Source organism: Malus sylvestris, chromosome 12 (genome assembly GCF_916048215.2).
Source record: "Malus sylvestris chromosome 12, drMalSylv7.2, whole genome shotgun sequence".
Classification (NCBI taxonomy): domain Eukaryota; kingdom Viridiplantae; phylum Streptophyta; class Magnoliopsida; order Rosales; family Rosaceae; genus Malus; species Malus sylvestris.
In genome coordinates, this window is record NC_062271.1 from 15,891,831 (window position 1) to 16,036,009 (window position 144,179).

Here is a 144,179-nt window from a genome sequence, read left to right on the forward strand (position 1 = left end):
GAGTTTATTAAAATAAAAAAATTAACAATTTAATTTACCATTAACATTTGTTTCATGTGACAGCCCGTCCCTGATTTTAAGAGTTTTTAAAGTTTTAATAAAGGATTTTACAAAAATGCCCTTTGAGGCACGCACATTATTCGAGGTTAATCATCATGTTGTGCCATCTAAATTTTTTTTTTCTTGACATATCCTCGTAGTACTCGTCGCTATGGAAGCGTGGGCGCAGACGGTTCGTGATTTGGAGTTATAACGAAAAAGTTATTAACGTTTGAAATTTGGGCATTTTAGGAATTATAATTTTAGTAAAATTTGGAATTTCTTTTATGAAAGTGGACGGCCCAGATTTAATGAAGAAATAAATGGATGGTTGGAATGAGAAGAAATGAGGTTACGTGTGTGTGTGTGCGTGGCTGGTGCAAGAAAGAAAGGAAAAAGAAGAGATTGGGCAGAACTGCCCAACCAGAGGAAAAGAGCCGGAGCTCTGGGAGAGAAAGGAGAGAGAGCTGACGAATCAGGAGAAGAGAGAAGGAGAGGATGGCCAACTAGAAAAGAGGAAAGGAGGAAAGGAGGGAGAGAGTGGCGCGAGGGATCGGCCGGATCCCCTTGGCCCGTTCTTAACCCGGTCAGCACCCATGCCGATTTTCGATGATTTTCACCCGTTTTCCGGCAAATTGCTTCAAGAAACCTCATGGGAAACATTCTAGAAGCCTTCATCTATCCATTCCATCTCAAAATTGGAGAAATTTGGCTTTGAAAATGGAGAAAACCGCAAGAAAGGGGTGCGGCGGCTTTGTCTTCGAATCACCCAATCCCGAAGCAATTTCTTCCAATTGCCACCACCCATAGCTTCCTCTTGAGGCCTAGAACAAAGCCCAATCATTGGTTGGGACGGCGGAGTTGATTTGAGGATGAATTGGAACTCACCCATTTCTAGGGTCCGCACGGATTTTGGTGAAATTGAAGTGTTTCCAAGCCAAATTGGCCTTGGCCTCAGGTATAAAGTTTACTCTACTCATTGAGATATTCATTTCTGTAAATTTTGGTAATTTTTGGAGATAAATGGATTTTCCGGCGAGCCGGGGCGGCCAACTGCCACCCGCGGCGGCCCGTGCGGCGGCGCGTGGCCAGTGACCCGCCAATGTCATTCTTAGCATGTGTTTAATGTTCTAGGTTCAGTTTGATAATTGATTGACGTAAATTGAGTAATTGAACCTAAGTTCGTTACGATTCGTGGTTAGGTGAAAATGTGAATTGACGATCCGACCGTTGCAGATCTTCCGGATCGAACTGCGTAGTGACGTGTTTTATATAAGTTATATATTCTAGCGATATGATTTCTGAGATTTGATTTGATGATTGTTCTAGGCACTGATCATCATGATGCCTCGATGTGTTGTGCTAGGGAGTTGTAAGGCGAACTCCAGGTGAGTGGGCAGTATTTTCTGTATTTACCTATATACTATTGATTTTCCCAGAAATTGAATTTAAATGAAAGTATGTTTTAAAATGCCATGCATACATATATGTGAAATATATGAATTGGTAATTGTTGCATATATATGTTAATGGTGTTGTGGACACACAGGTGAGTATCAGGTGAGTTTATATTGTTCATATGATTTGTTGATGATGTGAATTATGTTGAGAGCTCATAACCTGCACCCCTAGTGTTAGTGCTTATATTATTCACCCCGCACCACACGCTTACCTTGGATCCAAGTAGGTGCATGTCGTACAGACCATGAGAGGGTTCTGACATGTCGTACAGACCATAGAGTTATTTCGACTGTAGGTGATTTTAGATTATTATACAACTGTTGATAAGAGAAGCACTAGAGTGTATTCTTACATCATTCTTATCGTACAGACTACTTCAGGTAGTTCCGATTTATGTGCAGAGTTGTGCCGTACAGGTCACTGTGGTGACTACGGTTGGATTAGATATTGAGCTATAGAATTAACCGTACAGGACCAACTGCAGGGTCTCTGGTTAATTCCTTGTTTCAGCTGTTATAATATTGCATCCTTATTATGTTTTGATGCATAGCATGGCATGTTTTCTTGAAAAGTATTAAAGACTTGTGATTTGAGTTTTGAGATTATATATGGTTATATATATATACTATTTTCTGGGATAGTATACAGGTTTTACAGCGAGGGGTTAGAAATGTTGTTCAATGAAACGTTTTCGAAAAACTTTGTTTTACTGACCCACTCAACTTTGTTTTGCGCCCCTCCAGGTTCAAGATAGCAGAGCTTTGGTGGCCACAAGGAATCCAACAGTGTTCTGACAAAATTCACAAAAGTATGACTCACCCTCGGGTGTTACATCTTAATAATTGTATCTTTAAAGCTTCCGAACTGTGTAAATGGTTACGTCACTCTTATGTGACGGCCAGCATGCCCTCCTTCGGGACGGGGTGTGTCCGTTGGTATCAGAGCTTAGGTTGCAGTCCTGGACATCTTGAGAATTTCCTAGTGTCTTCTGTCAGAACTTTACCGCCTCGTAGATAGCCACTTTGTTCAGATGAGCTTAGTTTCCCCCTATTTAACTTAGTTATGGGAAACTATTACTAATGTGATTCAGTATGTTATTTGTCCTTCCCAAAGAACTCCTTTTGAGAATGGTTATAAGTTGAATATGAATCACTTTATGGAAATGAAAGACCGGAGGGAGCAGATCGATGGCTTAATCATTTGGAAAAAGGCGTTTCAGACTCTGCAAGTTAAGGGAATCTTTCTTTTGGAAAGGTAGGTCGAGATGACTACCTGGTTTCTGAGTATTGAAATTGCATCCTGGTGGAGATAGGAGTCTTATACGATGTCACCGGAGGAAACAGCTGAATGAGAATTGTTTAAAGAGTTGTTTAAGAAAAGGTTTATTCCTCCGGCATATATAGACGGTAAGAAATAAGAGTTTACAATTTGAGACAAGGAAAAAAATGAGAATCAAAGGAAAGATGACCAAGGTAAAGGTCATGTGTCTCAAGAACCTTGCAAGACTTAGAGCTTCAAAAGAAGTAGAGTTAATTCTAGTTTTGCCAGCAGAGATTTTAGTACCATTGGTCAGATGCGAGGTGGTAGATTTACTGGAGATCCTAGATTACAGAGGCGAGGTGACTCTGGTAGAGGGAATGTACCTGTGTGTCGTAAGTGCAATAGCATACACTTTGGAGAGTGTAGGCAAGAAAGCAGAGGATGTGTTACATGTGGACAAATAGGACATAGAGCTACAAGATACTCAGAGTCTTTCGGGCTTGATCATGGGCACGTTAAACATTCTTGGTTACTTTGCTAGAGTTTTAATTGATTGTGATGTAGAAATTTCTTATTGTTGACGATGTTTCCAAAAAGAGTAATGTTGGAGCACGATCGAGGCGTATATATGTATTTCTAATGAAGAACAAGATGATAATATTGCACCCTTGAGAATTGTTGCTTACTTATCGAGACAACAGTGAGTTATCGTTATTACGGGTTGCAGACCGTAATATCCATAACTTATTTGTTGGATTCGTTAAGCAAGTAAACAGGTAGGTTATTCTATGTCGGTTATGATTATTCAGGGTGTCCAGTGATTGTGGAAGAAGTAGTTATGCCAGTGAATCTTATCCCGTTAGACATTGTGGATTTTGATGTGATTTTAGGCACGGATTGGTTGCATTATAATCGTGCCAATATGGACTGCTACGGGAAATCAGTTACTTTCCATTGTCTTGGATTATCAGAAGTTACTTTTATGAGTGAGCAAAGTGGAGTGAGGCATGCCGTTATTTCTATTATGAGAGCAAAGAGATTATTATCGAAAGGTTGTCAAGGATACCTAGCTCATGTGGTATTGCAGGATCGTACTCATAGTATTGTGGATGACGTACGAGTGGTAGAAATTTTCCTAATGTGTTTCCGGAATGATTTACCTGGATTGCCACCAGACAGAGATGTGGTGTTCACTATTGAATTGTCTCCAAGTACAGATTTTATGTTATAGATTGGTTCCTACAGAGTTAAAAGAATTGAAAATTCAGTCATAGGAATTGATTGATAAAGGTTTCAGTCAACCTAGTACGTTACCTTGGAAAACCCCATCTTTGTTTATAAGGAAGAGAGACGGGACCTTAAGAATATGTATGGATATTAGGTAATTGAATCGGGTAACGAGTAAGAACTGTTATCCATTGCCGCGCATTGATGATTGTTTGATCAGCTTAGAGGTGCCTATGTGTTTCAAGGAAAGAGTTGAGGTCTGGTATACTCTTAAGTTGAAAGTAAAGTATGCTAGTCATTTTGGGTTGGCGTTGCAATGTTTGAGGGAACATTGGTAGTATGCAAAGTTTGACAAATGTCAATTTTGGACAAATCAAGTGACATTTCTTGGACATGCTATATCTGTTTAAGGTATTCAAGTGGATCCTTAAAAGGTAGCAGCGGTTGAGAATTGGGAACAACCTCAAACCGTCACTAAGGTACGGAGTTTTCTTGGCCTAGTAGGGTACTATAGACATTTGTAAAGGATTTTTTAGTCATTGCTTTGCCATTGACAGGATCGACTAGAAAAGAGGTTAGGTTTGAGTGGGATGAAAATTGTGAGCAAAGTTTCAGCAACTGAAGTATCATCTCACTCATACACTTGTTTTAGCACTTCCAGATGATAACGGTAATTATAAGGTCTACAGTGATGCATCCTTTAATGGTTTAGGATGTGTGTTGATGCAACATGGTAGGGTGATTGCTCCACTTCACGACAATTGAAACCTCATGAGATGAATTACCCTACTCATGATTTGGAATTAGCAGCTATCATCTTTGCTTTGAAGATTTGGAGACATTGTCTTTATGGGGAGAAAAGTGCAAGATTTTTACGATCATAAGAGTCTCCAGTATCTGTTTACTCAGAGAGATCTTAATCTTCATCAACGAAGGTGGATTGAGTTACTAAAAGGTTAGGATCGCATGATTGAGTATCATCCTGATCGTGCAACTATGGTAACTGATGCACGTAGTAGGAAGACTTCAGCTAGACTTCATACCAGTTATGATTATTATGGTCTTCTTCTTGATGATTTACAGCTCACTGGAGTGAAGTTAGGAGTGGAAGATAAAGAATAAGCCTTACTTGTTAATTTTCAAGTTAGGCCAAATTTTAGCGGGTCATGTGCTTGAAACTCAGATGGAAGATGAAGAGACCCAAGAATTTATTTAGGCAAGGAACGCAAGAAAAAGAAAGACCTCAGGGTTAGAGAATTAGATGGCATGCATATGCAAAAGAACAGGATGTGTGTACTTATTGATATGGAATTAAAGAAAGTAAGTTTGGACGAAGCATACTGTTTAACTTATGCAATGCATCCTGGAGGTACTAAAATGTATCATACCATTCGACCATTTTCTTTTTATTGGCCAGATATGAAAAAGGGAAATTGTTGAATTTGATGAATAGGTGTATCAGTCGTCAGCAAGTCAAAGCAGAAAGAAAGAAGTCTTTTTGGATTGATGCAGCCACTTTCCGTTCCAGAGTGGAAATGGGAAAATATCACTATGGATTTTATGTACAAGTTTCCTCGTACATGAAATGGTTAAGATGGCATTTGGGTGTTAGTTGATTGGCTTACTAAGTCAGCTCACTTTATTCCAGTGAGGGAAAGGTATTCTTTAAAATGATTAACTGTAATTGTTTATATCGAAGGTTGTAAAGTACTATAGAGTGCCAATGAGTATTATTTCGGATCGTGACCCAAGGTTACTTCTAAGTTTTGGTTGACGTTTCAGGAGGCTTTGGATACAAGGCTACTTTGTAGTACGGTTTATCATCCTTAAACAGATAGGCAATCTGAGAGGACGATTCAGATGTTGGAGGATATGCTAAGATCTTCAATATTGCAGTTTGGTGACGCTTGGCATAAGCAGTTGGATTTGATGGAATGTGCCTACAACAGCAGCTTTCACTCGAGTATGGGTATGATACCATTTGAGGCATTATATGGGAAAACTTGTAGTACACCTTTGTGTTGGTCAAAAGTTGACGAAAGAGTTTTGGTGTGCCCTAAGATTGTGGATGAGACTACTCAGAATGTTCAAATGATTAAGTCTGACTTGAAAATGGCCCAAGATCGACAAAAGAGCTTAGTAGACAGACATGCCACTGGCCGGGTGTATAATGTAGGCGATTGAGTATTTCTGAAGCTTTAACCTTGGAAAGGTGGGGTTCGGTTCGGGAAGAAAGGTAAGTTAAGTCCTAGGTACATCGGACCTTATGTGATCACCGAGAGAGTCGGTGAAGTTGCTTACAAGCTTGAGTTGCCTCCAGAATTGTCGAAAGTACATAATGTGTTCCATGTTTCCATGATTCGATATTATGTTTCAAATCCTTCACATATGATTCCTCCTTAATTTTTGGAAGTTAATCCGGATTTGATTTATGATGAGGAACCAGTGATTATCTTGGATTGGAAGGACAAGTTCTAAGGAATTAAGCAGTGAAGTTAGTGAAAGTTTTATGGAGGAATCATTCAGCAGAAAAAACTACTTGGGAGACAAAAGATCGAATGAAAGAGATGTGTTTCAGGTTGTTTTATGGATATTGATGGATTGTAAAGATTGTGTAAATTTCGAGGACGAAATTTTTTTAAGGTGGGTAGATTGTGACAGCCCGTCCCTGATTTTAAGCGTTTTTAAAGTTTTAATAAAGCATTTTACAAAAATGCCCTTTGAGGCACGCACATTATTCGAGGTTAATCGTCATGTCGTTCCATCTAAGATTTGTTTTCTTGACATATCCTCGTAGTACTCGTCGCTATGGAAGCGTCGGCGCAAACGGTTCGTGATTTGGAGTTATAACGAAAAAGTTATTAACGTTTGAAATTTGGGCATTTTAGGAATTATAATTTTAGTAAAATCTGGAATTTCTTTTATGAAAGTGGACGGCCCAGATTTAATGAAGAAATAAATGGATGGCTGGGATGAGAAGAAAGGTTACGTGTGTGTGTGTATGCGTGGCTGGTGGAAGAAAGAAAGGAAAAAGAAGAGATTGGGTAGAACTGCCCAACCAGAGGAAGAGAGACGGAGCTCCAGGAAAGAAAGGAGAGAGAGCTGGCGAATCAGGAGAAGAGAGAAGGAGAGGATGGCCAACTAGAAAAGAGGAAAGGAGGAAACGAGGGAGAGAGTGGCGCGGGGGATCGGCCGGATCCCCTTGGCCCGTTCTTGACCCGATCGGCACCCATGCCGATTTTCGATGATTTTCACCCGTTTTTCCGCTAAATTGCTTCAAGAAACCTCATGGGAAACACTCTAGGAGCCTTCCTCTATCCATTCCATCTCAAAATTGGAGAAATTTGGCTTTGAAAATGGAGAAAACCGCAAGAAAGGGGTGCGGCGGCTTTGTCTTCGAATCACCCAATCCCGAAGCAATTTCTTCCAATTTCCACCACCCATAGCTTCCTCTTGAGGCCTAGAACAAAGCCCAAGCATTGGTTGGGACGGCGGAGTTGATTTGAGGACGAATTGGAACTCACCCATTTCTAGGGTCCGCACGGATTTTGGTGAAATTGAAGTGTTTCCAAGCCAAATTGGCCTTGTCCTCAGGTATAAAGTTTACTCTACTCATTGAGATCTTCTTTTCTGTAAATTTTGGTAATTTTTGGAGATAGTTGGATTTTCCGACGAGCCGGGGCGGCCAACCGCCACCGGCGGCGGCCTGTGCGGCGGCGCGTGGCCAGTGACCCGCCAATGTCATTCTTAGCATGTGTTTAATGTTCTAGGTTTAGTTTGATAATTGATTGACGTAAATTGAGTAATTGAATCTAAGTTCGTTACGATTCGTGGTTAGGTGAAAATGTGAATTGACAATCCGACCGTTGGATCATCACTAAACTTTGATACGTTGTAATACGTAATTATTGAGGATTATAGGAACTTACGGATTGGGAATCCGATTTATGGATCTTCTGGAATTGGAGTTGTAAGTTCATAAAATATAATGTTAACCGTCACTTGGTTTTGACAATTGACGAAGATCCGACCGTTGGATGGTAAGGAAATTTTAGGATGTTGTTCTACAGATATATTGTGGACCTCTGGAAGTTATGTATTGGAAATCTGAGTTGCAGATCTTCCGGATCGAACTGCATAGTGACGTGTTTTATATAAGTTATATATTCTATCGATATGATTTCTGAGGTTTGATTTGATGATTGTTCTAGGCACCGATCGTCATGACGCCTCGATGTGTTGTGCTAGGGAGTTGTAGGGCGAACTCCAGGTGAGTGGGCAATATTTTCTGTATTTACCTATATACTATTGATTTTCCCAGAAATTGAATTTAAATGAAAGTATGTTTTAAAATGCCATGCATACATATATGTGAAATATATGAATTGGTAATTGTTGCATATATATGTTAATGGTGTTGTGGACGCACGGGTGAGTATGAGGTGAGTTTATATTGTTCATATGATTTGTTGATGATGTGAATTATGTTGAGAGCTCATAACCTGCACCCCTGGTGTTAGTGCTTATATTATTCACCCCGCACCACACGCTCACCTTGGATCCAAGTAGGTGCATGTCGTACAGACCATGAGAGGGTTTCGACATGTCGTACAGACCATAGAATGGTTCCGACTGTAGGTGATTTTAGATTATTATACAAATGTTAATGAGAAAAACATTAGAGCGTATTCTTACACCATTCTTATCGTACAAACTACTTCAGGTAGTTCCGATTTATGTGCAGAGCAGTGCCGTACAGGTCACTATGGTGACTCCGGTTGGATTGGATATTGAGCTATAGAATTAACTGTACAGGACCAACTGCAGGGTCTCCGGTTGATTCCTTGTTTCACCTGTTATAATGTTGCATCCTTATTATGTTTTGATGCATAGCATGGCATGTTTTCTTGAAAAGTATTAAAGACTTGTGATTTGAGTTCTGAGATTATATATGGTTATATATATATACTATTTTCTGGGAAAGTATACAGGTTTTACAGCGAGGGGTTAGAAATGTTGTTCAATGAAACGTTTTCGAAAAACTTTGTTTTACTGACTCACTCAACTTTGTTTTGTGCCCCTCCAGGTTCAAGATAGCAGAGCTTTGGTGGCCACAAGGAATCCAACGGTGTTCTGACAGAATTCACAAAAGTATGACTCACCCTCAAGTGTTACATCTTAATAATTGTATCTTTAAAGCTTCTGAGCTGTGTAAATGGTTACGTCACTCTCATGTGATAGCCAGCATGCCCTCCTTCGGGACGGGGTGTGTCATTTCACCAGTAGGATCATATCCATTTATTTTAGGTTTAAACTTTTTGAAAAGTTTGCACGGTTTTTTTTTTATGAACCCTGACATAACGTTTTTCAAAAGAGGCATTATAATAACTGACCAAAGTAATATTGTAGAAGCATACAAAAACATTAGTATAGAAGAGCCTAGTAGCCAAGATAGTTATCATTTAGAAAACTCAAAAGAAAATGATAAGCATAATAACGTAGAAGAGTTTGATGAAGACATATTTGAACATGAATACCCGATTTTAGAAAAAGGAACCTGCATAGAAATATGACAGTTAGATAGACCAAAGAGTTTAGAATAATTGTTACAATTAGCAGAACAAACTAGGATTATATGAGAAGACCCATAGTTACATTGGAGTAAAAATAAAATACTAGCAAAATTATATATAATTAACCTAGATTTAATCATTAAGACGGCTGATATGCCTTGTAGTCTAATAGATAAATAAGAGTTTGAGCAGCAAATAAAAGAGTTGTTAAATTTAAAAGTAATTAGACCCTCTAAGTCTAAACATAGATCAGCAGCATTTATTGTAAGAAAACATTCAGAACTAAAGAGAGGTAAGGCTATGATAGTTTATAATTACAAGAGATTAAATGATAATACATACGAAGATAGTTATAAATTACCAAATAAGGATGAGCTTATAAATAAAATTCAAGAGAGTATATATTTTAGCAAATTTGATTGTAAATCAGGCTTTTGGCAAATAAGATTAGCAGAAGAATCAATTGAGTGGACAGCTTTTACTTGTCCAGAATGACATTTTGAGTGGCTTGTTATGCCATTTGGACTTAAAAATGCTCCATCGATCTTTCAAAGAAAGATGGACCAAATTTTCAAGAAATATGATAATATTTGTAGTGTTTATGTAGATGATATTTTAGTACATAGTAAAAATAAAAATGAACATAGGAAGCATTTAGAGATAGTATTATAAGAATTTATCACTAATGGAATTGTGATTAGCAAAAATAAAATAGCATTAGAAAACCAAGATATAGAATTTTTAGGAATGTATATCAAGTCAGGTACAATACAATTACAAGATCATATAGCTAAAAATGTGTTGGAATTTCTAGACAAATTAGAAGATAAGAAACAGTTACAAGCATTTTTAGGATTGCTAAATTATGCAAGAAATTTTATCCCTGATTTAGGAAGAAAAATAGCAGTACTACATAGTAAAACTAGCAAAACATGACAAAAGTATTTTAATAGGAAGATATTAAATTAGTTCAAAAAAATAAAAGAAGAAATTACTAAACTTAAGCCATTAACATTACCATTAGATGATAGTTACAAGATAGTTGAAACAAATGCTTCATCATTATGATGGGCAGGTATACTATACCAAAAAAAATATAAGGAGTCTCCAAAGTTTGACGAACAAGTTTGTAGATATTTCTCAGGAAAGTTTAGTGATATACAGTCAAGATTACCATCAACAAATTTAGAAATTTTAGAGATAATTAATTCACTCGAAGCATTTTCTTTATTTTTACATAATGAAGTATTTATGATTAGAACAGATTGTCAAAATATAGTTTCTCACTATAACAAGATACATGCTAATAAACAGGCATCCCGAAAATGGGTTAATTTTGTTGATTCAATTACAAGAAATGATTTTAAACCAATTTTTGAACATATAAAAGGTAATGACAATACATTAGCTGATATCTTATCAAAATTAATTTGTTGAACATGTATGGAATATCATGGATCATCATCAGCAAATAGCACAAGGCTACAAGACAGAAGAGTTTCTTTCAATGGCATGATGATGCACCATCAACCTCCACCATTTAGTGAATTTCAAAATAGCATGAACAGATCAGCATCACCACCAGTACCTACGTTCAACTTTAATGGCAATATTGTTTAAGGAATCAGAAATCCAACTCTTAGATATAGGTCAAGGGTACCAGGGCTTTCTGATAGGCAGTAGGTTCTCTTTGATAATTTTTGGAATATTCAAATTAAGTAGCCAAACATGAGGTTAGGTCATGAAAAATTAATTAGAGCCTTAGAACAAGAGTTTGATAGTAATTTTAATTTCCACCAAAACCAGCAACATATTCATTCTCTTGAGCACAACCTTCAAGCCATCTCTAGGGACCATGAGTCATTACTTGATAAGTTTATCAAAATGAACCAAGAACTCCAATCTCTTACAATGCAGCAAAAGGCAAGTGACACCTTGAAAAGAGAATTAAAAATAGGTTTAGAACTTGATCAGCATAAGAATAAAGGAAAAGAGGTTGCTGAACCCATAGAATAAGAGGCTAATAAGCCCATAGAAGAAATTAAGATTGAGTTCTTAGAAGAAGACGTTGAAATAGAGCAACATCAAAGTAAGGATCAGTATCAGGTTTTGAGTGACAAAGAAAAACAAGAAAAATATGAAAGTTTTCTTAGGAATATATCTTCAGACTTAATATTAGATGATGTTTTATTAGAAGAAATTTCAAAGGCAAAACTAAGAATAATGTCAACAGATATGCAAAATGAGATCTTGAGCAGAGCATCACATTCCATGAAAGAGTTACAATTACAATTACAATACGCCTTGTATCAGTCCATCTTTGATCCAAAATCAAGGATGGATAATATTACAAAGATGTATCCTCCATGTCTTTGTGATAGTACAGAGAATTGTATTTGTAAATTAGATGTTAGCGTAGCTGTGGCCAGGAGGATTAACATGAGAGATTTTAAATCATGGCATTTTAGTTATGAGCATCAGAAAAAGCATAATGTGGTAGAAGTTACCCCTGCCTTACTATTAGAGTTTAGTTATCTCGATAAAATATTTAATAACCGTATTTCTCAACTAGAATCATTTCCTGAAAAGCTTATATAAGTAGCAGAAGATTATCTAGAAATGTGAAAAGAAATTTGCATAAGTTTTATTAATAGTCTTTCAGATTGGTATGTACATATGCATGAGGAGAAAGCTAAGCATATAGCCATAATCAATGAAGAGTCATTTAGACTAACCCCTATCTCCTCACATAGGTGGACTCCTTCATACAAAGATATTTTAAAATTTAGAGGGATCCAAATGTTTGCCTTAGATGAGTTTGAAGATTTTAGGTATGACATGGTACTAGTAGCAGAAGAAGAAGAGATGTATATTTACAGCAAGACAAGGATCAGTCATCAACCTTATTGGAAGCCCTAAAATTTCAAAGAAGAAACAGCAGAAATATATTACAAGGTGAAAGAAGATAGAGAAAGAGAAGCGAAGAAGGCGGTGAACAGTACTGCAATAATTTGACAGAAGAAAAGCTGCATAACATCGACAACATGATGGAAGCCTGAAGAGATAGCTGGAAATTAGCATAAGTTTAATAGCATAATGTAAAATAATGTATTCCCAGACAGAAATGTCAACATCATTATGGACCCCGCTGTAATGGCATAAGAGTAAATAAAAAAAAGAACATGATCCATTATGAGTTTTTCATACACAAAATGTCATTTTGATTAAGAATGAATAATTCCAGACGCTTTTCGTTAGAACTCCCTTAGTTTAAAGACTCTTGCTCACGTCCCTACATTAATTAGCGAGTGATAGTTTTGTGGGTCAACAACTTGTATAAGATAACCTAAGTATGCACTTTGTATTAAACAAAGATTTGACGCAAACGTGTTCAACAAATACGCAAACTTGTTTAACAAATTGACAGGAAAACTAAGCATGTTATTGTTAGAACCAGGATTCATGCCCACGTGATGCGACGGGTCGAAAACTGTCATGTAATTAACAAATACAAATATAAAGGGGGCAAGTAAAAGAGTCCATGAATTTCCATAGTATACCAAGTTAGTAAAAATGTACTCCAACATGACCATCTCAAAAGGAGATTCATTCACTCTCAATATGGTTTATCGTCTGCAAAAGTAGTGTCTTTATCGTCTGCAAAAGTAGCGTCTCATTTTCTTCAGGGCTGCATTGAGTTTAAACATGTAGGACAACACCAATCACAATTACAAATACTTACAACTGTGCAAAAGAATTATAAAAACACTTATGTACCATATAAGAACAAACCTCACAATTGGTCTTAAGAACTGTTTTTCCAAAGATTCCCATTACAATGCGATATGAAAGAAAACAAAACATGAATAATATCAAGGAAACTACATTTTCTCTACCAAGTAAAGTCTACGGCAGGTGATGAACAAAATACAAAGTTCTCAGCTTTAATTTAATTATTATAAAATATTGAAGGAAATTAACAACTACCCAGAAATGTTTGCTCAAAATTAATTGATAATATGAATAATACACAACATTTAAAAAACCCAAAGTTCTTAGCTTAATTTGATCTTACCATTTAATTGGAAGAAGTAAAAAATTACACATAAATGTTTGCACACAATTAATTGATGAAACAATCAATTGGGCAATCAAAAATTTCAGATGAAGAAATCATACCAATGGGTTTCCATTAATTTCGATATCTAAGTTTAACTTTGTAAGTCACTCCAAATCGTCCTCCTGCCAAAAACAGAAACAACCCCCAAAATAAGGAGCTCTGTTGGTTCCCAAATATTAACAACTGTTTCACGTGTACCTTTCATCAAACAGGTGGTGATTGCTGCTACTAAGCAGGATTGAAGGTTGAGTATCTCATTATTATAGGAATTAGAAGTCATCTTCCAGACGAAGGAAAAAGTATAAAAACGACTCAAATACTCAAGGATAGGCAATCAAACTAATGGTGCAGTGAAGACAATAAAACACGACCTACTACTCCCTCTCTCTCTCTCTGTGCAAAGGCGGCATGGCTCTCATTTACCAAACCCTCATCGAATGACAGCAACCTAGACCCATCCCAATCCATTCCAAACCCATAGGACAAAATTAACCTTCCCAACTTAGCATCCTGACCACTTTGGATCCAAAAACTTTTGGCACAAAGAGTGCACATGCAATTAAAATTCAAAGATCTAGTGCATGCAAGCGTACATCAGTAAAGGGAGCCAGAGATTATTACATTTTACCTTGGGTCTGAGATCCTTAAGTCATGTGCTCTCCATTTTCCAAACGGACTTGAGTTTTGCAGTAGCGTCCTGCAAAGAAATCACAGATACATTAGCTGGCACAGAGAATAGACACATTTTTTTGTTTCAGACCGCAGATCCAAGAACCACACTTATTTCACCAATTCTTGGTTCTGGACAGAAAAGCGAAGCAAGGGATTGGTTGTTTACATTTGGAATTTTTGTACTCTCCAATGAGAGAGGGGAACCCAGAATGAAAAACAAACCAAAGGGCAAACAAATATATAGACGCCCAGAAAATATATGCACTAATTAAAGATGAATTCAAAACCACAATGCACTAATTAAAGATGAATTCAAAACTCTAAATAAATGTAAGTTTCATATTTAAATTATGTCTCCAATAATGCAAAACGACAAAGAGATAGAGAAGATGTCAAAAAACACACAAGGCTTGACAGAAAAATGATAGAAGAGCAATGCTCAATTCTTTGATAGAAGAGCAATGCTCAATTCTTTGTTACCATAAAATTATAATTCCAAATTGTCTCCTTTAGCATATCAAACTCCCTCCCTAATATACTAGTGTGCCAAAACATCCTCATCAATGCAAATACAACTCCTTAAGCCACTGAAACATATTAAATGACAATTGTTCCACCTAACCACTTAATTTAAAACACAACTTACAATGCATCAAAATTACTACAAAACATTACATCACAACCTAAGATACATGAATCTCAAATTAATAATTAACGGAATGGATGAACACCAAAATACCAAAAGCCCCATTGAATAAACTCCTTATTCACTACATCAGACTCTCCGGGTGAGAAAGAACACGTCCACGAGTTCACTAATTTCAAGCAAAGCTCCTTCCAAATCGCCGAGTTTAGAAACCACGTTGCCTCACTTCTCTTTCTTTTCTTCTTCGAACTAACAAAAATATTACTTGCATAGCAGAAACAAAGATTCATTCTTTCCCAAAATTGTAGTAACCTACATAACTTTTCACGAAAGATATAAGGCTTCAAAATCATAATTAACTCTTTCCTTGCATTCAAATAGTTGTTGATGGATCCATAGATAAAGTCATACCAAATGGAATCATAAAACTGAAAGTTAGGAACCTTTTCCTCAACTGTAGGCAAATAAGTAGTATAATTTGTAATGTTTGAAGCATCTAGAGAAATAATATTACAAGGAATCAGGTCCGCACTCATTGTTTCATCTCTCCCATGAACCAAGAAGACGTCATTAGAGCCACTAGATGGATTGGCAAAACCTTTTGCTTCGGGATCCCCCTTTGAGCAAGACATGAAATTGTGCAGAGAAACTGATTCGCTAACATCAGATATATCAATTTATGAATAACCCAGCTTGTTGTGATGAAGAGATTCATCAATGACCTCTTTTTTTTAATATGTATCTCCATCTTCATGATATTTGTTGATGCACAAAACCGAAGGGTCTTGGAACAACGTAAATCAGACCGTGAATCTGCAAGAAAGTAAATAACACAAGGTGTATCGTGGTTCACCCCAACGTTTGGGCTACGTCCACACTGATATTGTATTTCTCTGTGAGTGAGAGAGAGCCTCTGAATAGGAGAGTGAGGCTTCTAAGGGTGGGAGTCAGGCCTAAGAATTGGTCTCCCCTAATGAGGAGTGAAGAGTCCTTTTATAGAATAAGGGCTCCTCACTTATTACATATTTGCCCATTCCTTTATTACATAATTACATTTAAATCCCCCGAGTATTTATACGAGATCTAAATATGGAGGCCCTAAGTATGGTACAAATAGTAGTCCCCCAAGTCTTCAGTCAAGAGAGTATTTTGGCCGGAGACTTGAAATTCAGTCCATGTGTGGGCCGAAATAACTAGATGTCGTCTAGGACTGATACTCGATACAAGGCAATGCTCAATCTGAAATGATGCTCAACTAGAAGTAGCACATGTTACGAGGCTGCTCTGCTTGTGTTGCCTTGGTTGGCTCAGCTTGTGGCGTTGAATGTTAAGGAGTCCCTTTTATAGAATAAGGGCTCGCTCCTCATTACAAAAATGATGGGTTAGAGTTGGTGCTCGCGGCGAGGCGGTTGCTTAGCTGACGGCAATGCTCTCTAATGATAGTGAGGGAGGCCCTTTTATAGAATAAGGGCTTGCTCCTCAATACATAAGTGATGGATTAGGAATGATGCTCGCGGCGAGACGGTTGCTCAGCTGGCGACGATACTCTCTAATGAAGGTGAGGGAGTCCCTTTTATAAAATAAGGGATCGCTCCTCAGTACATGAATAATGGGTGCTCTCTAATGAAAGTGAGGGAGTCTTTTTTATAGAATAAGGGTTTGCTCCTCAATACATAAATAATGGGCTAAGTCCCCCAAGTATTTTTCATGAGGCCCAATATATGGTACATAATGTAGTCCCCCAAGTCTTCGGTTAATAGAGTCTGTTGGCTGGAGACTTCAAATCGAATCCATGTATGGGTTGAAATGGCAGTTGTTCGGAGGCGGTATTTGTATATCATGCACTGAAGCTTTGTAGGTGAAGAAGCTTTGTAGGTGAAGAAGCTTTGCAAGTGAAGCTTTGAAGCTAGAGCTCTGTAAATGAAGCTTTTGAAGCTAGAGCTCTGTAAATGAAGCTTTTGAAGCTAGATTGGCATAAGTGATGCTCATGAATGTTTATGTTGATTGACATGAGTGATGCTCATAGATGTTGACATAAGTGATGCTCATGAATGTTGACATGAGTGATGCTCATGAATGTTAACATGAATGATGGCCATGAATGTTTATGTAAGATTGTCATGAGTGATGCTCATGAATGTTTATGTATGAATGACATGAGTGATGCTCATGTATAATTTTAGAGTACTGGACGTACTTTTGATCACCTAGTGGGTGATAATAGCGGCAGGTTGCCGAATAATTTTGGAGTACTGGGCGTACTTTTGATCACTTGGTTGGTAATAATAACGGCAAGTTGCCGAATAATTTTGGAGTACTTGGCGTACTTTTGATCACCTGGTTGGTGATAATAGCGGCAGGTTTACTGGGCGTACTTTTGATCACTTGGTTGGTGATAATAACAGCAGGTTGTCGAATAATTTTTTGTAGTAATGGACGTACTTTTGATCACCTGGTGGTAATAGAGGCAGGTTGTCGAATAATTTTGGAGTATTGGGCGTACTTTTGATCACCTGGTTAGTGATAATAGCGACAGGTTGCCGAATAATTTTTTGTAGTACTAGATGTACTTTTAATCACCTGGTTTGTGATAATAGAAGGTCTGGCTCTTTTGGGCATATGGGTCTTCGCCCTCCATATAACACTCCAGCCCATTATTTTGGGCTTGCCTTTTTTTTTTTTTTTTTAAACTATTCAAGTGCTTTCGCCTATGAGCGGTAGGTCTCGGGTTCGAGGCTTTAGAGCAGCCTCTCCATAAATGGGGGTAAGGCTAGCCGACATTCAACTCTCCCAGACCCTACGTAAAGTGGGAGCCTTGTGCACTGGGTACGACCTTTTAACTACCCTCTGACGGGGGGTTTATACAGATGTCTCTGAAAGAAAAGAAAAATAAATTACATCGTTTTGCCTGATAAAGATAATAGAGTTCTTTATCTTCTTCCAGTGGTCAACACCTTTTTTCTCCCCAGACATCTTTTTCCTTTTTATATTCCTTTTCTTTCCATTGCAGATTTAGATCATGGGGTTTGGTCAGTTGCTCCCTTTATTCCTTTCTTTTGCAGATTTGCATATCTGCTTTACAGCAAACTTCCATGTGGGTGGTGTACAAAAGCAAAAGTAGCTTCAAGTATGGTGCACACTATCATTTGCACTTTGTCAGACGCTCCAATTTGCACCTTTTGAGGGCCCATAATTGTACCAACCCCTGAGCAGAAAGCCGTCGCTTGAACAACGAGCCATGCTCTTGCGCGCAGATCAACTGCAGGACCTCAATCCACGGCTCTGATTTCACCAAGGATACATGGCGTTTGCCATTCCTTTTCTTCATCAAGCTCACCGAACTCTGCGCCTCACTGCTCTCCCTCAGCTCACCCGCTGAGTCGCCCGCACCTTTCCTTTGGATGGGGGTCTCTGAAACGACACTGTCGACGGGGATGGCTGCAACAGCATTTGATGAAGGCAACGAGGAGGTGCCGGAGGATGAAATCGTGCAGGCGGCAAAGGCCGAGGAGGTGCCTGCAATTATCCTCTGACAGACTTGTGCAACACTCTCCAACTTATCAAGGACTAGCCCTGTCTCTGACCTTTTCGAAACGGCCACAATCTCATAAACATCCCATAGTGATTGCTCAAAATCCCATTCTGTATCACCAGCTGATGATGATTTTCTCATTGCTTCAAGCTTGAACCGGGATGGCGAAGGGTAGATTCGAAATTTTCCTCCTCAAGTAGTAACCCATAAGTTCTTCATCCAAGGGTTTAAATTGGTGCCCCAGTGGGATTGAGTTGAAAAAAGAATCGTAACTGCCACTGTGTCCGCCGTGGAGATCAATGGTGAATTAAACCGGGAAAGAATGACAAACAGTGAACAATGATATTGAAACATGGTATTGCAACAGAGCCCCACCGTTAGTCACCGTTGGATAAGCTCGGGCAGTCACGCAGCAGCAGTCAAGAATCTCTCCTACACTTACCAGTGTTCATCATTGCTCGTAATGGAAAAGGTCGAACTGGAGGATGATTCTGCAGAGGTCGCAGCCGAGGCCTGCATTGTCGGGGCAGTTGAGGGTGAGGACGGACTGCTCGTCGGGAGTCTTCCCCAGCTGGATCTCGACGACGTCATCGCAGGGAATGCCATGGTTGACTTCGTGTTTTGTCAGATCTACCCCTGGGAATCGTTGGCCTTTAGGAGATGGCATAGGAGAGGTTCGGGAATGTACAGATAAAACAATTGATCTGCTCGTTAATGGCGGCCTCACTTTCATCAGTGTACTTCTGGCAGGCCAAAGAAAATTAGGGAGAGTAGGAACGAGATCAAGCTCCTTCTTCACCTCCTCAAACGGCTCGAAAACCACACCGGTAAGCGGCCGGTTAGTCGCATTCTTTGACGCGCAGAGATGACCCCACTTTCATTTTTCGCCGGAGGGAACCGGAGAATCGAAGACACATGTGGAGGAGTTCAGAGGCGAGAACGAGTACGAAATGTACAGCACAGAGGGAAACAGAGGACCAAAATTGTCCCTATGAGCGAGCAAGTGAGAGGAGGCTGCAGAGGCTTTGAGAACCATGATTCCAAAGAGAGAAACGAAAGCGTTGCCGGAAAGGAGAGGAAATCAGGGTTAAAGAAGCAGAGAAAAAACCAGAGGAAATGGAGGGTTTGAGTGAGTGTTTCAGATTTCTGGGAAAACTCTGGGTTGTTGGGTTTTTTTGCAGATTTTGCAGATTCGAGGTGGAGTGTGGTGAGGTCTCACGATGGTGAGATGAAAAAATGAAAGAGAACCGATATAGCTTTTTGTGTCGATTCCCACAGACGGCGCCAAATGTTGATGCACAAAACCGAAGGGGTCTTGGAACAACGTAAATCCGACCGTGAATTTGCAAAAAAGTAAATAACACAAGGTGTATCGTGGTTCACCCCAATGTTTGGGCTACGTCCACACTGATATTGTATTTCTCTGTGAGGGAGAAAGAGCTTCTGAATAGGAGAGTGAGGCTTCTGAGGGTGGGAGTCAGGCCTAAGAATTGGTCTCCCCTAATGAGAGTGAAGAGTCCTTTTATAGAATAAGGGCTCTTCACTTATTACATATTTGCTCCTTCCTTTATTACATAATTACATTTAAGTCCCCCAAGTATTTATACGAGATCTAAATACGAATGCCCTAAGTATGGTACAAACAATATTCATCATAGATAGGTGGTAAGGTGCAATCATAAGTATAGCCCAATTCATCATTATCAAACTCATTTTCAAAGATAAGTGATACTAATGGGGTTACCTTCAAATTTGAAACTTTAGGCATCACCACTTGTTCATTTTGATGAGTATTTGGGTTCACCTTATCAGATTCGCATTCAACAATGCAAGACCTAGCATCCTCAAGCCAACTACCAAACCTTGACATTTGGGTGGTCCATCATCGTTGGTTGTGCTTCCTGCGTTTTGTTCCACCATGCTTCCTACGAGCTTCTAGGCATTCAATTTGCAAGGCAAGCAACTCGATTTCTTGTTGCAACTCTTGAATTTCGTCATCTCTTTCAACTCTCAAATCCCCAAGCTCTTGGTTATCACGCCTTCCTCTACCTCCCATCATTGCCATTTAGATAAATACCACGGAAGCAACCCAAAGAGTGTAGCGAAGCTCTGGTACCAAATAATGCAGAATGACAAAGAGATAGAGAAGATGTCAAAAAACACACGAGGCTTGACAGAAAAATGATAGAAGAGCAATGCTCAATTCTTTGTTACCATAAAATTATAATTCCAAATTGTCTCCTTTAGCATATCAAACTCCCTCCCTAATATACTAGTATGCCAAAACATCTTCATCAATGCAAATACAACTCCCTAAGCCACTGAAACATATTAAATGATAATTGTTCCACCTAGCCACTTAATTTAAAACACAACTTACAATGCATCAAAATTACTACAAAACATTACATCACAACCTAAGATACATGAATCTCAAATTAATAATTAACGGAATGGATGAACACCAAAATACCAAAAGCACCGTTGAATAAACTCCTTATTCACTACATCATCCAAGGTAATTTTCTTGCTCGAAAATTTTGATCCACAAAACCAAATTACATTTTTCAGCAAAAAATACCACTTTAACAAACCAAATACAAAATACAAACACAGCTATTCAATTTAGCTTGATTTACATCATAAAAAGTTCATTCAAACAACTAAAAGGGCACAAATAAAAAAATTGAAAAACCAACCTTTTTCAAACACCACTGATTCCACTCTTCTGACATCTGATTTGTTTAACAGGAGCCAAATTAATCTGAAATTAAAACAAACCTCATTAATTAAATCAACCCAGAATAAAACATATTCACACTCACACATGTATAACGCAATACACACATGTACAATATATACTTAAATGACATACCTTGATGCCTTGTGGATCTGCAAGTGTGCTTGGAAAAGAACAGCAAAAAAAATGATTTTAATGATGAGGAAGTGTCAGGATCCAAATGAGAGCTGAAATCAGAAAAATTAAATTTAAATTTATGTACAAATCTCAAATCACAAAAGCCACAAATTTGACGAAAACAAAACCATCCAGATAAACAACCCAAAAAACTAATCAGAAAACCATAACTTTTTTGTGTAAGAAATTCCTTTAAATCAAACCAAAAAAAATTGAACATGATTATCTGAATTCAAAAAAAAATTAAAACACAGTCAATTTACTCTTATCTAAATAGACTTCATCTTCCCCTAATACGGTAATGCCCAAAATAAGACACAATAGTTACATCAATGAAATTCCATAAAAAATTTCAACACCTAAGGGCCAAAAGAAAAAACAATGTGACCTGTGAATACTATGCATCCAAGAAAAAGGATAATAGGAGTGAATGTGGAGAACAAAGAAGAAAGATTACCCCAAACTGAGCCACAGTTTCAATCTTCACCCGTAAACCAGTGCGAAAACGGATATGAGACATAAAACTATGTTTCCATACACATGTTAAAGAAATCAGGAAAAATAAAACCAAAATCAATGCATTTTTCACTTAATTCTTTTCTATCCAAAGCGAAACGGAGAATTGTCACTTAGCAACTGCTTCCTAATTCTTAGAACAAAATGCTAAAATGCTATCATCTTTTGAACCACACAACTTTCATACAATCAGAAATCATCAAACCCTTTCATACCATCAAGTTTGTACAAAAATATAAATATTAAAAACCAAATCCCAAACTTAAAAGCCAAAATTAAAATTACTAATAAATTGGGAATGTTTTGACAATGGATGATTATGTTATTAGGAGCGTCGGAATTAGATGAAATATGTGTGGTCTGCTCTGATTGACTGAAAAAGGAGAATAACATTGGGGATGGAGGGAGGGGCACACTAATTGGACCCAATAAGATTGCAAAAAAGTATTCACAATTCGCAGAACCAATCAATTCAATTATGCTTAAACAAATTTGGTCAAAAGTGTTTAAAAAGTGAAATATAAACCCTCATTTTGCGGAAACATTAACAAATGCATAAATGGACAGATGGTGTTTTAGAATAAAGTTTCTCTATCCTAATATTTAACACACAAAATTTGAAATCTAAAGCACTTAGCATACTTGAATAAAAGAAAATTTAACTTGACAAAGAAAAACCTCAATGATCTGGCTCAATTCATCGTTGAAAACTTGGCCAAACTGTGATTCGCTCACTACATTCCTAAATAAAAGAAAACCAAACCAAGTTCACCAAGAATTATGCATGATTTTTGTGAAATTATACAATGAATGATACAACATTGTTAAACAAACATGGACATCAGCTGATCTTAAAATTTATTTAGAAGTGGTAAATCTTATGCAAGCCAAAGAAGATTGGGAGCAATAAATTACGAAACATTTCCAACTCTTTTTACCTAGCATATCATGTCCTTTTATTGATTGTGAGTAAGGCCTGATTCACTTCCTTAAGCCTGGGGATCTCAGCTTCTTCAAAATGAGGCATCTCTTAACTCTAAGGAACTAACTAAAAGGGTCATCTGATTTAACATTCATAGTGAATCTTATCACCTGTGGTTGTCTTTTAAATATCTTTAAGAACCAATCGGCCATGGTTTGTAAGCCAGGACTGAACTTGGAAAAAGATGATTCCCAGTAACATTGATACTTAAATTTGTGGTAGAAGGACTGGAATTTTCTCTCTTTTTTCTTAAAGATAAAGAGACAAAGACTTCATTTGGATATAAGGATTTAAAAGAATGAATCCACATTGTGACAATAAGCTCATATTTGTTAGAACCATAAAGATATAATATAATCCACGAAATGATCAGATTTAATGTAATAACTGAAACTGAAATGACTATGTCCAATGAATCATTTGAAATCCATGTAATCCTTTAATCACATAAATACGAACATTATATCCAAGCATAAAAACATGAACCAAAATTAATATGAAACTGGAGCTTAATAAACATACGCACCTGCAGCTATTGCCTTATTAAGAATATCATTGAAACGGTGTGAATCGAGTTTAGGATCAGAACAGTCTGCAAGAGATTGAAACTATAAGTATCAAAAAAACAGGAATCCAAATAACCAAAAGGATAAATGCCTGTTCATATTCCCCTTGCACTGGTTGTACCTTTAATTCAACTCTGCTTCTAGTTCGCCAATGCTTCTAGTGATCAAAGATTTTGTTCCTGGAATGCGAGCTTTAATTACAAGCCGGGCATATGATAGTTGCTTTCAAGTTAGACTATGCATCGTATTCCAAAAGTGAGTAAAAATTCTACTCATGTAACACAAATGGGCAGTAAATATTTAAGTTTATTAAGGCATCAGTAAAAAGATCCATAGATGTAGATAACAGACCATCAAAATTTCCGAAAATAGTGAGCTCCATTGCCGAAGATAGCCAATTGCTTTCCTATCTTCCAAACGGTAAAATATTAGAAACTATTGGCAACAGAAAAATTACCCCAAAAACAGGCTTGAAATCAGCAGGAGCTCCATCTTTATCGCCAAAGTCACCACCGAGCGCACAGGGTCCTCCACAATACCCATCCCTGTCAACACCGAATCTACGCTCTCCATCAAAGCGAGATGGATCACTGGTACAGATGATCAGCAAACCCAAATTATACCAAAGCCACTTCCAATCATGTCAAAATAATTTTTCACAATAGAAAAATGTTGCGAATCTGAAAAAGCAATTTCTTCCTGCATGACCAACATTATATCTACCAAAAAACTTATTGGTTAAACCCAAAAACAAAGATCAACAGATTTGACAACCATTTCAATAATCTATTGTGCCCGAAATAAGTTTCAATTACTCCAACCCTTACTGCAGATTTTTGAAACTCTGAAAGCAAAACAATTTTAGTTCAAAGCTATCAAATTTAATCAATCAAACAAACTTCCTACACAAAATACATGTATTGCAGAATACTCGATGTCTAAATCATACATAACTTGGAGTCAGTTTGTAATCGTCAGTTTTCTTGGGCTCAAAATAGTAATTTGTGTGACAATATAGGATTTAAGCAAGCAACAGATTCAAAAATCAAAACATGACCGGGATGATTGAAAAATTTGATAAGTACTCCCATTGATATCATGGGTATACAACTTATTGCTTCAAAAGATAAGCATACCTCTGTTACTCCGTTTAACAATATCCCCTGCGATTTACTCTCCTTAATCTGTATGTTGTCTTTTGCTAAATCAAAAAGGTCCCTGAATAAAAAGAAGTACTGTTAGCACTAATAGCAAGTATAGTATAGTTATTGGAACCTTCCTGGAGTTGCGTCCTATTCGGCTTACTTCATGTTCCAAACAGATAGTGCATTCGAGCCAAAATGAGTCATTACGGTTATACCTACCTTACTCTTTCCATGTAGATCTCTACCTGAAAAGAGAAACAAACAGATACAGAAAATTACATTCGTAGAGAAGTTACACTTTGAAACCAATTATGTCACCGAAAGATAAGCAAATCTCAATACCATTGACAATTTGATTGAGTGCTTCATTGTTCTTCCAGAAGATTTAATGCAATCAAGCAGACCCTCAACTACTCTTGGAAGTAATCCTCTCTTCTGCTCGTCACGTAACAGTATGCTAGGCCCCTGCACCAAATACGCAAACATTAAAATCAATCAATTTACTTCACAGAAGAGTCAATTAATCAATGAGAAAACAACATCACCCAAAAGGTCAGAGATTTCCAAAACCAAAAGGAAATTAAGAGAGAGAAACGGAGGAGAGAGAGATCAGAGTACCGTTAGTTAAAGCGTGGACGGCGTCGGTTCTCCGAGCACTGTAACCCCTGAAGATCTCTTCTGCCGTTCGCGGACTCGAGCCCATCTCCCTGCTCCTCTCCTTCATCTCACCAAAGTTCTCGAGTTAAAGAAATGGAGGCCAGTTTGTATGGTTTTGGTTTTGGGAAGCCGGAGTCGATGCTATTGCAGAGATAGGCTCAGTTTTGGGATTCGGGAAGATCGGCTAGAGTTGGTGTTGTGGCTGCTAGGGTTTGAGAAAGGAGAAATGAACCCTGTTCGGGCAAAGATTTCTCTGGAGAAGATCCTTTGATCTCAGCACAGCTCCCTAATGGAATGATACTTCAGAGTTGTAGTCGGGCTTGTTGGTGTGCCACAGGAAGAAGAGAACAAAGTTAATTCTGAAAGGTATTTGTGGGCCTAGGTATAGGCCTGAAGCTCACAATTAAAATTAATTAAGTGGCATGTCGCTGCTATTTCAGTATAGCAGATGTAGAACAAGTATATTTTAAGTTGATTACTTACGCCCCAAGTTACTTCAAACTTCTTGTTATCAAATGATTGTCGCTGATGAGTTAAGTCCATGTTAAGTTATTTTTCTTGCCTTGTAAACAATGATTTTTAGTTTATGGTGTTGTATGTTCGAATGGAGAGAGTCCAGAGCACCATAAGTCATTTTAGTCCTAGATTGCTTTTAATGAAAACATATTCATTAATACTAACCAGATCCATATGCAAATGGGTAGATCCGGCAGTTTCTGACACGACATGAAAACGACACAAAAATAACGGATTTCGAGTCAACACGATAACTTATCGGATCATTATCGGGTGACCCGTTAATAACGGGTTCTTAATGGGTATACACGTGGGAAACCCGTTTCGACCCGTTAAGAAAAAATTTATTTTGATAATTTTAAAGTTTAATTACTAAAAGATGTATTATAAAATACAATAGCCATATTAATATATACAATATATTCTATTTAAATATATAGTTTTGTATTATTATTCTATGTAAGTTTTAATAAAAAAGTTTTAGTCATTATTTATTTTTATTATGAGAGTTCTTTATTATCATTACTAGGATAAATTTTACTTAACATGTTGTTGTCCAAAATTAAAATAAACTAATATAGTATTTGTATAGGCATGAACTAAGAAGACATACATACAAGTATGAAAAATGTGAAAGAATATATAAATACTCGTGATTCATCATTATTCCTCCATAAGTAGATAATGGTTACACTTACATTATCGTTTAGATTTTTAAAATCCTCCAAACCTTCACGAATAATGTTTTTTATTTGAGGGAAAAATTAATAAAATTAATAATAATTATTGTAGAAGTGTAAAAAAATGTAAAAAATATATATATACAATCACTCATAGTGACAAACTTTACAACTTTCATGAAGGGGTCAGCTACGAAATCCAACACTAAAATTCATAAACCTTAAATTTATATTTAACCATCAATTGCCATTTACGTTTTATTCTTCTTACTGAATTTCATTTTTTAAATTTTCTTTTTTGAAAACATGATCATCTGGCGAATGTAAGAAGATGAACGGTTCAAATCTTTGATATCATGTTTTGATATTTACGGTTAACTGAAATATGAGTCGATGTCATATAGTTTGTAGAAACTTTATAAACATCAAGCAATATTTTCACTAACCGTAAAACTTTGAATATAATATCAATGATCCAAACTGTTCATGTTCCTGCATCCTCTACTAGATCAAGTTTTCAAAAAACAAAATCTTAAAAAATAAAATTTAATGAGAACAATGATGCGTAAATGTAAACAATAATCAACGGTTAAATTTTGATCTATGATTTATATGATTATAGTGGTGAATTTCGAAGTTAAGTTCTTCATGAAAGTTGTAAAGCTTGTCATTACGAGCGTTGATATATTTTTCTATATTTTTTTTACACTTCTACATTAATTAAAAAACTATTAAAGACTTTAGGTAAGTGAAATATACTTAAACGAAAAATGTGTTTTTTTGTTTTGGATGTGACAATATAATATGTATATACTTATTTAGTTTTATGTTTTTCATTTGATTATTTATTGGTTTAAAATATATTTTCCTTAACGAGTAACGAATCGGGTCATATTACCTGTTAATATTATCAGGTCGATTTCGGGTCGGATCATTTTATCCGTTTATTTTAACGGGTATTACATGACACGATCCGTTAAGATATCGGGTATGACATGAAAACGACACGAACACGGAAAACACGACACGAATGCCAAGTCTACAAATGGTACTCTTATAATAGAAAAACAAGTGGAAATGACTTGAATACATGCTAAAGAATACATTAAGAAATAGATCTACCAATTTAGAAAACAAACAAAGAGCTTCAGACAAGATTTCACCTTGTCTGGCAAGGTTGAATTTCTTGCAGTCACTTCTCTTTGAATTTACAGGGTTTGTATGCTTAAAAAAGGATGGATGGTAAGCAAGTTTACACAAAGGAATCGATACCACACCATCGAAGGAGATAGCAGAGCTTTTAAACTAGACAAAGGATAGTTTCTCTAGAGAACTATCGCTAAAAGGACTGAATCGGGGTTGATTCCATCTCGGGCTCTTTAGCCATTACATCTAGGCTGAATCATCTATCAAAGATATATGGGAGCTTTCTCCTTTGTAATTCCACTTCTACCTCGAATCTTGTTTCTTAGACTTGTGCTTTAGAAGCTATATGTGCCATCTCATTAGCCATTGTATTTGATTATCTGGGAATATGACTGACTGATATTTCAGTGCTCCAATAACTCAACAATTGAGTGGTTGCAAGTAATAACCAACCATGGTAATGTGTTTGCACTTATAATCCCCATTTAGCTTATTGATTACTAATTATGAATCACCAAACACTTCAACTTCAGTTGCTTCCAACTCTATCAAGATTTCCAGGCCAATTATCAAGGCCTCATACTCTACCTGATTGTTAGTAGTCTCTTGATAATCTAAGAGAAATGAGTAGTAGTGTTGAACTTCCTTGGGATCAAAGATAACAATTCCAACTCCAGCAGCATTCTGAGTGCAAAATCCATCAAAATACAGTTTCCAAGGAGCGACCCAAAGGTTAGTTATCATCTTTATCTCTTGATAAATCCATTCCTTTTTTCCCGAGAAGGCTTTTCCTGGTGGGATCCACATATTGGCCACTTCTAGAGTTCCTGGGATGTTGACAAGCTCATCTTGTGACTCTTGGTGCTTAGCCAAGAAGTCTGTAATTGCTTGTCCCTTGATCACTCTTAACTCTGAAAGAGCTAAAATCCATTTTCCAATCCTTCTAGCTAACATTGGTTTTGACAGCATGTGTAACATCCCATATCAACCACCTTCTATAACACGAGGCCTTTTGGGGACTCACTGGCTTCGGATTCCATTGAAACTTCGAAGTTAAGCAAGTTCAGGCAAGAGCAACCTAGGATGGGTGACCCACCGGGAAGTTCTCATGTGAGTTCCCAGAAACAAAACCGTGAGAGCATGTCGAGGCCCAAAGCGGACAATCGTGCTACGGTGAAGTCGGGACTGGGATGTGACAACATGTACTTTGTTGATGCACAAAATCAGCGAAGACTTTTGTACAACAGAAAGTGTCAGGTTTTGTGACCTTCGCTTGGTTGCTTCGGTCACTAGTGAGGATAAGTACGTAAATGAATAGAGACAAAGAAGCAAACACAGGATGTACGTGGTTCACCCAGATTGGCTACGTCCACGGAGTAGAGGAGTTCTCATTAATTGTGAAGGGTTTACACAAATACATAGGTTCAAGCTCTGGTTTAGTGAGTTCTAGTGAATAGTTTAGTACAAAATGACATTAGAGATTATTGTGGGAGAATGATCCCTATTTATAGAAGAGAGTTTCTAGTTTTGTTCTAATATTGACACATATCGTGTTGTGATTGGCTTCTGATGTTGACACGTGTCGTGCTGTGATTAGCTTCTGATGTCGACACGTGTCGCATTGTGATTGGCCTTCTGGTTGAAGGGAAACTCTTCTGGGTCATTGACGGTATAACGTTGACCGGTGCTCAGTAGTTTCGGGATTAGTCAAGTATGGTACAAACAGTGCTCCCCTAAGTTCCCGAGTGAGGGAAGCTCCTCGGTTGGGGACTTGCAAGATCCAAGCCGCTGAGTAATCACGAAACTTCTAAGTACCGAGGTGTGGTATCGTCTTCACTTGCCTTATCTTTCTCATAGGTAGATGTGGCATCTTCTCTGGAAGTACGCTTCCTCCATCCAGGGGTGGTATCTTTAACCGATGAAGATGCACAAGGTAATGTATCAATTTCACTTGAAGCTTACTTGTAGTTTCGGGCTTGGTCAAGTGCGATACAAACCCTATAGTAGGAGTCCCCCAAGTCGCCGAGCTAGGAGATCTGCCGAAAGAGGTGACAGACAAGGTAAGCAGTCAAACTTCCAAGTAAGCAACCCAGGATCAGAGGTTTGACTTCGGCTTCCGGTTGATTGTTCTCCTTCTCCTTGTCTCTCATTCAACTGCCAGGATAAGGAGAAGCAAATGGATAAGAGATGATATGAGATACTTTTGCTTTTGAAGAAGTAACTTTCCACAGGCTTATTCTTGAACTGTGCTGGAGGGTTTTCTGGTTCCCTTCAGAGTATAAGGCCGACTCAAGAATTTGAGGGTCAAAACAAGTCCATCAAATCTAGAGTACGTTCGACCTTGATGATATGGGATACTTTTGCTGTTGACGGAATAATGAATGTGGTATGGAAAGGTGTCATGCTGTAGTAATCTGTTTCAGCTCACCGTTGAACCTTCTGCTTCAATCTTTTGCATGGCAGAAGTGGTGTGCAACCTTTGCATTTAAATGGTCCTTCAGAACATTCCTTCATAGTGACTCATCCACGCTTGGCAGCTTCAGTGTAAAGAGCCAATATCTGATCAACTGTCATGAGGTATTTGCCGGTGGAATTCGTGACCTTGACAGCAGTTGAGGATGAGTACTCGAGAGCAATGCTAAGTAAGCAACCAGGCAAAGGTTCCAGGCAGTCAGTTCCAAATTGGAGGTTTGATTTCAGGTTCCGACTGACTGCTCTCTTTCTCCTTGTCCTGCAGGTGTGGACAAGGACAAAGACAAAGACAGGGAGAAAGCATGATATGGGATACTCTTGCTTTCGACCCTGATGATATGAGATACTCTTGTTCTTGGTGTGGCTTATTTGCTGAGGTATTATCGGGGGGAAATAAAGCTGAGTATTTCGAGAGGTTATGTTGAGGGTGCCTTCTCGAATGCGAGAAAGGGTTGAGCATTTTTGCAGGTTTGCCTGTCCGTTGAGAAGGGAGGTCGATGTATATAGGGATTTCCCAATAACAAGTAGTAATGCTATTCCTTTACCCTTCTTGGTCACAGCAATGTAGTGGGAGCTGCCAGCTTCACGTGTTTTAATTTTGTCAGAGCACTTTGAAAAAATGGTATGTGGTATCTGGAAAGCTGATGTTACGTGTGAAGATTACAGACAAGCTTTATCTAAGGAAATCTGGCTCTCGAAGTTATGAGAGTTGTGCCTCTTCGGTTTTCGAACAAGCAATCCCGTCGAGGATCTGACTCTCGAGATTCAGAAAGCGGTGCTACTCCGGTTTTTTAGAAAGTAATTATGTTGGGAGTCTTTTCTCGAATGTGAGTAAAGGTTGGACGTTCTTGCCAACCTGTCTTGCCGCAAAACACCGAGGTCGACACACATAGGGACTTTCTAGTTGTCAAGCAGTGGTGCTGTTCCTTTACCCTTGTGGGTAATATCGAAATTCTCGTGCCTAAACTTTGTCAGAGATCTTTGACAAAGTTATATGTGGTACCCGAGGAGTTGATGGTGCATATGGAGAGCGGTGATTGAATAGTAAGATTCACGTGTTTTCTACTTCACCAGAAATCTTCGACAGATTGCCCGTAATTTCCGCAAAGCTGAGTGTGCATGTGACATGTGCTGACGAGGCTGAAAAAACAGGTGCTTCTTCGATTTCTGAGATCGGCCCTCGTGGTCTCTGAGCAGCCCAGCTTTTGAGAAAGCAAACGCCTCTTCGATTTCTGAAGCTCCGTCGAGTACAGATTTTTATAGAGGCTGGCATTAAGTTCCACAGCACACTTGAATCTCTACCAATAGAAGCTCCTTTCTTGCACTTCTAAGATCTTGATTTGTCTGACCTCTTCCCTCTTCAACACATTTGAAAATGTATGGACCCTCCGACCGTCGTTTTGACTTGAACCTTGGAGAAGAGACAGCCACGCCTTCTCCAGACAACATATGGCGCCCATCCTTCATATCCCCTACTGGTCCTCTTACCGTTGGGGATTCTGTGATGAAGAATGATATGACCGCTGCAGTGGTGGCCAGGAACCTTCTCACTCCCAAAGATAACAGACTACTTTCCAAACGGTCTGATGAGTTGGCTGTTAAGGACTCTCTGGCTCTTAGTGTTCAGTGTGCAGGTTCTGTGTCTAATATGGCCCAACGCCTATTTGCTAGAACCCGCCAAGTTGAATCATTGGCTGCTGAAGTGATGAGTCTCAAACAGGAGATTAGAGGGCTCAAGCATGAGAATAAGCAGTTGCACCGGCTCGCCCATGACTATGCTACAAACATGAAGAGGAAGCTTGACCAGATGAAGGAATCTGATGGTAAGGTTTTACTTGATCATCAGCGGTTTGTGGGTTTGTTCCAAAGGCATTTATTGCCTTCGTCCTCTGGGGCTGTACCTGGTAATGAAGCTTCAAATGATGAACCTCCAATGCCTCCTCCTTCTGGGGTTTTGTCAAGTACTGAGGCTCCGGATAACCACCCTCCGGTGCTTTCTCTTTCTGGGGCTCTACCGACTGCTGAGACTTCCCCTAAGCAACCTTTGTGAAGGCTCCATTTTGTTTGTTTATTTTGACTCATGTATATGTACATATTTGTGGCTTATCGAAAATATTAATAAATAAGCTTTGCTTCATTTCAACATATTGTGTTAAATACACCAAAGCCTTCTTCATAAAGTTCTTTGAATTTTTTCTTTTGTTGAAACCTGTATTGTTGAAGCTTTGTGAGTGAAGCGTGTAGTTTGAGGTAGTGTTCCCTTAATTTCCCGAGTGAGGAAAACTTCTCGGTTGGAGACTTGAAAAATCCAAGTCACTGAGGCTTCTTTCGCTCCCCATATCGGAGAGAGATGCTTGGCCAAAAGAGAGTGTACGAGCGGTGGAAACCAGCTTGACAAAGCTGAAGAGAGTGGGAATAAGTGTCGTTTCCCACAGACGGCGCCAAATGTTGATGCACAAAATCAGCGAAGACTTTGGTACAACAGAAAGTGTCAGGTTTTGTGACCTTCGCTTGGTTGCTTCGGTCACTAGTGAGGATAAGTACGTAAATGAATAGAGACAGAGAAGCAAACACAGGATGTACGTGGTTCACCCAGATTGGCTACGTCCACGGAGTAGAGGAGTTCTCATTAATTGTGAAGGATTTACACAAATACATAGGTTCAAGCTCTGGTTTAGTGAGTTCTAGTGAATAGTTTAGTACAAAATGACATTAGAGATTATTGTGGGAGAATGATCCCTATTTATAGAAGAGAGTTTCTAGTTTTGTTCTAATATTGACACATGTCGTGTTGTGATTGGCTTCTGATGTTGACACGTGTCGTGCTGTGATTAGCTTTTGATGTCGACACGTGTCGCATTGTGATTGGCCTTCTGGTTGAAGGGAAACTCTTCTGGGTCCTTGACGGTATAACGTTGACCGGTGCTCAGTAGTTTCGGGATTAGTCAAGTATGGTACAAACATACTTGATCACATCAGTTTTGGCAATAATGTGGATATGGCAAGGTAACATGCAATGTCTTAACTTGTAGGCAGTGAAGTATAGAGCCAAGCATAATCTCTATATTGGTGTATATCTTGTTTCTACCTCAATAAGGATCCTACTAAGGTAGTATATTGCTTGCTCCTTCCCACCTTCATTGTTTTGAGCTAGTAGGCTTCCTATTGATTTTTCAAAGGCAGAAATGTAAAGCTTTAAGGGCTTCCTTCTCTGTGGTGGCATACGCATTGGTGGAGAAGTCAAGTAAACCTTGATTCTGTCAAAGGCTTCTTGGTGTGGTAGGCCCTACTCGAACTCTTCTTTGTCTTTCAATCTTAACAGAGAAGTTAGTGGTTGAATCTTGCCCGCCAAGTTAGCAATGAATCTCCTCAAGAAGTTTATTTTTCCTAGTAGCCTCTGTAGTTGTACTTTGTTGGTAGGAGGAAGTGACTCCATTATTGCTCGAGTTTTATTTTTGTTAACCTCCACCCCTCTTTGGTGAACAAGGAATCATAAAAAGTTGCCCGATCTCACCCCAAAAGCACATTTCTTAGGATTCATTTTCAACTTATGGATCCTCATTCTTGTTAAGGCTTATCTGAGGTCCACTAGGTGTTGTTCTTCAGTTTTGGACTTCACCACAATGTCATCAATGTATACTTCCATGCTATGGCCAATTAAGTCATGAAAAATGGCATTCATTGCTCTTTGATAGGTTGCACCGACATTTTTAAGCCTGAATGGCATGACTAAGTACTCATAGGCTCCGACATGTCCAGGGCATCTAAAAGATGTTTTATGTATATCTTCTTTGGGCATTTTTACCTGATTATAACTAGCATTCCCATCCATAAAAGATAGGACTAGTTTTGCAACTGCATCTATGGATAGGTTAACCATGGGCATGGGGTATTCATCTTTAGGTGTGGCTCCATTAATGTTTCTATAGTCAACACAACACCTAACTGCATTAGTTAACTTTTAATACAGGTACAATGTTGGCCAACTACTTAACATATCTAGCAGGCCTAATAAATCTAGCCTTTACTAGCCTCTCAATTTCTTCTTTAACTTTTTCCTCGATCTCTTTTGACATCCTATGTGGTTTTTACTTCACAGGTTTATACCCCTCCTTAATAGGCATTTTGTGTTCTACTAAGATTGAATCTAAACATGACATTTCAGTGTAATGCCAAGCAAAATAGTTTTTAAACTTATGTAGAAGATTAATTATCTTTGCCCGATCTTCAGTTTCCAACAGGCCACTGATCTGTATAGGTCTTGGATCTTCCTTAGTTCCCAAATCAATGGTCTCCAAGGGGTCTTGTCTCTCTGGTGGTGGCTTGTCAGGTTCTGCACACAAAAATTTGACTAACTCTGGACTCTCGGGCAAGTCTTCTGGCTCATCCAGGTCATATATTGTTAGGGTAAAATTGGCAATCCCTGACAAAATGCCTGAGTCTGTAATAGCTTAGACTTGTTACATATTTACAATTGTAATAGTTTTAGTCTAGGAAGGTTTCTCACACTTTCAATGCGAAGATGTTACTGAAACACGATACTCATCCAGGTACGTTTGCATGCATGCATCCAACTACATTCATCTATATCTTATATTATTGCTTTTGGGTTAGGACTTTTCAAACCATGTTTTTTGACTTATCTGTTTGCATGGGAGTTATATGATTGCATGTTGGTAGAATTATAAAGCTACATGGATTGCATTATCAGATAAGGAATTGAGTCGGTGCTTTTGCATATATATATTGGAAGTCAGGAACGTGAAAGGCTTTGAGCCATATATGCATAATAAACTGATTTTATTGAAAAACTTTTTCAAAAGCAAAAGCTTGGGTTTGTGTGTGCATGAACAAATAATTTGAGTATTGCTGTTTTCTTGTGGTTCCAACAGCGTGGGTTATTAAGTGCAAACATTATTTTTCATGCTGTTTTCTTGGTGTTTTTAAATTGAATATCAATTATGGAAATGAGCTTTGTGATTTTCGTAATTGATTGTTTTTCAAACAAACACTTCATCATATAAACATTCTGCATGATCGAGTTAGTATCCTGCAAAGTTCGAGGGAAAGGTGATTGACGGCTGCGTTAGTGTCGTGCCACTTCAACTCGAAGACTGAAGAAAGATCGAGTAGCAAAGCGCGGAGACAAAGCTGCCAACTGGTATGAGTGTCTAGTTGATGAGTTTTGTGAGTCTTTATGTATTCTTTCTTTCTTAGTGCTTCCTGGCTTGGTAGCCCGAGGATTTTCCCAGTGGTGGGTTTTGCCTCGTAAAATCCTACATCTTGTGTGTGCTCTTTATATTCGTACTGAATATTTGTGTAGGATTAAGTTTGCATAACTGATTATTTTAAGCCATAATTTAAATTGGTATTAAGTTGAAATTTATTTATAGTCTAGATTAAATTAGTACCCATCCTAGGACTTTCATATATACATTCATCCTAGGACTTTCATATATACATTCAGCCATTGGTATTAAGTTGGAATGATAAAGATAGGTGTTTCGAGTGTCAAGGGTATGGACATCATGCTCATGAATGTGCCAATACTCTTAAAAGGCTGAAAGATGAAAAGAACAAGGCTTTAACTTCCACTTGGAGCGACAGTGGGTCAGACAAAGACACGGCATCTGAAGATGATGAGGAAGTGGTTGCATTTATTGGAAATTTTGAAGGATATGAGACTGATGATTCGGAAGTTAAAGAGCCTGACTCTGTAGAAGTCTTACAAAAGTACACTGCACTTTATGATATCACCATGAAAGTGAAGAAGGAAAATGAAGAACTGAAAAATAAACTCGTGCAGCTTGAAAGTGAGAAGAAGGAAGCAGAGATCGAGCATCAATCTCAAATGGAACATGCAGAAAAGCTACGAGAGTCAATGTTGGAGAAGTTACATATGCTAGCATCAGACAACAAAGGTCTTGAAAGTGAATTGAATGACATAAAGAAGAAAGTTGAAGTGTTTAGCATTGGCTCAAGCAAAATTGAAAAAATGTTGAGCTATGGAAAGATTTCAGGTGATCGAAGCGGTCTAGGTTTTGATATAATTGGAAGTTCTTCCACTTCTATTACCAAGTTTGTCAAAGCTGTACAAGAACCTAGCAGGAAAGTGAGTAGTGATGAACCTTTTGGAAATTCGTGTATCACTACAAAAGAGTCAAATTCCGTGAGAAATTTTGTTGATTCAAAGAAGTTCATTAGGTCAAAAACTTTTATTCCTATCTGTCACTTCTGTGAAAAAATAGGACATATCAGACCTAGGTGTTACAAGCTTCGAAAGGAAAATCAAACTAAACACACTACTTCTTGGATTTCTGAAAAATCAAATCTCAAAGGGAGATTTGTTGCTCACCCAAAGGGAATGAATAGAATTTCAAAAATAATGCCTAACTTCCTTACTCCAAACTTAAAGCAAGTGTGGAGAAGAAAAGAGACTCAAATTTGTCTGTTGGATGAGGTGTCACCTTCATCTGAGGAAGACAATCTTACATGCGTGGTGGCCTTCACTGCTCTCTCATCTTGTTAGTCTGATACTTGGTATCTAGACAGTGGTTGCTCAAGGCACATGACTGGAGACAAAAGATGGTTCACAACTTTCACCGAGGAGTGCAAAAATGGAGCAGTCACGTTTGGAGATGGAAAAAGAGCAAGGATAGTTGGAAAAGGAGAAATCAAAACACTAGGAATTCCATGCTTAAAAAATGTCATGTTAGTAGATGGACTTAAAGCTAACCTAATTAGCATTAGTCAAATTTGTGACGATGATGATGCTGAAGTACTTTTCAATAAGTTGAAATGTAGTGTAAAGGTTGCTAAAGAGGTTGACAGTTTTGAAGGAAAAAGGTCCAAGGACAATTGTTATTGTGTGAATGCAAATGAGTTACATGTGCCTGACATATGCAATAAAGCAACTGACGATGTTTTAGATTTATGGCATAAACGATTAGATCACATGAACTGTAAGGATTTGATCAAGCTTTCCAAGAAAGAGTATGTGAGGGGTTTACCGTTGTTGACTGGAGAACTAAATTTTTTCTTGGGATTACAAGTCAAACAAGTTGAAGATGGTATTTTTGTCTTTCAGACAAAATATGCTAGTGACCTAGTTAAGAAGTTTGGCTTAACTTCAGCAAAACCAGTCCCCAATCCCATGGCAACAACCACAAAACTTCACAAGGATCCAAATGGAAAAAGTGTTGATCAAACACTTTACAGGAGTATGATTGGCAGCTTGTTATACCTTACTGCTAGTAGACCTGATATCTCTTTCAGCGTTGGTGCTTGTGCACGGTATCAAGCTGATCCAAAAGAGTCGCATCTGGAAGCTGTCAAAAGAATCATCAGGTATGTGAGTGGTACAGTTGAGTTTGGACTACATTATTCCTTTGAAACCAATTCTGAAATTGTTGGATTTTCCGATGCCGATTGGGCAGGAAATGCTGATGATCGGAAAAGTACCTCTGGAGGTTGTTTCTATGTTGGAAATAATCTTGTCGCTTGGCATAGTAAGAAACAAAATTGTGTTTCTTTATCCACTACCAAAGCCGAATACATAGCTGCTGGTAGTTGTTGTACACAATTGCTTTGGATGAAGCAAATGCTTCGTGATTATGGCCTTCATCAAAATGCTTTCTCTATTTTCTGTGACAACACTAGTGCTATAAACATTTCCAAGAATCCTGTTCAACATTCTCGTACCAAACACATTGACATTCGTCATCACTTCATTCGTGTTTTGGTTGAAGAGAAGGTTTTAGTACTGGATTACATTGCCACTGAACATCAACTTGCAGACTTGTTTACTAAGCCTTTAGACACTCATCGTTTTGAAACTCTTCGAAAGGCATTAGGACTCTGTCGTGTTTCTTAAACTTCTGTTTTTATTTATTTACTTATTTATTTATTTTATTTATTATTATTATTATTTTTCTCTTCTCTTGTCATTTTTCTAGTTATTCATTCATAAAAATACCGACAAAGCGAAATTCCATTTTTTTTATGCACAACTTTTGTCCACACCATTCTCTGCTAAACATGATATATTTTGCCTTGATGGTTGCTATTCTATGTATGCTTTTTGATTAAACATGACTACTTGCCAGACACTCCGCACCCTGTGAGCTTTTGAGCCTTCATTTAGTGCATGCATTTTTCATGCACTTTTCCTTGTTTCTGTGTGCTCTATCTTATGTGATTTGACTCTCTAGAACTTGCTTTGAGATCTCTCAAGGCTTTGTATCACGACTTACTCTACCTGTGAGATGAAAGTCGGACTTACGTTCTTCATCATTATCCTATAAGCCCCCTGCCTTATTATTATTTTATTATTTTTTTTCTATCTGTCTTATGGAGCTTCTTTTTAAGCCCAGATTACCCACTTCCATTTTTATACACTGCTTCTCACCTCCATCGCAAAATCAAAGCCAGTTGCCTCCATCGTTCTTTTAGAGTCCAAGAGTGTTTCACTACTGCAGACAAAAATATTGTGCTGATAGCAACTTTCCAAGTCAAGAAAAGATATTGAACAAAAAAAAAAAAAAAAAAAAGAAGAAAAAAAGGGAGACCAAAGTCGTATGTTTTCCACACATATATCAAAGGAATCAAAAGCAGGCCTATCAATAGAATCCAAGGACGGAATATCACCGCTACAGTTATACATGAAGACCACCAATAATTCAAATGTGCGCAGCGTCTTCTATTGCTCCAGTGGTTCTTTCAGTCTCAAACTCTCTCCAGTTTTATATCTCAAGGACTCTAAAACTTTCCGGACTTCTATTCTCCTTATTCTCTTTTAACTTTATCCAGTCCCTAAGCCTAGTTACTACCCTTCGTAAGACTTTCTTTCATCTCTTGAGAGTAGGTTGTTGATGTGTGGAGATAAGATTGATCTGCAAGCCTATGGTCGAGCATTCACATAATGATCTTTTTGAGTGTAAACACTTCACCCCAAACACCTTGAGTGATATTTGATCATATTCCATGTGAGTTTAGGGGTTGATGTTGAGATGGCTTGTTTAATCATATTGCATGTATATGGCTTTGACTATTTTGGCAGTCTCCTGGTTGTATTATGTTTCTGTGGCCATTACATTTTGTTTTTTATTTTAATTCTTATTTTTTATTTTATTTCTTATCTTTTTGGGTGTTCTAGTTGCTTTGCAATTGGAGTCAATTGGGTTTCTCTCTTATTTATAGTACGGTTTCTTTCATTGTTCATTGTCCTTCTCTCCTATTTATTGTCGGGCTTTTCACTTGTTCATTGCACGTTGTACACTAATTTTTTTTGTCATGGCATCCTCACGCAAGTCTGCAGTTCCTCTTGTTCTGAAAGGCAAGACTCCTGTTATTAATCCTTCTTTCTCTCATCACTCTACACGTTCTGTGAAACGTAAATTGTTTTCTTCCAACAAATGCTTGATCTGAACAAGAAATTTTCTTTGCTCGAACGTTTCATTAAGTCCTCCACAAATGATCTCAGTCATCGTATTTCTAATTTGGAGCAATGTTTTCATCGTCTTCCCAACCACTTGTTTGCTCATCTCTTTCATATTTCTTCCTCTGATGACGAGGATGACTTCCATCCTGATTGTGTTCCATCGTCTCCTCGTCCTCCTTGTCCACCTATTCCGGACCACTCACCGCTGCCTACTCTTAATCCAGAAGATGATCCAGAAGAGGATCCCGAAGAGGATCCCGACGACGATCAGGATTATGATCTCTACTGGGTTTCGGATGACGATGGTGCTGCCAAGCATGATTGATTATTGGCTTTGGCGTTTCCCTGTGACAAAAAGGGGGAGAGACTAGAGTTAGGGGGAGAGACTTTAGCTAGAAGAGTTCTTTTTGTTTTTAGCTAGGAGAGTATTTTCGTTTGTGAGTTTTTAGTTAGACGAGCTTGTTTGATGTTACATGATGTTTGGATGATTATTTCTTAATAAAGTTTTTTTAATTGCTGCACGATGAAAGATGTTGATATGCTTGAATCATCTTTAAGTCTTAATTTTCTTGCAACATCTATCTTTTGTACGTCACGGGTGTTTCGTTTAACTGTGTGCAGATTACAGACTTAAGTGCATAAGGATTTAAGATTTCTAAAATGTCGTAATTAAGGGTTTTGTCAAGGAAATGCCAATGGGGGAGATTGTTAGGGTAAAATTGGCAATCCCTGACAAAATGCCTGAGTCTGTAATAGCTTAGACTTGTTACATATTTACAATTGTAATAGTTTTAGTCTAGGAAGGTTTCTCACACTTTCAATGCGAAGATGTTACTGAAACACGATACTCATCCAGGTACGTTTGCATGCATGCATCCAACTACATTCATCTATATCTTATATTATTGCTTTTGGGTTAGGACTTTTCAAACCATGTTTTTTGACTTATCTGTTTGCATGGGAGTTATATGATTGCATGTTGGTAGAATTATAAAGCTACATGGATTGCATTATCAGATAAGGAATTGAGTCGGTGCTTTTGCATATATATATTGGAAGTCAGGAACGTGAAAGGCTTTGAGCCATATATGCATAATAAACTGATTTTATTGAAAAACTTTTCAAAAGCAAAAGCTTGGGTTTGTGTGTGCATGGACAAATAATTTGAGTATTGCTGTTTTCTTGTGGTTCCAACAGCGTGGGTTATTAAGTGCAAACATTATTTTTCATGCTGTTTTCTTGGTGTTTTTAAATTGAATATCAATTATGGAAATGAGCTTTGTGATTTTCGTAATTGATTGTTTTTCAAACAAACACTTCATCATATAAACATTCTGCATGATCGAGTTAGTATCCTGCAAAGTTCGAGGGAAAGGTGATTGACGGCTGCGTTAGTGTCGTGCCACTTCAACTCGAAGACTGAAGAAAGATCGAGTAGCAAAGCGCGGAGACAAAGCTGCCAACTGGTATGAGTGTCTAGTTGATGAGTTTTGTGAGTCTTTATGTATTCTTTCTTTCTTAGTGCTTCCTGGCTTGGTAGCCCGAGGATTTTCCCAGTGGTGGGTTTTGCCTCGTAAAATCCTACATCTTGTGTGTGCTCTTTATATTCGTGCTGAATATTTGTGTAGGATTAAGTTTGCATAACTGATTATTTTAAGCCATAATTTAAATTGGTATTAAGTTGAAATTTATTTATAGTCTAGATTAAATTAGTACCCATCCTAGGACTTTCATATATACATTCAGCCATTTGTATAGTTACTTCTAACTTTCTTCCAAAAACTCTTCTTCAACTCTGTTCTAGCTATTTAAAGCTTTTTTCCTCGTGTTCCTCGGCCAAGCTCTCTCTTTCTTGCTTTCTCTATCTCTCTCATACACCAACATTTTTTTGTTCTGTCATTATTGGTGTTGGGGAGTTAGGACAATATGGGGTCTATCCCATTCTTCCCTTGTGAGGAACAATCTTTGCTCCAAAAGCTTTTGGGCCGTCACCTTAGTCGGGCGACCGTTCTCATCAACTTCTAAGCACTGGAGAATCCTAATACTAGGATTATAAAAGTTGGCTTCTGCCACATTGGCTGTAGGGAGGAATGGTCGTGACTCAGCCTCCACCATTTCTTAAAATCTTGGTCTCATAGCCCCCTCCTCATGGTAAACTGTTGATGCAGAGTGGAAGGTACAAAAAGACTCTGATGAATCCAATCTCGGCTTAGTAAAGCTCCATAAGTGGAAGTACTATCCACAACGAAGAATGCTAACATGATTTGCTTGGAACCCAAGTCAACCTCGCAATATCCCAAGAGTTCTGGTGATGGCTCCAGAGAAACTGGAAACTGTTAGATCCGTAGGGATGAGATCCTCCTCACTTTTACTCATAATTTTCATCTGCTTATATGGCAACACATTAATCGCAGCTTCACCATAAATCAAAACCCTCTTGAAGGGTATTCCTTCCAGATGAGCATTTACATATATAGGCTTGAGATGGTTAGCTAGGGCCATACTCGGGCAACTGAAGACCATTTTGTCTGAGTACACTCTCTCGAGCTTTTTCTTTGTAAGCTCAGGCAAACCTAATATGCCCGACTTCTCTTTTCCTGTTTCTTCAACACTAACATGTGCCATCATAGGTTTTGTTACCAAGTAATTACCCTTCATTGTGGCAAGTTGATCAGGCTCGACACAAAACATAACGGATAGAACATATGCCATGTTTACGTGGAAGTTGCTAGGTTCAGGTAATCCTCATTCTTGCCCCCAATATGGTCCATGAATTCATCTAACCAGGCCTGTGCTTCTTTTGGTAACATCAGTTCAGGGCAGCCTTTTCCACATCTTTTTTGCTTCTCTAGTGGAGTTGATTTCTTCCCTCCATGAGGTACTTTTTTTTCAAACTTCACATTTTCGAATGTTTCTAATGTAGCAGTGACTTTTATTGAGTTCATATGGGCTTTGTGCTGTCTTTGGACTCTCCTGATCATAAAAGCTCTCATATCCTTGACAGGTCTCCCATCATTTCCAACCACATACCATTTCCGTCGGAGTCGGGCAAGATTCTTTTTCGTGATTGGATTCACTACCCTCTCATTTATTCTAACATCTCATCAGACATAGCTTCTCAGACATAGCTTAGTTGGGGAGGCTTTACATCCATCCATTTTGGCTTCTTTTTCTTCCACTTCTTCAGAGGCTTCGTGGTTTCTGAATACTTCAGACAAGTTTTTTGGTTGACAATACTCTCCCAACCTTTGGAAAACATTCCTAGAAATCTCTTTCTCAGCTGCCCACATGATGCTTCTGCGGGCTTTTTGTTCTTTTTTCTCCTTTCTTCTGCTAAACTCCTGATCAATAATAGCTCTTGATGCTAGTACTTCCAACTCACATTCACATTGGCACTTGCTACACAATACCAACCCTTTAATTATAGCTGCTTTGGGTTTCTTAGGCAACTTGATAGTTCTTTCTGTAGGTCTGTCCACTTGCCTTTTTTCTACTTTTACTTCCCACATGGCTATTCCCTTCCCTTTTTCAGCCCAAATTAAGTTGATCATGTTTATTGGGGCTTTTGGGAAGGGATTCGTGTCAATCATCATGTTGGCTTGTGGTTTTTCCAATAACAACTTTCCTTTCACTATAAGGTCTTGTATCCAGTCCCTAAATTTGACACAATTAGTTATAGAATGGTTGAAGGTATAGTGCAACTTGCAATACTTCTTTCCTCTTAATTCCTCTGGCTTAGGCATCTTTTTGGTGCTGTCGGGCACAATCACTCTTGCCCTTACCAACTCTTCATAGATCTCCGATGCCTTGGTTAGATCAAAAGAATAATTCTGGTATTTAGGGGGTTTCATTGGGACAAATTCCCCATCATTCATTACTATCTTCTGATCTTTGATTAGCTGAACCAATTCATTTACTATTAATGGTTTAAGGGGCGTAGTCATCTCTGTCCCACACATGTCTATTCCGTCATGTCAATCATTTTCTTTTGTCTCCCCTTCAAACTCTAGTTGATGAATAATAACTTTGTTTTTGTATAATGAAGGTGCTTTAGAGGAGTGTTTCACTTGCTGCTCCTCAATCAGCAGTTTCTCATACTTGGTGGCTGTAATTACCAACTTTTGCAGCTCATTGAATTGTACATCATAAATTTTTTTTCCTTAAAGGCAATCTCAATGCCTTCTGAGCAATGGATATAAGTTGGGCATGATTGATAGGGAATTGGCATCTCATGTCTTTCTGAATCTCATCATGATGGTCATCTCGGGCTCTATTTTATAGAACTGTTCATGAAAAACCATCTCCATTTGCCCCAAATTAGCAATACAATTGAAGGGGCAACAAAGAGTACCACTGAGATGCTAAGCCAACCAATGAGTTCTCAAACAATCTTAACTTATAATTAGGATTGTCTTCAAACACCACGCAATGATTGGAGAATTTGAAAATGTGATATCTAGAAGTCACATTGCCATCTTCTCCACTAAAAGTTGGAAATGCGGGCATCTTAAAGTTGAGAGGAAAATGATTATACTCATCAATATACTCAAGATATGGCTTCTGGTAGGTGATTTTGAACAGCGAGCGAGCCTGAGGTTGAGCATTCTGGACTATCATCCTCCTTAATTCGGTCAACTCATCCTTGAGTTGCTGATTGGCTGCATTATTGGGTAGGGTATGAGGGAGTTCCCACTTCGGGTTATGATCATTGCCCGAGAAAGTCTCATTTCTTGGTTCGGGCTTCCTCCATTTGGCCCCTCCTACTTTATTAGCCAACGATGGTGGCCTATAAGGGGGAGGTTTGTCCGTAGTTGTGGACTCTCCTTTCCCATTGGATTCTCCGATTACTTGGGGCATCCCATACTTCTTTACTTCTGGCCCGCACTGCCATATACTATCTAGTGAAAATAATAGAGGGTCAGGCAACTCAGTTTCTATGATTTCTTCTAACACTGGCTGATTAACTCCAGATCCCTATTTGCTCTTCCCTTTATTCCTCTTTTCCTCAAGCAAAGGAAATAGATGGATAATTGGCTCCTTCACAAGGCTACATTCTCTCATCATCTCTCTAGCATGATCATTTTTTGGAGTAGAGTACTCCAGATCTAATCTTCTTTGTAGACTTCCTGTTAAGGAACAGAGTTTACTTACTTCTTTTCTGGTTTCCAAAGTGATATTTTCCATAGTTTTCATTACTTGCATCACAGTGGCTTGCAAATCTTCATTAGCCACCTTCCCTCCTAACTTTTCAGATGGAGTCAGGCTTCTAGAATAACTGGTCCTCGTAGGGAGGGGAAATCTTCTGGATCATTTGTCATGCTTGATCTTGGTAGACATTGGGGTGGTCTGTATTCTGTGTTATTAAGTTCTTTTTCTTACCTTATAAATAAAGACTTTTAGTTCATGGTCTTGTAAGTTCGAATTAAGGGAGTCCATAGCCCCTTAAGTCATTTTGGTCCTAGATTGCTTTTAATGAAAACATATTCATTAATACTAACCAGATCCAGATGCAAATGTGACTCTTATAATAGAAAAACAAGTGGAAATGACTTGAATACATGCTGGAGAATAAATTAAGAAATAGATCTACCAATTTAGAAAACAAACAAAGAGCTTCGGGCAAGATTTCACCTTGTCTGGCAAGGTTGAACTTCTTGTAGTCATTTATCTTTGAATTTACAGGGTTTGTATGCTAAAAAAAAGATGGATGGTAAACAAGTTTACACAAGAGAATCGATAACATACCATCGAAGGAGATAACAGAGCTTTTAAACCAGACAAGGGATAGTTTCTCTAGAGAACTATTGTTAAAAGGATTGAATCGGGGTTGATTTCAACTTTTGGATGCAAATCTGGCTTAAAAGCAGAGTTTGTATGTTTGTTTGTTTGATTGGTTGAGTGTCCATAATCTTTGTGCCTTTGCTTCCTTTTATAGGCAATGTAGCCTGATTGATGTAACTTCTGCTCTTGCCCGAAAGCACTTTGAGGGTAGTGAGTCATTAACTTTTCTACTTGGAATGCCACTAGAAAGTGTTCCTTGGCTGGTAGTAGGTTGATGCGAAAATTAACTTAGCACACAAATTTAACCATCTTTTGACAACTGTAGTATAAGTATAAGTAGGGATCGTTCTGGACCGGGGATTAGAAGGGCTTGCTAATAACCTCTAAATTGACTCAAAAACATAAAACTAAACTTAAAAATACTTAACAAGATTCACAAGACTCAAAGCAAACTTAAAATATTCAAAACAGCTTAAAACAACTAAATAAACTTAAACTAGACACTAGGAATGACTTTGGACGAAAATTGACTTTTACTTGAATCAAAACATTTAAAAACACAAATTAAAACAGATTCTAACTAATTAGACACACTAAAGTAAAGGGGGATTGAGTTTTGGACGAAGTTGAAACAAACAAACAAGTATGAAAAACTACACAGATTGTAAAATAAATTTGAGAAATAAGATGATGGATGTGATAGCTAGAGGCTTTTTCTCCATGCATGACATGTATGCAAACAACTCGATTTCCAGTTACTACTTCATTGAATTATGAATGACAATGCCCCAAATTAACCGTGACATCACTAGTTAACTCTCACATTTTCCTTGGTTTATTGGAATGGATGACATCATTCGACAACCCAAAACATTCTTCAAAAGTTCCCTACATGACATCATAATAGAGATACTATCAAAGATCATTACGTTTAATGAAAATCATAAGCATTGACAAAGCACTTGCAACTATGACATCATGTCACTCATGCTAGGAATTGAACTTAACGCGATCGTTTATAAGCGACCTTCACTACATGTGAATATAAGTTTGTAATGATTATGTGAAACTTCCTTATATTCTAGCAACGGATTTATGACATCATGTCACTCATGCTAGGAATTGAACTTAACGCGATCGTTTATAAGCGACATTCACTACATGTGAATATAAGTTTGTAACGATTATGTGAAACTTCCTTATATTCTAGCAACGGATTTATGCATGCCAATTAAGTGTCGACCCTTAATTAACAAATACAAATAAGTTATCAATCAAATAGTTAAGCCAATTGCATTCACGATTCAAGAGTTCATAACTGGAATTTATCAAATTATATTGCACACATAATCATGGCTTTGAAATCACCCCTAGCCAATAGGGGTTTAGCCACTCATATTTACAACAAAACGAAAGGAAATGAATTTAAACATTAGAAACAAAAGAAAGAAAACACCTAAACACTCCAACGATCCATGTTGGACAGCAAGCATGTCCAAGCACTTTCCTTCCCTTCCTTTGCTACGGCACAAGGTGTTGGTGAGTGTTTGAAGGTTTGTTTGTATGGAGGAATGAATGTGAAGATGAATGGATGTGTTTGGATGAAGGTTGTGTTGAAATGGGAGTAAATGCTCTAACCAAGTATGAACTAAATTTATGTTACACACACTTCCTTTTATAGAGGAAGTGCATGGCAATGGAGGGGAACATGGAGTGGTGTAGCAATTGAGTGCAATGATGCAATGTAATGATGCATGAATCTGAAATGATGGAGGGAACAAGGAATGGTGTAGCAATTAAGTGCAATGATTCAATGTAATGATGCATGAAATCTGAAATAATGAAGGGGACAAGGGTGATTATGCATGGCATGGGTGGAAAGGTGAGTAAGTGGTGAATCAATGAGTGCAAGGAGGTGAAAGGATATTGTGCACATGGTAGACAAAGGAAATGAAGTGGAATGATGCAACAAATGAGTCAATGGAGGGAACATGGATGATGATGCACGGCATAGGAATCCAAATGGAGTGCAATGGTGGTGCACGGCAATGATGGAAAGGTGAATGGTGGAGTGACACCCCTTTGTGGCTGAGCTCTTTGTCCTTTTTACATTAATTCTTCTTTCTCTTTAACGCATTCCTAGCCTCTTTAGTCTTCAATTTCGTCCATCCACCTTGCTCCATGCATGTGCTATTCATTCCAAGCCTAAAACTACTCCAAAATGCACCAAAATGCATCTTATTGCTTTATAAGGCCTATGGACCTACAAACACACGAAAATAGCTTAAAATACATAATTAACTAAGAAATAACAACATAAATGCATGAGAATAAGCTAACTCAGTCGCATAAATATGCTCCTCTCATAGGTTAGTCTAGGTTAGTCTACATCACTTGTCACTTCAATGGTAAGCACGTGACTTGTATCTTGGCTGCAAATGCTTCAATTTGCCTTTAGGCTAGATGTTGTGCTTCGGGCAAGTCCTTTTTAATTTGACACCCTTGGGCTTTCCTTCATTTAAGTCCAATGTTCAAATACTAACCCAAACAAACCCAAATGGGTGTGTTTCTATCTCTCTCTCCCATCCCTTGATTTGAGGAGAAAAATCAACCCTAATCCCTTTTCTCACTCCTCCCTCTCCCTTCCCCTCCCTGCTATCCCACAGCTCTCTCCCTGAAATCCCTCCATAGAAACGTGAGTTTTGGCACAAGCACAGCCATACACACAATAGCAGAAATGTAAATCATGCAAAATCGAGGGCCCATTTTAGAATAAACTGGTAAAATCGTAAATATATCGAAATCTGGTCAGAGATAGAATTACCCTCATAACTTTTTATAATTACCCTTCTAACCCAACCCCATTTGGCTGGTATTGTTGTAAATAGAGTGAAATCAAGTGGCAAACAATTGATTGTAGCTTGTAAATAGAGTGAAATCGAGTGGCAAACAATTGATTGTAGCTAAGCTACAATCAATTCCTCCTTAACTTTAGCATAGACTAGAAAAAATGTCTGCGCGTTTCTGCGGGACTTGAATGCACTAGCCTTAACTACATGAATAAGACACATTTAATCTTAAAAAAATTCAACATAATCATGAACGAACAAAAATGATAGATCTAGGAAATTATAAAAAGCATTGTAACCTTAGATCCAAGAAATTATAAAAATTCATCCAGTCAAGAGACAATATAATAGTTGTGGGAAGGTGAGTATGCAACTAAGAATCTAAGATATACTTGATTTGCAATTCCATTATATATACAAAGATTGATACAAAAATCTGAAATGAACATGAGGTCTACAAAGGTTTTAGAACTTATCAATAAACGATGCCGAAAGAAGGCTTAAATATGGCCCTGAAAATCCCAGAAAAAGCAGATGACTCCTTCAACCCGAAAAACTCATGAGTGAAGAAAGAAGACGACGTGCCTCTGAATTGCTTCCCAGAGTGAAATCCCATTAATCAGTCAAATCGAAGCTAACACATCTTTTTCTCTAACAATAAAGCGCAATTGCATTGTCTCTCTTTCTAGAAATTATAAAAAGTTTCAAATTCATGCACAGAGAGAGTACTTAAATTTTTTTTTTATATAATATGAGACAACTATAAAAAGATATCTAGCATTATATCTTAGGTATGTAATACACAGATTTGTTGTGTGTCTAAGTAAATCTTTTAAGATTGTCAAGTGGCTAAAATATATTGGAAAATAATGAAAAGAATGCACCTTTCGTTGGTTAACTATTATAAACTATGGAAATTAGTATAAAAGTACCAAACTATATCCCAATTAAAACAAAAGGCTTGCTTGACCAAGTTTAATAAACCAACATAGATGAATTGATCTATCATTATTGTTTGTCATATATTTGTAGCTTCATCATCCATCTTTTCTTTACTTTCTCAATTTCTCTCACACTACAACCACATTCATCATTCAATGAATTCAGATTTCAGATAAAGATAGACGACACTTTAATGACTCACGGCGCCTTATTGACTCTAATCCTCACTAACCAACTAAGCTTAAATGCCATTGATTTGCTCAAATTGAATAATTTGTACCCCCTCTCTTCCCCCATTTTCCGCGCAATTCACCACCTAAACAATGTAAAAAAAAAAAAAACTGAGGGAAGGGACTTTACACACATATATTACTCTATCTCCCAAATTTACACCAATGATGCATACATGAACCTCAATTAATCCCTTACTGTGAGTGAAATTTCCATTTGTAACCACTAAATCAGAACAACCACTGCTGGGTAAGCAAACATGAGCTACTTTCATAAAAAATTAAAATTAAAGACATAAACTTCACATAGCTAGAACTTGAAACCCAAAAGAAAACACCACTGCAAAAGGTAAAAGCATAGTCCGAAGTGCTTTTCATGACCTCTTCTGAACCACTTCAATCACTGTCACAGAATCCTATCATAATTGCTCATTTTCCTTTCTTGTATTCCAAGCCAAAATCCAAAGTTCCTTGAATATACTTGAGAACTCTTTTTGTTGTTCCATAATGCTTATTTGAGGGACAATGCTCAACCTTGCTAGCAAACAAGCATAATACATTATGTCTGGTCAAGTTGCAGTAAGGTATAGCATGCTCCCAACAACCTTTCTGTATTGAGCTTCATCAGCAGTTCTACTATCATCCTCTTTTCTCAGATTGTCACTTGAAATTAGTGGTGTACTCACAAGTTTGCAACCTGGAGCCCAAATTTCTTCAACATAGATTAGTCATACTTTGATGTATAAATATGCTTTCTTCAGTTTATGCAATCTAGAGATCACAACTGAATACATAAATGATACCAAGAGTAAAAGTCAAAATAAAATAAATTAGAGAGCTATAGATTTCACTGTCTTCCAATCTCTTTCTTTGCAACTTATTTGGCATTTCTGGAGTTACGTGTAGTAGTGGTCTGGAGTTACGTGCAGTACTTGCCACTGAACTATTTCTCTAGTTGAAATTGACCCTCTAAATTAATTTTTTTATTATAAATTAATCCCTTTAACTATTCAAAATCAATTAATTAACCCCTTGTTGTTAGATTGCGGAATCAATTCCGCCAAATTCAAGGGCAAATTAGTAATTTCACATTAATTATTACTTGTCAGGTATAACCACCAATAAAATTTTGACACATGGACACAAAATAATTCAAAAATATATAGCATAATGAGAAAACATAAAAAACCAAATGTTTACATAACGGACCATCTCACATTGTCATTACACATTATTTTGTTTTCACATATCATAATTACATTGTTGATTATAGTTGACAAGTAAGAATTGATAAGGGAAAGACTAATTTTCCTTTGAATTTGATGAAATAGTGGATGAAATCTACCGACAATGAGTCAATTGGCTTATTTCAAATGGTTTAGAGAGTTAATTTACCAAAAAAATAATAATTCGGGAGATCAATTTTAACTGAAATAATAGTTCAAGGGATTAAATGACAATTTACCTGCTAGAATGGGACACAGACACACTTACATGAAATAGCTTCTTGGTGCAGTAGCCCTTGGATATAATCGGACGATGCGTATTTTAAGAAGCTCATCGGGTACCTATCTCTAGTAGCCGAAGCCTACTAACACCATAAAAGGTAGCCTAAACCCTAAACCTTAAGTTTATTTGTTAAAGTAGGCAAAAAGCCTTATTTAGTACTAAATGACTTTTTTTAAGTTCGTCTACCGTTAGCGAATCACACGATGGTGGTTAAAAAAAGGCTGATAATAGTTTTCACGGCTCTTAGATGCTGAAGGGTGGACTGTCGTAATTTGGTTACCAGCTGATCCCCTTTTCTACAAAATTTAAAAATAAAAAATAAAAAAACAATAAAATTGCTTCTTTTTTTTTGTGCCTTAGACCATTTTCAACCCTTGGGTTAAAACTTAAAATTTTTAACCCAGAAAATTTAGGTTTTAACCAAAAAACAGTTTTTCTCTTCCAACTCTTCTGGGTTAAAGTTTTAGCTCGAGATTATTAAATAATGAATTTAGGATAATTTTCTCCGAAAGTAACCTTTTATAAAAAAAATTATGCAAACTATCCTAATTTAATTTCATGAACATTTTAACCTAAAAATGTTTAGATTTTGATAAATATTAAAAAATCACTAAATCAACAATATGAAACTCGTGGAACACTATAAAAGAGTATGAAACACCTAAAATAATTTTTTTATTACTTTAGCCGTTGGTTTTAAATTTGGACCGTTTGAACTTTTTTTTTACTGTTGGACTTAATCATATTAGATTTTAACCGTTTAATTCAATGAGTTTATAAATATAAAACTAAAAAAAATACACATATATGGTAGCTCAGCCCCACTAACCCAAGGGGAATCTTGGCCTAAATTTGTCCCAAAAAAGAGTTTTGGATTAAAACTCATATTTTCCCCAAGAGTTGGAGCAAGTTGGGGTAAGTTTAGAACCTAAAATTTAAGTTTTACTACGAGGGTTACAGTAGGTCTTATGGTCATTTTTCCCATCCATAGAGGACAATTTGTTGTGGGTGATGTATGAGTCAGACTCTAGTTCAGACTATGATTATGAATTGGAGATGTTAACCATGTTGGGGTGCCACTTAGTACGACAGTCAATGATTTAGTGGTATTCTTAACTTATAAATGAGAGATTTTAGATTCGAATCTCGCCAAAGGCAAATTTGAAACACATTATTGCTAAACCGTTGTAAGCCTAAGCCCACCCGCTCCCATATTGTATAGATAATTTGTTGGAGTGAGTTAATTATTATAACTCTCTCTTTAAGGATTTTCTTTTATCTTTATATCTCACCTCCAAATAGAAAAGAATACAATGAATTAATTTCCAAATACTCTTCTATTTTTATCTTGGCACTCAAGCAAGTTTAAGCCCATCTCTTTAAAAAAAGAAGGAAAAAAAAAAAAAAAACCCTTAGTCGATCAATATTTGGTCAGCATCGAACCTGTGCCGCTGTTGTTTTCCTGTTAGCACCAAACCAAACCCTTGAAACCTTAATGTCTTTGCCATATTCCTTTGGTAGTGTTGGTACATACTACAAACACATCTGAAACCCTAACTCTACGATGTGAAAAGAGAAAAAGGGTAAAATCGTGATCTCTGCGAACCAATCTTCTAGTGAATCCACCAACATCAGCGCCATGCCATTGGAGTTCAAGTTGAGTGACTCAAATTTCAAGGTTCGGTTGAAGATGATGAAATTATATGTTGCAGAGCTTGGGAAACTCGGCTACCTTATTGTAAAAACTCCTCATTAGAATGACGTGGTGGGACGCAAAACTGTCTTATTTTGGACACTTATCGGGCTTTCCTTATTGGAGCATCGGCTCCCCAGTCTTATTAAGCAGATGCATTTACATATGCAGTGTATCTTATGAATCGAATGCCCTCTCTTTTATAATTATTGCACTCATTTAGCGTTTTGGCAGAACATGTTTCTTTGTCTTTCACACTACAACTATTCCCACGAGTCTTTGGGTACGTAGCTTATGTACATCTTTACAAGAACCAGCAGAGTAAGTTTCATCCTTGTTCTATCCGTAGTGTGTTTCTGGGATTTGCACCTCAATAAAAGGGATATTGGTGTTATAATCCGGCTTCTTGACATATGTATGTCACTATGGATGTTACTTTCTTTGAGAAGGAATTTTTCTTCTCCACAGAACACACCCCCGTTCTTTAGGGGAGACACCGTGTGAAGAACTTAGCTGGTGTGAACTTTGCAATGAGATAGTGTGCGCAGATGAACTATCAATGGATGATGAGCGACCGATTGCATGGACAATTGAGTTAATATCACACCACATTGTATCTATGATATTGAACGACTAGTCTTGTGAAAGGTAACAAATATCCGGATCAAACAGCACCGAAACAACACCAAATGACGGGCCAACTCGACTGAGTAAAATACTAGTCCGGAAGTGATAGCTCAACCGAGTCAATCATAAAATGACTCTGAAATAACTCATTCTTCTCATTCAATTATGTCCGTTCATGAGTCCGTGGATATCCCTAAGGTAAGTTGTAACATCCCACATCGACCAATGGAGAAGGGGTGATGTGCCTTATATGTACATGCCCACCTCCATATAGCACGAGACCTTTTGGAGACTCACTGACTTCGGATTCTATCAGAACTCCGAAGTTAAGCGAGTTCGGGCAAGAGTAATCTTAGGATGGCTGACTCATTGGGAAGTTCTTGTCTAAGTTCCCAGAAACAAAATTGTGAGGGCATGGCCGGAGCCTAAAGCGGACAATATTGTGTTACGGCGGAGCAGATCTGGGATGTGACAGAATGGTATTAGAGCTACTCTGTCGTTTGGTGCAAGTGTGCTGACTAGGACGTCGGGCCCCTAAGGAGGGTTGATTGTAACATCCCACATCGACTAACGGAAAGGGGGTGATGTGCCTTATATGTACATGCTCACCTCCATATAGCACAAGGCATTTTGGGAACTCACTAGCTTCGGATTCCATCGGAACTCCAAAGTTAAGCAAGTTCGGGCGAGAGCGGTCCTATGATGGGTGACCTACTGAGAAGTTCTCGTCTGAGTTCCTAGAAACAAAACCGTGAGGGTGTGGCCAGAGTCCAAAGCAGACAATATCGTACTACGGCAGAGTCGGTTTGGGATGTGACATAAGTAGTCTGGAAACTAATACTTTATCCAATTTTATTGGTGTTTAGCAATCTTATTATTTACCTCTTGACAGAATCGCGGCAAACTTGGAAACTAATACTTTATCCAATTTTATTGGTGTTCAGCAATCTTATTATTTACCTCTTAGACAGAATTGCGGCAAACTGCTAGTTTGATACTCACTTGAAGGGAAGATTAGATATGTTATTGCTCAGTATGTATCTACTCACTAACTCTCACCTTGATACCAGACAATGGTAAATCAATTGACAGGTTTACAATCCCACACTGGTTGAAAATGCCTTATAAGATCCAAAACTACTACGAAACCATATATTAGTATCGCTATGATAACCGACAAGAAACGTATATTTCTGTCGGATATTAAGCAAAATCCAACAGAAAATGGATGCATTGGCAAATATAATAAGCAACAGAATTACCACTGTCAGGAAATGAATTTTCCGACACAAAATACTCTAAAACCGACAGAAATTGTGTCGGATATAATCGACAGAGAATATATTAATAATGAATAAATAAAAGCATTCTCTGTTATAGATAAAACCGACAAAAAATACTCTAAAATCGACAAAACTTGTGTTGGATATAACCGACATATAATTTATTAATAATGAATACATAAGAGTATTCTCTGTCAGATAAAACCGACAGAAAATATATTAATAATAAAAAAAAATTGAAATCCAAAAATAATGAAATGGTGCCCGCCTAAAGGTTGTTTCTTGTGCACGTTGAAGAAAGTCCGTCCGAGCAACGTTCGAAAAGTTCATTCAGCTGCAATGGCAGAAGTTGGAAACGATAAAGTTTGATCAATCGTACTCTGTCCGAGAAAATTTCAGAGGTTTAATACTGTAATTTGGTATGCTACTAGGTTATTGTTTTTCCTATTTAGTTACTGTATTTTAGCAGGAAAAAATTGTTACAGTAAGGTTTGAAATTGTTATATTCCTAAAAGCTGTTGAATGACCATCTAAGTCTACAGTTTCGAATTTTCTGCAGAACAAGTCGTTTGGAAATTGCTTGGATGGATTTTTCTTAACACCAGAAAGAAACAACCTAGATTTTACCACTTTGGATTCAGCCATGCCGAGCTTGGCTCTTTCTTGTTTTTCCATCTTCAGCTTCTTCCAATGGAGGTCTCTCGGGCACATATGCTTCAGCTAGATCATAACCTACAGCTGACATGTCCTGAATCATTTCTTTCCCTTTCAAGTTGGCCTCCCCTACATTCACTGCATTTTCCAGCTTTAAGATGTGCAACATTCCTCTTAAGGTACACCATATTCTTCAATTCTTCAAGTTTGTTTCCTGTTTCACAACTAACCTGAATATATATATATATATATTGTTAGACAGAAGTTTGACCCCAAACAACTAGAAAAGGATTGGAAAGACAGATAAATATATTTGAAAAGAAAAGAAAAGACAAATCGAAAATTTGTGCAAGTTGTGCAGACTGGTTAGACACCCTATGCTTCGTGGCAACATCAAGGTCTTGAACCAGAAAATTTTATCTAGCTCCAAATGTCTTAGTTTGCTTCTTGAATTGTTCATCCATGGTGATTGAAGCAAGAAGGAGAAGGGGAGAGGAGAAGAGAAGGAGAAGGAAATGAGGAGATGAGAAAAGTGGGAAGGAAGGGGGAAGGGAGAAGGCACCGGCGTAAGGAAGAGATGGATGGGTTTTATTTTGGAAAATTTTCATTACTGTTGGTTAAAACCGACAAAAACATTTTTTAAAATAAAAACTGACATAAATTTTTCATTACTGTTGGTTAGAACTAGGGGTGGGCATGGGCTGGGTCGGGCCTAATTTTGAAGGGACCAGACAGGACCTAGGTTCAAAGGAGACGGGCCGGGCCAGGCCGGGCATTACAGTTTTCAATATAGGAACCGGACCTTACCTGGCCTAGTTGAAACGGGCCAATTCGGGCTGGGTCCACAGGTCCTTGGTTTTTTTTTTTTGTTGGTAAAAAAAAAAAAAAGCTAAAATATGCACATATTGCACAGATTCTATCATTCTACCACTACGGCCCTACCAACGTCCAAAATAACAACACATCCAAATTCCGAGAGTCCAAAATAACAATAATACATCGTCCAAATCAACATACAAAATAGAACTAATAGAAGGATAGGAGAAAGTTTATTAATTATACATGTTGATGCAGACTTGCAGTTGGTAGGGATGCTGAACTTTACAGAAACCAACCTCAAGAATCTGGCGCCACCCTTTCCAATCCCAAAACTGTGCAACTGCGAACTACAACACCATACAGAAAACCCTACATTTCAGATTGCCATTTTTAACAGGAACACAAAACACTGATACTTCACACTTAACAAAATGAACCAAATAGAGTAGCAATCTAACCCTAATAAAAAACAGGGAATAAACCATAATCTTTATCCCACTAAAAACACATGTACATAAAATATCAAAAAAACCCCAACGAAAAAACAAACCAACTTCCTAACTTAGGAAAAAAATAAACAGTGTCCTAATTCAATTATTTTCCAACACTCTCTTCAAAAAAAAATATTTTCCAACAATCGTACCCAAAATTCAATGAAACAAATAAACAAAAAAACTTAGAAATATCTGGAATTATTCGATAATGGTATTGAAGTAGGCAGGTAATCATGAGCTACTTGTTTGTAGACAAGGAAAGCAACTGGCTTTCTATTTCCACAAAACAAAAAAGGAAATGGAGCAAGTTGAAAAGTTTCAACTTCAATATACAACATCCATTATCCAAAATTAGTTACTGCATGATCAAGTAATACACCTGTTCAATTCCAACCACATCAGGACCTCTATATAAACCGACCAATGCATACCAAACCCACAACTTATCCTTCCTTCTCCCTCTGCAATATTCATATACAAATTAAGCTTAGCCTATTGAGGTTCTAAAATCTGGTCCGACCTGCTTCCTCATTGACTGAAAAGTGAAAAGCACAACCTCATTTAAGGACCACAAAATAGAATCTGCATATGTAATACACAAAAGCCATCCTGATACAAGTGTTGTGCACAAGAAAACAAGCGTCATCCACACACAACACACACACATAGTCAAATCTGAAAACTAGAATAAGCATAATTTACTTATATACAACCATCACAAAAAAGCTAAGGAAAGCCCTTTCTTGCGAAAAGTGATCAGATCTATTACGTTTTCAAATACCATATTACTAACAATCTATTACGTTTTCAAATATCATATTACTGACATTGAAGATAATCTAATGACCTCCAGTCTTACGAAACACAGAAATGGTACTTAGCGCTAAAACGCATTGATTATTTCAAGCTTCTCAAGTCCTTCACCCAAATGTTCCGAGGACGACAAATAAAACCGAAAATAGAGAGAACGAGAAACAACAAGAGTTTCATCGGACTTGAGAAATCATCATAGATCTTGCCTTAGTTCCAAGGAAAAGCCATACATAGAAATTATCCAAACAGATCCACAATTCCTTCACCCAAATGTTCATGCATTCATCAAATTACTCCCACCTAAAGATTTAGGCTCTAATCAAATCCAATTATTCATGCATTCATCAAATCCTCTGCATCAACAAAAATAAAATTTGGAGAAGTAGACTTACGGTAGCCGACGAAGTAATAGATGTCGTCGAGGTCGGAGGATGGTTGGATGGGTGGTGGTGGTGGTGCTGTTGTGTTGGTCGCATCGGCGGTGATGGACGTTCTCTGGGATGTCGTTGGAGTGGGGAGTCGAGTCGATGGTGGAGAGGTGGGAGTGAGATTGTGAGAGAGTGAGACTGAAAGTCTGAAATTGATTCTGAAACCCTAGGTTAGAAATTAACGGTTCAAATTGCAGGATAGGTTATCATTCAATCTCGACCGTTGATTATAATTAGAAACGGGTCGGTCCGGGGCCCCGTTTTTCTAAGGTTTAGGAACCAGCCCACCCCGTTTGTTCCCAAAAAAAAAAGGACCCAACCCGTACCCGCCCCGAACCTACATTACCCGCCTTAACCCGCGCTTCCTCTACCCATTTGCCCACCCCTAGTTATAACCGACAAAAAAAAAAATGGAGGCAAAAATCCCCCAAAATTCCCTCCCAAAATTTTAAATCCCCCGCCCCCCAAAATTTTGTTACGTTTTTTTAAATTAAATAAATAATTGTTTCGTTTAATAGATAATAACCCATGTAAAATATGTGATAAAGAAACAAAAAGATAATTGTACAATGAAAATGTCATCACACAAACTAAATATTATCTAATCAATACTGAAAAGAAAGAGACCAGTATGTAGGTCACTACAAACCAATGAAAAGGAAACAATGGTGATATGCAAAATGATGCCTTTAACTCGTCCAGTTCACTTGCCCATACATATGATTAAAGGATGGGTTTTAAATACTAGTGAAGAAAGTTGAGGTTCTACAAATGTAGAGTAGCTTATCATTTATAAGCACATGCAAGGTCCCTTCCTTTCCCGATGTGAGATCTTGCATGTGCTTATTAGTAAATGGGCTATTCTATATATAGCCAAATGGTTTTATGATGAAACCCCAACTTCCTTCATGATCAGAGCAGGTTGTCGCACGTGTGAAGCCCAACGGTCACATGTACTCCACGTCATCCATTTAGTGTGTTTTCACGTGTTTGACTTGAAAATTCGCAACACTTGCAGGGGCATGTTGAGAGTATCGGGGAAACAAAGACCTTTGCATGGACTTATCAGTAGTTGGACTACTTTTCATATTGCCAATTGGTTCTATGGTGGAACCCCACTTTCTTCTTAGTATCAAGGCAAGTTATCCTATGTATGAAACCCAACGGCAATACGTGCTCTACGTCACCCTATTTGTGTTTGTCCACGTGTTTGGCCTAAAAATTCGTCAAACGTGATGTGGCATGTTGAGAGTCAGAATCCAACATCAGAAAAAGAGGGAACATTGCATATGCCTAAGTCATTTGGGTACTACTCATACTGCCAATAAGTTTTTATGATGAAACCCCAACTTCCTTAAAAAAAACTTAACCACCGTAGGCACAAACAGGTTGATAAAAAAACTCACTTTTTACTAATGGAACCTTAAGTCGATTATTTGGAGGTTCAAATGAGTTATGACTTCATATTATTTTCTTTCTTCATTTTCAAGATATCTGATGGGTCTCTATAAAAACGTGAAAATATTTCGGTGGATACCTGCTGAAAAAGTTTCACCAGTTATCTTTTACGTACTCTTACGTTAGACGGAGAGTACTGAAAATATGCACAGCTTTTATAGCTGCCGCTGAAACCTTATGTTGTTCGGGACAGATACCTGTTGAAACATTCTGTGGAGGGTATAGGGTGTCGAGTGTGTGAGGGTAATTTAGGTAAGTAAAGCAGGTGTATTAATTGTTTCTGAAGTTTAAATCTACAGAGAAAGAAAAAGAAAAGAAAACTAATTTTGCAACAAATGACATGTTTAGAGTACATGAGACAAGAAGCTCTTTCAGTTGAGATGGAGCAGCAAGTCTCTTATCTTCTTCTCTCCTTAGTTTGTCTGTCTGCCATTACTACTTTGTTGCATGATATCTTGGATAAGCTGTGAAACGTTGACGTGAGACGATCCTCCTTTTTGTACTGCTCTCTTTGCCATCTCTCCAAACTCTCTGGCTCTCTCTCTTCTCCCTTCACTTTCTTCTCCATCCATCACCTTCTCTATCGCTTTTGTTACATTTTCCCTTTTCACCAGCACGCCAATCTTCTCTTCCTCTCCCCACTTTACCGGATACTCCACCCCAACGCTCACCGCAATTTTAAGAACCTGCACAACTAGTTTTTCATTAAGGAACTGGTCCCCAAACAGTGGCCATGTGATCAAGGGCAGCCCGGCACATATCCCTTCCATTATCGAGTTCCATCCACAATGTGTTAAGAACCCCCCAACTGCACGGTGTGACAATATGAGTGTTTGCGGAGCCCATCCCCAAATAATGAGGCTCCTTCCTTTTGTTCTTTCTTCGAATTCACTCTCAGAAATCCATTTTTCCAACTCTTCTGATTGACTGCATCCCCTTACAACCCAAATGAACGTTTTGTTCGATGCCTCTAAGGCCAGTCCAAGCTCTATCAATTGTTCACACACAAGATTGCATAAACTTCCGAGGCAAGCATAAACTACAGAACTTGGTTCCCAAGAATCAAGCCACTTCAAGCAGTGCTGTTCATCAATGGAGGCCTTGTTACCCCTCTGCGCCTTGTCCAAGTCATCTTTGTTGCTCAGTGAAGCTGGGCCAATGCACCAGACTTTCGCCGTCTTCTTGTACGCTTCAATATATGCCGGCTCCAACTCTTCAAAAGTATTCATGATTATCCCAAATGTTTCCAATTCAGCTGCAACAATTTTATCCAAAAACCCTGACATACTTGGAGTCAGGGGGCCTGGCAGCTGAGCTTTCGTGGCCTCAATTCGATCAGGCAAGTCAGGCACAACAAAGTACTCCGTTTCAGAGCTTAAATTCTCATGAACTTTCGACGCCTGAAGTCTGTTAATGCAAAGGAGACAAAATGTGCAGAATCCACTGAAAGATATCCTTGGAATGTTAAACTTGTGGGAAATTTTCACCGTCCACGGAAAACACATATCGGAGAATATGCAGCTTGGCTCGGGGGTTAACTCTTCAAACAACTTCTCTGCTTGTTGTTGCAACAGACCAGTTGCAAAAAAGAAGTGCGCCGCCAATCCATGCGAAGGAAGCAGGTCAAGGTTCTCACACCCAGCAGGCAACCCCGCTTTTTCGCATGGAAATTCTAGTAGGGCTACCCTCATTTGGAGGCCCGACTGCACAGCACGAGTCAAAACGTTTTGAAATCGCGCAGCATTGTGCGGCGTAGTGACGATGGTGATGATGATGCCTCTTTGCGCCAAGAGTCTAGCGATGTCGATCATCGGTATCATGTGGCCTTGGGCCATGAAGGGAAACATAACAAAGTGAAGCTGGGGCTCTCCGGACGCCATGGTATTGGGAAGAAAATTGGATGGATAGAATATCATATATGAAGCAGGAGGTTCGCTTGTTACTCGAGGGATATAGCATCTCTCTCTTGCTACGGGACAATGATGCAATTTGCTGCTGCTGACGTGAGAGCTTACAAATTTATTGGTGTTCTTATCCTAACATTTCACTCTACTCAGTTATGTGGACTCTGTTTAGCCACTTCACATAACTTGCTTCCTATTTCGTGCAGTTCTAGCGAGCACACACAAGCTACATGTAACGACGAAAATCGGACCCCAAATCTCTTGGGTGGTGTAGAGCTAGCTTATGGGACAAAACGGAGTCCCGCGGGTGAATAAAACTGACTATTCAATATCAATTGATGGAGAGGCAGGAAATATTACATATTATGTCGCAAGCACGACTCCGAACCAATCAACACACTAATATTCAGAATTGCCTCAAAACAAGAAACCAAGAAACATCTCAAACCACATCTCCTTCGTGTTCAAGTTACAAATCGTTTGCCTAAAAACTGTAAAACCGATATAGTACGTGAAAGCCACACGAATTTACAATCTCCGAGATGACGTTTTGAGTGCAACAGAATAATGTTACATCTATAACACACAAAATACACAAGCGACCCGAGGTAAATGTTTGATTTACAAAGATACAACACAATTGACATGATTTAGAACAATTCGAGAAATTTATGGCCCTGGTAACCCTACATATTAAAGGTCAATGCTGAATTTCACGATTCTCCTACGCTGCTTCGTTCTGCATCTTGCAATGGGACTTCCATTTCAGTCATTAAAGATAGGGATATGTTTCCTTGCGCACAGATGAAGATGATCAATTTAATTTCTCCTTTATAGCTTGCCACTTCATTCTAGACTGAAAAATCATGGCCCTTTCGTATTGAGTGACTTGAGTCCGTACGATCAACTCGAGCTGATTTCCATGAGGATGACTTTGAGAATTTTAATAATAAACCTAGAGCAGAAGAGCACGTAGCTCTCACTACTGCATCCGCTGACTTACTCATTTTTCCTACTAGCGTTCCGAATACCTAGATTTAGACATGAATTTTTGTGAGTATACCATGTTACTCTTAGTTATGGACCATGACATAAAAAGATAGAACTCATGTCTGAAAATTACCTGCGCATAATATTGATTCAAGATGTGCTGATCATCGGACAGAGATAGCATACAGCTGGAGAAGTATATAGCATTAGCCTGAATTATCGGCCATGGTGCATCGAAAGCCTGTGATATCAAGAATGTAAGTCAAGTCATTTGGGTACCCCTATTGTGAAAAGAATATAAGGGTGGTGTAACCATCTGAATTGCAAAGATTATACACATAAAATCATAGGGCTTTCATACCATAGTTACGAGGCCTACCACTAGTAATGATAGGAAAAACGCTAAATTTACTAGCCATTTAGCATAGCAACCAAAAAAAGAACAAAAAAAAAATTGTATTGAAAATGAAGGTTTTCCAGTCGGGAACCTGTATTGTAGATGCCATGTAAGTATCAAGTCTTGAGGGATGATGCTGAACAAATTGCTTTGTGAGGTCTCTGACAAAACCCTCGTAGTCAGTTCTGAAAAGAGAAAAGTTAGTGTGACTTCATCTATCGCCGTATAAGGGTTACTGTCATAATCATCTCATAAATTCAGTCCTCTGATAATGTGTCAAGACATACCGATGATCATGATTGAAAGAATGCATATTGAACAAGGGGAGGAGTCCATCCATTTCCAGTAATGGGGCAATTTGTTTCAGAGTAGTCTGTTCACCAATTCAGAAAAACAAGTTAAAAACGTCTCCATGCATCTTCTTGAGCAGGAGAAGTAATAACGGTAAGCAAGTACCCGGCAAGCCTGTCTCACACTAACGTCATCATCATGCAAATGCAGAACCAAGCGTGGGATTACGGTATGTACCTGGACATAGTATTACATTTTATAACTATATGAGCTTTTAAATGAAAACCACTGTCAAGTTTCCATGTTATTCATATATAAATAATTAAGTGGTAAAAAGTTCTGAACAAAACTGTGCAACAAGTTACTTTCTGAAATAAACAGCCAAAAGAACGAATGAGAAGCATGAAATAATCTCAATAATTTCTACGCCCATATGTCAGTTCTTCAAAAGGAAAGAAAGTTCTTCCTAAGATCAGAACAAGTAATAGACCTGCTCGAGAAATGCCTCATGTTGCGGACCAATTCCATAGTTACTTAGTGCTCCAAAAGCTGCAAAAGCATTAGCTCGCATCTTCGTATTTGTACATATCTGTTCCAAACATGTTGTAATTAGTCAATGTATCAGCACAATAAAATGGATTACGCTACAAGCAACATGTAAGATGCCATCTGATTTCCAAATAATAAGTGATATTACATGGATATCCTTTGCCTGACAGTTTGTTCTAAAATGACTTCCAGGAAGAAAAGGAAGGCGTACATTGTTCAGCCCACCTATTTTTCTGTTCTTCAACAAACTTGAAATTTTCCATGTTCTTAATTCTTTTTAAATCTTTACTTACAATATTTTACTGATAGTCTAATACCAAAATTAGTTAAAGTAACATTGAGAAGAGATGCTCCTATTAACTGCAATCATAACTCAATTAATTTGGAAACATTTAATCAAATGTAAATTGTAATCAAGATACGGCAAGGAAAGTTGAAACCACATTTAATCAGATGTAATCCTTGAATGACCAAAGAAAAAATGAAAGAGGCAGCAAGAACGAAGAAAATAATTTGTGAACCAGTATACTGAGAGTGAAGTACTGCACCAGAAGATTTCGAAGCCGCAGAGAAAGACTAAGCAAAATGGGATCCACAGCATCCTTGGGTGACGACTCAAGCATCTATTATATTAAAAATGAGTGCTCAATATTGAATTAATACTAAAGAAGTAAAGATTAATGATTACCAAGGAAAAAAGAGTGATCTAAAGAAAATTCTTAACATTTATATAACACACATGCTAATATTACACCCATCAAAAGAAAAGAAGGGAGGAATTCACCGTGAGCAAGCAAGAAACTGCAGTTAATTGCACAGATTCATCGGAATCATCTAGCAAAGCTAATATTACACCCAGAACTTGAGCTGTGTACTGCAACATCTGCATAGATGGTATCTGCAACTCAAAAGTTCAAAATGTCAATTCCTCCGGAATCATAGAATGAACGATGAAGGAAAAAAAATGAAATAAGATTTAAAACATGCAGTAGGCATACAATTCATTGTGAAGGACAGAGAAATAATGAAACCAATTTCAGGCAGGCAGAGAAACAAAGCCAGGCTTGAGAATGGACATGTAATTACAGGATATCGTCCAAAGACCAATAAAGCTATTTAGACGCACGAAACTGACACACTAGTTGACACTCTCAAATAGAGGTGTCTTAATAACATTACTCAACTCAACCAAATAATACTCTCTTCTCTTAAGGCCTAAGGAAATGCAACATATTTTCTATCAAAATATTCCAAATAAATATTTTTAGAACAAAGTAATGCTCCTCTAGCTTGAGACTGATAGAACCCAAAGATGTGAACGCAAGCACATACTAATTAGTGAAAAGTAAGAAATTTTTCATTTTTAGATAAGGTAACCGCTTCATTTTTGGATTGAATAAATCAAAGGAGAATCAAGGGACATATATAACATGGTGTGTAAAAGGATAAAACGTATGCGTGGAAATCATTTCCCACCGGAAAATTATGGAGGTCAGCTTCTCAGAAAAAAGCTGAAAAAGATATAAAAGAAAACTAAATAGGAACATGCACAGAAAAACACCAACACTCATTCCAAGCACTTTCGCAAAAGATTCACTTAACCTGTACTAGTCCTCTCAAACACAAGCGCCTAACTGTTGGAGATTCATCTGAAACATGTCGACACAATACCTCCACAATCTGCTCCAATAGGGATCCAAACCCATCACTGCATTATCAAGAATATTAACTAATAAGAATTTGGAATCAAAGGTTAACAAAATTATTCAACTAATAACACAAAAATGCATGAATTAACAATGAGCACAAAACAAGTTAAAATGCTTGCAAAGAACTAAGATCCCAAGTACACAAGAAACTGAAGGAAATAGAGTAAACAGTGGTTACTATACACATATTATTTGGGTCTATACTTTATTACTTGTATCCTTTTCTATCACATGCGTAAACATGGACAGGAACAATGATATGGACCGAGATAATTACCAAGATGAACAGAAAAGTAACAAATTGCTGAGAATAATGACATGATGGAAACAGAGTTTGCAACAAGAAGATCCCATGATACAGACATGTCATGGAAATAACAAAATTTTAATGTAACCAACAAAATGTAAAGTGTCTTGGTTGACATCCAACGCATACCTGTAGCGGACAAACTCTGACAGTGCAGCAGCTGCAGCTTCCCTTTGGTATCTTTGGTGTCGATTTAATGATTTACTTAAAATTACACATATGCTTTGAACCTTTAAATAAAAAAGGTAGCGTCCATCAAAAAAGAAAATGAAACCACCACAAACCTTAATTTCCATGGACCATAAAAAACAGATTATGATATTTACAACACAATCACTTACCATATAAAGCTCAATAAATACCTCGTACTTAAATGCAAGCTACCTTTTTCAACAAATTCGCAAAATGTGATAAGCTTAAACAAATTGGAATTTTTTTTTTGCAAGGGTGATCCTGGTTTCTCGAATGATCTTTTAAAGAACACTTCGGATGTATTTTTTAGTGGAGTAAGCCCAAATGAGCGGTTAGCACCATATTAACTTACTACCCAGTTCGCACTTGAGCACTCGTCATACAACGTACATATACATATGTATGGGTTAGAATCCGAGGACACACGCTTTTGACACCCATTTTGTAGAGTCCACTTTGTAATGTATTTCAATGATCTACACCGTCTATATTTTAGTCAATGTTTTAAAGAGCGAAGCCAAAGCGTTTCATGAATAGCCTCGCCTAGGCGATAGCCTCATGGTACCTAATAAAACAATCAAGCAAGCATGCCAAGCAATCAAATATTTGATTAAATTATTATTTCTCTAATTCACTTCATAAAGTCATAATAATCTAATAGAAACTAAGTTCGAAACATAAAATTAGCATGAATTTTATAAAACCCTTGCCCAAAACGATGTCATTTTGGGTTTGGGAGGTTTCTTTTAAAACAAAATCAAACGCCCAGGTTGCCTAGGTGCCTCTTATTTTTTAAAACACTGGTTTCGGTACACCATTATTAGATCATCCTTACAAAAAATTAGACAAATCATTGCAAAATTAGACAAATTTGAAACCATAAAGACATTCATTTGTAGTCAAGGAAATGGACAAATACAGTTCTACAAAGAAACTCTAAATTTAATCAATGGTCATATGGTGCATTTGGGTGATTTTTGGTAGACATTATCTTTGAGGTAAGACATAAAAGATAGACGGCTGGATCGTGCCCAACAATGTGTCCCCGGATCTTAATATATATATATATACACACACACACACATATATTATACACCTTAACTAATAAACTCAAATATAGCTCACTGTATAAAATAAATTGTGAAAAATGATACAAAGTCTTAAATCAAAGCAATTACCTCTTTTGGTCTTTTTATCGAGACGCAACCTGCTATCTCTCCAATAAGATTGATCCACCTCTCATTTTCATTGTGCTCCCCATCTCTGGCCAAAATCTATAGAAAGAATATCTAAATCACATTCCCTCCATGTTGCAAGATACAACTAAGGAATTCAGAAATTAAAGAGCTGATATAATTCCGTCTTTATGTGCTTTTCTACCTTTCCCATCTCAAGATCTCCAACACATTCACAGAACGCTTGGAACGCAGTTAAAAGGGCCCTGCAAGAGCATGAAAAATGGGACAAGTTTTTACAATCTTAACATTTAAACCTTACAGGTGCTTGAAACTTACACGTGTGTGAGTATTTATATAGACGGCAATATTCTTTCTATCAAAGTCTGATGTTTGCATCAAACTTCCAATAAGAGGTAAAATTCTAATTGCAGGTATCAACTTCATAACCATCTGGCCGCCTAACATATCATCGTCTCCTAGTATATAACTATATATAGCAGAAATTTTAGTCTAACAGACTATAAATTCAGACCATTGACTGAGAAGTGATGGGAGAAAGTTCATGTATGGTTTTCACATGGGCTTTGGTTTCAGCAAATTTTAAAAATTCATCTTTTTCAGTTATTTGTCTTGATTGGAAAGCTGCTATTAGTTAAAATTGTTTATGGAGACTTCATAGCTGTTTCATTTTAGGGGGATTTATTGTGGACATCTTGTTCACTTGTGTAGTTGTCATGCAATGAAATCTCAGTTCTTTCTCAAAAATAAACAAGGAAAATTCTTGCATGCATCTGGCAAGACAAAATTATCAATAAACAAAAACTGTGCTAGATCCTTACCGTAATGGATCATGTTGACCACGGTTAGCTAGACCATGACAACTTCCCAATTGGAGAGTAAGCTCAGCAAGAACAGAAGCATAGTTTTGTTGCACAGCTTTTTTTCCTATTTTACCACCACCTCTGCAACAAATATGGAACATATCAAAGTTGTCTAACATGAACAAATACTACTGAAATTTGATAATCAAAGCTGATTTCTGAACCTGAAAAATGCAGTTACAGCTATAATAGCAGCTTGCAGAATGTCATCCTCCAATTGACCGTCAACTAAATGGCTAGGATTCTCTCCTTTTTCTGAATCACCTTTAAGGATGGGATACTGGTCAAGGACAGATATGACATGCTCCAGGAACAAAGATGAAAGAACTGTATGCTGGGAAAATGCCTACAGATAAAAAGCAAAATAATAAACATTAAAAAAATTTGGAAGATGACTGAATAAATTATGATCAAACTGAATAAATCAAATGAAGAAGATAATACTACCATACACAATAGAAACTCAAACATTACATTGACAATATATATGTGCACATTGGTATGGATACAATCACACATGAAAGAGACGAGGAGGAGGAGGTGGTGGTGGATGTATCAAAAGGTTGTAAAATTTATTGTGTTTTCTTGCCACTCGTAGAATCAACCTAATAGATGAAAATTAGCATTCAGGGGCCAGATTAAGATGGAAGTTTTTCCTTTCTTACTAAACAAGCAAGACATGAGACATTTTCAAGAATTATAGAACTCAATGTCTAGGGTGTCACTGGCTCCTGTAGCCCAATCCTTTTTCATTAGTGAATCTCGGTCTCTAACACATGTTTGATCAACCAATTAGAACCAGAATCAATATAACCATTTGAACTTGTGGTAGTATTTGAGCAAACAAAGAATTCATGACACATAAAAATCTTCTAAATGGACTCACATAAAATGCATCCTGCATTGGCCAGCCACCGCGTAGCCTAGATACATCTTTTGTTACTATGTCCCTTCCAGATGTAGCTAAAACTTCGTTGAAGACAACTTTTGAACTAGTGCTCTCAGCTAGAGAAGAAATCTTCTGGCAGTTAAGGATTACTTGACAGAGGAGCCTAAAAAGAAACAAAATTATGCAGTTCGGTTTATTGAAACACATTGCAACCCAGTAGTGCAGCATAAAAACAGGTATCTTTTTAAGAAGAGTGCATATAATACGGGTAAAAGGATACAGCAGCAAGAGTTTCCTGGCGTAAATGCTTCTCAGTCACATGGGCCGTAGCCATCAGCAAAGCTTGAGTTGTCCTATAACAGACAAACACACATGCACATATATTCTCTATCAGGGTTACCAGACAAAAAACCTATTTCTTTACCAAAAGAAAGCAAGAAAAGCTCATTGCATTTTTCCCTTTTTCAGAATCTGTCACTAATTTAAAATTTCATTATCAGCCAAACCTTGATACATCAGTTTCACTTAGCTCAGTTCCCCTTCTTGTGACAAACTCAATTACAGCTTGAATGGCCCCCTCCGCTGATTGCTTGATCTTGTCGCATACAGCTGCTGTGCAACCATGCAGGGTGGCTACTAGCTACAAGATGAAACTGTTGTGTTGTAGTATCAGTTTCAACTTCGGAAACACTAAAAAAAAATGAACTTACCTCACTCTTTGTTAGTAATACACAGACAGAGGAAATAATTCTGTTGAAAACCTCAGATGGATCTATAGAAGCATCCTGGGTACAAAAAGAAAACCAAAGATCATCCTAGTGTTACATTTCCACCCATGGCTCCAAACAAAAGATATGATAAAAGCAAAGAAGAGAATATTAAAAAAACAAAAATGAAAAGAATTGGCAATGAACCTACACTCCTCAAAATAGCTATGACATCCTCAAGCGATGATAAAGCCCTGTACGATATTTCTATGTCCATGCCGTAGCTAGTAGTTGAAGGCCGTGGAAGTGAAAGCGCAATGCTAAAAAGTTGATCAAGAATCTACAAAGAGAGAGAGAGAGAGAGAGAGAGAGAGAGAGAGAGTTCAGTCATAGAAAGTAATATTAAGAGATCCAAATGCATTTCCAGTCTTCCAGATAACTATTTCTCGTCCAACTTACCTGAGCGGAGGCTTTTCTAACTTCCGAGTTAGTGTCTGCACAACGTGGAAGATACATAATGACCCTGTCTCCCAATGACAATGCCTCACGACTTGGCAATACAAATGCAGCTGGACGTTAAATGAAATAATAAGAATAAGTATAGGTCAAATAAAAACTAAAAGGAAAGCTGTGTCAGGGGCATTTTTACATGGTAAGTTGGAAAAGTTCCTATTCAAATTACGGTCAATTTGCTTGCTGTGCGTGCAACTTCCTTGGCAGCCCAGGGCACAATTTGCAGTGGTGCAAACTGTCCGAAACTTGAGAAGTATCTCATGTACTGCAAGACAACCTCTTCGTCTTTGACAATCCACAGGTGAAGAAACATACTGATCAATTTGTCTCAAGATATGGGATAACTGCTCTGCTCGACTTCTCCCATCTTCTCCACTAAATTGTCATATGATAATAATCAGAAGCGGTATGGCATGTAAATAAAAGCAAATATATATGGAATATATGAACCCAAGCAAACTTTCAATTGTAAGCTCATCATTATATTCCTAATACATGAAAAGTAGCACATATAACTTCATCATCATTATACCTTAAATTAGTAATGGAACACATATAACTCATAGGAGCTAGAGAATATGTATATTATAGTGACGTTTGCATACATAATATATTCTTTGGTCAATGATACATAAGATACATTACGCATATGTTTTAGAGATGGACAATTTAATTATCAGATGTGTGAATTTGATATGCTCAACACAACCCCACGAGTACAGCAGAACTAGAGAAGCATCTACAAGAATTACTTTAGATGGAATGGAGCACGTATGACCACATTGAACCTGAGACATACATGAATTTCCCACTTTAGAGTGTCCAATCCAACCAACTAACAATGAATGAAGAGGTTTTCATATTTGGATAAATGAATGAAGAGGTTATAAATCTATGTATGGAAATGCAAGGCTTAGAATTTTGTGACGGAATAATTTCAAATTCTCAACCTCTATCAAAGTGGAATCTCACCCATATCCAAAATTACCAGAAATCCAGAGAAAGCATTTGGTTACTTTCATAGAAAAAGAAACAACAAAAAAACTAAAAGCACAGCAGTAAAGCAAGAGTTCGGAAAGGATGACAGATTGATGTGCACTCCCAAGAAGCATATATCATGTTATTTAAGATAAATGCTACTAGAATTGCATATATCATGTTATGTAATGTACCTTGTAAGAAGAATTGCACACAAGAGAGTGATAAGGTTGTTGATAAGAGGATTGATAACATCCACTGGATCATTTGGTAAAGCAAAGAAACCTAAGGTGGCCTGTCAAAATTATCACAATCAACAAGGTGTATTAGCCACCAACCAAGAATTGGGTTTACCACAATAACTAGTGCGTGAATAATAAAAACCGCAAACCTTTAATACATGGTTTCTGGTTTCAATTGTTAGTTTTGGCTCTACGGAGACCAACGTAGTACAGGCACTTAAAGCACGAGCCTGTAGAAATTCAAGAAGAGAAAAATTGAGAAAGTTACAACATAAGTTAATCATTACCTTTAGGCTGTGTTTGTTTCAAAATTATGTTCCACGAACTATATTTGGGAAACAAAATATATTAGAGAAAGTTTTCCTTTCATATTTAATTTTGATATCACATTGATTAGATTTCTTGACAGTTTCTAAAGGGAAATAATTGAAATAATTGTATAACGATTTAATTGAAATTTTAAGTTTCTGAAAACTTAGCTTCATAGCTCTTAAAATTTTATATTTATGGTTGTAGCCTTTTAGGGAACATATTTTTTCGGGAATCGATTGCCAGGATTTTCCTATTTGTCAGAAAAATTAGGCGAGTCAAACGCCAAGAAATTGTGTTTTCCCAGAAATTACTTTTTTTTTTCCCAAAGTTTTCTCTCCTTTGGAAAAACAAACACAAGTTCATTGCATACCACGGATACAACCAATACTGTATATTACTAACTTGTGTGTGCAGAAATTCAAGAGTAGAATCGGAGAAGCTTTCACTATCATCTCGGCCCATCAAGGTTAATATATAGTCAAGCATTTGGTCCCTTCTTTTTAATGGAAAGGACGAGCCATTTTCTGCAGCATTGATGACAGCGCGACCTGAAATATCAACAATATGTTTCTGTTAAAGATGCATTGTACTAACGGTTGCATACTATCTAAATCATTAGGCATAGAACATATGTGTCCAGCGAATTGCATCAGATTTTTCAGCTTATGATAAACTATAATAAATAGCAATATCTCGCATTATTTTGGCCAATATCAAAGCCTTTTCCTAACATAAACATGTGTACACTACACCATCACCCAATGTATTGATAAATTATATCACTATCAGCAATATCTACCATATCACCGCCTATGTCTTATAGAGAGTTTAAGTTAGACTCTCCAGCATATATGTGTCCTCTAGTATGTACAATTACAATAAATCTCAAATCATTCTATATCCCAACTTTCCAAAGATTTGACAAATATCTTAGGTACATACGAACAAACAGGCAATTCATTCAAAGCAATCTGGCTAGATGGGTTAAACATTCTGGAATCAACCATATAAGAACCACATGAACAAGAACCAACCGCACCAAATGGCCTCAAACCCTATGGAAACACACATGAAAGAACAAAATTTCATGTGCCGGTCAAAAAGACAAAATTAATACAAGAGAAAACCTACTCTTAGCAAGATGTAACCCAATTCAAGAGAAACAAGCTTAGGTGAATTTTTTTCCTTTGAGCAAAGTTTTACTTGGTGTCTCTTATCACTGATAATGGCAAAAAGAAGAAACAAAGAAACAAGTGCTGGGGATAACTCTGGGAGTTCAAACTAAAAAAGAAAAACATGGAAATAAACCAAATTCATAAATGAAGTTCATGCAAGTTTTGCAAAACAATTTTCAAAGTAATTATAAAAATGACACCAGAATTCATACAAACCTAGTAAATCAATAGCAGTAATAACTGCCTGCTTTGCAGTGGGATGTCGCACATGAAGAAGCCGCGAGAGCATATTAGTCCCCTGCAAGAGAAATAAGTAATCAATCTTTTATTGCAGAAATTCTACAAAACTCACTAACACACTTGGCCATATTCAATTCATCATGAGGTCAGAATTCAAACCAATGCAAACATCTAGACTTTTAAGGAATACTCGCTTTAACATTAAACCACCAAAATCATTTGTCAAACCTCAATAACTCAGATTTGTATGATCTTCCTCTCATGTTATTGACTCTTACTATACTGTATTCACACCTTCCAAGGAAGAAAAGCAGCTGAAGTTCTTTTTAGGCTTGAGACAGATGTTAATCAAATGCTGGCATGCATTTCATGCACATGCTCCTGTTTGTAGTTATATGCATGCGAATTTGTGGGTGATCAAGTGAACAAATTTGAAGTAGAGAGAGAGAGAGAGAGAGAGAGAGAGAGAGAGAGAGAGAGAGAGAGAGAGAGAGAGAGAGAAGTTGGCACAAAGACAAACTTTGGAAAGACCCTTAAAATGTTTTGAATTTTTCTCAAAAAACAAAGGCTTAATAGTAACTGGTCTAAGAAGTCATAAATTCAAAGAGAAAAACAGGATACCTCTAAAACATATTAAGCAAAAGGCATTAGACATTCGTTTTAATTACACAATTACAATATCTGACATTGGCAGATTACTATGTAAAAGCTCACTAAAAGGAATCTGAAATCAAAAGGTCATCACTAATTGCTTGCTCAAAAATCCATGTCATGGGACCACATGACTTTATTTCTGATATAATGTGTGAGACTACAGTTTGAATTTGTAATAAAATTCAGGCCATTAGACCACATGACTTTATTTCTAGTATGGGTCAACAACACTAACACTGCATTGTGCTAAAGAGCTATTCTTAGCCAAGGAAACACATCACCAACATCTCTAATTAGAAACAATGAAAAATGATGGGGTAAGCTTATGTGGAGCACAAAGAGGATATCTCTATATTTAAATTTACATTTTGTTTTCATATCATTAGCAGTTTCACAATATAAGTTCCCAGAACATAAAGAAAGGAGAAAAACAGAATCTTGTCCTTTCTTGGTAGTCAGAGGGGCTAAGAAAAGGACGAGGTATCATACAACAAGTGCGTCTATTCTGGCTTCAATAACTGTTGATGGAGCATATTTTGCAGCATATCCATACATTAGAGCCAAAGCAGCATGTACATCATCAGATTCTTCTGTTTTGAAATCATCAGAGAAAAAAGATAGGAATCTGCAATAAATGAAGAAATGTTTATGTCGTAAACCGTAAGAAATATATATATTTTACAGATCCACCTAAGAAGTAAACAGTGATTTAGAACTCAGAACTAAAAAGAACCAGAGGGGAGAACCTAGAATCCGCAAATTACATCCAGCATAATATTTAAAGAAACAAAATCTTTAAAACAAAGACAGCAATGTTTCTGGGGTGGGAGAAGAGAGAGAATCATACAGAGAATCTAACAATGTAAACTTAATAAAATAAATGCATGAATGTACAGGATTGAAGAAGACTGGTAAGAACCTTCGGAAGATACTTTCCCCAACATTATCCAGAATGCCTTTCAGCTTTTCCAGGACAGTGTCCAAGTGGGATGCTGCAACCTGGAAGTGGAGAGGCCAAAAGTAATGAATCACAAACCCCATAAAGATGGAAGAGCAGAAAATAAAACCATGAAAAGTAAGATACCAATCCCATGGCTTTTGCCAGACCAAGCCTATTGGTTGGATTTGTGATGTTAGCTTGTTTATACATCCAATCTATCTTATGACGGACATAAGCCCTGTCATTAACTTTTTGAAGAAACACGCCAAAGCAGCTGCAATAAAAAAAATTACTATTACATATTAAGCACCTCTCAAATCAAAGGTTTCGAGATAGCTTCTTGAGTTGAAGGATGGCCACAAAAGGGCCTAAGATTGGCGTACATAGAAATTACAATAAATATAGAACTAAAATGATAACTGCAGGCCAAATTTAAGCTTACATTACAAGTTAAAAGCTGTTTTATACTAATACATGAACTAAAGCATCAAAATGCAACCTCAGTTAGATTTCTGCTTCAGCATTTTTGAGGATCATTTTACTAGGAAGTTAACGTGGGTAGTATCAAATGCTAGGGACACTTATACCCATCACAATTGCCCAATCTCAATTTGCGTAGTATTGAACTACAAGGGAGACAGGAAATCCATATGCTCATATGAAACAAAGTAAAACAGTACACTTATGTAATAGATAGTTTTGACAAACAAAAAGGGAAATTAGGGTCTTCTACTTGATAAACCTTCATCAATAGCCCTAAACAAAGCCAAATTACCAATGTGGTGGTGCACAGTAATTTAGAGCATTCAATCTGATAATAGAACAGTAAAAGATAAGAAACAAATAAAAAATACGTCAGAATCTAACTAAAACCAAAATGAATGATAAACCAAGTATTACAATGTGAAGCCAACCTAAATATCAACTTCAACAAATCAAGATTCCAACCCATTCAGCATCAGAAGATGACAGCACGACACCCAAAATCCAAATTACTGTACTTTCCATTAGCCAATTATTTGCAAACAACCCTACGGATTACTTTCGCAGATAAGAAACAAAATTTCATTAAAACCAAAATATTACAAAGCTTAGTATACAAGATGTCCACTACAAACGACACAATCGAGGAAACTCAATCTACCAAAAACAGTTCACACACCCAACAAGTATTAAGCCAGTAAAAGACCTGTCATTGCTAAGTTGCTAACATTGGAAAGAAGATCCCCTTTTGGAGCATAATAATACAATATGAATCTAGACATGCTTTGGAATATCAACATTGGTTTAAAAGGAATAATACCGATGAAGAAGTGCTGAGTGTTCATCATCAGATGTATAAAGTTCATATTGTTGGGTAATAGCATTCCCAAGGGATCTCATCCAGTCAGCATCTTGAATCACATCCAAAGATTCTGCAAAAAACTGCCAGACAAATCAAAGAGATGCATCAATCTTACTGTCAGTGAGAAGGACATTTGTTTCAGCTGCATTTTATATTATTTGTTGCAACACTAATGAATATGTTTAGACAGACACGGTTTAGAAAACAAATTTCTGAAACCATTCACAATTTTTCTTGTTCATTTGGAACATAGCTCTGAAATTCAATGGCCAAGAATTAGAAATTCATGTATGAAGAAGCAATTAGAGTATGCTTCCATTGAACTAATTGATTAGCAGTGGAATCATGAGTTGATATTTCCATCATCCCCAAAGCCAACACGAGTTCTTTACCTAAAAAACAACAGGAATGTTGCTGAAGAAAGGAACAGATATCACTGAGTTCCACAGTTGAACTGAACTTACATTGATTATCATGTCGTCCCAAGTTTCTTGATAAGAAGGATCTTGCTTTAAATCTTCTGTGTCACTAACATATGCCTTTAATTTTGGAATCTAGAGCTTACCAAAGAAAAAAATTAATTAGACTATATCACCAGCCATTTTATTTTTCTTGTACTTGAGTCAAAAGAATACAACAACAACAACAACAACAACAAAGCCTTTTCCCACTAAGTGGGGTCGGCTATATGAATCCTAGAACGCCATTGCGCTCGGTTTTGTGTCATGCCCTCCGTTAGATCCAAGTACTCTAAGTCTTTTCTTAGAGTCTCTTCCAAAGTTTTCCTAAGTCTTCCTCTACCCCTTCGGCCCTGAACCTCTGTCCCGTAGTCACATCTTCGAACCGGAGCGTCAGTCGGCCTTCTTTGCACATGTCCAAATCACCAGAGCCGATTTTCTCTCATCTTTCCTACAATTTCGGCTACTCCTACTTTACCTCGGATATCCTCATTCCCAATCTTATCCTTTCTCGTGTGCCCACACATCCCACGAAGCATCCTCATCTCCGCTACACCCATTTTGTGTACGTGTTGATGCTTCACCACCCAACATTCTCTGCCATACAACATCGCTGGCCTTATTGCCGTCCTATAAAATTTTCCCTTGAGCTTCAGTGGCCTACGACGGTCACACAACACGCCGGATGCACTCTTTCCATCCAGCTCGTATTCTATGGTTGAGATCTCCATCTAATTCTCCGTTCTCTTGCAAGATAGATCCTAGGTAACGAAAACGGTCGCTTTTTGTGATCTTCGCTAGATTGCTCCGGTCATTAGTGTGGATAAGTATATAAATGGATAGAGATAGGAAAGCAAACACAAGATGTACGTGGTTCACCCAGATTGGCTACGCCCACGGAATAGAAGAGTTCTCATTAATTGTGAAGGGTTTACACAAGTACATAGGTTCAAGCTCTCCTTTAGTGAGTACGAGTGAATGATTTAGTACAAATGACATTAGGAAATATTGTGGGATAATGATCTCGTAATCACGAAACTTCTAAGTATCGGAGTGTGGTGTCGTCTTGACTTGCCTTATCTGTCTCATAGGTAGATGTGGCATCTTCTCTGGAAGTACTCTTCCTCCATCCAGGGGTGGTATCTTTAACTGGTGGAGATGCACAAGGTAATGTATCAATTTCACTTGAAGCTTACTTGTAGTTTCAGGCTTGGTCAAGCGCGATACAAACCATGTAGTAGGAGTCCCCCAAGTCGCCGAGCTAGGGGGTCTGCTGAAAGAGGTGACAGACAAGGTAAGCAATCAGAGCTCCGACTGATTGTTCACCTTCTCCCCATCTTGCAGCAGCATGAAGGATAAAGAGAAGAAAAATGAGAAGAGATGATATGAGATACTTTTGCTTTTGAAGAAGTAACTTTCCACAGGCTTATTCTTGAACTGAGCTGGAGGGTTTTCTGGTTTCCTCCAGAGTATAAGGCCGACTGAAGAATTTGAGGGTCAAAACAAGTCCATCAAATCTAGAGTACGTTCCACCCTGCTGATATGGGATACTTTTGCTTTTGACAGAGTAATGGATGTATCGGCACGTGTGCTGTTACGCTTGTCTCCACATGCTTCCTTGTATCCTTCGCACTTGCCCTATCTGTTCCTCAAGCAGATGCGGAATCTTCCCTGGAAACATAAGATGATGAAGATGAGTACTCGAGAGCAATGCCAGGTAAGTAATCAGGTAAGGGGTTCCAAGCAGTCAATTCCTGGCTGGAAGCTTGATTCCAAGTACTGACTGATTGCTCTCTTTCTCCTTGTCTTGCAGGTAAAAACAAGGCCAAAAGAAAAAACAGGGAAAAAGCATGATATGAGATACTCTTGCTTTTAACCCTGATGATATGAGATATTCTTGCTCTAGTATAGCTTGTTTGCAGAGGTATTATCGGGGGGAAAGAAAGCTGAATATTTCGAAAGGCTTTGTTGGGAGTGCCCTCTCAGATATGATGAAGGGTTGAGCATTTTTGCAGGTCTGCCTGTCCGTTGGGGATGGAGGTCGACATATATAGGAGTCTCCCTAACAACAAGTAGTAATGCTATTCCTTTACCCTGCTTGGTCATAGCACGGTAGTGGGAGCTGCCAGTTTCACATGTTTTAACTCTGTCAGAGCACTTTGAAAAAGTGGTCTGTGGTATCTGGCTCTCGAGATTCGGAGAACGATGCCTCTTCGATTTTTGAGAAAGCAATCATGCTGGGGGTCTGACTCTCGAGATTCGGAGAGCAGTGTCTCTTCGATTTTTGAGGAAGTAATCATGTTGGGAGTCTGGCTCTCGAGATTCGGAAGGCGGTGCCTCTTCGATTTTGGAGCAAGCAATCTTGTTGGGAGTGTTGTCTCGAATGTGAGTAAAGGTTGGACATGTTTGCTAGTCTACCTTGCCACGAAGCACAAAGGTTGACACACAGGGACTTTCCAATTATCCAGCAATGGTACTGTTCCTTTACCCTCTCTTCGATTTTGAGAAAGTAGTCATGTTGGGAGTCTGGCTCTCGAGATTCGGAAGACGGTGCCTCTTCGATTTTGGAGCAAGCAATCTTGTTGGGACTGTTTTCTCGAATGTGAGTAAAGGTTGGGCATGTTTGCTAGTCTACCTTGCCACGAAGCACAGAGGTTGACACACAGGGACTTTCCAATTATCCAGCAGTGGTACTGTTCCTTTACCCTTGTGGGTAATAATATGGTAGCTAGACCTTCAAAATTTATGTGTCTAAACTTTGTTAGTGCTGTTTCTTTGCTATTCTTTTACCTTTCTTGGTCAGAGCGATGTAGTGGGAGCTGCAAGCTTCACGTGCTCAACTTTGGCAGAGAACTTTGGCAAAGTGATCTGTGGTACCCATGAGTTATTGTTGCGTGTGGGAAGTGGGTGATTGAACAGTAAGATTCATGTGCTTTCTACTTCACCAGAAGTCTTCGACAAAATGCCCATAATTTCTGCAAAGCTGAGTGTGCGTGTGACAGGTGCTGACAAGGCTAGAAAAGTAGGTGCCTCTTCGATTTCTGAGATCGGCCCTCGTGGTCTCTGAGCAGCCCAGCTTTTGAGAAAGCGAGCGCCTCTTCGATTGATTCGGAGAACGGTGCCTCACCGATTTTTGAGAAAGCAATCATGCTGGGGGTCTGGCTCTCGAGATTCGGGGAGCAGTGTCTCTTCGATTTTTGAGAAAGTAATCATGTTGGGAGAGTGGCTCTTGAGATTCGGAGGGTGGTGCCTCTTCGATTTTGGAGCAAGCAATCTTGTTGGGAGTGTTTTCTCGAATGTGAGTAAAGCTTGGGCATGTTTGCTAGTCTACCTTGCCACGAAGCACAGAGGTTGACACACAGGGACTTTCCAATTATCCAGCAATGGTACTGTTCCTTTACCCGCTCTTCGATTTTTAAGAAAGTAGTCATGTTAGGAGTCTGGCTCTTTAGATTCGGAGGACGGTGCCTCTTCGATTTTGGAGCAAGCAATCTTATTGGGAGTGTTTTCTCGAATGTGAGTAAAGGTTGGGCATGTTTGCTAGTCTACCTTGCCACGAAGCACAGAGGTTGACATACATGGACTTTCCAATTATCCAGCAGTGGTACTGTTCCTTTACCCTTGTGGGTAATAATATGGTAGCTAGACCTTCAAAATTTATGGGTCTAAACTTTGTTAGTGCTGTTTCTTTGCTATTCTTTTACCCTTCTTGGTCAGAGCGATGTAGTGGGAGCTGCAAGCTTCACGTGCTCAACTTTGGCAGAGAACTTTGGCAAAGTTATCTGTGGTACCCATGAGCTATTGTTGCGTGTGGGAAGTGGGTGATTGAACAGTAAGATTCATGTGTTTTCTACTTCCCCAGAAGTCTTTGACAGAATGCCCATAATTTCCGCAAAGCTGAGTGTGCGTGTGACAGGTGCTGACAAGGCTGGAAAAGTAGGTGCCTCTTCGATTTCTGAGATCGGCCCTCGTGGTCTCTAGGGAGCCCAGCTTTTGAGAAAGCGAGCGCCTCTTCGATTTCTGAGCAGGCGCCTCTTTGATTTCTGAAGCTCCGTCGAGTGCAGATTTTTATAGAGGCTGGCATTAAGTTCCAAAGCACACTTGAATCTCCACCAGTAGAAGCTTCATTCTTGCACTTCTAATATCTTGATTTGTCCGACCTCTTCTCTCTTCAACACCTTTGAAAATGTCTGGCCCCTCCGATCGTCGTTTTGACTTGAACCTTGTTGAAGAGGCAGCCCCGCCTTCTCCAGACAACATATGGCGCCCATCCTTCGTCTCCCAAACTGGTCCTCTTACCGTTGGGGATTCCGTGATGAAGAATGATATGACCGCTGCGGTGGTGGCCAGGAACCTTCTCACTCCCAAAGATAACAGACTACTTTCCAAACGGTCTGATGAGTTAGCTGTTAAGGATTCGCTGGCTCTCAGTGTTCAGTGTGCAGGTTCTGTGTCTAATATGGCCCAACGCCTATTTGCTCGAACCCGCCAAGTTGAATCATTGGCGGCTGAAGTGATGAGTCTCAAACAGGAGATTAGAGGGCTCAAGCATGAGAATAAACAGTTGCACCGGCTCGCACATGACTATGCTACAAACATGAAGAGGAAGCTTGACCAGATGAAGGAAACTGATGGTCAGGTTTTACTTGATCATCAGAGATTTGTGGGTTTGTTCCAAAGGCATTTATTGCCTTCGTCTTCTGGGGCTGTACCGCGTAATGAAGCTCCAAATGATCAACCTCTGATGCCTCCTCCTCCTAGGGTTCTGTCCAGTACTGAGGCTCCAAATGATCACCCTTCGGTGCCTTCTCTTTCTGGGGCTCTACCGACTGCTGAGACTTCTCCTAAGCAACCTTTGTGAAGGCTCCCTCTTGTGTGTTTATTTTGACTCATGTATATGTACATATTTGTAGCTTATCGGGGATATCAATAAATAAGCTTTCCTTCATTTCAACGTATTGTGTTAAATACACCAAAGCCTTCTTCGCTAAGTTCTTTGAATTTTCTTTTGTTGAAGCTTGTATGTTGAAGCTTTCTGAGTGGAGCATGTAGGTTGGGGTAGTGTTCCCTTAATTTCCCGAGTGAGGAAAACTTCTTGGTTGGAGACTTGGAAAATCCAAGTCACTGAGTGGGATCGGCTATATGAATCTTAGAACGCCATTGTGCTCGATCCTGTGTCATGTCCTTCGTTAGATCCAAGTACTCTAAGTCTTTTCTTAGAGTCTCTTCCAAAGTTTTCCTAGGTCTTCCTCTACCCCTTCGGCCCTGAACCTCTGTCCCATAGTCGCATCTTCTAATCGGAGCGTCAGTAGGCCTTCTTTGCACATGTCCAAACCACCGTAACCGATTTTCTCTCATCTTTCCTTCAATTTCGGCTACTCCTACTTTACCCCGGATATCCTCATTCCTAATCTTATCCTTTCTCGTGTGCCCACACATCCAACGAAGCATCCTCATCTCCGCTACACCCATTTTGTGTACGTGTTGATGTTTCACCGCCCAACATTCTGTGCCATACAGCATCGCCGGCCTTATTGCCGTCCTATAAAATTTTCCCTTGAGCTTCAGTGGCATACGGCGGTCACACAACACGCCGGATGCACTCTTCCACTTCATCCATCCAGCTTGTATTCTATGGTTGAGATCTCCATCTAATTCTCCGTTCTTTTGCAAGATAGATCCTAGGTAACGAAAACGGTCGCTCTTTGGTATTTCTTGATCTCCGATCCTCACCCCTAACTCGTTTTGGCCTCCATTTGCACTGAACTTGCACTCCATATATTCTGTCTTTGATCGGCTTAGGCGAAGACCTTTAGATTCCAACACTTCTCTCCAAAGGTTAAGCTTTGCATTTACCCCTTCCTGAGTTTCATCTATCAACACTATATCGTCTGCGAAAAGCATACACCAAGGAATATCATCTTGAATATGTCCTGTTAACTCATCCATTACCAACGCAAAAAGGTAAGGACTTAAGGATGAGCCTTGATGTAATCCTACAGTTATGGGAAAGCTTTCGGTTTGTCCTTCATGAGTTCTTACGGCAGTCTTTGCTCCTTCATACATATCCTTTATAGCTTGGATATATGCTACTCGTACTCCTTTCTTCTCTAAAATCCTCCAAAGAATGTCTCTTGGGACCCTATCATACGCTTTTTCCAAATCTATAAAGACCATGTGTAAATCCTTTTTCCCATCTCTATATCTTTCCATCAATCTTCGTAAGAGATAGATTGCCTCCATGGTTGAGCGCCCTGGCATGAACCCGAATTGGTTGTCCGAAACCCGTGTCTCTTGCCTCAATCTATGCTCAATGACTCTCTCCCAGAGCTTCATTGTATGACTCATTAGCTTAATACCCCTATAGTTCATGCAATTTTGTACGTCGCCCTTATTCTTGTAGATAGGCACCAAAGTGCTCGTTCGCCACTCATTTGGCATCTTCTTCGTTTTCAAAATCCTATTGAAAAGGTCAGTGAGCCATGTTATACCTGTCTCTCCCAAAACTTTCCACACTTCGATTGGTATATCGTCTGGGCCTATTGCTTTTCTATGCTTCATCTTCTTCAAAGCTACAACCACTTCTTCCTTCCGGATTCGACGATAAAAGGAGTAGTTTCTACACTCTTCTGAGTTACTCAGTCAAAAGAATACAACAACGAAAATTAAACACTTCAGAGTGAAACATTTTACCAATTATTTTGACAGGAAACAAAAATTTGAAAATCTTAACAAAAACAGGAAAGAGAAGTCCATCAGGAATATAACAGAAACACCTCTACCTCCAACAGAAAAAGTACAAAAGCAAAAAAGATCATGAAACAAACTAAAAAGGGAACAGGGAACTCTGCAAAAGAAGTTTCATAAGACAAATCATATCATAATCTGGTACTGCTTTTTCTTTTGTTTCAAAACATTTTGTTGCATGGCTATTTAATAAACCAATTAAGTTTTGAAGATATGAATTTACTTATAACCCAATTATAAAATATTCCAGCTCTAACAAGCTCTAACTTAATTAAGTACTGAAATTTTTAGCTGTATAATGATATACCTCATCTTGCCAAAACAAGGTGATATTTTTTGGAAAGAGAGGCGCCAGATGACAAAGAACCTGCAATGCAATAAATGAAAACAAATATTTCGTCATTGAGAATTACAAACTATCTCAGAATAAGATGAATAATCCCCAGATCATAAGCAATATCATCTGATTAATATCTTGTTTCTTTGAAAAGAAAGAGAACAAACAACATAATGAAATTCCTCCACTTCCAAACCTTCTAATTTTATTTAAGAAAATAATAATCAACAGCATAAGTAAAGCTCATTTCCAGGCTAAAACCACTCTAAAAGGGAATAAGATATACATACTGTCAAAATCTGACTCGCCCGCTGCTCCCTTGCTAAAGGATCATGCAAAAGCACCACCAAACGAACAAAAAGCTCCTTAAAACACAATTAAAACAAGGGTTTCAGGATCAATTTTTTGTACTGCACAAGGAAAAGTCTAAATCTAGATTTAGAAGGAATTCTACCTCTGGATTTGGCAAATCAGCACGAGCTTTGCATTCAGAGAGCATGATATCACTATTAGATGCTCTATTCCTGCACAATTCTGAGATGCATCTGCAAACCTGTAGCAAGCAGCCACTGTTCAATGCATTGGGACAAATTATACAAAATGCATTCAATAAATCACAAATCCACCAGGACAAAAGAAAAAAAAAAAAAACGAAAAATTGCATTCGAAATAAAACAGCCGAAATTTGGGCATGTAAATAACTTCCCTAAGCAAAAGGAATGTATAATAATATAAGGATGTAAAGGATGTCCTACCATAGCAACTGCACCAGTATAAGCCTGGGGAATAATCATCTTTAACAGAAAAGGCCAAAGTATATGCTGCAGACAAAGATATGTCAAACAGTTTTTTCTAATTTACATATGTGTACACAAAAATCCCTTTACAAGCTCAAAAAATGTACATTTGTCAATTTGGCATACCTCCATTTCAGGGATCGTAATAGTCAGCAGAAGAAGGCCCTTTTCACAGATTGCCCTCAACTCTGTCGGACAAATTGTCCCAATCTTCACCTTAAGAACAAGAAGCTAGTATTAATGCTTAGAGCATTTGGGAGGCAATAAAAATTACTTTTGTGGAATCTCCCCCACAAACATTAAGATTTCACCAACTTTAAAATCAAAATATAAATTTCTTTTGTTGTAGTAAAATAAGATCAGTAGCAGCATTAGAACTCCCAAATAAATAAAATCAGATGCGAACCTCTGATCTCTTGTATTGGAAAGGTATATAGGGGTTGCCTGATGCATCCTTTGACCTCTCAAAATCACTTCTATCCTTATCTGTTAAAGCACAGTGACGCACAAGATATTCTACAAACAGCTCCCCGGATGGACCAATTAAGTAACAATGAGAAGCCATAACGACTATTAACTACACCAAAGAAAATGCAATCCAACATTAGGACATAGGAAAAGCAAGAGTGTTCTACTGAATGTTTAGAAGAAAATAGAAAACAGAGAAAGGTACCTAGGGGTTAACAACTATAAGTTCATACGACATACCTCTGAAAGTGCCTTTTGGACACCTAAATTTTGCTCATCTATCAAGAACTGTACAGCTTCAACAAGAAAAGGCCGTTTACTGTGCCAAGCTTCAGACAACCTCCAAATAAAATCATAAGAATGTTAGATCATGTAAGAGAATCAAAATATTAATTACCAAAAAAACAACAAAAGGTCAAAAAACCTTGGTAAGAGATGTTTTAGAACACATAGTGCACCAAACGTCAAGGGTTCTTCCTTCAATCTGCATTTCTAGTAGCAAAAAATAAAAAAGAAAAGAGACTATTATATTTTGAAAACTAATACATAAAATCAAAACCAGCTTCACATTTACTATAGATAAACACTTAGTAGTAAGAAGAAACATTATGGAAAGGATACATACATTTATAAGGAAGACAAATAAATCCTCAGGGTATACCAAGCCAATTGTCAGGAAGCAACGCTGAACTTCGTTGTAAGTCTGCCCAGAATGGAAACAACTCAAACATTGAGAAAAAGTAGAATACCAAATTAACAATTGAGTGCTGAAACGGTTAGCCATCAACATCTGCATACAACTACAGAATCTCTATGGGCAAAGTCCATGAAGCAAAAGGCAGGAACTTGTGTTATTTGAACAAAAAATAAGGAACACATTTTAACCTTCAGTCCAACTGAGAAATCTGAGTGTTCTTTGTTGTCATTATTGATGCAAACCACTGGCAGGAGTGTTGATAAAATAATTGTAAGCTCCTGAAAACCACCATGAGTACAAAACAACACAGAATAAACAATACTAGCATCGGAAAGAATATTAGTAGTATTCCGAAAGTAACGAAAGGTAATTCGGCCTATAGTGAATAATATGGCCATACTGATGGCAGATTAGATGTTTCATTCCTTTAAAATTGTTCACAAGGTTGAATAGGAAAAAAAGCAGCAGTTATTAAAGATTAAAACCATCAACAAGCTCAACTTTTCTGTGCAAGAACAATGTCTAAAACTTCAGCACCAACAAACGAACAACAACAACAACAACAACAAAGCCTTTTCCAACAAACTAAATTAGAAAAAAAAAAAGAAGACAATATGTTTTTCATTACCTCAAAATCAAGTAAAGGAGGACCACTTTCTGACAGTATAGAAGCATTTAAGAGATTGTGAAGACTGCATGTTGCCAAAAAGGTAATATCTTGATCTCTTTTATACCTGGTCGACGGGATAAAGAAAAAGCTACAAACGTTACTGACATGTAAAAAATTTAGTGAAGGTGTGTATATCCATGTATGCCTTTGAAAATATACAAGTGCAATACGGGTTTAGGAACTATATTATCAAAGACTTGTCTACAGAACATTTATTTATAGTGCAGGAGCAGGAAGTACTGTTTCATGATAAATCATTCTTACAATTCCAATATCGTGGGGACAAGTCTGGGTAAAGCCGCCTTTAATTGTGCCCGGGTAATAAGGCCAACCATCTGTCCTAATGCATCTACAGATGACATGCGAACCTATTCAAGAAAGAGTTTATTAAATTTATAGAAACCAGATTCCAATGCCATTAGTTCTCATGTCTATAAAAAAGAAAAAGTGTAAAGTATTACACATCCAGCAAGAGAGAGAGAGAGAGAGAGAGAGAGAATCAGAAACAAGGAATACACGACACTCATTACGTAGGAGTGTTACACTTCACCTAAGCATACAGTTGGGAAGAGAAAAATATACCTTTAGGAAAACTCCTCACAAATTTATGCCTAACTAAGCATAGAAACATGATTCATCTTAAAGAAAATAGAAGGCAATTAAAACAATGAGGCACCATTAGAGTGAAATAAGAAAGAAGACTAAAATGTGTTTCCCAAAATGAAGTATTTGACTGAGTTTAACTTTATAGTAATAACAACTACCAAGATGTAGTTGCAATTAAAGGTTGTGGGAAAACAAAATCACCATGGAAAATAGAAATTACAATAAGAAATAGAAACAACAATATTTTTCAAACCTTTAGATCTCGTGAAGCAGCCCAAACTTTCAATAAAAGCTCAAAAACAGAATTCAGAAATGACCTGCACTCAATGATATTCATTCATTAAGACAAGAAGTATAAAATAGGCATAGGAATAAGAAAAGAACCAGGACTGAAGAAACTGTAATGCTAAGAACAACTAATAGTTTATCTCACATGATGTCACCATCCAAAGGTGAATGCGAAGGGATATCCAGGCTATTCTGCCAAACAGCCTGACACCAGCACTTAATAGCTGAAAAGAACAGGAAAGATGGTAAACATCGTTAGCAAACTTATTGAGTAAATTAGTATAGTATATTTTATTGAACCTGTGTCAAAAAATGAGGGAAGAGAGAGAGAGAGAGAGAGAGAGAGAGAGAGAGAGAAAGAGACAGAGACAGAGACAGAGACAGAGAGGTAAAAATATGTGCCTAATTGCAACCTCAAAACAAAACCATTTTACACATGAAGACACACAGATAGTTGAGAGTTTATCCACATTTAAAAATGGAAGCATTGCCAGTATTTTAAAAGATCTTGGGCATCTCTATTGCCAATTGGTTTTTGGTTGAATACTCTAATCCTATCATGGAAGTGTGTGGTAATTAACAAGTGACGAATGGCCAGAATTTCTCTGGAGACACTATTAATACAAACTTCCATAACCTTCTCAGGTCACTCTGAAATGTCAAATGAACAAATGTGTTAAGGGTTTGATTTGGTTAATTAATGTGGCAGCCAACACACAAACCTATTTTCCTTTGTTCTTGATTTTAGATGAAAGTATGAAAGAACCAGCCTTTAAAGTTTGTAAGTTATACAGTGTGTTTTGATACAAACTTTCCTATGCAACTTTGACCGTGTTTGCTACAGCATTTAACAAATAGTTCCACAGTCTACCAAATAATCAAAACCTATTGACTCCAATTTCACTTCACAATATTAGACGCAAAGATCAATTGAACAAGAAGGGAAAGAGGTCAATAACAATTCAGCATACCATTAGCAAAAATAGGCCGATGGGCATCTCGTACATTTCCAAGAATAGGTAGAACCCGTGAAAGCACACCTTTCAATCGTGGGGTGAACTGCAATGCTTTAATAAAATTAAAGCAAAAAAGGTATGGCACATTTTAGTTTAATCCAAAATATAAAACCAAGTAACATATGGGATCCCAAGGTGGAAGAGAAGCACAAAGAAAGGAAAGTTTAACACTAACCATCAGCATGAGCAAAGTCTGCTAGTATCTGAACCATAGCTGGTAAAGCTGAGTTTGGCCCAGGCAAATGAAGAAAAATTTCTTCCATCATCTGCCAAATCAAGAAAAGAAAAGAAAAACCAAGTTAAAGAAGAGTTAATTAAGAATATCATGGAGAACTGGGAAGGAGCAAGGTAGGGAGGACGGGTAGAGGGAGAGGTAGTTTGTATGTGAAATCATAGTATAAGTGTAAATAGTCCATTTCTGCTAAAGATTGGGGTTGGCCCAACATCCCACAATCCAAAGAAAAGGGATGTGATCAGTCAAACAGAAATATGTGCTAATAAAATATTACATTATCAGCTTTAGGCAGAATTACTGAATGCTTCTCAATTATTTAAAAAATGGAAAAAGCCTGACAAAGCCCCACCTTAAACAATAAACAATACTGTAGATTTGGTTAATGCAAGAACTTTCTAAGAATATTGAGATGGCTTGCCCTAAACGGTAAACATCCAGGATCATTTAAGTCTGGGAAGACAATTATATTCAAAATGCAGAGGCAGTCAACCCTAACTAAGCCTCTTGTTATTTCTTTGCAAGGTCATTTTCTCCTTAAAAAACTGTGGAGCAAACAGCAAAAAGTATCCATACAAACCATTTTTACCACTTTATAGCTAAAATTGAAATTTTTACAAAAAAATAATTGCTAAATCCGTATCTTATATGTGTATCACATGGCATTCCAATGTTAGATTTTAGTTACTATGGTGAGTGACAACCAAGATTATGGAGAAGCCATTTTTCTCATTGTACAATCTAAGCCTGAAAGGGGGCTTTGTAGATAAGTAGCTTGGCAATCAAGTCATGCATGATATTTCTGATTAAAACACAATGTCACCTCTCACGGGCACTTGAAAGAAAAAAAGAGAATATACTACTATTTTTCAGTTTATCCTAAGAGGTGTTGTAATAAAAAAGAAAGATAATCGGTTCTAAGATGTAAATGAAAACGTAAAGTTTGTTGTAAAACTACAAAACTTACTAGGTCTGGCAAATGTCTGCCGATTGAAACAAGAACGGCTGACGCAGCTCTTTGCCAGTCCGCATTGAGCTCCTAAATCAAAGAGAACAATTCAATCATGCAAGTAGTTCTACTATGAGATCAACAGAGCATCATCAGGATGAAGAACACAAAAGTACCTTCGAGGATATGATTTCGGCCGTTGCAATCTTAGCAAGCTTAGCCATGAAAGGAGGGTCGACATCATCCTTGTCCAAGGCTCGAACACCATATGCCATTACTTGGAAAACCCCAGCCATGTTACCAAAACGCTGAAACAAACATACAAAAGAAACCGAACAAAAACCCAAATCTCACTACACATTCAAATTGATAAAAATATAAAAACAAACCATAACAAATGCAATTCCAAAAAAATAGACACAAAGGACTGAACTTTACCCGACGCCCTCCTCGCGATATTGCCGAGCAACAATCAAGCACTAGAAGAGGGTTTCTGCAAAATATCAATTGCAGTTCAATATATATCAGTGTACACATATAAACTCAACATACATACATATATATATATATATATAGAGAGAGAGAGAGAGAGAGAGAGAGAGATAGAGAGAGAGTACAGGGTAGCAACGTCCTTGAGGGAGGCAATGGAGGCCTCCCTGACGATGGGAGATTCATCAGCAAGTAACGAAACCAAAACTTGAACAGCCTCTGAGATCAGAGCTCACCAAACAGTCAAAATTACAATATCAGAGAGTCTCAATTCGGAGAAAAATTAAATAAAATATTAAAATTTAATATTTGATTGTTCAATTGGCAACTGAAAGTACCTGGAGCGGGAATTGAACTTCCAGAGCTCGAAGACGCCATTGAAGAAGCAGAAGAAGAAGGGAAAAAAAGAGGGATGGATGTTCGGGAAGAATACACACACAGTTTTAGAGCCTGCGGCAATTTTATTTCCCCCAGAAATTTTTCAACGGTAAACGGTAAATTGTTTTGCCGCACCAGATCTAAACTCCAATCGGTGACGCTTTTCGTTACGTGAAACGGAAGCTGTGGGCTTTTTTTTAACTCAATCGTCGACGTAAACGAGCCCAATGGTATGTGTGTGTGTATAACAAAGGAGGCCCACATTTGCAAACTGAATCTAACTCCAAAGAATTTGATAGATCAAGCAAGCACATTAACGGAACAATATTTAACAAGCGTTTGTGAGTGGCTGAAAATAAAATATTTACCATTTTTTCTTGCAACTATCTAAATGCAATTTATTCAAACAGTACATTTTTCTAAAAAGTCAGTAGCTTTTAGGTAAAGTTTTCAGCACATATCTGCCATAACTTTTGGCATGATTCTACCGAAGTAGTGTTTCAGCAAGTGCTTACAGAAATTCTTTAAACATTAGTAGATACCAAAGGAAAAAAAAACCTCCACCTTTTCGGGAGCTTTAACGAAAAACCACATTTTTACACTAAAAAGTCAATCCTAGCACTATTCACTTTACCATTTATTTTGCCATTTTTCGTTAAAACTTAAAGTTTTCAAACTCTTTTCATTAGTTTTCCCCACATTTTCGGTAGATCTACATAACTATGCTCGCTTTTTAATAAACATCTGTTGGACATTTAATAATGTTATTTTAGCATTAAATTTATTAATTGAATGGGAATTAGAAGTGGTGCATTTTGGTGAAAGATATGTCAATCCTAAAATGAAATTCAAATGAAAAGTTGCAAATTTTGACTTATGAATAGTTACATACTTTTCAAAGAGACGTCTCAACTTTTATAAATAGGAAAGCTCTCCTATAGTCGTCGATTCACTTTTTCGTCATTTGCATAATCATACATGTAGCGCACTACATATTAGAGTGTCGCATTGAGTCTATATGATAAAATATTCAACACAATCATGGTTCATTGGAGCCTTATAATTTGGAATGCTACTGTTACAAGGATGTGGTCATTTTATCCTGTAAGACAAGTCATAAGCATCGTAGTGTGGTGTAAACTTGTTTTAAGAACAAAATATCGAACATTTACCTTGACCAAATAAGGTGTTTCAAACCCAATTCTCTTAACATTGTTTATTATTGTTTGAAGCAATGCCGAAGACATGGCAGTACAAGTAGGAGCGGCTGCCCCTTTGGTCGTTGGAAAACCCCATGAAGAGCAAGGAATCCACCTCTCTGAACCAACACCGAAGGTATTTGACGAAATGCTTGAATGAAATTCAAGTCTATTGTCATTGTTGTGCTGCGTTGCTGCACTGCGCTTTGCAAGGTTGCAGCCAATGTTTCAACCTGTGGTGGAGGTGCTTCAATGGATTATTGGTTATCACAACCAAGATAATCTAGATGAAGCAAATAGGTTATTCAACGAACTACAAACTTTTGGTTTGTGTTTCATCTTTTTTTGATGAGATTTATATTGAGAATTACAATTGAGTTATCACAAGAATTACAAAAGAAAGACCAAGACATTGTGAAAGCAATGGTGTTAGTGGAATGCAAACAAAGACTACAATCCATAAAAGATGATGACTTTGAGGATTTGTTTCATGATGTATAAACGTTTTATGCAGAAAATGATATTAATGTTTCTAACATGGAATATTTCTATTTCGCACCCAAAAAATCAAATCATAAAGCTCCAAGACTTGCAAACGTCAATTATTATCGTGTGGCCCTCTATTTTCAAGTCATTGATATGCATCTAAAAAAATTGAATGGTCACTTCAATGAGGTGAACTCCGACTTACTTCTGTGTATGGATGTTTGAGTTTGGTCCACAAATTTGCATCTTTTGACAAAAAAAGAAAAAAGAAAAAGTTCATTTTGCCAAATTTTATCCTTAAGATGATTGTGTGGATTTCATGAATCTTCCAATTCAACTTGACAATTATAATCATGATGTGAAGATGCATAGTGAGTTTTTATCATTGAAAAAAATTATTGATCTTTGAAAAGAATTGGGAAGATCAAGAGGAGTGAAAGCTACAAGTATGTGTATAAGCTTTTTAATTGGCTTTTGGGGTTGTCAGTTTCAATATTGTGAAAACACCAATGTATAACAAAATGAGAGATAAATAGTTGAGTCGTAGCATGTTGTTTACATTGAGAGATATGTTTCTGCTTTTACTAATAAAAAGCATATTATGCGGCTTTTCATGACATAAAATCTCACCGACCACAATTGTTACTTCTTTTTATTGATAAATTATTAACAACATTAATATTATCTACTGTCTAAAAGGATTTGGTTGTCTAAATTTTTGTGGGGCATTTTACCCTTTTGCCCCCTCCCCCAAAAAATAATCATGGCTTCATCACAGGTTCGTAGGCATTAAATTGTTATTTATTTGCTTGAATTTTCCTTAATTTAGATGTGATAATATAATATTTAGATCCCTACTAGCAGTTGAGCCTGCGCGATGCCGCGGGTTTCAAAATTGTGTTAAATGTGCGGAATATATTAAAATCTATTCACATTCATATCAAAATCAATTTATATCCTTACGTTCAATAAAAAGCAAAAGATGAGTGTTTGTAGAAATGTAAAGTTTAGATCTACTGGGACAAATTTAAATGACCTTGTCAACTGCTGCTTGTAAGGTAACATGATCTTCTCATTCATTAGGTCTCATCATGTGGAAAATTAAAAGTAGATACAAACCTGCTATAACGAAAAATAGACGAAACTAAGTCAAAATGTATGTATGCATGAGAGAAGCTTATTGACCGAAAAACCAAACTAATGACCCTAAACAATTTGACATGGAAAAAAAAAACAAAATAAAACATAACTTAAACTTTTCCCTGAAAACCTTGGATAGCTTGAAATGTTACCCTTATTCATTCTTCACTCTCCTATTATCCTACACGTTATCGGTGCGGTATACTGACGGGTACAACTTCAGGTATATATCGGGCTATGGTTGGCGAGACCACCGCGAAGGTTGGGACCCCTATTGGATCTTGGTGGAGATTGGATCTTGATGGAGAGAGGCTAACTACGACGTTCCTGACTGATGGACCCAATTTCGCTCAAGGTTGAATGAAAGGACCTGCGAGGACAAAGACAAACAAAGGATCGCGAAGCCGAGCCCGGGGAGGGTCGGTTAATCAGATCTGCTGCCATGCTTTTACAATGATTTAGCAGCTTAATTTTATCTTTCTGTTATGTTTTGTTTACGGTGGATGATGATTTCGGTCACATTGATGACCGATAAGTTCAATGGCTGGATCAGACAACCCATCTCACCGCCGGATGGGTTCCACTGGAAGTCCTTGGGGCGAAAACTAGAGAAATGATGCGATTATACCACAAGTTCAGGAAGCTAAATAGAAACTTTCACATGATCTTTGCTGAATTTGTTAATTTATAGAAATTACTATATCTTCGTATCAACTAATTATTATCTTTGTTAAATTTTAGGAGCATTGTAACCACCCTAATCACTTACATCCTTCCAAATTCAAGTTAACTGAAATAACCGCAAGGTTGCAAAATAGACATGCCTAAATTCTAGAACCATATAAATCCTTGCAGCACAAGAATCTACAGCAAACCAAATTATTAGTTGAAAATAAAAATTTCTACACACCGATACACAAATAGATATGGCATATGAAGTGCCCTTGCAGGCCCTCTTAGGGTTAGTGACATTGATTTTTCTTCCTCCGGTGGCTGATGTTGTCCATGCAAGCACTGCATGGAGACTTGCAACTAAATTATTGGAGGACGATGGACATGACATTCATACGGTTGCCCGCACCCACAACCGGCCAAGGTTCGGTGGTGGCCCTTGGAAGCATGCTCATGCCACATTCTATGAAGGCGGCCCGGGAACCTTTGGTATGAATTAATGCTACTTCTATATTGTTCATTAACAAGCTTCTAGGGTTCAATGACCATCTTCCGGCGAATTTAAAAAAAAAAGAAGAAAGACCTTGTTTAAAGGGATCGATTATGTACCAACTAGGTCTTACCTAGTGGTTTTTTTTTTCTTCTTACCAGTCAATGTTTTAAAAAAACTAGCATTGACTAGCCTAGATGGCTTTTTGGGTGACTATATAAAGAAACACCTATATACGTCCACCAGGAATGGGCTATAAACTAAATTAGGCGTTGGGAGACAGCACCTAAGCACTTGAGGTGTTGTTAAAGCGCCACCTAGGTGTTTGATTTTTTTTATTTATTTTAAAACAACCCAAACCCAAATCGATATAGTTTTTGGGCAGGGTTTTTAAAAACGAAAACTCTTCTATCTTCTCCCACCTTTCTTTACTTCAAAATTTCAAGTCTCAAGCCAACTGTGCCAACCTTCAATCTCACCCGGCAACCTTCCACAAGTTCACAACAAATTTGTAATTTTAAATTTAAGGTTAGAGTTTCTCTCCTACATCAAGGTTAATGAAAAATTAATAATTTATGCTCCTACCTAGGCGAGGTAATCCATGAAGTCCTTGACTTCACCTTCGTCTTTTAAAACATTGTTCCCAATGTTAGAAAACATTTATAAGTTTGAATCCCACTTCCTATTGATGATAAATTAAAATCTAGAGAGAAATTTCAATCACAACATCTTGGTTCTCAAACAATAGACATGAGACCACATTTCAAATCGCGGCCATATTTCAGCCAAAACGCAAAGTTAGACAAGCATTTATATTTACAACTCGATCCCAATTTGATTATGTATTAAAGATGTGATCAGTTGCTTGTAGTGAGCTTTAAGAAAAAACAGATGTAAATATTTTCCATATTCGAAGCAAGCTGGATTCTGTAATTTTGCTTTTGATCCAGTACTCGCCGTCAAAACGATCTTGTATTTTATGCAGGCAGTAGAGATCAAGAATGGAACTTGCAGAGTTCAAATTCTTGCCTTCCAAAAATTCACGATAACAATGCACGACTCATTAAGACGAAAACTTCACAATGTCAATTTCATACGAGCCGTGGGACGCTCCTAGGACATACTACTTACGATCCAATCACATCATTACCACGAACTAGTCATTTTTTTTTCATCTCACTTGGTTGTTTGGAAATTAATTAGAACAAGATGGTAGTATTTTGATGATGAGTACGTGCAGGAGGAGCTTGTGGTTATGAGGATGTGATAAAAGAAGGGTATGGCCTGGACACAGCAGCGTTGAGCGAGGCTTTATTCAACAAAGGGCTGTCTTGTGGAGCATGCTATGAAATCAAATGCGTCGACAACCCTCAGTGGTGCAAGCCAGGACAGCCAACTCTCGCCGTCACAGCGACCAACAACTGCCCCCCCAATTGGAACCAGCCAAGTGACAATGGAGGGTGGTGCAACCCTCCACGTGAGCATTTTGATATAGCCAAACCTTCGTTCATCAAAATTGCCGAGTACAAGGCCGGCATTGTTCCGGTCATGTACCGCAGGGTTCCATGCCTGAAGAAAGGAGGAATTAAATTCACAATAACTGGGAATCCATATTTCAACCAAGTGTTGGTGTGGAATGTGGGAGGAGCTGGGGATGTGACCGGAATGCAAGTGAAGGGCAGCAAGAAGCTCAAATGGACAACGATGAAGAGGCTATGGGGTCAGAAGTGGGAAACGGACGCCAAGATGGTTGGCGAGTCATTAACCTTTCGAGTCAGAGCGAGTGATGGTAGATACTCAACCTCATGGCATGTTGCTCCAAGCAATTGGCAGTTTGGCCAAACCTTCGAAGGCAAGAATTTCAGGTAGAAATAAACTTGTAAATAATGTTAATGTTGTTTGATTTATGGGAAGTGATTTTCACATACCCTCTTTAGCTTTCCACACATTTTTCTTTATTTATAATTATTAAATTGAATAAATCAAACAAAATCAACATCCAGAATTAAACAGAAGTGTGTAAGAAGCTAAAAATAATGTGTGAAAATTATTTTCCTTATTTTTTATTATGTAAAATTGTAAATATTTGCTCTGTCGGAGATTTACCTCTCATCGTGTAAAAGAGAATGAAATGTTCCATGTATATAATATATATATATATATATATATATATATATATATATATATATATATTAACAAACTGTTCCATGTAAAGTATAATTTACCTATTGTTTTATATGGTCAACATTTCCCGGTTAAGGATAACTTTTCAATCTTGGCAAATTTGTGGTTTCGTGTTATAATATTTCTGATAGCGAGGTTTTTATATCCACAATAGTTTTCGGCAAAAGTTTCGTCATGACGGATGTGTGCAGTGAAATCCAAGGTTTCATAGAGAGGATAAGACAAAATTTCAAATTAAAATTGGTCTTGTGACATAGCAAAAGAAATATTGTGGAACAATAATGTTATTCTTCTTACCATCAAATTATCACAATATAACATGGGATGTGACAGGGGCACGTTAAAACCCTAACATCTTACACCACATTGTCATTACACTTAAAACCTAACCTCTTACACCACATTATTTTAAAAATAACATTATTACCATCAAACTTTCTTGTAATGTGTATCAATTAATTTTTTTAAAGTTAATAATTGAACTTTATTTTTCTCTGCACCTTTGGTGCTATTCTTACCATCAAACTTTCTTGTAATACGCTCATTAATTTAAAAAAAAATTATTTATTCTTCTAGACACACTTTATTGTTGGAGAACAAAATGATCACCCCCACATACCACTTAAAACCCTAACCTCTTACACCACATTGTCATTACCACTACCATTGTTGCCACCACCACCACACCACAATTGCACCATCATCACCACCACTACTGTACTTGCCACCAGTACCACCATAACCACAACTCCCACTATATCCTTGTCACCACCCCCATCATCACAACCATAAACACAACTGCCATCACAACCACAATTGCCACCATTGTCGTTGTCATTGCATTTACCACTATTGTTACCTCTGCAGCCCAACCACCACACCTCTTTATTGGCACCATCATCACAACCATTATTCTTGCCACCGTTGGCGTAGTCAGCGCCCACACTATCATGTCCATTTTTGTCATTATATACAATTGTATCACTTTTATATTAAAATTTGCCAAATCTTTTTCAATGTTCTAAAACGCGGTCTGGATGGCCTCCTAGGCACTGGGCGTCAAGCCACCACCGTGATTATTTCAAAAACGTTTAGTAAATCGACAAGGGTAAATGTGAGAGAGATATGTATTTCGTTTCACTACACTGCAAGGGTAACGAAAGAGAAACCGAGAGAGCGTGGGGAAAGAGAAAACGTGAGAGAGATATGTAGAAGGAATCAGAATAACAGTGCAATTGCAGAAAAAAAAAATCAAAACTTTGACTTGGAAGCCCATATTTCTTCGTCGGAGAGGATTTCTTCGTTGTGCTTGAGGAAATTGATTGGACTCATGATTAGGTTTTGGAAAATTATACAGAGCAAGAAGATGGAAATTAGGCGGAGACATGGGGAATTAGGCGAAGTAATCGAAAAAGAAGGGAAGGGAGAGGAAACGAGAAATTTAATTAGGTGGAGAAGATGGGAATCGGGTGGAGCAATCGAAGAAGAATGGAAGGGAGAGGAAACGAGAAACCCCAAAATAAGGGCCTTACCGATTTCCAATGTGTTAAAAGTCACTGCCCTCTATCAAAAGCCATCCTGACACACCCCGACCCGAATTAGGGCATGCTGGCCATCACGTGAGGCTGACGTAGCCACGTGCATAGTGTAGAAACAATAATGATAATAGAGAATACGAATAAATGAAAACCAACTCATGAGAGTACTAGTTAAGACAAGTGCTAGAATATGCGTGAATACACAATCAGAGTGTAAGTAGCCTAAATTCAGTCCAGAAAACAAGTACTAATTAAACGACACCCAAAGATGCCCTACATTTGTGATAGTCTATCAGAACCTCCAATCAATCCTCGTGAGCCACCAACGAACAAGCTCATCTAAAACCTGGAGGGGCGCAAAACAGAAAGTGTGAGTGGGTAAAAACAAAGCTTTTCAAAACTATTTCATTTATCAAGTGCTCTAACCCCTTGCCGTAAAACATTCATGCTTCACATATCCATATTCATAAGTATGCCATGCCAAAAATATAAAACAGAATAAGTAACTCAGGTGAAAATAAATTCATGGAAAATAACATATTAACTAGAACCCCTACAGAAGTCTGTACGGCTGAATTCATAGTTCATTAGTCAATCTAGCCGGAGTCATCGCAAGTGACCTATACGACACTACACTGCACACGAGTCGGAACCACTGTAAGGGTCTGTACGACAAGACTGGGTGTAATATAATTATGCTCAATGCTACGCTTTCATGATAGTTGTGCGATAAATCGCTAATCACTTACGAGTCGGAACCACCTATAATGGTATGTACGACAAGACTGTGCACCTAAATTGGATCCAATGTGAGCATATGGTGCGGGAGGTGACATCATAAACAGGCCTGTACCATATCTCTGACTAAATCACAATCACTCAGGGTGCAGGTTTATGAGCTCTCAATCACGTCTCACATTATCAATATCTCATATAACAAAACATACTCACCTGGTACTTACTTGAGCGTCCACAACACCAATTCATATTATGCATCATATACTAATTCATATGCTAAATATAAATTTATATGCAACATTTCAAAGCATACTTTCATTTAAACACATTTTATGGGAAAATATCAAGTATATAAATATATACTGAAAACCAAAAGCCCACTCACTGGTATGTTGAAGGGTCGTAGCCCCCGAGTCGCCCTTGACTGCGCTCGTCTTCGGGATAGGTCTCACCTATATGCGAAATAACTGAATAAACGTTATTTAAAGCACATAGACAAAACTATTAATAACTTCTCATACATTGCTTAAATTGGATGTTTGAATAAACCAACGTGATCTACACAACCTTACGAACATCCCTATATTTTGAGAAAAACTTTTTGACCACCAACGCTTTGCCACGCGCCAGAGGAGGCACGGCCCTACGCGCCCCCACGCGCGGCCAAACCTTAACTGAGGCCTAACAACCGTTAGGAATATTCTGTTAAATTTAAGGAATATTCCGTTAAAATCAACTCACACAGTTATTTTCCGTTAGGAATATTCCGTCGTCCCCTACCTTCGAACTTCAGCGACCGTTGTCGTCGCCGGAAACTGAAAAAATATATAAAACCTCATATCTCTCTCATTTATGCACCAAATCCCATGAAATCTTCACCAAAATGAAGCTTACAACATAAGGAACAAAACCTAACCACTTTTGGGACCTAAAATCCTCAAGAATTTGCCGAATATCCTTCGATAATCCGGCCAAACCTTGAACTCGTCGATCTCCACTTCCCAACGTCAAATTCTCTTGGTTTTTCTTCTTCGAGCCTCGTAAGGATTATCCAAAGCTCCCTAAGTCCTTAAAAATTCCTAAAAACCTCACAATTACGAGTGCATAACAGTGCATGAATTCGGCGGTTGTGGTTTCTCGAGAACACGAAGGTTTCTCGATCTAAAAAGGGTATGGATGAACTCAAAATCTTACAAGGAGTTCGAATATTACTTGGTTGACGTCGATCCGTGCACGAAGTGTGAGTTTGGTGTTCGTCCGTACGTTTTTTACGGAAATGGTAGGAAGGCTGAGAGAAGGAGAGAGAGAGAGAGTGCACAGGGGGTTTGGTGTGTGTGTGGTCCTCACTTGGTCACCAACCAAAACCAACAAAAGTAAACTTAGTCCTAATTAGGTCCAAACAATTAGGACTTAAGATAATTGGCCCATTTCACATACTCACAATCCAACGCTCAAGGGCAAAATCGATATTTCATGCCATCGATAAAAATAATTCGGGATGGGCTGTCACACATCCCCTCTATCAGATCGATTTCCAAGGCGTCAAAAGCACTGGGCTTATGAATTATATTTAAAAAAGTTACCTACTCCGTTATTAAACAAATATATTATATATTATTATCTACTAATTTTTTTTTTCAAATTATGTACTTAAAATTCTTTACATTACCTATATATCTCTCTTTTTTTTTTTTAAAAATAACGTGTTACATTACCTATATATCCTTACTGTTTTTTAAATATTGAACTTGTTGGATGGATGTACTTTATATATTCTTCTACTTCTATTTTGCATTTATCATTCTTCTATTATTCATACAAGTATATTTTTTTAAGTGTAGATAGACATTTATTTACAAGATATATAATAAATTTACATAAATCTGCCTAGGCCGCCTAGGCACCCGCCTAGACCCCACCTAGCCGCCTAGGCGTCTAGGCGCTAAGCCCCTACCCACCTCCTAACTAGCACCTAAAGTTTTTTAGAACCTTGGAACTTGAAGCCATTGTACAAAATAGCTCGGACTATAAACCAAAATATGAATAAGTTGGGACTCTAACCCAAAACATGAATAAGTTGGGATTCTAACCCAATACATGAATAAGTTGGGAATCTAACCCTAAATAATAGTTAAGTTTGAAATTTAACGTACGTCATGACAATAATGTATATACGGTCGTACGAGTAAGGCGCTAGATGTGAGTACATGCCTACGAAATAGTGTATAAGATCATAATCCAAAACGATTACCAAATACAAGATCATGCCTAGTAGTGAAAGCAGTATCTCAAAGAATCGTTTTTATAAAAAATCATCAGCTAAATCATGTTTCCAACAGTAAACCAAGTATAGGAATGATCATAATCATAATCATATTTAAAATCATTTATATAGATTTGTATATAATGAAAACCATTTTTGAAATCAAATTTCCACTCACCTCCAGCTAGCTCTCGCTTGATAGCCTGGTCTTTACCAATCTTGGTTAACTTTGTATCTAGACTGAATCATAATAATATCACGTCATGAATTCGGAGACCTGATACACCATTTAATTTCATTTAATCTTATGGTTGCATCTAATTTTCAAGTTAAACTGCTTACGTACTTTGTGAACGGATAAAGCCAATTGTAGCTCACCTTCTATAAGAGAATTTCAACGTAAGCTACTTGCGTTATTCCCAAAACGAAATGAAATGACAATGGGAAGAATCTGCCCTTTTTCTTTGCACTTCCTTTCCGTTATCGTAAAGCATCTGCATACACTCAATTCCCACATAGAAGTTCATATTTTCAAAATCCACAACAACAATAAATCTGCCAACTATTTAAAATTAACTAACAACTTCCAACGTCACTTGACAAAAATCACAGCCAAGGAAAATAATTCTTAAAATTAACGGGTTTAGGGTTTTTCTCCGATTTTTATCTCAACGTCTCCAATCCACACTACACCTTAGCTGCTCTAGCCTGCGACTTCCTCTGCGTTTTCACTATGAACAAAGGTCTCTCACATACAACTCAAAATTCGAATTAAAAGGCTTGACTCTCAAACTTTTCAAAAAAATGGAAACTTGGAATTTGGAATATCCAGTTAGATATTCTGGAAGCCCATCAAGAGAGGAGTAATTTTCCCTCTTGAGTCGAGCCCCAAATTCGGAGAGATTGGCCGGAATAGGCAAAAAATAGCTGGGAACCATCGAATTTCAAGGCTCCAATCTCTGCGTACGCTTTGTTTCAACGTGTAGGTATGATGTCAAATCTAAGAGGGCTCCGATATGAATCAGAGAGCCTCTGATGTTGCGTTATTTCATTGTATAGCCTAAACCCCAATCCCTCTATCTAAAACACACCAAAAAGAAGTGATGTCTGCCAGGAAAATAAAAGGATAACCAGGAAATAAAAAAAATTAAAATTAAAATTAAAAACCAAGGATTAGAAAAAAGATAGGGAGTTACAAACCGTTTCCGATAAGAACAACTCCTACAAATTTGGTTCCCTTATAGGTTAATTATTGTATAGCCTAATCCAACACATCCTCTTCTCCTTCTCAAAATTCAAAAATCAAAACCCATAAATAGATGCACCCTAGTCAATTGATCATTAATCAAAGATATAAAATGGCTACACGAGTCTGTTCTCGCCTCAAACAGTGCCGAAAAGTTGACATCATAGCTATCATCGTCTGTATCCCTATCTACGTGCTGGGAATCCTGTATTTCCACGACCAATATAAGTTGACTCCCGTAGAGCCCTATTTACGGCTCGACTCTTCCACCGTGTGCAAACTCAAGTCGAGTGGCTCCGAGTTAACCGCCACGTGGGACATGACGGTCGTCGCGGTGAACCCTAATCGCGTGCTTGCCATCTCCTTCGACAGCCTGCAAGTCACCATCTCGTACAAAACGGACACCGGCGACAAAGGCAGAGACGTCTTGCTCACAACGAAGCCGGTGCCTCCTCCTCCTTCGCCTTTAAATACAGAAACCTCGACCGCTCACAGCTTCAAGATCGAAACGGTGTCCGCTTACGTAGGCGATTACGTGGCCAATCAAATCTCCGAAGGGAGAGCTCGTGGATCGGTGAAATTCGTGTTTGGCATGCTAGGTTATTATAGGTACGTCAACACTTCGCGGTGGTATTTGACTAGGCGTAGCTTAGAGTTTGGGGTGTTCTGTAGCTGGGTCGAGTTCGGGTTTTCACCGGGTAATTGGACCGGGACATTGACAACGATGGATCAGTCGAGGGCATGCGTGGATGATCCGATATCAGTCCATTTCAAGTAGAGATGTGGTTATAACTTATGTTGGTTGCCGTACGTTTAGTTAATTAGGGTGTTTTTTCTTTCTTTCTTTCCCTTGTTTATTTATTTTTTTAAAATATGCAGTTAATCCTTGCTTGATTCGTAATGAAAATCATGGCGAAATTGTTCGTGTTTATCTACCTGTACCACATTTTTTTTCTTTAATGTACCTCTATATTAAGCCGTTACCAATGGTTTCGCCATCCTTTACCGATTGTTTTCGTTTCACCGTGACCGATCATTTTGTGTTTTGCCGTTAACGATCGTTTTCGTTTCGCCCACCAAGAGTGTATGCAACACTTATTTTTTGTTATGCTCCCTGAAACTCGATTTAATCTCATTTTCCCTTTTGAAAACAAATTTCACCCATTTCGTCAAACACTTGATTGACTTGTTGTCGTCAGCTAAACTATGTTGTGCACATGTCAACATATATTGGCATATGCCAAAGTAATCTAATAAGTGATATAAAGAGAATTTATCAAGTGCTACTGAAGCAACCTATCAAAATATGCCTAGCATGCATTACATTAAACATTTAGTAAGAGAAAAAGAGATATGTACCAAACATTTGGTCCCTATTTCCATCCACCCTTGTCTGAGGAACTGCAATACATTACTAGTATCTACTAGTGCAAATACATGCATATGTCTGTACAAGGTGTCTACTTGTGTATCTAGCATTTACTAGAAATATTAAAAATTTAATTATCCTGTGTCGTAGATAGATCTATACTCAATAAATTGAAGGAAATTTTGTGAAAAATATGTTCATTTAAGCAACATCTATTAGCATGCAATTAACAATTAAAGGCGGAATCATGCTTGTATGCACTTAAAACAAAACATTAACCATGAAATTCAAAGCCTAGTAGTTAGGTGAACCATGACTCAACTCAAGAACAAAGTGAGTTGAGAAATATTATACCTTTGTTGATTCCTCTTTGCATAAGCAAAGGATAATCACCCAAGGAGAGGGCCTTCATTCCTTGCTTCTAAGATCCATCAATTTCTAGGAGGAGGATGATAGAAAAGATTCTCCAAGTTGTCAAAATTGAGAACCTCTAAGTCTCCACACCAAGGAGAGACTTTAAGAAGATATGAGTGACCTTGGAGGATTAGAGATTGCTAGCTAATCTCCTCCAAGGGGGCCGGCCTCTTAGAGAGAAAGGGAGAGACATGTTCACTCCAATTTCTCTAAAAGAAACCCTAAATGAATTTTGGCTATAAAGTCATATTTATACCTTTATTCATTGGAGTGGCAAACTTGTAATTAAGTCCAAAACCCACTCCTTTAACAATGTGGCCGGCCTTAGGGTGTTTTTGGGTTGTTTGGGCCTTTGTGAATATTTAGTCATTAAGTTGTCATACAAATTAAGTCAATAGGCTTGACGTTCGAAGCCCATTGGGCCTTAGGGCCCAAAACTAACTCGAGGTCTTTAACGAACTTTATTCGTTTGATTAATTAACATATTAATTAATCATTTCCATAAATAATTAAACCATTTAATTATTCTCACTCATCTCCATTGTTTCTTCAATCTCTACCTTACACGGTGTACGATCCATTAGGTTCCTTTTAGCGAGGCAGTGGGCGATTAGAACACTTTCAAATCGATTGTGAATTGAAACTTACTTTCAATTCTCCCTTTAGTGTTTATACACGTTTAGGGCTTCCACAAACCATGAGTGACACCTAGCAGTATGTCATGGTTACCCAAGCTAATCAGAAGAGGTGGAGAACCTATTCAGTTTAGGATTACAATGCAATACGGTCTTTCTCTAATACAATACTCTTGACCACATTGTTTGGTTTGATAGTTTATTCATGTCTACTATCCAATGTGATTCATTTACTTATATGATTACCTTGAATGTGATTTGGAATGACTTCCTAAATCTCATTCATACTCTAGCCAGAGATTCTTAATCATATCATAGAGTATTCTCCCTCAAACGATTTGAAGGTTAGAGATCCCTTGTTGCGCATTCACTTGCCTCCATGGTTAAGTGGCTTAACCCCAACTATGCCGTAGACACCCTCTGATGGGGTGACTTTGACATAATCAAAGATCAAGGACCTAACCACAAGACAACTATGATGCCTCAGGTCAAAGGACTACTTTGCATTATCCCAACTATGAGTTCTCATGTGACATGAGTATGAGAACTCATCGTTGATCGTGTTCAGTGGACTCATTCTTTATTGAGCACCTACATGCTTGTCTTGGTGTCATCAAACCAATAACTTGAGACTAGTCACTCTCCCTAAGAGAAGACATAACATGTACTGATCTTAACGGATTGTCAATGCCCAATTGGCAATCCTATGATCAGGAACGTTTAGGATATGTATACGAAAGAGAATTGTCTCATTAATCTAACTTGTTTAAATTACATTCTCCTAATTACATATTCCTTGGACTTATCGTTTAAGTATATAACATTTATATGAGACGGCTTAAAACAATAATCTTTGCCCTTGATATTAAACTAGATTAGTTTAACATGTGAAATGTTCGTAAAGTATCATCATATGATTGGTTTTAGGGCACATTTCCAACAATCTCCCACTTGCACTAGAGCCAATAAGCTTGGTTATCAGTGATGATACCTCTTTTGTAGTCATTTCAAAAATGGCTGAGTAGTAGGCCTAGGCAATGGATATCTATATATTATCCATAGAAGCAACCTTGAGAATAACGACGTCACCATTATACATGATTCTCAATCATGTGGTTCAGTCTCTCATTTGTGTTCGGATCATGATGAGACCTTGATTCCCTGGCTTGAGCTATCGCCCCATTAGTGTCGTAGTGTCGATACACTAGAGACACTTTTTGGTTGGAACCGAATAGAGAGTTCATAAATGAACTTTCCCATCCAAACAACATTGTTGTAAGCTTCTATATGTCAATACATTTGCATTCACAATGGAACATACTAAAATCATTACTTTTAATGTTTCCATCCAAATATCTCTTTAGTCATAATAAAGATATATCTGGTTATCTCTTCATTCATAATGAAGAAACATCCAATGATGGATTAGATTCATAATCTAATACATTTACGCTTCCTTTACGTTACTCTAATTCTTCCTCATTCTTTGAGGAATCTATCCTTTAGTATTTCTTAAATACTTAAGGACTCACTTGATAATTGCCATGGTTCTGATCTTGGGCTTGTACTGATATCGTCTTGTACCTTTCTAGGTACAAGTCATATCAATGTTTTCATACAATATGAAATACATAAATCACCTTTCTGCGTATGCATAAAGGATTCTATTTACGAATTATTTCCTTGGGAGTCAAAGGGCACGTTCCCTTTGGGAAGGGCAACTTGCTAGTCTCACTAGAGTCGTTCTTCTAATTGAAGTTTATCATCATATGAGAAACTTCCTAGCATCTTTTGTCTATTATTAGGGATTGATATAATCCAATTATATCCTGAAATCTATCATTATAGATTTACATCCCATGTTTGTAGACTATGTCTCCCATAGACATTCTATCTTTATAGAATGTTTAAAGTCATAACTTTAACGAAGAAGTATTCTTTTCATTTCCAAAATTAATATATATATATATATATATACATACTAATTTAGGAACATGGTTAACTCCCACTAATCTTTTGTAAACCTAGTAAACAAAAGATTCATTTACATCTTTATGAGAAATTAAACGATTTGATCTTTTCTCTCATAAGACGCTTATAGCTCCCACTAGCTTGCTAAGATTCATGATGGATGGATCTCTACAACTTATATGTCTTGTGATTCATAGTTATAGACATATATTATCAAGAATATCTTAATAATGGTTTCGGAAACCCATATTATGTCCAAACATTGAATCACCATTTAGTTGTAGCTAGCAATCTTTGAATTAATTGAAACCAAGACTACGTCAAAGATGGTTTCTTCAAAGTCAACCAATCTCTTTGATTGTAGTCATCTTAAGCTACCAATTAGCTTTAAAGGTTTCATTATTTCGGATTAAATGGTACTTTACCATTTCCTTGAGTATATGTCGTATATACACTCAATGTAGTCCTAAGGATTCTCATTCTTATTTCTTTCGAATTAAGAGGTGTAACTCTATGACATAGTCATAAAGTTCAAACCATTCAACTGAGACAATTTATAAATCATTCTCGACTACCTTGGAGCTTGTGGTGTAAGAACTAGGTTGTTATATTTGTTGATTATCATCTTGTCTCTCAAAGAACCCATTCTTTGAGTTCTATCTCTCGTTTATTTGCGCTTAGACAAATCATATTGAAGGATTACAATGAACTACCCAACAAAAACAACATTTTGTTAGTTGGTTTATAGAAGTGATATCCAAAGGTTAATTTAAGGATATCCACAAGATAATTCTCAAACAAATATTGCTTATTAGCACACAACCCCTAATCTTAACATGATTAAGATTTTTCTTTCTTTCCAACTACATCCTATGGAGTCATGAAAATTTTGGAAGATCTTCTAATTGACAATCACATTGTCTTAGAAGTATATATATATATATATATATATATATATATATCCTATATATGGGTAATTGATAACATCCAACGAACTAAATCTTATTCGAGTTCGTTCTTTTCTCAATGGAGAAATCCATTATCTTATGATGCTTCTTTCCTTGACATTTTTCAAGGAAACTGTTCTAAAGTGTTATCTTTCTTGGATCAAATCTAAGGAGGTAAATACTTTAGACATCTTACTCATCAATTTACATTTCTTGAATTCTTTGAAACCTTTTGCAAAGTATTCGGACTTGTGTTTATTCAAAATAAACTATAGTCCAACCGAGAGTGATCTTCGGTGAATGTCATATAACATGAGTAGTATTATGTTGTGGATAAGTGCCACTAACATCTAAGTGAATTAACCTCAACAACTTTGTGATTCTTTCTTCTTTCCAAAAGAATAAAGATTCAAACATTTTGCCTCTATACAATTTTAACAAGAAGGCATTGGATCCGGATCTAACGATCTAAAGTATCCATCTATGACCAACTCGTAATTTATGTTTTAGAAGTATCACAACTCAGTTGGGATTAGTCACTACCTTGCAACCTTTTGGGTTTTAAGCATCGTTATATTCTAAACAGTTAAAACTACCTTATCATCTCTACTATAGAGATAATTAATTAGATTACAATAATCTAATCATTCATTAATAAAGAACAATGTTTTGTCAAACAAAACATTTATCCATTTAACATACGGAATTATGTTCCTTTATTCAATTGGAATGTAAAGACAATCTTTGTTTTTCCATTTCTTTGGTAGTTCATATGAGGAAGTAAGTACTAACTGCTTCCGCAGATATCTATATTTTATTCACGTTCCGAATGTGAAGTATTTTCTCTTCTCTCATTAATCTTCTACTTCTTATTAGCCACACTTTTACAACGATTGTAAAACATAGTTACTAATACAGAATCATGCATTATAGTAGAAGAACAAACTGTTTTGAACTTTTCAAGAACAATTTACAACACCTTCGAAATGTGTGTTCTTGACACTTGCAAGACATTTCTTGCAAATACCCCTTCCAATGTCCATCCTTTCATAAAGAAAGTTTGTTCCCTTGGAATTATTTCGCTTTCTTCATTTGACTTCTCCTTTGACTACAATAGTCATGGTCCCTAAACTCCCACTATCTCTCTTGAAACTTATTTCAATGTGTTATACACATCAAACGATTTGGAGAGCGTGTGGTTATTGTTCACTATATAGTTTACAATAAACTTAGTGAACCATTTGGATTAGGGACTCAAAGGTGAAGTTCTTGCCTAGTTTCCGTCTCTAGAAGTGGTTTTAACACTTCAACACTTAATGATTCAAAATCATTATAAGTCCATGTTGATGGACTATTTTTGTCAACCAACCATTATGTTCTAAACATAATTGCAAACTTTCAAGAGTTGTTCAAGGCAACTCTCATTTCTTCATACAACAATTTGTAAGTGAAGAATCATGGCACATAAAGTGTCCATGCCATTGTATTTTCTTCTCAAGTTCTTTGTTCATTTAACAAAGAAACAAGCACTAGTGTTTGCATTGACTAAGGGTTGTTCAAAGCAACTCTTATTTCTTCATACAACAATTTGTAATTGAAGAATTATGACATTAAAAGTGTTGTCCTCTTTATGATAGACTTTTCTAACATGTTCTTCCAATGATACATTATCATTAGGAAGATTGTGAGGATTAGACTACTTAGGTACATATACAATCCATTTAAGACAATCTTTGGGATTATGATACCAAGTCCGGAAACTAAAGCATTCGGTTTTTCTTTGTCAAGTTTTGGATAGCGTTTGCAAATATATTGGTAAAAAAATACATAACGAATATAAATTGATTGATTTTAAGCCATTTGATTTGGGTCTTTAAATCAAATAGCACCACCCACTATTTTTGGCAAATTCCATATCCCTCATTGGAATTCGAGAGTTTTGGAAGAAACTCTTAGTAGGGTATGAGAGACTCACTATTACCAAGCCCACCTCACAATGATATGATGTTGGCTAGCATTAATAATAATGAGAGAGTACTCTTACTCATTTGCATCTCTTGCAAGTACCCATCTTATTTGGCCTCTAGAGAATGAAGCCTCACAATGATATGATGTTGGCTCCATTGCACTTAGTTAAGTCATTCCCACCATGCAAGTTTGGGTAGGGATTCAAGAACAACCTCACAATGATATGATGTTGGCTATTCTCGTTGCCTACCTTCACAACATCATGTATGCGTATAGGATTCCTTCTGAGTGTAAGCACGCACTTTGTACTCCCCCATGATAGGGTGAAGCCGGTGTACGAGTCACAAACGATCGGAGCCTACCACGGTGGAAGGCCACGAAAGAGTGTTCAAAGCACTCTCATGCTTATCAACTTAATCATGGTTTGGTTGAGGGTTTTAGGTCTCATCATATATCAAAACATACATTTTAATCTTATTAAAACAATTTGGTCCTATTACAACTATTGGTCCATGTAATTGATTTAGTAGTATATAATACTCCCACTATGCTTGTAAAACGGTTTTTAAAGCAAGAGTATATGGTACTACTAACATAAGGTTTGCATTCATTGATGGACTATGTAGTTGTCTTAGGACCTTAGGATGACTATGAACCTTTGATTAGATTCAACACGAGCCTAGTGTTGAATCTCGGTCTAGGGATGGTGATTGATTTTAATTACACGTTTAATCATATTAAGGCGTGTTTTTCCTATTGGGCGTTGGACCCAACTACTCCAATTTCATGCATATCAAATAAAGCAAGAAAGGAGTACTTTAAAGTAAAGAAGAGCTTATGCTCTTTTACAACAATTGATCAAAACAAATTACTTTAAAGTAAAGAAGAGCTTATGCTCTTTTACAACATTTGATCATATCAAATTACAACCAAAATCTAATCTACACATTCCCATGGTTCAAACAAATTTGAAACGGCCTTTCACATAGCTCAATTATCGTAGGCTTAGGTTCATAATCACCCTTTCTTTAATTAATTAACACTTTAACTAATTAAACTTGAATGCAACATTTTCATTTGGTTTTTGTATCCATAGAATTGATTTAAATGAAGTTAAATGAAATGAAAATCCAATTCTCATTTAAAGAGACAAAACCATTTTGTTCTCAACCTAATTTGGGCCAAAATGCAATAACTTCAACCTTTTGGGCTATGTTGCAAAACTTAAACTTTTGAGCTCATTTTGTAAAAACACAAAAGTCCATTACTTCATGTAATTACAACTAGAACCAAAAAATTTCAACAAATTGAAAAACTTCATTAAAGGAACAAAACAATTTGTCCTTTAATGATTTTGGACCTTTACGTAAATACATAAACTTTTGGGTCAAACTACAAAATACATAAAAGTACCAAAACTTTATGTAATTGCATAAAAGCCCCAAAAAACACCCCACTTGTAGGGTGGCCGGTTTTTAGAGTAATGAAGCCATCAAAATTTTGAAAAATTTTCAACTAAGTCATAAAGCCATGCAAGTGGTGTGTGTGTAAGAGAAGTACTTCTTACACACCCATCACCATTTCTATCACCTTTTCAAATAAATATCTTGATGATAGATAAGTCACACCAACCAACACAAAACAAAGACTTTATGAAATCAACCAAAACTTTGAATCAAAACACCAAACCTTTTTGTTCTTGGTAAGAACATCAAGAACAATGAAAAACATCCATGAAAACTCATAAGAGCTCCATGAACATTTTCAAGCAATAAAACTCAAATTTTCACTTCTCAAAATGGGGTTAACATCCTAGGGTACTTAGGGGTTCCAAAAGTCACCTTAAAACACTTTTAATAAGACAAACATGAACCCAAAAAATCACCCTTTGGATTTGGCCGAAAATCCCCAAAAAACATGGCACCAAATTTTAGCTCCAAAATTCATGCTCATATGAACTACATCTACAACATTTGAGATGACAAATTTTCTAACAAAATTTACATTCAAAGAAGCAAGAATAAAGCTTGTAACAATTACAACATTCAAATCAATGACTATGAACTACAAAACCCAAAAGGATTCACCAACTACTAGACCTAGGCTCTGATACCACTTGAAGGAAATTTTGTGAAAAACATGTTCATTTAAGCAACATCTATTAGCATGCAATTAACAATTAAAGGCGGAATCATGCTTGTATGCACTTAAAACAAAACATTAACCATGAAATTCAAAGCCTAGTAGTTAGGTGAACCATGACTCAACTCAAGAACAAAGTGAGTTGAGAAATATTATACCTTTGTTGATTCCTCTTTGCATAAGCAAAGGATAATCACCCAAGGAGAGGGCCTTCATTCCTTGCTTCTAAGATCCATCAATTTCTAGGAGGAGGATGATAGAAAAGATTCTCCAAGTTGTCAAAATTGAGAACCTCTAAGTCTCCACACCAAGGAGAGACTTTAAGAAGATATGAGTGACCTTGGAGGATTAGAGATTGCTAGCTAATCTCCTCCAAGGGGGCCGGCCTCTTAGAGAGAAAGGGAGAGACATGTTCACTCCAATTTCTCTAAAAGAAATCCTAAATGAATTTTGGCTATAAAGTCATATTTATACCTTTATTCATTGGAGTGGCAAACTTGTAATTAAGTCCAAAAACCCACTCCTTTAACAATATGGCCGGCCTTAGGGTGTTTTTGGGTTGTTTGGGCCTTTGTGAATATTTAGTCATTAAGTTGTCATACAACTTAAGTCAATGGGCTTGACGTTCGAAGCCCATTGGGCCTTGGGGCCCAAAACTAACCTGAGGTCTTTAACGAACTTTATTCGTTTGATTAATTAACATATTAATTAATCTTTGCCATAAATAATTAAACCATTTAATTATTCTCACTCATCTCCATTGTTTCTTCAATCTCTACCTTACACGGTGTACGATCCATTAGGTTCCTTTTAGCGAGGCAGTGGGCGATTAGAACACTTTCAAATCGATTGTGAATTGAAACTTACTTTCAATTCTCCCTTTAGTGTTTATACACGTTTAGGGCTTCCACAAACCATGAGTGACACCTAGCAGTATGTCATGGTTACCCAAGCTAATCAGAAGAGGTGGAGAACCTATTCAGTTTAGGATTACAATGCAATACAGTCTTTCTCTAATACAATACTCTTGACCACATTGTTTGGTTTGATAGTTTATTCATGTCTACTATCTAATGTGATTCATTTACTTATATGATTACCTTGAATGTGATTTGGAATGACTTTCTAAATCTCATTCATACTCTGGCCAGAGATTCTTAATCATATCATAGAGTATTCTTCCTTAAACGATTTGAAGGTTAAAGATCCCTTGTTGCGCATTCACTTGCCTCCATGGTTAAGTGGCTTAACCCCAACTATGCCGTAGACACCCTCCGACGAGGTGACTTTGACATAATCAAATATCAAGGACCTAACCACAAGACAACTATGATGCCTCAGGTCAAAAGACTACTTTGCATTATCCCAACTATGAGTTCTCATGTGACATGAGTATGAGAACTCATCGTTGATCGTGTTCAGTGGACTCATTCTCTATTGAGCACCTACATGCTTGTCTTGGTGTCATCACACCAATGACTCGAGACTAGTCACTCTCCCTAAGAGAAGACATAACATGTACTGATCTTAACGGATTGTCAATGCCCAATTGGCAATCCTATGATCAGGAACGTTTAGGATATGTATACGAAAGAGAATGGTCTCATTAATCTAACTTGTTTAAATTACATTCTCCTAATTACATATTCCTTGGACTTATCGTTTAAGCATATAACATTTATATGAGACGGCTTAAAACAATAATCTTTGCCCTTGATATTAAACTAGATTAGTTTAACATGTGAAATGTCCGTAAAGTATCATCATATGATTGGTTTTAGGGCAAATTTCCAACATAAATGACAACCATGTGGTGAAAATAAATCACAATATAAATATAAATCAATTAAGTGTCATGTACTCATCACGATTTCAAATCTAGTATGGTTCAAGACTTTACCAAAAACATGTAAGTTTAACAAAATATGTTCATCAAAACATTTGGAAAGGGATCCAGTCACAGAAACTTGGATCGTTCTCCCACAACATGTGCCTTCCTTTTGTTATGATTAGTTGAGCTTGCACCTTTAATAACACCTTTAGTCAATTTACTAAACAAATAAGGTTTTTCTACGTGTAAACTCGTTTATTTCCTCCAATTTGTGAGAATGTAGTACATCACATGCTTCGAGACATGGAAAAACATTGGGGTAAGTCTTGAGTCCCCACACACTGACGTACAGATGTCATGCACAGTCACACGCCATCTTGTTGCCAGTGAACGCATCGCCAATGTCGTCGCTGTCGCTTGGGAATGTGCCATTAGGTTTCAATGTGATACATCTTTATTTTTCCATTTTCCTTGTTATGCGAGAAGGATGATCAGTACATGAACATCTTAATATAGCTTCCCCTTACTATTTCTTTGCATGACCAACACACCTCTTTAAATTGTCAGATAAGGAACATTTGGCTTTTGGTTTTCATCAACTGTCGTGGCACTGGTAGAAAAAATTATTTGCACAATAGAATTTTACGTGACAAAGCAAAATTTGTCGCTATAGATAGTCAAGCGCGAAGAATGCGAGACACCGTCGCACAATATTATCAAACATTGTGCGACGACAATTTTCATCTCAAAAAAGATCTTTGCATGACAAAAAATATTGTCGCGCAAATTGCGGGAAAAAACCCGGGGAGGTCTTTTTTTTTTCTGTTTTTTTTTTGGCAGAAAAAACAATGCAGCAACGAAACATTTCCCGCTGAAGTGTGGCACAACAAAGTGTTCGTCACGCAAGTTTTTTACTTTAGACGGTCAGTTATCTGAGTCAAAGGATTCAATGCCATTGAATCAGAGAAATCAATGCGGCATTTATTGAGGGATTTTGCCCGGCGAATTGTTCGCCGGGCAAGGTGGACAAGCTTCCTATAAATAGCCAGTTTCACTGTCGATATTTCTTAAACTTTTTTCCAGATTACAATTGTAGTTGTTATTTAAATTTAAGCACGATGGCGGACTCATGTGATTGTTCGTTAATAATAATGGAGGGCGAAAGTTTCGGAAAAGGTAATACCCAGTAAATTTTGTGTTTTGTATACAATTTATATTTTGCATTATTATTTTTTGTATTTTTCTTAGTAGACAAGAAAAAAAAAGAGTTGCTCTTGTGGTCTGATATAGTTTTGGTGAGAGCTGCTGGCCCTCCTCCTACATGGGGTACTCAGTATTCCCGATTCCATCCAAACCCTATTCCCTTCTTCCAATTATTGGTTATCCACATGCATCCCCTTAGTTCTCGACGTCCACTGCCACACTCCACCCCTTCTCCCTATCGTTTTAACCTCACCAACAGCCCCTTACCCTTCCTATGGAACTGCCCACCTTCAGTGCTCCTAAATACATGAAGATTGAGTTAACCTGGTTTTTCGATGACGATACGTATAGCTGGTTGGCTCAAGCAAAGGAATATTTGGATTACCATGGTGTTGAAGCTGATAATTAGGTCATGGTTTCGGGCTCCATTTCATTAGCGATACAAAATCCATAGTTATATTTTCCCATTTCCACTGAGGAACAGGAAGTGGTTGTATTCGTCCAAAAGGCTTCTTTCTTTCTACTTTGACTTTCTGGCAAACAATACACCTACTTACATATTCTGCAATTTCCCTCTTCATACTCGGCCAATAATAAAATGGTCGAATGGTATGGTACATTTTAGTCTCTCCTGGATGCATCGCATAAGCCGAACAATGTGCTTCATCCAAAATTTCCTTCTTTAATTCCTCATTATTCGGCACATACATTTTGTTCTCCTGCATAAGCATGCCATCTAATTCTTGAATCCTGAGGTCTTTCTTTTTCCCTTCAATTCTCAGTTGGATCATTTCCTGGATCTCTTCATCAACCATCTGAGCTTCAAGTACACGATCGACTAAAACTGGCTTGACTTAGAAACTAGCAAGAAAAGCTTCTCTTCGTTCTTCTAACTCCAACTTTACTCCAGTAGCTCTCAAATCTGTAAGAAGAGGAACACGACAAGCATACAAAGCATTAAGTCAACCTTGAGGTTTCCTACTCAGTGCATCAGCTACCACATTTGCACGACCCGGATGATACTCAATAGTGCAGTCATAATCACTTAATAACTTCATCCACTTTCGCTGACGAAGATTAAGATCATGCTGAGTAAAGAGATACTGAAAACTCTTATGATCTGTGAAGATCTTACACTTTTCACCATAGAGATAATGCCTCCAAATCTTCAAAGCAAAGACAATGGCTGCCAACTCAAGATCATGAGTAGGATAATTCCTTTCATGAATTTTCAATTGTCGAGAAGCATAGACAATCACTTTATTATGCTGCATCAAAACACAACCCAAACCATTCAAGGATACATCACTGTAAACCCCATAATTACCGTTATCATCTGGGAGTGCTAAAACAGGGGTGTGAGTGAGATAATACTTCAGTTGCTGAAACTTTGCTCACAATTCTCGTCCTACTCGAACTTAACATCCTTCCTAGTTAACTTCGTTAGTGGCAAAGCAATCATAGAAAAATCTTGAACAAATCGTCGATAGTAACCTGCTAGACCAAGAAAACTCCGCACCTCAGTGACGATTCGTGGTTGTTCCCAATTCTCCACTGCTGCAATCTTTTGAGGATCTACTTGAATTCTTTGAGCGAATATAACATGTCCCAGAAATGTCACTTGATTTGTCCAAAATTAACATTTGTCAAACTTTGCATACTACCAGTGTTCCCTTAAACATTGCAACACCAACCCAAAATGACTAGCATACTTTACTTTCAACTTAAGAGTATACCAGACCTCAACTCTTTCCTTGAAACATATAGGCACCTCTAAGCTGATCAAACAATCATCAATGCGCGGCAATGGATAACGGTTCTTACTTGTTACCCGATTCAATTACCTAATATCCATACATATTCTTAAGGTCCCGTCTTTCTTCCTTATAAACAAAGTTGGGGTTTTCCAAGGTAACTTATTGGGTTGATTGAAACCTTTATCAACTAATTCCTGTGACTGAATTTTCAATTCTTGTAACTCTGTAGGAACCAATCTATAACATAAAATCTGTACTTGGAGACAATTCAATAATGAACACCACATCTCTGTCTGGTGGCAATCCAGGTAAATCATTCTGGAAACACATTAGGAAAATGTCTACCACTCGTACGTCATCCACAAATCTAGGAGTACGATCCTGCAACACCACATGAGCTAGGTATCCTTGGCAACCTTTTGATAACAATCTCTTTGCTCTCACAACAAAAATAACGGCATGCCTCACTCCACTTTGCTTACTCACAAAAGTAACCTCTGATAATCCAAGACAATGGAAAGTAACTGATTTCCTGTAGCAATCCATATTGGCACGATTATAATGCAACCAATCTATGCCTAAAATCACATCAAAATCCACAATGTCTAACAGGATAAGATTCGCTGGCATAACTACTTCTTCCACCATCACTGGACACCTTGAATAATCATAACCGACATAGAATGACCTACCTGTTTACTTGCTTAACGAATCCAACAAATAAGTTATGGATATTACGGTCTGCAGCCCGCAATAACAATAACTCACTGTTGTCTCGATAAGTAAGCAACAATTCTTAAGGGTGCAATATTATCATCTTTCTATTCATTAGAAATACATATACACTCCTTGATCGTGCTTATTCACTACTTTCTTTGGCAACATCGTCAATAACATAAAATTTCTACATCACAATAAATTAAAACTCTAGCAAAGTAACCAAGAATGTTTAACGTGCCCATGATCAAGCCCGAAAGATTTTGAGTATCTTGTAGCTCTATGTCCCATTTGTCCACATGTAAAGCATCATCTGCTTTCCCGCCTACACTCTCCAAAGTGTATGCTATTGTACTTACGGAACAAAGGTACATTTCCTCTACCAGAGTCACCTCGCCTCTGTAATCTAGGATCTCCAGTAAATCTACCACCTCGCATCTGACCAATGGTACAAAAATCTCTGCTGACAAAACTAGAATTAACTCCACTTCTTTTGAAGTTCTAAGTCTTGCGAGGTTCTTGAGACACATGACCTTTACCTTGGTCATCTTTCCTTTGATTCTCATTCTTTTCCTTGTCTCAAATTGTAAACTCTTGTTTCTTACCGTCCATATATGCTGAAGGAATAAACCTTTTCTTAAACAACTTTTTAAATAATTCTCATTCAGCTGTTTCCTCCGGTGACATCGTATAAGACTCATATCTCCACCAGGATGCAATTTCAATACTCAGAAACCAAATAGTCATCTCGACCTACCTTTCAAAAGAAAGATTCCCTTAACTTGCAGAATTTGAAATGCCTTTTCCAATGATTAAGCCATCGATCTGCTCCCTCCGGTCTTTCATTTCCATAAAGTGATTCAGATTCAACTTATAACCATTCTCAAAAGGAGTCCTTTGGGAAGGACGGATAATAGACTGAATCACATTAGTAATAGTTTCCCATAACTAAGTTAAATCGGGGAAACTTAGCTCATCTGAACAAAGTGGCTATCTACAAGGCGGTAAAGTTCTGACAGAAGACACTAGGGAATTCTCAAGATGTCCAGGACTACAACTTAGGCTCTGATACCAACTGACACATCCCGTCCCGAAGAAGGGCATACTGGCCGTCACGTGAGAGTGATGTAACCATTTACATAGTTCGGAAGCTTTAAAGATACAATTACTAAGATATAACACCCGAGGGTGAATCCTACTTTTGTGAATTCTGTCAGAACACTGATGGATTCCTCGTGACCACCAAAGCTCTGCTATCTTGAACCTGGAGGGGCGCAAAACAAAGTTGAGTGGGTCAGTAAAACAAAGTTTTTTCGAAAACATTTCATTTAACAACATTTCTAACTCTTCACTGTAAAACCTATATACTTTCCCAGAAAATAGTATATATATAACCATATATAATCTCAAAACTCAAATCACAAGTCTTTAACACTTTTCAAGAAAATATGCCATGCTATGCATCAAAACATAATAAAGATGCATCAATAACAGGTGAAATAAGGAATCAACCGGAGTTGGTCCTGTACGGTTAATTTTATAGCTCAATATCCAATCCAACCGGAGTCACCACTGTGACCTGTATGGCACTACTCTGCACATAAATCGGAACTACCTAAAATAGTCTGTACGACAAGAATGGTGTAAGAATACGCTTTAGTGCTTCTCTCATCAACAACTGTATAATAATCTAAAGTCACCTACAGGTCAGAACCACCTCTAGTGGTCTGTACGACATGTCGGAATCACCAATGTGATCTGTACGACATGCACCTACTTGGATCCAAGGTGAGCGTGTGGTGCAGGGTGAATAATATAAGCACTAACACCATGGGTGCAGGTTATGAGCTCTCAACATAATTCACATCATCATTAAATCACATGAACAACATAAAACTCACCTAATACTCACATGTGCGTCCACAACACCATTTAACATATATGCATCAATTACTAACTCACATATTTCATATCTATGTATGCATGGCATTTTAAAACATACTTTCATTTAAATTCAATTTCTGGGAAAAATCAATAGTATATAGGTATATATAGAAAATAACTGCCCACTCACCTGGAGTTCGCCCTACAACTCCCTAGCACAACACATCGAGGCGTCATGACGATCGGCGACTAGAACAAACATCAAATCAAACCTCAGAAGTCATATCGCTAGAATATATAACTTATATAAAACACGTCACTATGCAGTTTGATCCGAAAGATCTGCAACTCAGATTTCCAATCCATAACTTCCAGAGCTCCACAATATATCCCTAGAACAACATCCTAAAATTTCCTTACCATCCAACGGTCGGATCTCCGTCAATTGTCAAAACCAAGTGACGGTTAACATTCTATTTTATGAACTTACAACTCCAATTCCGGAAGATCCGTAAATTGGATTCCCAATCCGTAAGTTCCTATAATCCTCAAATATTACGTATTACAACATATCAAAGTTTGGTTAACATTCTAATACAATTATTGCGTCTTCATATTTTGCCCTACTCCCCCCCCCCCCCCCCCCCCCCCCCCCCACAACTACACTTTCTCTCTTATCTCCAGCTTGGCCATCTCTGCACCTCTTCACGGCTGAGATTCGTGAGCGTCATTCCAAGGGCCAATATCTCTATTGCCCTAAGAAATACTTTTGAGGCCATACATGTGCAACCCCTCATCTATTACTATTAGATGTTGTAGTCTTCAAGGCAGCCTCCAACATAACTCCAGATAATTCTCCATGGGTACCCGACAAGCCTCTAGTGGACAACATCGTCCCCCTCACTCTCGACACACGTACCTCTCCTAAACGTACATGCGGTCTTGCTATGTGCCTTGTCAATCACATTGGCGGATTGCCTGTTCAGGTATTTGTGGACTCCAAGGCAGATCAACCCCTCGGTTGCGACTCGTCTTGGCTTCCGCATCGACAATTCTTATATTGAACTCGTGGCTATTGCTAATGGTCGTATCTGTTATACCAAAGGGCTTGCTTACAATGTCTCCGTCAATTTCCAAGGGTATGACTTTTCCTCAGATATGCGCCTATAATTCATCATGAGGTGTGATTTGGTTCTTGAAGCTGAATGGTTAGAATCTTTGGGTTTCATTGGCTACCACGCATGATGAATTCCAAAGGTATGACTTTTTCCTCCGTTTCTTTTACTTCCATCACTTCTTGTCTTCACGCATGATGAATTCCACCTCCTTTTACCATTTAGTCAACAACCACTGCAGGTTTATTACTCCCCGTCGTTGCTCCCAACTCTTCTTTCATCCATAGAGGCTAGAAGTCCAACTTACGCATTTATTGGGCAGCTGCTACAGTTTCCTTAGAACAAGCTTCAGTATTTTGAGCACACAGAACGCTACAGTGAATAGATTATCCCCAAATTTGGATATGCTACATTAGACACAATTTGGAGAAGCTTTCATGAAAAGTCGTTTTCATTTGAGCATTTTAGGTTGACATTTTGAGCCCCTGCGAATCTGAGCATCTGTCGGTGTGGGATGCACTGGGAATGCTACAGAGCTTAGATTGGCGCCAATTTTGAATATGTTGGAGTAGACATAATCTGAACCAACTTCCATGGATAAGTCATCTATATCCGAGCGATCTACATTGATGGTTTGAGGCCTGGGAGTTGACTGATGAACAGGAGCTGCTAATTCCAGCTTGCTGCCACAACTTGCATGCAGCCATGCATGTATCAATCCTCTATCAGTCACACCAACTGCCCCAAACTGGCACCCACTTATTATGGTCCTTACAAAGTCCTTGCTCGTGTGAGGAAAGTAGCCTATACTTTGGATTTGCCTCCAGGATCTTGCATTCACCCCACCTTTCATGTCTCTCTTCTTAAGCCTAAGCTGGGCTCTCATGTGGTTCCTTCCTCTGTGCTTCCACCCATGTCAGACACGGGACTTTTGGCTTGGACACCGGAAATATTTTTTGCAGCGTGGGATGTTCAAACGCGGCAACCATGCGGTCACTCGCTGACTTCAACGCTTGAGGACAAGCTTCTTCTTAGGGGGGAGGATTGTTAGGACCTTGACTTAATGTTTAACGAGGTTTAGTGTTTCCGGTTACTTTTTCTTCCTGCAATTTTGCATGTAAAGCACCGATTCCAAATAGGTACTCCGACTCCCTCGTTGACTTTCTCATTCACTGAAACAATTTTGCACCTTATCTAGTGCGAAGAGTGAAGAAGAGAATGGGTTTGCAGATTTAACTGGGAAAGAGCTACTGGTTGCGAAAGAAAGGGATCCACAAGGAACATTTTAAATATGATTTTTGGATGGGTGATCCAAGAAATGATTTCAACAATTACAAAATAAATTTGGAAACAATGTAAGAACTAAGCACAAGGATGCAAACAAGCAACTTAACATACTTGTAACGAAAACTTATATTCAATCTCTGAGCTTAGTGTCTTCGTGTTTGCTCTCCTATTTCTGTTCTGGTACGGTACAAACCAGCTCACCACTGGAGCCATTACTCTTAATCTAACGATTGAATTCTTGCGTTTAAAGTTGTCTAAAATATGGTGCCATAGATCATTCCCCATCAATGGTTGAAATTAGACACAAGTTTATGCTTCTCTGTTATATTTGTCAATATTCCAACATTTCTGGATAAAGAGAGCATAACATGATCCATCAGGTTGAAGAGTTATATATATATACATGTATGTATATCAAATATTCTTCTAAGCAGCCTGTAATAATTAATTAAAATGAGAATCATAGAGCCAATGCTCTTAAAATCGAAAAAGATTTTTGTATCTAACAAAGGAGTTTAATCCATTACATTACTATAAAGAAGGGCATCACGAGGCTATACCCCATCATAAATCCTTACATCCATGTAATCTGAGTCCATAAAACAACAGTTCAACAAAATAATAGTTTCATCCAATGCGTTCTGCGTGTATTTGTGAGGTTAAGTCCGGCACATGTGTGGCAAATGGTGCCACAGTCACCACAAGATCTCACTCTTTCTATCCGCATGGTCGCGTCAAACAAAAACTGTGCAGATTTACTATTCAGGATGGTGCTGACCAGAAGCCATATGCTAGCAAAACACTTGCCCAACAATGTTTTGAAATGCTTATCCCCGTACCCTGTAGTTGTGACAGACGCCACTGATAGATAGAAGGAATCGGCCCACGAAATCTCCTCCATATACCTAATCATAACACCTCCAGAAGCTATGAGTATTGGCCCGCAAAGACATGCCGAGTAAAATCTTATGAATCCTCTTCTTCTCTCGTTGAAGCGCATCAATAACCAACAACCCAATCTGTCAACTTCCGCGGCAATTAGAAAACTCACAATGTAGTAACCCAATATCATCAAGAGCATTGTCAGCAACATGGCAACTTTATCTCCGTCACGGGGAACGATGTCTCCGTAACCAACAGTTGATAAAGTCACACTAGTAAAATATAAGTTACTAGCAGTCCTGTTGAACGCACATATAATATTGCCCACCCACTTATCAGACTCGTTGCAGCCAGACGCACGATCCTTCCCTTGATCATTAGCATATATGTTGACGGCACCAGCAACTATACCGAAAACGAAATACGTGCCAACAACAACAGCATGCATAGCGATGCTCCCAAAAGCTACAACTGGCTCTCGCAGCGGTAGAGGCATAACTAAAATAATAGAAAAACCAGACATAAGGGTACACAATTTGGCTAAAGTGGAAAAATATCAGACTTCGTATACAGTCTGTAACATAACAAGAAAACTAAAAGGAAATATGAAAAAAGGAGGAAAGAAAGATGTATAAACCACAAAAGCTTATAGGCATAACATAACGTGATTGAGGAATTATGTCAAACAGGTGGTGTACAAACTGTAACATGAAAAGAAAACTAAAATGAAACATAAATAATGGTGCAAAGAAAGAAAATGCAACTCAAATCACTAAAATCTATAGCCATAGGAATACCATAAATCACAAAAAACACAAAACTTATATGCATACCTAAATCACAAAAAACTTATGAGTGTAAAATCTATAAAATAACCAGAAAACAAAAAGAAACGTCAAAAATGGAAGGAAGAAAGAATGATGTACCTTGAATTTGAGGCAAGATGAGGTAAAACAAGCCTTCTCTCCTCCCAACTCACCCTCTCTCCCTTGGTTAATGATCCTAGGACCCTTTCTCCTCTATTATAAAAGGCAGCCCCTGTTTGGTGTCAAAATGCTTCAATAAAGAAAAGGACACAAATGCCCTTATAACCCAAAAAATACAAAACTGACAGAGAAAGCTGTATTATATTTACTATAGGTAACTTTGTAAACCAATAAAACAAATAAAAAAGCAAATTAGAATGTTTAAAGATGACGAAACAGAAATGGAAAAGGATGAGGAAAAAAGAAGAAAAGAACCCCAACCCAAAGAGAGTGCTTGTAACTTTGAAACTCCATTAAATCTTTGACTTGTTGAGAGTAAAGCACGATACTCTGGTAACTGCAAAAGAAAGATGAATGCTAGTAATTAATTAATTGTCGGGTCGTAGGTGAAGATGCACAAATTAAAAGCAATCGTCAAACTAAAAATTGTACCTTCACATGGCTAACATGCATCTTCTTACAAAGTGGGCGGTTTCCCTTTGCTCTCACTGTTAAATGATGGTTAATTGGACTTAATTTTTTCATTCGTGTTGAGAAAAAGAAACATTAGTAAGCAACGTAACTTAATGGTGCAGTAGAAGCTGAAGAAGATCAAAATTTAAAGAAAATACCTACACATAAAGGAACAAAAATCAAACACAAAAATATCTCCGACAAAAATGGAAAGAAACAGATCCAAATACCTACGACATTTCAGTTCCTCCGTGATGGAATAAGACTCAGAGACAGTAGAAGTTGGAATTTAGAGGAACGAGACGAGTTTGAAGTGGGGGACTAACCCATTTGCCATCATGGAAGTCAACTCCATGCCCTCCAATTACTTCCACAGAAGCAACATCAGGCACCTTCAATTCACAAAACATAGAATTGAATCAACAGAATTAAATTCATAATCTCTTTTTGACAGGAAAAACTTCACAAAAATAATGAAGGAAACACGATTTCAGCCAGGAGGATCAGCTCAATGGTTTGACATGTGTTTTTATAGAAATACCATGAAGTTCCGCTCTAAAACTCATGATTAGAAACTGGAAAATAAATATTGTATTGTAAGGAGGATTTGACATGAATTGGTATTTGTATATTATGGTCATTTGTTAATAATTATTTCTTGTTCTTGCAATGTTCTCAATTCTTTATGTTCCTTTTCTTGCTGGTATGCTGCTTGAAATTATAATTTTACTTTGTCTGCTTGAGTGTTTACTTTCTTAATTTATTTATTGGAGATTATGTGAAATGAAAATATAAGCAAAATTGAATAGTGATGTATCTAGAGAATTGAAAACAGAAACATGAAGCATCGGTCAAAGACTCAATGACAATATTTGAGAATAAATAAGCTTTGAGAAAATATCACTGCATTGTTAAAATAGTTGCTCTAAATTACTCCTTTTGAGGCTATAGCTAGGAATTTCTCTTTAGATTTACCCACTTCTACTTACTGGTAAAGCAAATATTTCTTATTTCTATGCTCCCTCTTCTTTCCATGTTTAATTTTCTTTTTCGTATGTATTACATGAATGAATAGAGTTATCCTTTCCTTTATCTTTTCCTGTTACTTGATAGTTGATACACAAGTTTAGATTAGCTTCCGGTACAATGGCAGTATACAGCATACAAAGCAGCTGAGGAAAATCCAAACAAAACCCAATTTCTGTACGGACTTGGAATCATTCCAATGCCCCCTCCCCATCCCCAAACAAGTGAAATAGAAGCCAACGGTTAGTTAGTCTCTAATTATTCTCTTCCTTCAACTAGAGTTTACCCTTTTGCCCAAACCTAACGGCAAGCTCAAGAACAGCGATTTCATTCTACAGTTTTTTTTTTTTTTTTTTTCCTTTGGCGATAATTTTCATTGGTGTTAGTATCCTGGGTGCATTCTGATGATGGAAAATATTTGTGTTCTTTGAAAATATCTACATGCAAAACTCATTCTGAATTGGAAATTTTAATTGATTTGTTTGTCTCATACTGCAACTGTCAAGAGTATCTTTTTGTTTTTAGTTATGCTTCTTAGCCTTGGGTTTTACATATATGATCATATTTTCGTTCAGTTTTTTAGTCACTCCGAATCATTTAACTATTAGTCTATTACAAACCAATGAACTTTTATTCATATAACCTGATTCCTTTGATTCTTTTGAAGGGTTAAAGGGCTTAGTTAGTAATCTACCGGTGTGATCACCAATCGTTTGCAGCATCGTCTACAACTCTCTACAGAAAATAATTTGGAAGAGTTAGTTCAATCATTAACCTCAGAAGTTCACTAACCCGTCTGTCATCATGGAAGTCAACTCTATGCCCTCCAATAGTTCAATCATTAACCTCAGAAGTTCACCAACCCGTCTGTCATCATGGAAGTCAACTCTATGCCCTCCAATTACTTCCACAGAAGCAACACCAGGCACCTTCGATTCACAAAACATAGAAATGAATCAACAGAATTAAATTCATAACATCAAGAAATTCAATTCAAGTCATCAGTTGAAAAATCGATGCTGAGGTTGCAATAACATAGGAATTTACACCAAATACCACTACTTTGAACGTAGACCAACACCAAAATACTTTCAGCCTATTATCAATTCTAGTCGATGAAACTCTTAAAAAATACTATTTCTGCTATTTAATCCAGGAGACCTAATTCAAACATTCTTGTTTCTTTTCAGTGGAACCCAAACAGCACCCAAAAACAGATTGTGTAAGACTAACATTTAAAGCTAAACCTCATTAGATCTTGGATGGATCTATGTAATTTTAGCATAAGTATAAAACAATTTTTTTTTTTTTAATAAACAAAAGTAACCCACGATCCATCACATAACCCATTTTTACAAACACACATACAAAGAAGGATATTTGGGTTCCACAAGCAGAAAATAAGATAGATTCCGTTCTGAATTCATAATTTGGAATTGGAATCACACGAGTGCGCAAGCACACATACATAACCCTGAGCACTGCACAGCAGCCAGAACATGGTTTTGTTTTGGCTTATTGTTGTTCTTCTTTTAAATTTGAATTACCAATACACGCAAAAAATCAGTCACGACTTAAGCTAGAGTTTCAGTTCTTCATTTAGATACGGAATCACAAGAACAGATTACACAGGATACCAACACACACCCTGCAAGTCACTAACAAAAATGGTTTGTTTCTGGATTTTGGTTGCTCTTGCTTCTCCGATGCGGCAACCACCAACCATAAATCAAGCAAGATTTTTTCATAGTTTCTAATACTCCAATAAACTCCACAACTCTTAAAACATTCTAGAATTTAAAACCTACACTACTAATTACACTAATAACAAAATACAAGAAGGAAACTAAAAGACCACCAATAGATGTAGATAATAAAACACTAAAACTTAAAGAAAAGATAAACCAAGAACATTAAACCTGTATTATCGTAGATAAATTTCTATCCAAGTGAAAATTAGATATTTAGATGTAGAGTAAAAAAAGATATTTGCATACCTAGTCTGACTAACAAATTTTCCCCGACTGAAGAGCCAAAGAACCACCTCCTCTTCATCACAGATCCACAATCCACTTTATCCGTATCGTTAACAACAATACAGAAGAAATGGATTGGAGATCTGAGTCTCCCTCGTTCGTCGTTCATCTTCTTCTAGATGAGGAAGAGACGCAGAGAGGATTGACAGAGCAAAGGTGTGAGAAAAGAGAGAGAAAATTAAGGAATTAGCAATTCATAGAAATCTCAGATCTCCAATCCACTTTAATTTTCTCTCCAATCCCTCTCCGCGTCTCTTCCTCATCTAGAAGAAGATGAACGACGAACGAGGGAAATCTACGAAGAAAGCCGATCCACGGAGATCGACGAACGACGGCGTTGGGCGGCGGGCTGTGTGGGGGTTTTTTCTTGGGATTCCATTTTTGTTAGGAGAATTGCAGGGGAGAAGGAGACGGGAATAAGGTGCGAAGGATGAGCGAGAAAAGTAAACAAGAATTGTTTTTTTCTTTCTCTACCGTTGGATTACATCTGACGGCTGGCTTGAAGAACGGGACTGTCTTTTTTTTTTTTTTTTTTTTTTTTTTTTTGTTCAAAGACTGTCCATCAGTTATACCTAACGTTTTTCCGGCTTCTTTTGTACTTGAGTTTTAGTTAGGGTTTTAGCTTTTGTTCCATTTTCTAGGCGTGGTCTACTCGTACTTGAGTTTTAGTTAGGGTTTTAGCTTTTGTTCCATTTTCTAGGCGTGGTCTACTAGTACTTGAGTTTTAGTTTGGGTTTTAGCTTTTGTTTCATTTTTTAAGCATGGTCCTACACCACACAATTTTTTACACAGGCATGTTTTTTTTTTTTCCCGAAGATAGAAATATATTAGATACGAATAGAAAGGTTTACATTCTGGGCTAGGATATTAAACAAAAATTCAGGCCCAATACAGTCCCACCCATATTCACGACCCTCCTTGAAAACAAACTTAGCAACCGAGTGAGCAGCAGCATTGCCCTCCCTAGGCACGTAAGAGAACGAAACTGACCTCAACCTACGCGCTAGCACCTCAATATCACCAAGAATACATTCAATACTGAAATCCAGATCAATTTCATGCTTGATCATCTGAATAATCACTTTAGCATCAGATTCAATAACAACATTATCATACCCGTGGTCAATGCAGGCCAAGAGGGCAGTCCTGATCGCAGTAGCTTCCCCGGCAGCCGCGGAGTGACACAGTGCAGCCCCTGAGCCTTCTGCACCTTGAAGCAAACCAGCGAAGTCGCGGCAGACCCAGCCCACCCCCGTGCGGAGGGTGGTCTTGCACCACGTGGCATCCGTATTGACCTTGAGGATCCCAAACGCCGGCTTCTTCCATCTACAAGCCCCACGGTCCAGGGGAGCAATCTTCGACTGGCTCCCAGGCTGCTTTCCCACAGGCTCGCAGAGTGTAGCATCTCTGAATTCAGAGATGTTCCTGCTCCAAACCTCCAAAAGCTCCGAGGGTTGCCGGTGCACCCCATTAAAAACCACCTCGTTTCTGTTTTTCCACAGTCTCCATAACCCAAAGGCATACTCCTGCATGATCTCTTCCGCGTTGTCCCTCCCCTTAACCCGAGTCCAGAACAACTCCCAGCTAGATAGGAAGTCTGCCCCTGCTAGCATAAAGGAATTCAACTGAAGCGAAGAGGAGAACCAGAATAGGTGGCTAAGGTGACATCGGAAGAAAAGATGAGTTTCCGATTCATCCATGGCACCACAAACTCCACAGACGTTGTCTACCCTCATATGTCTCCGCTTCAGGTTACGACGAACAGCCAGAGCATTGTTACAACAACGCCAGATAAAAATTTTAATTTTGTTAGGTACCTTTAACTTCCAGATCAGATTCCAAGCATAGCAGTTCTTTGGCTTGTCGCTGGCAAACCCACGGCCTTTCTTTCCCATATCACCATTTTCCATGAGGTTCATAGCCACTCCGTACCCCGATCGAACCGAATAGACCCCATTCACATTGTGGTGCCACACCATCTGATCCCGGCACCCAGTTTTGCTTAAGGGAATGCTTAAAATAGGTCTCACATCATCCTGGTGAAAGCATTCCAGGATCAGATCTCGTTTCCAAGAGCTGGTCTCCGAGTCAATTAACTTGCTTACCATAATAGCATGCAGGCTTACTAAAGGCTTAACTTTAAACGTAGAGGGCCTAGGAAACCACGGGTCCTCCCTAATGTTGATGTCTGCCCCGTCCCCGACCCGCCACCGCAGTCCGTGTAGGAGCACCTTTCGGGCATCAAAAATACCCTTCCAACCCCACGACGTATTCCTACCCTTTCCCGCCTCAGTAAAGCACTTCCCAGGATAATATTTTTCTTGCAGAACAGTAGCGAGCAAAGACCCCGGGTTCTGGATAAGCCGCCACCCAATCTTAGCAAGGAACGCCAGGTTAAAACACTGGATATCCCTAAAGCCCAGCCCATCGACTCGTTTTTGCTTCATTAGCCGCTCCCAAGAAATCCAATGGACCCCCTTTCTCTGCTTGCTCCCCTTCCACCAGAAATTCCGGATAGCTTTCTCCAGGTCTCTACATACCCCAATGGGTAGTTTAAAACAGCTCATGGCGGCCACTGCCTTGACTAGGACTTCCTTTCCTGCTTGTGATAGAAATTGCTCAGCCCAACCCGCCAGCCTAGATTCAAGCCTGTCCCGCACCTCTTCAAAAACCACTCGTTTAGAGTGACCAAAGTCAGATTGCAGCCCAAGATACCTACCAAAACCAGACTTACATTGGATTCCCATGGTCTGGCCAATCTTCATCCTCACCCGGTTCGAGGTCTTCGAGCCGAAGAAAATCGAGCTTTTGGACAGATTAACAGCTTGGCCAGAGCCACGGGCATATGTTCGCAGCACCTCTACCATGCCTCTCGCCTCCTCTACATTCGCATGCCCAAATAACACCGAGTCATCCGCAAAAAACAGGTGCGAGATCGGGGTTCCATTTGTCGACACATTAAACCCGTGGAGGGCACCCCGCTCAATCCCACGCCTGATGAGCATGGACAGACCCTCCGTACAGAGCAGGAAGAGATAGGGAGATAGGGGATCTCCTTGTCTCAGCCCTCGCTCCGGCAGAACAAGCCCAGTCGGGTTCCCGTTAACTAGGATGCTGAATGAGGCCGTGGAAATGCATTCTTTGATCCAGTTGCAAAAAAGGGGAGCGAACCCCAATTTCGCCATCATGGATAAGAGGAACACCCACTCCACGCGGTCGTACGCCTTAGCCATGTCGAGCTTAATAGCCATGCCAGTCTGGTCACATTTTTTTTGATGAAGCAGCGAGTGTAGGATCTCGTGGACCACCAAAATGTTGTCCTGAATTTGTTTCCCTGCCACAAAGGCAGATTGGTTATCACTAATCACCTTTGGCATCACCGTCTTTAGTCGGTTAGTGAGGACCTTGGCAATGACTTTGTAGATTATTACATAGTGCAATAGGCCGGTATTGCGTCATGTTCTTTGGGCACTTGACCTTAGGGATAAGCACAAGGTTAGTATGATTAAGTTTCCTCAGAATAGTACCAGAATGCCAGAAGGCTTTGACTATCTTGATTACATCCTTGCCCACAGTATCCCAATGATCCTGGTAGAAGCATCCAGAGTACCCGTCCGGGCCCGGGGCTCTAATCGGAGGAATTTGGAAGACAGCCATTTTGATTTCCTCCTCAGTCACCGCTGCCGTCAAGGTAAGGTTGTCCTCAGCAGACACACGTGGTGCCAGGCAGTCCCCAATCTCATCGATTTGCCCAGGGCTGCTCGACTTAAATAAAGCCTCAAAATAAGAGGTAGCAATTGAAGATATCGCTGCTTCGTTCTCCTGCCACACTCCATTTACATCCTCCAACCCCTTGATTTGGTTGAGCCTCCTTCTTTTGAGGGTTTGAGCATGGAAGAACTTAGAATTTTTATCACCTTCCTTTAACCATTGGGCACGCAACTTCACCCTCCAGTAAGCTTCTTCGTTTCGATGGGCGGCCCTGAGCTCTCGCTCCTTCATCTTAACCGCCTCCGATGCAAAATCAGTAGACATATAAGCCGTTCTAATCTCCTCTTTCAGCTGCTCAATGACTTTCTTTGAGTTCCTTCCTCTCCCCCGATACCAATCCTTAAGCCTGTGCCTTAGGGCCTTCAATTTTTCACAAAATCGAAAGGCATGTGACCCCCCATGTTTATCTCTCCATTCCTCTACCACCAGTTGCCTACACTCCTCCGTTGTGCTCCATTGTGCATCATAAGAGAATTTCCTCCCCTTCCACGCTTTCACTTTCTCCGTGGACAAAAATAACAGAGCATGGTCAGACCCTTCCAGTACCACGTGCCTGATTGTATTCTCTGGGTAAAGGTCCTGCCAATCCATAGTAGCCAATCCCCTGTCCAGGCGTTGCTGAATAGGCTTCGCCTCCTGGTTGTTCCGCCACGTAAACGGATAGCCGACAAAACCCAGGTCCATGAGCTCATTTTGAGCCACAAACTCTCTAAAGTCACGCATACTAGACGTCGGTCTGTAATTGCCCCCCTCTTTCTCATCATTACACAGAATGTCATTAAAGTCCCCGATGAGAAGAGTTTTCCCCCTGTTGTTTCCAAGCCGCCTACTCAGATACCCCCATTGATCCCGCCATTTCTTCTCATCAGTACTTGCGTAGATTGCAAACAAATACCAGTGACACATCTTGTGCTCATCCCAAATTTTAACTTCAATAACAAAGTCCTCAAACTTCACCAGAGTAACCAGGGAAGCATCCCGCCAGAAAACACAGAGGCCTCCCCCAATGCTCCGAGGTTCTACTATGTGCATGTACTCCAAATCCAAACGTTTCTTAAGATACCCATATCTACTGCTTTTATTCTTGGTTTCTAGCAAAATCACAATGTCAGGGGTGTGGAGCCGGTTCTGCTCCAGCAGGTTGTCAACTGTCAGGTCACCCCCGATACCCTGACAGTTCCAGGTAAGTAGTCTCATTTGGGCGTGGGAGACCCCTCACGGCTGGTCTCCTCCGCCTCAACATATGTCTTCCTGCTTAGCTTAGCTTTTTTAGGTTCCACACAGGGGTTAACCTCATCCAACTCCACCTCTCGGGCACTTCTCTTTTTGCCTTTATCCTCGTTCATCACCGCTTCAATGATAGCTTCTAGCTCAAAGGGATCATCATCCTTAGCCGAGTCACACCCACTTCGGCCCCCCCCCGATCATCGCTAGCTTCCCTCCGTCTAGCAGTCTCACTGTCCCCATCCTCACCGACGCTAGGCACAAGGTTAAGATCAAACGTAGAAGCTCCATTCAGAGTCGTGCTTACCGAATCCACCCGTCCCTCCTGCTCGTAATGGTCATTAAGTACCACGTGTTCCGCTCCCGCTGCCACCGTACCCCCCGGCCCAATTAAACCTGCATCGAAAGCCAGTTCTCTCGCTGATCTCGCCTCTTCTTCAGCTAGCCGTTGATGTCAGATTTTCCCCGCAAGCACATTATCTCTGTGACCCATTTTGGTAGACGACCACCTAGGCTTGCTTGGTGATGTTGCAGTGTCGATAACCTCCTCCTCCAAATGCGCGGTGCACTCACTACCGCTCAGAGATCTACTAGCCAAATTTTGGGGTTGACATCCCATTCCTGACGCCGTCGATGACCGCCCGGAGCGTCTTCCACCACCCAGATCCTCGTTCCACCGCTCCGATCCACTCCGTCCACCATTTGACCCAGAGGATGTTCTGCTCCTGGGTCAAGCTCCCAGGGGATTACCTCTCAGGTCCGACACCACATCTAACCCACGGAACGCAAATGCCTCATTCCACTTTTTGGTACAATCTCCTGGGTCTGGTCTTTCATCCAAAATTTCCTTGCAAATCCTAGTTGGGTGACCCAACTTCCCACAAATGAGACAGTAGTTAGGAAGCGATTCATACTTGAAGTCAATCCAGATCTTACCGTCATCGGGAAAGGTCACAAAGGTCCCCCGCATTAGAGGCTCGCGGACATTGAAGCCAATTTTCACCCGAAGGAATCTTCCAATGCAGTCTCGGCTCCCAGATTTGTCCACCGATCGAACCTCACCCATCAGACTTCCTATTGTTTCGGCTACCGCTTGAGTCATACTGGGCACTGGTACATTATGCAGCTGGACCCAGAACACCCCCAAGGAGAGAGGGGTCCCTCGGTTCAGCCCCCTCTCCGTTCGATCCGCCACCAGTACAAGGTCATTTTTGAACATCCAAGGCAAGTCCGCCTCTACCACCCTTTGCAGATCCCTTTTCCCCGCAAAACGAGCGAGAAATCTCCAATCTCCAATTTCCCTAATCGAGACCCCCTCCCGTCCGCGTCAGAGGGACATAAAGCAGTCAACGAACACATCCCCTTTCACTGCCTTAGCAGTGAGAACTTCTGCAATCAGGGTGAATTGAAACCCTAATAGAGCACATTCGACATCCTTTCTCTCAATGCACACGCCTCCCTATTCCTTCTCCGACAGGATGAGGTTGGTCCCAAATCGTGTCCCCAACTCCTCTAGATCCTCCTTCGGGCTTCCCCCAGCCATGCCCAGTCAGAAAATCCGCAACCCACTCACCCCTCAGAGGTCACCACCGTAATCACCAGCCACCTGTACCTTTTCTCCTCTCAGTTCTCCACCAGATCCAGATTTCCGCATCTAAGCCTCCTGCCCTCGAGCCGTCAAAGGGACAAAACTTCGCTCGCCGTTCCCCAGTAAATCACGACAGCCGGACCAGATCCCCGGATTCGTAACCAGTGCTACGAGAAGGAGGGATTAGCCGGTCAGTTCTCGGGCAGCGATCCAGCTACAGGGCTCAATCGTCACCAGAGCACCGCACACCTCCTTTCGAGGCACCTTTACCAGCTTTTACTCAAGTCTATTTCATGTATGTTCTTAATGGCTACACTTTTACACAGGCATGTTAACTTGACTTGAAATAACACAAAAATAGTGAGTTTTGGATTAATACATTAACTGATCAAGTCGTTATCGAGTTAGAGGTACAAATTCTTCACAGTCGCGAGTAACTCGTTTCAACCCGTGAAATAAAAGTTAGTTTGATAATAAAAAAAATAAAAATAAAAGTAATTTCTTTTGAGAAGTTTGCTAATTTTAAATTACTAAAAGCAACAGCAAAACTACTAACAAAGCTAAGGCGGGCTTTAGCATAGGGAGAGTTTTAGTTATTTAAACTTAAAAATACTAGTTGTTTGGACTATTTTGAAACTAAACCACACTATTATGAAACTAAACCAAAAGAACTCACACTATTTCTGGAACTATAGCAAAATAACCTCACACTATTTATGAAACTGAATCAAAATAACTCACATTATTTCTGAAGCTATAACAAAACATTCTGAAAGTGAACTAAATTAAACCATATTATTTTTGGAACCACAATAAAGTCACACATTTTAATGAAAGTTGAACAAAAACACTATTTCTAGAATGGAACAAAATAAACACTATTTCTAGAACTATAACAAAATAACCACACTATTTTTGAAACTGAACCAAAATAACCCACACTATTTCTAGAACTATAGTAAATAACTCACACTATTTCTAAAACTAAACCAAGATAACCCACACTAGAAACAAAATAAACATTATTTCTAGAAATACAACAAAATAACTCACACTATTTTTTAAATTAAATTAAGTAATCATACTATTTTTAGAACTGCCACAAAATTACACACTTTTTATGAAATAATCGGAAAAAAATATAATTCGATATAAAATTCTAGCTTCGTCCCTATAGATCTTTGAATCTTATGAAGCAAGGTCCAATAAAAACAATAGTATGTAACAAAAAAAGATGAATTAAGATTTCAAAATATAAAGTACGAGTACGAGGATAATGTTACAAAGATGATTGTAAAATTAACTTGTAACTTGTACTAGTGGTGCTCAATTTATCATATACAATTGTGTTATTGTTGTTCAATTTGTGTTAGGTCCAACCGTTTGTCTAATGAAGAGGTTTAGAACTATCAATTCATTTTTTAGAAAAAGAGATAATGATGATAAATTAGAGAGTGTACACCTTCTGCATCTATTGAAGAGGTCCTAAAGTATTATTTGATTGATAGGTCAGTTTGACTTGTATTGACTCTCTCCATTTCTACAGCAAGTACTGAACAAGCTTTTTCAGCAATGAATCTTATTAAAATAAGACTTTGCAACAAGATAGAGAGTGAGTTTCTAGCAGATTCAATGGTTGTCTACGTTATAAAAAAGGTTTGCCGAAAATGTTGATTCAAATGAAATAACAAAGGATTTCAATTATATTAAGGATTGAAGGGCACAACTTAAATTGGTACTTTTTCTTCTTTTTATTTGTTAAGTTGAATAAGATTGATGATATATGTTTTCTTTTTATTGCAAATTGCAAATTTAAATTATTTCTTTGTTAAATCTAGTTGAAACTTAAGTCATGCACAGTTATAATTTCTTTTCTTCAAAATATTACTTTTAGGTTTATTAGTATACAACTTTATGCAGGTAACAAAAAAACAAAATTAAGCATTTGATTTCGTAGTAATAATTTTATCTCAGCCCACCCACCAAATAATTCTTGGCTCCACTAACCTTGGGGTTTCTAATGTTAAATACAAGTTTTTTAGATAGGAACAAAGAATGAAGCGCATAAAAAAAATCAATTTATTCAATTAGTGGGTTTGTTGTGAACATGTCCACAGATATCGGCATATGCTGAAGCAATCTTATGAGTGATGTAGAGAGAATTTGTCGAATCTTGTCGACGCAACATGTCATAATATGCATAGTATGCATTACATCAAATATTTAGTAGGCACAAGAAGGACTCCTACCAAACATTCGGAAGGTCCTTGAAAGACCTTCACATGTATATTTTTCAGACTCGAGTAGTCTTGGGACCACATTGCCACATATGTATTATTTTTAAAAACTAATTCGAAATGAAAAACCCCAATTTTCACAAACCCTAGAAACGAAAATCCCCAAATTGAAGAAAGGAAACCAATCTTGATTCGAAAACTAATTCGAAGCAAAACCTTTTATTTTGAAAGTAATTTGAAAGAATTAACAATTACTCGATTAGGGCTCGAGATTTGCTTGATCTAGAGAAAGAATCGGATACAAAAGTAGCAGATCGATTGGTGGTGGGTTATTTCTAATGATTTATTTTCTACTTACTTGGTCTTACTATCTATAACATCAATGAGCTATTTTATTTCTTTCTTACTGGATATCTCTTATTATTTTTATTATTATCTTCTAATTGACATGTAATATTATCTAAATTGTTTCTAATAGTTTTTATTATTTTTTCCTATAAATAATCTAATAAATAATTTAATAAATTATAATCCTTAATATGTTCTAGTTTTATATTTTTATCTTGACTAATAATAAGATCTACAATACTATTTGCTTGCTGATTTTCCTCACTATAGAAAATAGTTGGATGACCATTATAAATACTAGACGTAAAACCTTGCATATGGAACTCGACATGATTTAACATGCCAACCACTCACAATGCAGGTATAAGGCCACAAAGGTTGCACTCATATGTGCTAAGCTCAAAAGTACCCCAGTTAATGTCCAATTATTTGTGGGCAAACATTCAACTATAATAGTGTACTCAAACAAAGTATAATGGTCAATCTAGCATGATAATAATATAACTATAATGATTTTTCCTTTTTTGAACAAGAAGTCTAAATAAACAAACACACTAAGAAGAAGGAAAAAAAAAACTTACTTAAGATTGGAGAATTGCTTGAATATGTACACTCACTCTATTATTGACATACGAAAGGGTGGAAATTTACCAAAATGAGTCTTTACGAAGGATGCTAGAAAGCTTTGGAGGTTGGAGGTTTCTTTGCTTTGGATGCACTGAGTTTCTATGACTTGTGGTGTCATCTGGGTCGTCTACTTCTGTAAGTAAGACGTTCCGCCAACGACTGGCAGCCCAAGGCAATTTGTAAGACGAGACTTACAACTGCTATGACCATGCGAACTCGCTTACTTACTTAATAGCAGAACTTCCGGCCGACGATCTATGGTTTAAGTTTAATCAAACATGGGAAATTTATGTGGTGTATGAATAAATGGAGTTCCAAGGCTAATGCATTGGATGGTGCATGAATGTTAAGACTTCCTTTGATAGTGGTGAAGTTAATTATAGTCGTGAAGTTAATTCTTGAACTCACTAGGATGTTCCATCCAAGCATATAAATAGAGGTGGCATTTCACCATTGAAGATCATCCAAAAAAGTAAGCATACGGCTTCAAAATAGAAAGTGAGAGTTCTAAGAGGTTTTTCCACTCCAAGGTTAAGAATGATAGTGTTCCATCACAAATTGTGTGAGTAAGATTTAGTATTAGAGAGAGGGGGTGTTATCCTTTCTTGTATTCATCGACTATTGTCTTTGGCTTCGAAAGATTATTCTTGAGTACCCATTATTTTGATATAGTGGAAGATTGATTGTTGCCCTGTGGACTTAGGCACCACGTAAATCTGTGGTTTCTATCTTTCTACTATACTTTGTGTTTTTCTCTATCCCTTAGTACCATCGATCCTAACGATGAGTGCATATTTTACTATTTATTTTATCCCTTAAAACAACATTTTCTAGTGATAAGTTTGTCTTTAATTAAGGTCATGTCATGTTTATATCTTTTTGTGTGCGCCATTAGGTTTCAATGTGATACATCCTTATTTTTCCATTTTCTTTGTTATGCAAGAAGGATGATCAGCGCATGAACATCTTACTATGTCTTACCCTTACTATTGCTTTTGCATGACCAACACACCTCTTTAAATTGTTAGAAAAAAGGGAGCATTTGGCTTTTGGTTTTCATCAAATGTCGTGGCACTAGTAGAAAAAATTATTTGCACAACAGAATTTTCCACGACGAAGCAAAATTTGTCACTATAGGTAGCCAATCGCGATGAAAGTGAGACACCGTCGCACAATATTGTCAAACATTGCGCAACGACAATTTTCGTTGCAAAAAAGATCTTTGCACGACGAAAAAACAACGTAGTGGCACAAACTGCAGGAAAAAAAATGCAGGTAAGTCTTGTTTTTGCTGCAAAAATAATGTGCGACGAAACATTTTTCGCTGAAATGTTGCACGACAAAGTGTTTGTTGCGCAAGTTTTTTACTCCAGACTGTCAATCATTTGAGTCAGAATATTCAATGCCATTGTATCAGAGAAATCAATGCGGCATTTATTGAGGGATTTTGCACGACGAATTGTTTGTGGGGTAAGGTGGCCAAGCTTCCTATAAATAACCAGTTTTGTTGTCGATATTTCTCAAACCTTTTCCCGGGTTACAATTGTAGTTGTTATTTAAATTTAAGCACGATGGCCGACTCAGGTGATCGTTCGTCGAAGAGAATGGAAGGCGAAAGTTCCGGAAAAGGTAATACCTAGTAAATTATGTGTTTTGTATACAGTTTATATTTTGCATTAGTATTTTTAATATTTTTTTTAGTAGACAAGAAAACTGCACCCGTGGTCTGATACATTTTTTGTAGGAGTCGCTACCGAATCAATTTTGAAGAATTAAAACCTTTTTTGTGGGCAACATGCCAGCCACTCACAATGCAGGTATAAGGCCACAAAGGTTGCACTCATATGTGCTAAGCTCAAAAGTACCCCAGTTAACGTCCAATTATTTGTGGGCAAACATTCAACTATAATAGTGTACTCAAAGTATAGTGGTCAATCTAGCATGATAATAATATAACTATAATGATTTTTCCTTTTTTGAACAAGAAGTCTAAATAAACAAACATACTAAGAAGAAGGAAAAAAAAACTTACTTAAGATTGGAGAATTGCTTGAATATGTACACTCACTTTACTATTGACATACGAAAGGGTGGAAATTTACCAAAATGAGTCTTTACGAAGGATGTTAGAAAGCTTTGGAGGTTGGAGGTTTCTTTGCTTTGGATGCACTGAGTTTCTATGACTTGTGGTGTCATCTGGGTCATCTACTTCTGTATGTAAGATGCTCCACCAACGACTGGCAGCCCAAGGCAATTTGTAAGACGAGACTTACAACTGCTATGACCACGCGAACTTGCTTACTTACTTAAAAGCAGCACTTCCGGCCGACGATCTACGGTTTAAGTTTTGCTGGGACAAAACCAAGGTATGACTATAACAGTTATGCGGACCTCCTCTGCTTCCTACGAGAAGCATGAGTCAGGCCAACAACTCTATAAGTTAAAAGCTTCGCAATGTGCCCTAGGAAAGCCAAGGCTCAAGAAGCCACTCGAAAGCCAAAATACAACCATAATGGCTACATGAACTCCTCTACTTTATACGAGAAGCACGTGTTCGACCGCTAGCCCTATAGGTTAAAAAATTTCGCAATACGTCCCGAGAGGGCTAAAGCTCATGGAGCCATCCAAAGCCGAGATTCACAATTATAGTAGCTACGTGAACTTGCCTGCTTCCTACGGAGGTAACGAGTTCGGCTGCTGACTCTATAAGTTAGAAATCTCGCACTTTTTCCTCTTGTAGGTAAAGTTCTAGAAGCCCAGAAGACAAAGCTAAAACTAAGTGACGATGTGGGATCGGTTGCTTCATTGAGGTAGCTTACCCAGTCGACCGTCCTAGGATAAAGTTTTGCAAAAAACAAGGCGAAACGGAAGGATGAAGCAAAACAAGGAAAGCTGTTTATTAAATTTCTATCAAATTGATAAACCGGCTCGAAGGCCAACAAAGTTAAAAAAAGCAGAACAAAAAGGAAAATAAGAAAATACCTAAGTCTAAGCAAAAAGACTACTCTTTGGTAGCTTGCGCAACCACTGGTTCCTCGACTGCCATGCCTTCAGCAGCCACACTGCTCCTAGCAACCAAAGCTTCCATCAACTCATCCTCAGCCATCCCTACCTGGACTGCCTGACCCTTAGCTGCTCCACCAAAGGCAGCCTGAAACGAGAAATCAAGCAGATCAACTGGAGAAATGGAAAAAGTCTCGAAGTTCTTCTTGGAAAACTCATAATCCAACGGCCTGCCCTGAATATAGGTTACATAGCAAAGCTTGTAGAAATCGGTTTGACAAGAAGCAAGTGCCATTTTGTGACCATCTTTCTCATTCTTCCGCTGCACATTCTCCTAAAAAAGCCTAGTGTGAGCACCCTGTAGCTCATCCAGTTCCTTTTTTAGGTTCTCGCTAGCAGACAGCGCACCTTGCTGATCCACTTTCTTGGACTCAAACTTACTGGCAACCTCCTTGAGACGAGACATTTCAGCATGCATGAAGATAAGCTTATTGTCCTAGGCAAAACAAGCAAATCGTAGCTCTGAATTGACATGCTCAAGGTCCTCGACCACCAAAGAAACACAATTGACTTCCTTCTCTGCAGCTTTCAACATCGCCTGAGTCTCATTAAGCCTAGCATTCAAATGGGCAACCTTCTGATGAGCGATCTCCAACTGCAAAGAAGTGAGGGCAGAGACATCAGACCCTTTCAAAACAGCAAGTTCAGATTTGAACTTTTCGATCTTTTTTGCAGCTGAGCGAAGCTGAGCCACCAATGCCACTTCGGCTTCCTTAGCACATTTGACAGCATCTTGATCAACATGCATAGACTCAGCATATTTATGCGACTGAGTTAGCTTGTTCTCATGCATTTATGTTGTTATTTCTTAGTTAATTATGTATTTTAAGCTATTTTCGTGTGTTTGTAGGTCCATAGGCCTTATGAAGCAATAAGATGCATTTTGATGCATTTTGGAGCAGTTTTGGGCTTGTAATGAATAGCACATGCATGGAGCAAGGTGGATAGACGAAATTGAAGACTAAAGATGCTAGGAATGTGTTAAAGAGAAAGAAGAATTAATGTAAAAAGGACAAAGAGCACAGCCACAAAGGGGTGTCACTCCACCATTCACCTTTCCATCATTGATGTGCACCACCATTTCACTCCCTTTGGATTCCTATGCCGTGCATCATCATTCATGTTCCCTCCATTGACTCATTTGTTGCATCATTCCACCTCAATTTCCTTTCTCTACCATGTGCACAATCATTCATGTTCCCTAGCTACAACACCACTCCATTTTACCCCCATGCTTTGCATCATTACTTCACTTTCACCTTTGAATCATTTCAAACACCACTCATTGCACTCAATTGCTACACCATTCCTTGTTCCCTCCATCATTTCATATTTCATGCATCATTGCACTCAATTGCTAAACCACTCCACGTTCCCCTCCATTGCCATGCACATTCTCTATAAAAGGAAGTGTGTGTAACATAAATTTAGTTCATAATTGGTTAGATCATTCACTCCCATTTCAACACAACCTTCATCCAAACACATTCATTCATCTTCACATCCATTCCTCCATACAAACAAACCTTCAAACACTCACCAACACATTGTGCCGTAGCAAAGAAATGGAAGGAAAGTGCTTGGACGTGCTTGCTGTCCAACTTGGATCGTTGGAGCATTTAGATGTTTTCTTTCTTTTGTTTTTAATGTTTAAATTAATTTCCTTTCATTTTGTTGTAAATATGAGTGGCTAAACCCCTTTTGTCTAGGGGTGATTTCAAAGCCATGACTATGTGTGAAATATAATTTGATAAATTCCAGTTATGAACTTTGAATCGTGAATGCAATTGGCTTAATTATTAGATTGATAACTTATTTGTAATTGTTAATTAAGGGTCGACACTTAATTAGCATGCATAAATCCGTTGCTAGAATATAAGGAAGTTTCACATAATCGTTACAAACTTATATTCACATGTAGTGAAGGTCGCTTATAAACGATCGCATTAAGTTCAATTCCTAGCATGAGTGACATGATGTCATAGGGTTTCGAATTCCCCCTAGCTAAGGGGGGTTTAGTTACTCATAATTGCAACAAAATCAGAAAATAACAAAGTAGACATTTAAAACAAGAACGACGTACACCTAAAACGCTCCAAAGTTTCAAGCTTGAAACGCCAAAGACCTTCGTTTTCACCACCTTGTTGCAGCACGAGTGTCTAAGGATGTGTATGGATATATGGAAAGGTTATGAATGTATTTAGGATTGGTGAATGTCTCGACCAAGGGAATGGAGTGTATGGAGTTGTGAGATGTGAATGTAGTGTCTTTGGATAGATTTTTTCTGATCTTGTTGTTATGGTTAAGGGTGGATGTATTTATAGAATCCACCTTCCCGTTCTTCATAGCGGTGAGCTTCTCAGAAGCTGAACCAAATTTAGCTCCCGTTCTTCATGTGATGTAGGACTAGAATGTAAAACCTACACTCAGCCTGTTCTATTGTCTGAATATCTCTAAAATGAACTTGTGTGGCTACATGAATTAATGAGCAGTGATTTCTTATAATATCGATTGGAGATTTAATGTTGAGGAAACTTGTTGTACTATACATCTTTTAACTCACTTTTGTTGCAGGGTACCGTATTACATACTAGTATTATAGTATTTTTCGGGAAACTATATACTTGTTTTACAATAAGGGGTTACACCTTTCGAAAATATGTTACAAAACTTTATTTGTTAGGCCCACTCATCCTTGTTTTTCGCCCCTCTAGGATTTTAGTGGCAGAGGTTTCGTGACGACGAGGATTGTTGGCAAAAGCTATTATGTAAGAGACTTCTCCTTTTAGTATAAATGTCATTACCCTTCTTTTACTGCAATGTAGCTATGCTCTGACATCACTTGTGTAATATGGGTTCAATCCTCGCTCACATGCGCACTCTAAATTAGTCACTTTGAGGTTTTAATTTATTCACATTTTCCACATCACCACACTTTATGGCTTCATCACCTTCCAGGTGTCGGCTAGCATATCGCAATTCATGTGTCCAGGTGGTCGGTGAGATTTTATGTCATGAAAAGCCGCATAATATGCTTTTTATTAGTAAAAGCAAAAACATATCTCTCAATGTAAACAACATGCTACCACTCAACCATTTATCTCTCATTTTGTTATACATTGGTGTTTTCACAATATTGAAACCGACAACCCCAAAAGCCAATTAAAAAGCTTATACACATACTTGTAGCTTTCACTCATCTTGATCTTCCCAATTCTTTTCAAAGATCAATAATTCTTTTCAATGATGAAACTCACTATGCATCTTCATATCATGCTTATAATTGTCAAGTTGAATTAGAAGATTCATGAAATCCACACAATCATCTTAAGGATAAAATTTGGCAAAATGAACTGTAGACATCGAAATTTCGGTAAAATAAATGTTGATCAATAATTAAAATTTCAATGTTTATGTGTCACATAAATTTTACACATAGCATGTGAATAAACGAAAAAATCAAAATAAATCGAAAAAGTCATCAAACGGGACACGTGTCAACACATGGCAGAAATGATTTATTTCATCTAATTATTTAAATCCAAAAAATCAAGTTTTGGATTTCTATAAATAGGAGGCCAAGGCATTCATTTTAAGGACACCAATTCATAACCAATTCACCTCATACCACAACCTTGAAGCTTTGAAACTCAAAAGCTCCCAAGCAAATCCCGAAGGATCAAGAAAGCTCTCTTCGTTCTTCGTCAAATCCTCATTCAAAATCAAGCCCCAACGGCCCTTGAAGAACTTCCGCTGATTCAAGATCAAGCCCCGACGGCCCTTGAAGAAAGTGTCCATCGTTCATCATTCGTTCATCCCGAGATCAAGCCCCGACGGCCCTTTGGATCCACGACGTCAACAAATTTGCACAACTGTTTATCCCAAGATCAAGCCCCGACGGCCCTTTGGACCAACAACATCAAATTCACCCACTGCAAAGATAGAATCAGAGGCTAAATTTGTAGAAGAGATTGTAACCCCTAAATCATCAATACAAATATTATTTTGTACACGTGTTTCTTGTCTCGTTCAACGTAGGAATTTCCGTGTTTACAAATTTGGCACGCCCAGTGGGACTATCTCTACCTCTCATCTCTATCTTTGAATCAGCAAAAAGCACAAATGGCATCAAAGAAAGCTCAAGTTGTTCTCGCAGCCAATGCAAGGAACAAGAACGTTATCACCGTAGGTGGTGTTACTTCGGGCGTCATAACTCGAAGCAAGGCAAAAGCTCTTTCTGCCGCATCTTCCACCTCTGCATCAACTCCGCCGAAGGAACAAGAGCACCTGAGGCATGAACCTGTGATCACCCTGGCTTTACTAAAGGCGCCAAGGAAGGAAAGCCCAAGGAAGTACTCTGGTTTCATGCTTTCCGATGCCGACACAAGTGGCAACTCAGCCATGCAAGTCATGACTACTGGAGCGACTTCAATCGATGAGCAGCTGGCTCATATGAATGAAGCAATTGCAAGGCTAACACGGATTGTGGAAGAAAAAGACCAGCAAATCGCCGCACTCGTCAACCAACTAGATGTAAAGCCCGACGTGAAAATCGAGCAAGGGGATGGTTCAGTAAAGAAGGAAAACGACGAGGATGAAGAGCCTCCGGTGGAGAAAATCGATGTGAAACTGGAGCCAGGCCAAGCAGAGGCACTCATGGGATCTCTTTCTATCCAACAACTGCAAGAGATGATAACCAGCACCATCAAGGCGCAGTACGAAGGGAGCTCACATACCTCATCATTCTACTCAAAGCCCTACTCCAAGAAGATTGATGCCCTAAAGATGCCAAGGGGTTATCAACCACCAAAGTTCATGCAGTTTGATGGAAAAGCAAACCCGAAGCAACATGTCGCACATTTCGTCGAAACCTGCAACAATGCAGGGACGGAAGGAGATTACCTCGCCAAGCAGTTTGTGCGCTCGTTAAAAGGAAATGCCTTTGAGTGGTACACAAACCTGGAGCCCGAATCCATCAACAGCTGGGAACAGTTGGAAAGGGAATTCCTCAACCGCTTCTACAGCACCCGTCGCACCGTGAGCATGCTAGAGCTGACAAGCACGAAGCAAT

At 38.1% G+C, this 144,179-nt stretch overlaps 4 protein-coding genes and 2 long non-coding RNA genes across 23 annotated transcripts; 1 reads left to right on the plus strand and 5 right to left on the minus strand.

Annotated features, from left to right (window-relative positions):
• Positions 1 to 12,892: 12,892 nt before the first annotated feature.
• LOC126594069 (uncharacterized) lies at positions 12,893 to 57,955 on the minus strand. 16 transcript variants are annotated; one of them, XR_007613129.1, is made up of 8 exons: positions 57,653 to 57,954; positions 54,342 to 56,300; positions 21,406 to 22,090; positions 21,230 to 21,294; positions 14,302 to 20,639; positions 13,740 to 13,802; positions 13,353 to 13,372; positions 12,893 to 13,248 (listed from the first exon to the last, which is right to left on the minus strand). It is a non-coding gene; the product is annotated as an uncharacterized LOC126594069 (long non-coding RNA). The 16 variants fall into 16 exon arrangements; XR_007613124.1 differs by lacking the exon at positions 13,353 to 13,372 and having other exon boundaries at positions 14,309 to 20,639; XR_007613128.1 differs by lacking the exon at positions 13,353 to 13,372.
• Positions 57,956 to 59,393: 1,438 nt separating this feature from the next.
• Positions 59,394 to 61,318, minus strand: LOC126591745 (UDP-glycosyltransferase 73C12-like). The gene has a single exon (XM_050257430.1). It carries the CDS (start codon positions 61,060 to 61,062, stop codon positions 59,560 to 59,562), a length of 1,503 nt encoding a protein of 500 aa, XP_050113387.1. The 5' UTR covers positions 61,063 to 61,318; the 3' UTR covers positions 59,394 to 59,559.
• Positions 61,319 to 61,455: 137 nt separating this feature from the next.
• Positions 61,456 to 89,792, minus strand: LOC126591744 (protein SHOOT GRAVITROPISM 6). 3 transcript variants are annotated; one of them, XM_050257426.1, is made up of 51 exons: positions 89,632 to 89,792; positions 89,422 to 89,512; positions 89,243 to 89,297; positions 88,981 to 89,112; positions 88,823 to 88,894; positions 87,799 to 87,889; positions 87,579 to 87,674; positions 86,753 to 86,831; positions 86,573 to 86,636; positions 85,978 to 86,081; positions 85,672 to 85,777; positions 85,232 to 85,321; positions 84,972 to 85,049; positions 84,771 to 84,838; positions 84,587 to 84,686; positions 84,285 to 84,455; positions 84,005 to 84,094; positions 83,837 to 83,902; positions 83,536 to 83,634; positions 83,372 to 83,446; positions 83,052 to 83,111; positions 76,004 to 76,093; positions 75,498 to 75,619; positions 74,339 to 74,468; positions 74,174 to 74,253; positions 73,744 to 73,879; positions 72,577 to 72,658; positions 71,588 to 71,733; positions 71,023 to 71,103; positions 70,826 to 70,926; positions 69,790 to 70,028; positions 69,600 to 69,709; positions 69,352 to 69,480; positions 69,144 to 69,218; positions 68,940 to 69,073; positions 68,714 to 68,786; positions 68,431 to 68,562; positions 67,709 to 67,890; positions 67,503 to 67,625; positions 66,866 to 66,926; positions 66,664 to 66,759; positions 65,423 to 65,523; positions 64,880 to 64,985; positions 64,062 to 64,175; positions 63,826 to 63,900; positions 63,219 to 63,317; positions 62,894 to 62,965; positions 62,725 to 62,810; positions 62,529 to 62,622; positions 62,174 to 62,281; positions 61,456 to 62,081 (listed from the first exon to the last, which is right to left on the minus strand). In XM_050257426.1, the coding sequence occupies exons 1-51, from the start codon at positions 89,669 to 89,671 to the stop codon at positions 61,902 to 61,904; spliced, it is 5,184 nt and encodes a 1,727-aa protein (XP_050113383.1). In that variant the 5' UTR covers positions 89,672 to 89,792; the 3' UTR covers positions 61,456 to 61,901. The 3 variants fall into 3 exon arrangements, with proteins under 3 accessions (XP_050113383.1, XP_050113384.1, XP_050113385.1); XM_050257427.1 differs by lacking the exon at positions 76,004 to 76,093; XM_050257428.1 differs by lacking the exons at positions 61,456 to 62,081; positions 62,174 to 62,281; positions 62,529 to 62,622; ... (5 more) ...; positions 64,880 to 64,985; positions 65,423 to 65,523 and adding an exon at positions 65,575 to 66,050.
• On the minus strand, positions 76,865 to 79,472 carry LOC126591748 (uncharacterized). Its single transcript, XR_007612495.1, has 2 exons — positions 79,329 to 79,472; positions 76,865 to 78,632 (listed from the first exon to the last, which is right to left on the minus strand). It is a non-coding gene; the product is annotated as an uncharacterized LOC126591748 (long non-coding RNA).
• A 3,591-nt stretch (positions 89,793 to 93,383) lies between the features above and the next one.
• LOC126591746 (expansin-A9-like) lies at positions 93,384 to 95,903 on the plus strand. The gene is made up of 2 exons (XM_050257431.1): positions 93,384 to 93,657; positions 94,899 to 95,903. The coding sequence occupies exons 1-2, from the start codon at positions 93,423 to 93,425 to the stop codon at positions 95,525 to 95,527; spliced, it is 864 nt and encodes a 287-aa protein (XP_050113388.1). The 5' UTR covers positions 93,384 to 93,422; the 3' UTR covers positions 95,528 to 95,903.
• Positions 95,904 to 121,293: 25,390 nt separating this feature from the next.
• LOC126592183 (uncharacterized) lies at positions 121,294 to 131,218 on the minus strand. The gene is made up of 7 exons (XM_050257915.1): positions 129,682 to 131,218; positions 127,102 to 129,584; positions 125,078 to 125,143; positions 123,515 to 123,580; positions 122,387 to 122,450; positions 121,580 to 122,247; positions 121,294 to 121,302 (listed from the first exon to the last, which is right to left on the minus strand). The coding sequence occupies exons 1-7, from the start codon at positions 131,216 to 131,218 to the stop codon at positions 121,294 to 121,296; spliced, it is 4,893 nt and encodes a 1,630-aa protein (XP_050113872.1).
• Between the last annotated feature and the right edge of the window lie 12,961 nt (positions 131,219 to 144,179).

Coding starts and splice junctions, on each gene's coding strand:
- LOC126591745 (XM_050257430.1), bottom strand. CDS start 61,062: ATGATATTCTATCCATCCAATTTTCTTCCCAATACCATGGCGTCCGGA.
- LOC126591744 (XM_050257426.1), bottom strand. CDS start 89,671: ATGGCGTCTTCGAGCTCTGGAAGTTCAATTCCCGCTCCAG. Junction 69,710..69,789: donor GAACTTTTCCAACTTACCAT/GTAAAAATGCCC, acceptor TTTAACGTCCAG/CTGCATTTGTATTGCCAAGT. Junction 67,626..67,708: donor GCTGTAACTGCATTTTTCAG/GTTCAGAAATCA, acceptor TATTTGTTGCAG/AGGTGGTGGTAAAATAGGAA.
- LOC126591746 (XM_050257431.1), top strand. CDS start 93,423: ATGGCATATGAAGTGCCCTTGCAGGCCCTCTTAGGGTTAGTGACATTG. Junction 93,658..94,898: donor AGGCGGCCCGGGAACCTTTG/GTATGAATTAAT, acceptor GAGTACGTGCAG/GAGGAGCTTGTGGTTATGAG.
- LOC126592183 (XM_050257915.1), bottom strand. CDS start 131,218: ATGAGACTACTTACCTGGAACTGTCAGGGTATCGGGGGTGACCTGACA. Junction 125,144..127,101: donor TTAATATCCTAGCCCAGAAT/GTAAACCTTTCT, acceptor TGTGAATCGAAG/GTGCCTGGTGTTGCTTCTGT. Junction 123,581..125,077: donor ACTTCCATGATGACAGACGG/GTTGGTGAACTT, acceptor TGTGAATTGAAG/GTGCCTGATGTTGCTTCTGT.